Source organism: Manis javanica, chromosome 4 (assembly GCF_040802235.1).
Source record: "Manis javanica isolate MJ-LG chromosome 4, MJ_LKY, whole genome shotgun sequence".
In the NCBI taxonomy this organism is placed as follows: Eukaryota; Metazoa; Chordata; class Mammalia; order Pholidota; family Manidae; genus Manis; species Manis javanica.
This window is the reverse complement of record NC_133159.1, coordinates 107,397,118-107,528,515: the sequence shown is the minus strand read 5'-3', so window position 1 is coordinate 107,528,515 and position 131,398 is coordinate 107,397,118. Positions and strand designations below refer to the sequence as shown.

Genomic DNA, 131,398 nt, shown 5'->3' with positions numbered 1-131,398 from the left:
ATTGTCAGGGAGATAAACTTCTCTCCACCCGAGAGGATGTGCAAATGCACTAAATCCAGGCGAGATACTCTGGAAATGTTACAATTTTACCTACAAGGGCCCTTCAAAAACCTTGCTTTACAGACTTCTAGTATCCAGAACTATGACAGAATAGATTTCTGCTGTTTTAAGCCACTCAGTTTTGTGGTACTTTTTTTATGGCAGCCCCAAGAAATTAGATTACTAAAATTTTTAAAATGATAGAATTACGTTACTTTTTAAATAAAATTTCCAATTTTTTGAAAAGCCCAGATAGCCCTTCTGCATGGTAATACTTGGCACTAAAATCAAACGTTTTTAACACTTGGACATTAGTCCAAATTGTGTAGCTGCAACACTGTTTTTCCTTATCTGCCCTATTTGGACTTTTTAAATTCTTTGAAGATGAAAGGTCTATCACCTTTTCTTTTTTGCTGGGAAAGTAGTATTTCTCAAATATTTCAAGTTTCAAACTAGTTTGAATAAAAGTATGTCAAACTGACTTATCTGGATGTCTGGAAGTAGTACAGCAGAACTCCAAGGTTGCTGAACTCCATGAGTGGCTCGGTTCTCTGAATCTTCCCCTCAGCTGTGCCCTCCTCAGAGTGTTGTCTGTAATCATTCTTTGCCTTCACATCCACAGAACACTCCTTTTGAAATAAAGAAACTTCTTTCACAAAAGATAAGAGCAATCTACATTCCCCTACTCAGTTACTCAGCTAAATTGCTAACTACATCAGTCTAGATTCCTGAACTAATCAACATGGGAAAGGAGCTGGCTAATCATGCCAACCTAAAAACTGTGGGTTAGAGATCTGTTTTCTAGGAAACGTATGTGGCAGTGGTTCTCAAACTTGAAGCAATTGTCCTCGACCATTGGAGTCACCTGGAGAACTTTTATTAAATCCCCCAATAGCAAGCTGTACCTGAAACCACTTAAATCAGAATTTCTGGGAGTGCCACCCAGACTTCAGCATTTAAAGTTCCCCAGGTGATTACAATGGGCAGTTAAGTTTCAGACCCACTCACATAAGATTAGGTGGAGTCCACAATGAAAATCAGGATAATATTAGAGAAACAGGAGAAAAATAAATACTACATAGTTAATAGTATACATTATATGACCATCAACTACGAAGTCAAACTTCATGGCAAATATATAATAAAGTCTTGAAGAAAACTTTATGGAAACAACACATAAGGAGAAAATAAAGTATAGGAGAATACTTTAAGGTGAGAGCCCTTCACCCCCCCCCCCCCCCTTGCTGTGTGTGTTCAGAGGTAATCCTTAAAGGCAGATTTATGTTCTCTCTTTTTGCTGAGCCTTACAGGCATCTCTCAAACTGCTAACTCCTTATATCTACTTGAATATCAAGTTTCTCCAATTTAGATCACAACTCTGCATCACTCTTCAATACCCCAACCTATACCTCTCCTCCCAGTATTCGATCCTAATTAACAGCGCCAGAAATTCAGGCCAAAAACCTAGGAATTCACTCTTGTCTTAAAGCATGTTCATCAAAACCGATCAATTGTACTTCGAAAATATAAGCTTAACCCAAACATTACTTACCATCTCATTACTGTACTATACTTCGTCTACATTACCCAGTGATTTCATAATGCTTTAGCATGCATCGGCATCACCCAGAGGCCTTAACAATTATTGGGGTATGAAACTTTCATTTTTAATGAATTCTCAGGTAGTGCTGATGTCGTTCTGCACGCCAGACTTTCCACTGCTCTAGACCACAGCACTGCAATCGCATCCTAATTGGTTTGTTTCTGGCGTGGACAGCCTGGGCCCTATCATTCACGGGGCACACTGAGTAACCTATTCAGATACTTGCCACAGTCAAACCACTTCCCAAAGCACTATGAACCAACTCTCGTGCCATTCTACCCCGTTTACAATTCCCCAGCCAGACACGCTTAAGTGTAAACATTCATACTTAAGGAGTATGAACTCAAACGTAAAGCGTTTTGTAGAAGAGAAAGCGGAAAATCAAAGGAGGTAGCAAAAGACCATACAGAGGGAGGCAGCTTCTTTCACTGAGAAGGTGGGTGGCTCTGAAAAGAGCCTTTGGAGTCAAGCGGCCGGCGAGTCGCGCGAGCGCCATGTCCCGGCGGGGACTCACTTGGAGCTGGTGTACTTGGTGACCGCCTTGGTGCCCTCGGACACGGCATGCTTGGCCAGCTCGCCGGGCAGCAGCAGGCGCACGGCCGTCTGGATCTCCCGGGACGTGATGGTGGAGCGCTTGTTGTAATGCGCCAGGCGGGACGCCTCGCCCGCGATGCGCTCGAAGATGTCGTTGACGAACGAGTTCATGATGCCCATGGCCTTAGACGAGATGCCGGTGTCGGGGTGCACCTGCTTCAGCACCTTGTACACGTAGATGGAGTAGCTCTCCTTGCGGCTGCGCTTGCGCTTCCTGCCGTCCTTCTTCTGGGCTTTGGTGACCGCTTTCTTCGAGCCCTTCTTGGGCGCGGGAGCGGATTTTGCCGGCTCCGGCATAGCGGTGAAGCTCGGGCAGCCGAGACGACCGGGAACGCAAACAAAACGGTAGAACCAAGGCTGCCGGAAGCGACTCGGTACTTAGAAAGGCTGCACGCAAATTAAGGTTCTGATTACGCTGCGCTGTGATTGGCGAGTTTTCGGTGGCGCTCCTGCGAGGGAGACGGGATTATGTAAATTAAGGATTCTGGCTGAGCTACTCCATTGGTCAACAGGGCAAAGCTCTGCTTTAGCCAATCAAAGTGCACCGTAGACAATCGCCGTTCTGCCTATAAAAAGGTGAGGCGGGGCGGCCGAGGGCGACACTCTTGGTTGCCAGGGGGCTGGGTTTCTGTTCGCAAGTGACTGGCGCCGTTATGTCTGGCCGTGGCAAGCAAGGAGGTAAGGCCCGTGCTAAGGCCAAGTCGCGCTCGTCCCGCGCCGGCCTTCAGTTCCCGGTAGGGCGAGTGCACCGCCTGCTGCGTAAAGGCAACTACGCTGAGCGGGTAGGGGCCGGCGCGCCGGTCTACATGGCAGCGGTGCTCGAGTACCTGACGGCGGAAATCCTGGAGCTGGCGGGCAACGCGGCCCGAGACAACAAGAAGACGCGCATCATCCCCCGTCATCTCCAGCTGGCCATCCGCAACGACGAGGAGCTGAACAAGCTGTTGGGCAAAGTCACCATCGCCCAGGGCGGCGTTTTGCCCAACATCCAGGCAGTGTTGCTGCCTAAGAAGACGGAGAGTCACCACAAGGCGAAGGGCAAGTGAGGCTAGAGCGTCCGGAAGGAAGCCCATGCAGCCCCCGTCTCAAAAGGGGCGCCTGTGAAATCAAAAGGCTCTTTTAAGAGCCACCCACTCCTTCAGATGGAGAGTTGTAAACGGTAGCCACGCTCAATTCCTTTTCTCTCACTGGCGAGTGTCGAGGCCGGACGTGGGGGCGGTGTTATTTGCCCTCTACTCCCAAGCCGCTCTCCCCCCATCTCGTCTTGAACACTTTAGCCATCTTCATTTTGTTTTGTCGGGTCGTTAAGCGGTATTTAATGTAGGTAAAGGCGCCGACGCCTTAGCCGTGCGCGCCTCCCCGAGTTGCTGCCGAGGCACTCGCCTAACGCGCGCGCACAGCACGTACACCCCAGACGGTGGGACAGCCAGCAGTTTTGGCGAGTGTGGCTGACCTTGGGTCTAGGCTCGGCTTTTTTCGTTTAAAACACGGAATCTTGCGCCCCGGGGCGGGGATGGGGTGGGAGAGGGAGCGGACAACCTTCCGATCCGAAAGGCGGGAAAAAACGATGCGTCAGACAGGGCAGGTAAGGTAAGCGAACTCCGGAAGAGTAGCAAGGCGTTCTGCCGGCAAGGGACAAACAGAAGATCTGGGGTTCGTTTCAGTTCGGCAGCTGCAAAGTGAGGGAAGGAAGAGGGTATCGCGGATAGCGTGTTAATCCAAGGGAGTGTGGGGCTGAGGAGTGAACCCTGACGCAGCTGGGATCGAAAAGGAGGGACTCTGGCCTCGAACGAAAGGGAAAACAAGGTAGGGAACAGCCCCTGGCAAACGGCAGAAGTGGAAAGTGGGGTGGGGCGGGGCGGCGTGGGGTGGGGTGGGGTGGGCGGGCGGGATAGGGAGGATTGAACCCAAACCAATCAGTGGTGCGGTGTCGATGACGTCACAGCCAATCGCCCGCCAGCGCGGGACTTTCAATTGTTGTCCCGCCCAATGGGGAAAAGACTGTGCCTATAAAGACCGCTGCCTGGGCCTGCACCTCGTTAGTCTCCCTGCGCAGCTTGTGGTTTAGTGTGCCATGGCCCGCACAAAGCAGACCGCCCGCAAGTCGACCGGTGGCAAGGCTCCGCGGAAGCAGCTGGCCACCAAGGCGGCCCGCAAGAGCGCGCCGGCCACGGGCGGCGTGAAGAAGCCGCACCGCTACCGGCCGGGCACCGTGGCCCTGCGGGAGATACGGCGCTACCAAAAGTCTACCGAGCTGCTGATCCGCAAGCTGCCCTTCCAGAGGCTGGTGCGCGAGATCGCGCAGGACTTCAAGACGGACCTGCGCTTCCAGAGTTCCGCCGTGATGGCGCTGCAGGAGGCGAGCGAGGCCTACCTGGTGGGGCTGTTCGAAGACACAAACCTGTGCGCCATCCACGCCAAGCGCGTGACCATCATGCCCAAAGACATCCAGCTAGCCCGCCGCATCCGCGGGGAGCGGGCTTAGAAAGTGCGCTCTCGCCTCGAGGTTCCATCATATCCAAAGGCTCTTTTCAGAGCCACCCACAAGCAGCACTTGGAAGAAGCTGTGCCTACACGCTCTGTGTGCGCCCTTAGGGCGTACTGCTCTATGCGCCGGGAGGGGAGGGCATTGGAGCGGGGGAGGTAAGACGTTGGTCTCCCAGCAGATAAGACCAAAGGCCAGGCGTCAGGCATAGCCGCCTTCTGGGGTCCGCTCTGACCTTTGCACAGGAGTTCGGTCAGCCGCTTGCGTGACCTGGACTGCCGGGGTCGCCGCGCCGCTGCTTTTCCTGGGTTCGCCGCCTTCCGAGGCGGCTGTGGGCCGGCCCTCCCGCCGCAGCGGGCTCGCGCGCTTCCGTGTTCAGGCGCTTTTTCGCACGACTAAATTACAAACACGGCACGGTCGGCAGGAGCCTCGGTGTCGACGATGGGCTGAGACCCGGAGGAGTCACTAGGGGACGCACGGCCTGGCCTCAGCGGCGCAGAGCTGCGCGCCCGCGACCTCCTGCCCCACCCCACACCCGGAAGTAGCCCCACCCCGAGCGGCTCTCCTGCTGGGAAGGGGAGATCGCCGCCTTCCTGTCGCCGGGTTTCGGCCGGGTCAAGTTCGGAATTTCTGCGCTCGGGTGTCGGTGATTACCCCGCTTCTCTGGCCGTTTGGGGTATCACTGCCTACTCGGCTCCTAGGCAAAATCCGACGGTGAGGGCGTGTGGGTAAAATTGTATTTCCAGAGTATCTCGCCTGGCTTTAGTACATCTGCACATCAGTAGGTGTTCAAAGGTGGAGAGAAGTACGGCTTTACTGCGTTTGCATCATTCCTCAGGGGTGGAGAGAAGTTATTCTCCATTTCGCTGTACGCGAAAGGGGAGGGGAGGGCCGGTTTTGCTTCTGCTGGAGCAGGAAAGCGTGAAGGGTCCCCGGACTGCGCTTTGTAAGCAATAAACGGATTTTCTAACTTTATTCCTCCCTTTGACTCGTTTCGGTTTTTAGAGCCGTGGTTTCCTTTCCCCGGACTTACAGGGCGGCACAGTAGGGTGTGTGGACAGACCTTGACTGGGTCTTGATCGGACCGTTCCTTGCGGTTGTCCACAGGAGTACTCTGTCCAGGCGTTGGCAAATAAATACCTTTGACCTGTGTCTGGATTTCCTCACCAGACTTGGTATTTCTCTACGTGTTTTTTTTCTTTTCTTTTCTTTTTCCTTTCAGTCGCGGGAACTCTTGTTTTCAGGTACTTGAGGGATTATGTAGAGAAAGCATAGATGGACGGCTCTGAATTCAAGTTCTCGGGAAGAGACATCAAACAGGCAGAACATGGTCTTCCTTTGGGGAGATGAATTTCCCCACTATTGGGAAATAGTGAGGGTGGAGGCCTTAGGAGTGATTCTTGTACCATTTGGGAGGTGGAAGTGCAAGGCCTCTTAGTGGGTTTGGGGGAGTAGGGCAGGGTCTTGCAGAGCCCATCTCCGCAGAGCTCAGTTACAAAGGCTGTACATGACTTTAGAGAACACCTCTTCTCAACCGTCTAAGTCACTTATTCGGACCCAGAAGAGGCCAAGGCATGTTTTCTGTTTTGTCTCGGCACAGTGACCAGGTTAAAAGCATTCATTGCAGAGATCAGTGAGAATTCACAGAGGGCGAGAAGGAGAAAGGAAAGAAACTTTGGCTTTTAAAGCTCCCAGTACCTCTCCTGAGATGTGTCAGAAAAGAGGAAAGCAGTGTAGGGACTGCGGCCCCCTATTAAAGGTTGCCACATTTTTCTGCTCCAGAGTCACAGCAATTTTCAGAGCATGCCTCTGGGTCTCTCTCTGTTCAGGCCCTCGTTCTCTGCTTGGGCCCCCAAATGCAGGATGGGTCTGTTAGGAAGGAAAGGACTCGGCTCGGTGTCACAGGGAAGTCAGATATAGTGAGACGAGACGAGAGACCAAAGTCAAGAAAGCAAAGTAAGTTTTAATACAGTCTGCATAGAGTAACAGAGCGGGCCTCCCTAAGGTGAGACAGGCAGGCGTGGATGCTCATTCTGAGGTTTCTTTTCTGTGGTTTTTGGCAGGGCAGAGAGGTCCCCAATTGACAGCTGTCGGCTCTCTAGGCTTATTCTGATTGGCGAAATGGGGACAGGGGCTGTGCTGTGCCTGTGCCTCTGATGTTTCTTATCATCTGGGGGGACCCTGGACATTTCCTGAGTCGCTCTTGGACCCCGTGGCTTCATCTGATTAACTCTCTGAGTCATTTCTGGCTCCCTGGTTCCATTTGATCAACTCCTTGAGCCATCTTTGGGGAGCCCTTTCTCCTTTCCATCTCGCTCATTTCTGTCTTTCTGCCTAACAGGTCCACGGGCCTGGGCCTGTACTCTCTGACTTGAGAAGTAGCAACTTTGCACCCATCAATCTCATCCAGCCTTGTGGCAAACCGTTCAGGAACAGAGGAACATAGGGCTTTCTGAGGTACATTCTGAGGCTCTCAAGTGAGTGACTTGTCCAGCACCTTTGGCCCAAGAGCAGCTAAACCAGACCTTTTGGAACCTGCGATGTTAGTGTCAGGTGTCAGTCCTCTACAGCCTCTTCCTGCCCTGCCCCCCAAATCACAGTACTTTAACTTACCAGTCTGAGCACCTCTGACATCCAGGAAGTCTCCCTGTCTGGATCCCAAAGGGAAATTTAGTGGCATTGTTGATGTATTCCTGTCACTGTAAAGGCCTACCATCAGCAATCTTTCAAATCCACTTGGGAGACCTGCATAAACTGAGTTCATCGATACGAGATAATGACTTAAAATGTGAGTTTTAGTATTTAATCATTTCTGTACTTAAATGATTCTTTACTCTCAGTTGAGAGTTAAAGGATAATTAAGGACACAGTAAATACATGCTCTTCCTCTAATAATTAGCTTCTGCATGGCCAGTGTGGCTGCAGGAAAAGTCCACCCTGAATCTTGGAATTTTCAGAAATGAAAGACAGTCTTTGTACAGATTTTAATTCTGCCTTAGGGTTGTAGGGGACGGGTGTGTGTGTGTGTGTGTGTGTGTGTGTGTGTGTGTGTGTGCGCGCGCGCGCGCACGTGCATGTGTGTCTGTGTGTGTCTGTGTGTCTGTGTGTGTGCCGCTCTTTGGGTTCACACCCTCTCCTGGTCATTCCTATCTTTAGCCAGGTCCCCATGTCAGTTTTCTCCTGTTCTCCACTTCTCTAGGCCTGTCTCGTTTCACCCATGCTGGCCTGGCCTTGGCCGTTGCTTTTTTTTTTTTTCTCTCTGCAACTCAGGTGAGATCACAGATTCCTTGCTTTCCATATCTCTGTCTCTCTACTGAGAGCTCCCAAAACGTCTATCTTCTGCTGAGACCCCTATCCTGAACTCTACACCAATATTTCTAACTGCCCCATGGCCAAGTCCTTCTGGGTGGATAATAGGCGCTTCAAAATCAGTTTATTTCCAGAACTGCATCATTTTGCTCTCCAAGACCATTTCTCTCCCGTCCGTATTTCCCATCTTACTGAAAGACACCCTCATCCCTCCATCTGTTCAGGTCAGAAGTTCCCTCCTCTTTTCCTTGGTCCAAATCTCATGAGTCAACCAATTTTCAGGCCATGAAATCTACTTGCTGACTTTCAATTCTATTGCCCTCTCCATCCATGGTCCCTGCCTTAACTGATGCCCTCACCAGCTCTGATCTAGAGGATTAAATATTCAACTTAGATTCTCTGCTCTGCCACTAAGCTTCCACTCTATGTGAGAGCTATCTTTTTAAAAACGTATCTCTTGCGCCTGTCACCCTCTTGCTTAAAATTTGTCCACTTTGTTCCCATTCCCTTCAGAATAAAGTCCACCTTCTTTTGCATGGCAGTTCTCAGCAGCGGAGGTACATAGCTAGTAGGGACTCGGAGTAAGACAGACCTGAACGTGAATCCTGGCCTTGCCCGTATTAACATCACTTCAGCAAGTAAATCTCTGTAGGCCTCACTTTTCCCATTTGTAAAATGGAGACAATAGCATCTTGCTAATAGTGTTATTAGAAATATTAAAAGTGACAATTCCTATAAGGTAGTAAAAAATGTCTGGTCCAGAATAAGCGTTCAATTTATTTTAGCAACTGTATTAATAGTTATTAAATTTAAAAGACCCCAGTAATAATTACTTCAATATACATCTAGTTCCTGGTGTATCTCAGAGCCGCCACAGGTTTCAGTTGCTCTACCAGCTGAACAAGTAGGTTCTAGACCCACAGAACATCTGCAGTCCCAGGTATACAGTGTCTTCACACATTCCATTTCTTTTGTCTAGAATGCCCTCCCCTTTTTGTAGCCCTGAGAAGCCCTGCTTCAAGACCCAGCCTTTGCAGCCCTTCCTTCCATTTCTCCTCTTTGGGCCCTCCTCGTTGCCTCTCCCGCTTTTATCCTATTCCCTGCCCCCAGCACTGGGCTGGCAGTATTCCAGGGAGGGAATCAGGGTGAGGATTTGTCCTTGGTCATCCCTGTGGCACCAGTGCCAACCCAAGCAGTGCCTGACACCCCGTAGGTGGTCAGGAAATGCTTGGCAAAGGGCCGGATTCACCTGCCTTCTCACTCTTTGCCTTCCAGGAGGGAGTTGGGCACAACATGCCCCCGGCTCATGGGGTCCTTGAAGTTACAGACCAAGAGCAGGCCTGGACCGGACCTCTGGGTAGAGCTTCCAAGTTCCATGGGGGTCCTGGAACAAAGGAGCAGGAAAACTGCCCATGGGCGGGGTGTCTGGAAAGGCCAGGCGTCCCTTGAATGGCCACAGTCCCAGACTTAGCCCGCTCCTGGTGATGGTAACTGAGAAAAGAGTTCACTGAGCTACATGCCCCCCACCAGTGCTCCTATAAGGTAGTAAAAAATGTCTGGTCCAGAATAAGCGTTCAATTTATTTTAGCAACTGTATTAATAGTTATTAAATTTAAAAGACCCCAGTAATAATTACTTCAATATACATCTAGTTCCTGGTGTATCTCAGAGCCGCCACAGGTTTCAGTTGCTCAGGTTTCTGTTCCTGAATGCAGATGATCCGGGAGGCGTGTCTGTTTTACTATCCCCAAAGACATCCAATTCAGCCCAGCTGACAGGATCTTTTGGGGATGTGGCAGGTGGTTGGGGTGCAATCAGGAGCAGAGAGTGGAGTATACATAAAGAGAGGTGGAAAGAGGAGGAAGGATGGCAGAGGAAAGAAAGGGGATGGGAACAGAAGTCTAGGGTCCTCGCTGCTATGAACGGGGGCTGAGGCCTGAGGCCCCTTGCGGTGGAGAGGGAAGGGCTAGCGCTCCTGACCCCTAACCAGGAAAAGGCTCCCAAGAAAAAAGCCTGGGATCTCCATTTCCTCATGCGTAAGGCAGGGTTATAATTGCACCCACTTCAGGATTGCTATGAGGACGAAAAGAGATAATATCATCCACACAAAGTGCTCAGAACAGAGTCTTGCATGTGGTTGTAAGTCAATATCAACAGCATGGTTAACACTGATGATGTAGATATTAATGACATTAATACAAATAGTTGCAAATCCCAATAACAGCCGTGTCATGGAGAAAAAAAGAACGACACACACATACAAATTGGGTAATTTAGACTGGCTTTTAGACCATGTGGCTCAGACAGTAGGAAAAAGAAAGGTCGCTAGATACCTTAGGGTTCATCTTTTACTCACGACCTCTCATTCAGTTTCACCATAACCCTGGGAGGAAGGAGTTTTGTTTTATTTTAATTCCTGTTGAATAGTTGAAGAAACTAAACCTGGTGAGGGAGATACACCTGGGAAAGTGGGTCACCCAGCCCAGCCAAAAGATAACTGGAGGTGGAAATGGGTCCTTGTGCTTTGCTTTGCTTTTTTTTTTTTTTTTATTTATTTTTTTTATTTTGTTATCATTAATCTACAATTACATGAAGAACATTATGTTTACTAGGCTCCCCCCTTCACCAAGTCCCCCACCCCCGACAAACCCCATTACAGTCACTGTCCATCAGCGTAGCAAGATGTTGTAGAATCACTACTTGTCTTCTCGTGTGCTGCACAGCCCTCCCTGTGCCCCCCACCCCCCATATTATACATGCTAATCATAATACCCCCTTTCTTCTTCCCTGCCCTTATCCCTCCCTACCCTCCCATTCTCCCCAGTCCCTTTCCCTTTGGTAACTGTTAGTCCATTCTGGGGTTCTGTGATTCTGCTGCTGTTTTGTTCCTTCAGTTTTTCTTTGTTCTTATACTCCACATATGAGTGAAAACATTTGGTATTTGTCTTTCTCTGCCTGGCTTATTTCACTGAGCATAATACCCTCTAGCTCCATCCATGTTGTTGCAAATGGTAGGATTTGTTTTCTTCTTATGGCTGTATAATATTACATTGTGTATATGTACCACATCTTCTTTATCCATTCGTCTACTGATGGACACTTAGGTTGCTTCCATTTCTTGGCTATTGTAAATAGTGCTGCGATAAACATAGGGGTGCATCTGTCTTTTTCTAACTGGGCTGCCGCATTCTTAGGGTAAATTCCTAGAGGTGGAATTCCTGGGTCAAATGGTATGTCTATTTTGAGCTTTTTGAGGAACCTCCATACTGATTTCCACAATGGCTGAACTAATTTACATTCCCACCAGCAGTGTAGGAGGCTTCCCCTTTCTCCACAACCTCGCCAACATTTGTTGTTGTTTGTCTTTTGGATGGTAGCCATCCTTACTGGTGTGAGGTGATATATCTCATTGTGGTTTTAATTTGCATTTCTCTGATAACTAGCGATGTGGAGCATCTTTTCATGTGTCTGTTGGCCATCCGAATTTCTTCTTTGGAGAACTGTCTGTTCAGCTCCTCTGCCCATGTTTTAATTGGATTATTTGCTTTTTGTTTGTTGAGGTGCGTGAGCTCTTTAATATATTTTGGATGTCAACCCTTTATCAGATCTGTCATTTACGAATATATTCTCCCATACTGTAGGGTACCTTTTTGTTCTATTGATGGTGTCCTTTGCTGTACAGAAGCTTTTCAACTTGATGTAGCCCCACTTGTTCGTTTTTGCTTTTGTTTTCCTTGCCCGGGGAGATATGTTCATGAAGAAGTCGCTCATGTTTATGTCCAAGAGATTTTTGCCTATGTTTTTTTCTACGAGTTTTACGGTTTCATGACTTACATTCAGGTCTTTGATCCATTTTGAATTTACTTCTGTGTATGGGGTTAGACAGTGATCCAGTTTCATTCTCTTGCATGTAGCTGTCCAGTTTTGCCAGCACCATCTGTTGAAGAGACTGTCATTTCCCCAGTGTATGTCCATGGCTCCTTTATCGTATATTAATTGACCATATACGTTTGGGTTAATGTCTGGAGTCTCTAATCTGTTCCACTGGTCTGTGGCTCTGTTCTTGTGCCAGTACCAAATTGTCTTGATTACCATGGTTTTGTAGTAGAGCTTGACGATGGGGAGTGAGATTCCCCCCACTTTATTCTTCTTTCTCAGGATTACTTTGGCTATTCGGGGTCTTTTGCTTTGCTTTTTGTTTTAGATGCATGGTTTCAGAAGAAAATGTAATAGTTAAATACAGAGATATATACAGTATCCCTATACATGTACAATAACTCTCTGTCTGATCTCTACTGACTCCAGACTACAGTAAGATATAATCATATATTCAGAAAGATAATTTTTTTTCACTTGGGATGCATCTTTTCAATAGGATTTTCAATGCTATTCTGTTTCATTAAGAAAGATACTGTCTCCCATTTTCTAAATTGATGTTCCCACCTGCTAATGGATCACACAATCTGCAACTGAAAACCACTGCAATAGAGATTATTACAAAGTACAAAGTAACGTCACCACTCAAGTTAAAAATCGTTATTTTGTTCAACAGGAATCTGGACATCTATTCATACCTGGAAGCCTGTGTATGAGTTTGCAGAAGTGGGAACCAGGTCTTTAAGCTCTGTGAGGAGAAGACATGTACTACAATAGAAGGGCTGTAGTAGGTAGCAGAGAAAGGTGCAGATGAGTGATCTGGAAGTTCAGAGGGAAAGGGTCATTCTAAGTGAGAAAACCATGGCACTCTTCCTGTGGGAGAACTTGGGATAGGGCAGGGAGTCTAATCCAGGCAGAGGAGCCAGAAGAAAAAAACAACACACAGGGAGAATTGTGAGTGGCGGCTGCTCCACAGGGTGGGCCAAAGCCAGGAATGGGGAGTGACTTTTCAGTAGTGGGGACTTTGAGGCCAGCTTAATGGGGGTTTTGGATGCCAAACTGGGGAGGGAATAGATTTTACTCTACAAACAGTGCAGGGGGAACAATGATAAAAGTAGAGGCAAAAAAATTTAACATGTAGAGATGCTCAAGTATAAGTAATCAGAGAAAGACAAATTAAAGCAAAACTAAGATGCTGCTTTACACTGGGTCCTCAGGAAAACATTGGAAAGCTGAATAACGTCAAGGGTTGGTAGGAATGGAGGCTTAGGTGGTTGGTGCCCTGCTGATGGGGTGTGGAGAAAAGCAGCCATTCTGAAGGGCAGCCTGGCACTTGGGCCAATGAATGACACACATCGTAGGGACCAGCAATTCTGTTGCTGGATATTTATCCAAAAGAAATTCTCACACAGATCTATTGGGTAACATGACAAGGGTGATGGGACGTTAGAAACGATGTGGGCATTCATCGCTGTGAGGGTGTATAGGGAAAATGTGGTGCATTCACTCCAGGGAGGACTCCGCAGCAGTAAGAGACAGAGGATTAAACAGACACCTAACGAGGGCAGATCTTAAAAACATAGTTCTGAGGGAAATAAAGTAATACATGGAGTGAGACTTAATACTATTCATGTACATTAAAAATACATTAATATGTTTTGCAATCATATATAGAAACAAAAAAATAATTTAACCACAGTAGACTTTTTCTGTGTGTGGGGTAAGGGAAAGGTCAGGAAATGAGGGGGGAGGACCAATCAGAGGTAGGGCCTTAAGCAGGTGGGTAGCAAATCAGAACCGTGTATATAAAGAAGGTGAAGGAGTCAGAGGCAAGCAGCCCCTGAGGCAGGAGGCCAAGCCACAAGGCAACAGAGACATGGCAGATGAGAGGTGCCGATGGCGAGAAGAACAAGGGAACCGGCCACAGCAGTGGACTGGAGGGAAAGCTTTGACGTTATTGCACATAGAAGGTTGCCCGGACCTGGATGGCGGAAGGGACAGAGTGAGGTTGCTGGGGCAAAAACTAATCAAAGGTGTCTCAAGACCTTCCCGCTCACCCAAGTGACCGGGAGGATGGTGCCACTGTCAGTGGATAGGCTGCCTGGGACAGGGAGCTGCTGAAGAGTTCTCTTCAGGCCACATGTCAGAGCTGTCAACAGGCACTGGCAAGTGGCCGTGTCCTTCAGGAAGCGGAGAGTGTTGATCTGGAGGCAGAACTAGAGACCCCACTGAATTCTCTCATCTGCCCACTGGAGCCAGAGGAACCCCTGAGAGTCCCTGGGAAGAGCTTATAAAGAGGTGGCCCAAAGGACAAGCCTCTGAGCTTGTTTTGCTCAAGGCTTTTCTTTGCTTGGCTTGCTCAATTGCATAAATATCTACACCACTTAGAGACTTGGTGGGGAAAGGAAGCTAGAGTAGAGTTTTGTCCTGAAACCAGAGGAAAAATATGATGAGGAAACTGAACCAGATGGTTTCTTGGGTCCTTTCCAGCACCGATATTGTATGGTTCTATTAAAAGAATATGGCATAGGTATTAAAGATCCCCAGATTATTTGTGATTTGCAGATTTTAGACAAATCTTTTAGTAAGATTCAGGAGCATCATAGTGTATCAGAGAATGCCAAGTTGTTTAAATTGCATAAACATTAGTTTCTTGCTTTGTAAAACAGGCATAACATTTTCCACTTGGGGTTGTTCTGAAGAGTTGAAATGCTGCATAGCAGGTATTAAATAGATGGGAACCATCACTCATTATTCTTTTATTTAAAAATTAATTGAAATTGAGGAGAGGTGTCCAAATTAAATCCAAATGACTACTTCAAGTCTAGGGGAACCAGGGATTTCTGTGCCTCCTCCCATCACCATCTATTTTCCCAATTGTCTTCAATCCTGCTGCCACCGTTCTTCACCAGGGCTCCCTATGGCTTCCAACAGCCTCCTAACTGGATTCAGTTTCTCGTTCTCTGCCCCTGTTTACTCTAGCTGGCATACCTCAGCCAGACTAACCTTCCCAGAATATAGCTCTCAACTTGCTCAGAATCAATAAAGGTCTCCAAGTTTCGTTCTGTTGAGTCTAATCTCGTCTCCCTAGTTTCAAGAGTGTCTTGCCAATGGGTTTCAGCCCCGGGCAAGCTCACTATGGATTCAGTAAGACAATGGAACGTTGCTGGGGTAAAAGGGCTTATTACCCGGCTTTGTTCTCCCTGCAATAGGTCGAGCACTAGAATTAATTAGGTCTGCACCCAGCAGTCTGCAGGTCTGTGATCCTCCTCCATCTCTGCCTCTGCCGGGAGCACTGGGCAGAGCTCGCTATATAGTGACTCAGTCAACCTACAGGTGTGGAAGCAGTAGCCTAGCAGTAGGCCAATTACATCATCAAGTACTTTTAGGTTCAAGTGAGGATCCTGGCCAACTGAGCACTTCAGTTTTTCCCACACAAGGTTCTCCAAGATCCATCTCTTTAGGGTGTGGTTAGCTGTGATATTGTGCTGTATAATAAGAAACATCTATCTAATCTTTGTCCCTGTTCCACACACACACACACACACACACACACACACACACACACACACGTATTTTAAAACTCTATGTCAATCCTTACAAATATAAAAATTATTCTTATTCTGTATCCATCAGCCTCAGTCTTTTTAAAGAATGTGCAGGTTTGCATTTAATGGATATTCATTAATTTATTTACTCAGACTCAATGGATATTTAGGTATTTTCCAGATTTTTGTCACTAAAAATACTGCTGCTATTTATTATCCTTGTGCATATAACTTCTAGTACATTTTTCAGTGTATCTGAAGGGTAACTTTGATAGTTACTGCTAAATCGGCTTCCAAAGTTTTGGTACAACTGACTGTGGACATTAGCCAACTTTTAAGTTTGGTCTGTTTGTTATTTGGTTCTGAATCACATAATCCCTCTCAGACATCAGGATGAGTAAAAAGTTAGGTGTTTCCTGATCTCCTTGCAAACTTTCTCTCTTAAGCAGTGACCCTCACCTGCTCTTCAGAGTCCCTGCTCCGGGTTAAACTTTGAGCTCATGATTGGATTTTCCTCAGGCAGGTTTTGGCTTGGGGTCTGTTTCCTTGTTTGCTCTCCACCACCACCACCACCATCACCCCCTTTCTTTCACTACTTGGGTTTTGCATTTGGTCATATTGTATGGTAAAGCAGTAGAAAAGGAGGCAAAGGGCTGGTGGCCCCTCAGGTCATCAGTATGAGCTCCTGGGCCCATGCGCACCTCATTCCAGCCTCTGGTCCTTGGCTCCGTAGACTCAGAAATTTCATTTTGTGGGTAGGCCGGGGTGGTGGGCTCTCAGGGACTAGATCCCACTGACCAGACAGACTCTCAAGGGACAGATGCAAAAACCCTAATAATAGCTGTTATCATTCATTTATTGAGTGCCAGTCATAGTGCTGCTTCATTAATACTAATACATCATCCACATAACAGTATGATACAGTAGGTATCCTTTTCATCCTACCTAATGCTACCAATAAAGAAAATGAGCCTCAAAGATTAAAGAATTTCGCCAAGGTGAGGTTAAGATCCTAACCTGAAGAGTCTGGTTCCAAAACTCACGCTCTTGATTTCCCATGAGAAGTGAAACTGATCAGCCCACTAACTCCCTATATGGCAAAACTATATGGGAAGCCAAACTACAATCAGGAAGTTGGTGAAGAGCATGGACACAGATGACCTCAGTGGCGGCCATTATTCAGCCAGGACAGTTTCACTCTAAAGGCGGCCTCATTGCAGAAACTGGGTATAGTTCACAAGAGAGTCCGGCTCCCATCTGCCGCGGAGAGCACCAGCATGCTCACAGTCCCATGGGCGTTGTTGCTCTCCCTTATGTCCAGCCCTCTTCTGTACTGTCATTGTTGTTGTGATATTTTTTCATAATCGTGGCCTCCCACTCCACCACCAGCTAAGCAATCCCACTGAACAGAAAGGCTCATAGGCCCAAAGAAGATGTTCAAGTCTGGCAAATAATTGAATCCATTTAAAACATAAAACAAGGAGGAAAGGGAAAGAGATAAGAAAGGCTTACACACTTATAATAGGGTGCAATGATGGGGGAAGTACCCCACAGAATCAAGCCCTGGGTCACTCAGTGTTCTGTCCTGTTTCCAGGTGCTGCATCAGCCTTCCCCACTGGCGCTTGCAGTCACGAGGGCTAGAGTGGGGAGTGGGCAGGGAGGCTCCACAGATGCAGAGTGTCTGAAGCTAATTCATGCTTCCTTGATCAGTGAGATATAGGGGCAATTATACCTGGCCACAGTTGTTGGCCACCAATAACCTGCTGAATGGCTGTGGATCACTCTGTGCACACCACGCAGAGGACATACTGGGCCACAGCGGGCGTCACAGAGGGATGGCTGATCTAAGGCGTGGGTACTGAGGACCTCGTCTACCTCCTGACGATGTGACATCACGCCTCTGCCTGATCCTTCCACCCCTTCCTGGGTCTGCATTTACCACACATGCTCTACTTTTATGTCTGAAGTAGACAAGCTGTGCTTGCTTATTAACTATGATTAGTTTCTTGTTTCCTCTTTATTTGTTCATTTCTCTTTCTATTGAAGCACTTAATATTCTTGAGTAATATATTTAAGTGCGTTGTAACAGTGGAGTCAGCTGGGGAATCTATTTGATTCTCTAAAATGACTTTACATCTTTCTGATATAATCCTGAAAAATCTGGCCCTGCCAACCTAATCAGACCTCATCTTTGCCTTCCTCTTTAAACTCTGGCTATGCTAACTCCCTCTCTTCCCTTCTCTTCCTCACTATAATCTATAGTGGTTATAGAACATATGAGAATTAGGTTGCATGAAATAGGCAATAAAAACATAAACTTTGGCTTCTATGTCACTTCATGACTTCAATCTTTCAAATAGATTCTCTCCTTTGAGCCTTAAATCATTCCTCTGAGAAAGGATTTCTCAGTAACACCAAAGATGAGAAAACTGAACTTTGGCAAAGCAAGGATTTGCCATGGTTCATACAGCCTAGATTATCTGTCTGTCTGCCTGTCTGTCTATCTGTCTACCATCTATCAACTTCTGATTGTTTGGAAGGAAATTATACATGCTTATTTTAAGAAATTCCAAGAATTCAGAAATGTTCGGTGAATATAACCAAAACCAACACTTGTATAAGTCTTTCATACATTTTTATTATGAACATTCTTCCTGATAATTCTCTATACATCCATGCATATTTAAATATACTATTAACATTCCGCATAAATAGTTCAATTCTTTGGGCTCAAGTAGAGAGTAACACATGTTATTATCAATAGCTAGAATTATAAAGTACAGAGTGAACGATTTTGAGGGAAGAAAATAAGAATGTAGTGAAAGATGGCTCAGGAACATCTAGCCTGGGTGATAGTGGGAGGATAATGCTGCTCTTCAGGGAAGTATGGAGCCTGGAAAGGGAAGGGAAGGCTTCAAACTGGTCCATTTTGAGGTTTGATTAGCCAGGGGGACACTTAGGTGCCTCTATGACCATAGTAGTGGAATTGGACCCACAGATTGGATTCTATAATCATTTACATGTATTCCAATGGAAGTCCTGAATTCCCCCAGGGAGCGGAGAGATGGCAGCCAGGGCTGGCTTACAGAGAGCACCTAACCCACTCAGGGTTGGAAGTCAGAAGGAAGTTATTTCGTTAGCAGATCAGAGATAAAATCGCATTATATTCATTACTGTTACAGAGGGTTAAGAATAATAACATCAAAAAAGTCATTTATTAATGCAAAAAGATGCATAAGGCATATTCCATAATCTGGCCATATTCAGAGGCTGGACACAACTAACATAGGATCCATTTATGCAATACCATAATAGTATTTAGTGGAGTAGACAAGATAGGACCAAGGATCAGTATTAAAATCACTGTAAAGAAGATGTATAATTGATGGGTAAAGGACAAGAACTTAGAGAAATTTAGGAAACACATCCATTGATCACGAAATTCTATACTATTAAAGATAACAAACCCAGAATATTTAGCAAAACAAGTTGACTGCATTTTTCAGTCATAATACGTCTTTTATGTTTGCCCCAAACACTTTGAGGAAGTAAGCTGTTTCATCCTTTTCCTTCTTGCAATATTTTTATCTTAGAGAAAATTTATTAGGATGATTCATCTAACGTTTTTCTTTTCCATCAAAGAAAGCAAAATTTAACATTATGGTAAACAAATTAGGACGATATATATATTCAGCTTCTGAATAGTTTTGTTTCATTTAAAGAAAAACTGTTACTTCGGCCAGTGGTCCTCAAACTTTAATATGGATCAGAATCACCTGGAGGTTATGTTAAACTACAAATTGCTAAGTCTCAGCCCCAAGAGTTTCTCATTCAAGAGGCCTGCGGTGGCCCAAGAGTTTGCATGTCTAACAAGTTCCCAGGTGATCTGATGCTTCTAGATTAGAGACCATACTTTGAGAACCACTAGTTTAGACACTGGACTGGACATGTTTCCCCAACCCCCTTCCTTTATTATTTGATTTCCCTTCCAACTTTTGTCATCTCCTTCTCCAGAGTTATCTCAGTAAGGAACAGATTATATTCAGTTGGCGTTGCCTTTAAAGTTAAAAAACAAAAAGCAAGTGATTTTTGAAATAGAAATGCTGCCAGTTGCAGCTGAGACTTTAAAGGGAAAATGAAACATCTTGAACGTTTGAGTCCTCTTATTTATTTCTCACCTGGACGTCTTCACAAATGTTGTTCTTGCAACTCCCTCCTTGGTCCTCCTGCCCTTCTCCCCTCTTCCTTTACTGTGTATCTCAGTAGGTGCCAGGCATTCTGCTCTTTCTTCAAAGCCTGACACAAGCCCACCTCCACAGCCAAGCTTTTCTGCTTCCCAGCAGCCAGACTTCTGTAGACCTAGGACTCTATAATTATTGTCTGCATTTCTCATCATACTGAGTATGTGCTACCATGCAGCTGTTCAGCCATTTACGTAAGTATGCATGTATGTGTTATTTTTCTCCCCCATTCTGATAAGCTCTTAGGGGGCAAGTCTTGCATCCTTTGACCCTAACAGGAAAGTCGCATACCTGAATTATGTTTCTTGAAGACTTGCTTTCACAACGTTAAGATTACAGTCTTTTTCAGCTTTTACAGAAGGATATTTGTCTCTGCATCTGTCTCTTCACGGTGTCATCACTGAAAGACAAGACCTGATCGGTCTTTGACTAATAAATTCTCCCTTGAATGTTACACCAACACCCCCCCCACCCCCCCCCCCCACACAAAAAGTACTCAGCAAATAACTGAGGGGCCTTTCTACTAAACACCAAAAACACAGGAAACCAAGAATACCTTTCATACGGGCCAGTTAGTGTATACTAAATTTATTTTGAACTGCACTAGGGAGCTCATCTCTTGCTGTAACAACGTACTTCTTTTCCTTGATTTCTGAATACCTGATGGCAGAATCCGGCTTTGCAAGTGCTCCTGCACCTTTACAAGTGAGCAGAACACACTTGAAACTAAGGGCTTCACAAAACACTACCTATCCAACGTGAGCAGGACCCCGAAGCTATCTGGCTGGCTCAGTCTCCCCCCTTTGTACAGGTGGAAGTGAAGCCCCGCGAGTTAACTGAGGCTCAAAACCACCAGGGGGCACAGCCGCCCTCGCTAGCTGTGAATCCTCCGGGGCTGCTGTCCCACTCTGCCCAAGCAAACGAACGCAGTGAGACTGCAGGAAGGGAGGAGACTGGGCCTCGCCTCACTTTCCCGGTTCCTACTTTGTACAGTCCTAAGAAGCGCCGATTAAGACAGCACACTCATAAACAAACCAGAATACTGTTCGAGTCTGAAGCACTGTCCACAACAAACGAAAATGGTAGCCGACGGCTTAGAAGCAGCCTTCGGCAAACTACCTGAGCCGTCAGGTCCTGGATACAAGCTCCCCTCAAGCTCCTGACCCGAGGGTGACCAAACAAACTCCCACCAAACGCAAGGGTACCTTATACTTCGCACAAGTGCCCAGCGTCTCTGAAGACTATATGGTTGGCCCTAAAAAGGGCCTTTGGGTTGTTACACGAGTTAACTAGCGAGCGGCAGCTCAGCCTCCGAAGCCGTACAGGGTGCGTCCTTGTCGCTTGAGCGCGTACACCACATCCATGGCAGTGACCGTCTTGCGCTTGGCGTGCTCGGTGTAGGTGACCGCGTCCCGGATGACGTTCTCCAGGAACACCTTCAGCACACCCCGGGTCTCCTCGTAAATCAGGCCGGAGATCCGCTTCACCCCTCCACGCCGAGCAAGGCGCCGAATCGCTGGCTTGGTAATCCCTTGAATATTGTCCCTCAAGACCTTGCGGTGGCGCTTAGCACCACCTTTGCCTAAGCCTTTCCCACCCTTCCCTCGCCCAGACATGATCGCTGTGCTCTGACAACACAACCTCTGGCGGCGGGGAGGGCGCCTTCCCCTTGATATACAAGAGTATCGGACCAGATTGAAAACCGAAAGCGCGCGGGCGGGAAGCGCTCTAAATTGTCCCCGCCCGCTCGGGATTTCGTCATTCCTCGTCTGCTCTGTGCCTATCCCTTCTCCGCCCTCCAAGGCGCCCTCCAACGGACTCTGCTGCCTTAGGCCCTGGGCAGATTCGGATCCAACCGCGAGGCCGCTGGGTGCCGCATCTGTTCCGAGTGTGGGCTCCCGGAAGGCGTTAAATTTAGGTTAAGAGGAAAGGTCTTTCCAGCGAGAGAAGACGGGAAGGAAAGCAGAGGCGGGGAGAAGAGAGCGCCAGCGCCGGGTCTAATTCCGACCAGAGGAACCGCGGTTACATAAAAGGGGAACAAAAACAGTTCGAGGAGGCGATCTAGAGAGGCAGCCGCACCTGGACTGTGTGTGGAGAGGGCGGGGAGAACATCGCCGTCGTTCCTGAGACTTCTCTGCTTTGTTTGGTGTGAGGCCTGGAATCTCACCTCACTCCGGAGAACTAAGATCCTAGGAAAAAACTCCCCTTTATCTGCCTAAAGACAGATGCTCCAAAAGGAGCTCAATGGTCATAAATTATCAGCCAGGGAAGACTGTCTCTTGTCACAGGATCACAGGAGAGGGGACTAGAAATCGACACCATTCCCCAGACAAACTCTGTCACCGTCTATCATACCTCCCATCTATTCTAAGGGCCCGTTCATCCTTCCTAAAAGTCATTTGCTCCCCCCGTAGGAGGCCTACACGCCCCCTCCCCTTTCCCTATTAAGATGGTATTTAAGTCTGAATTCTAAGCCACATAACTCATTTTCCCCTGGGTATCTCCCATGCATACACAAAGTGTACACATTAATCAACCTCTGGTTTTCTCTTGTTAATCTGTCTTTTATGACACGGGTCTTAGCTTAAGAACTCAGAAGGATACAGGGAAATTTTACTTTTCCTCCCCTACAGTGTCTTCCTCTCTCCCTGGCACTTCAGGGCAGACATAAACAGATGCTCTTTTTGACCCCTTAGCAACTCTTGCAGAACCTATAACATTATTTTACATCTCTTTCGCATCTTACATATCCCTCCCCCACCCCCACCCCCCACCCCACCCCCACCACCACCTTGCCTGTCTGGCAGTGATTTTTGCTTATTTTTCCTTGTTAACTGACATGTAGTTCAATGTCAAACATAAACTCAGGGATTGTTACAGACGAACAGTTCCTGCCTTTGACTACTTTTAAACACTAAGGGAAAAGAAAGACACACCCAAACTGCAACATTATAAAACAACCACAAGCCAAGGCTGACAGAAGTGATGGCTTCTGGTGTCAGAGGGTCCCCAGGCAGAATCAGAAGAGAGTCTAAAAGCTTCCCTTTCAATACTCTTTGTCCTCCTCTGAGGGGCCTAGTCACCCATTACCTAAACACAATTGTCTCCAAAGTAAACTCTCCCTTCCCCTGTTGCAAGTAAATTCAGACTGAGAAAGAAATTCACATGCAGGTGTAAATTACTATCTGAGGTATTTATAACAAGATCTGACTCTAATGGGGGAGTGGTGGTTGGGATATTGAATCTAATTGGTGGGATTAATAGTATTAGTAGTATTTCTGAGTGGGAACGGGTTCTCCTATAGCCTCTAAAAAACATTTTTTCCTAAAAGGACAAGGAGTGGCAGTGTGGGGAAGTTGGGGTTCCTATGGCCAGGATCCTCACTGAACTTAAACCACCTCATGATGTAACTGGCCTGTTGCTAGGCTACCGCGTCCACACCTTTTCTTCAGGCAATAAGCTATTTATTGCGCTCTATAGAGAGCTCGGCCCAGTGCTCTGGGCGGAGGCAGAGACGCTAGTGCTCCACCCACCGCCGGGAGAACAAGCCGGGTAATAAACCCTTTCACCCCAAAGAACGTTTTCCGGTCAATTTCTTTGGTCACATTGACTCCATAGCGAACTTGCCCGGGGCTGAAACCCATTGGCAAGACAGTAACCCTATGAGATAGCTGATGTTTGACTTTCACTGTGCCAATAAGAAAACCATTGGTTTATGGATTCCCCAGGGAAAGGAATCTGAGAGACGTGGGTTGGAATATTTCTCCACCACTCTCCTCATCTGTAAAATGGGGTTTTTAATACTTTTCTCTAGAGGCTGTGCATATTAAATAATATACGTATACTGTTGATTACAGAAATTAAATGAAAGGAATGTAGAGGAAGAAGTTACATTTTTAAAACAGCCTCTCTCTTTTTTTTTTATATGTCAGTTGAGTTGTGAGCATTCTGTTCTAATTTTCCTTGTAAACCAGAGGTATAAGTGTCATGCTAACCTCTGTGGCTTGAACATAAAGAAAAAAAATGTCTAAATCATCTCTATTAAAAGTAAATAAACAAATTAAATATATAACCCTTAAAATTCTTGCAATATGTAGCTTAAATCTCAGGAGGATGATTTGTGGAATAAAGATGCTTCTCAACTTGAATAGCTTTAAAATACTGTGTGTAACATGTTACTTGAGCCAACTATATTCTCCCAGAATATGTTGCATTGGAAAGTCAGGAATCACATAACCTTGCAGCGGAGGAAAACTTCCTTCCACCTCTTGGATTCTGTGGCTGGTACTAAGAATTAAACTAATGTAAAACTGACCAAAAGGAAACAACCATAAAAATTTTAATGTTTTTGTGTGTGCAGAGGAGTCTTCAGAAGGAGAGTGAAGACTTGAAGTGGCTGTTAGGCCCCAGAACTTATACATACCTTTGAAAACAAAGAACAGTAAGTTCCAGGGATGTGACAACACAGAAGGGGTTAGGCTGGAGACAACAAATTGTGGGACAATGACTAGGCATTACATGCTGGAAACAACAGAAGATACGGGTTATTTTAATAGGTTTGTTTGTATAGATCCCCCGGTCTCTGGTGATAAGAAAGTGCTTCTCTTTCTTGCTGGTACTGGGAGGGCACCTTTCTCAGGGGAACTTCTATGAGCTGCTTTAGGTAGAAGAGTCGAGGGTCAGAGAGCCCCTCCCACATCTGCTGTTTCTCAAGTGCTTCAGCTCAAAATAATGTGCCAAAGTAGCATATTTTGGGTTGGCATGTTCTGAACCCCTTCAGACTCTAAGCTGCTGAAGTGGAGGCAAAATTTTACCTCTACCCTCTTGTGGGTTTTGGCTGAGCCTGATAATTAAATTGGCATAGGGCAGATCTACGGGGAAAAGTATGCAAATTTATGTACTGTAAGTTTTACTTGACATGGGAGCCCTCTTAAGGAAATGCTTCTGTAGCAGTTAGAGTTGAACACTTATGTCCTGAACTGAGCAAAGAGTAGTAAATCATGAAAATGTAACAAGACAAAAGGACTTGGGCTGGGGCAGTTAATGATGGAGAAGTAACAAGGAAGATAAGATTACTATGCTGGGGACAGAGGTTATCATCTTCGTGTCACTGGGTTTTAGCTGGGTCAACTTCAGGAATTCTGTACTTGGGTGTTGGTAATTACCCGGGTTCTCTTGCCAGTTGGGATATCACTTCGTATTCTGCTCCTACGCAAAATCCGGGGATGAAGGCTCTTTGTGTGTCAATAATGCCCAGGCTTCTCTGGGCAGTGGGATATTTAGCAGGTGTCTCTCATCCCGTCACTCCACAAGGTCCTTGTCAAAACTCCCGCTTGTGATGGAGTGATTTTGCCTGGCCTCTTAAGACCTTGACATTCTCACTTTCTTAATGGCACACACCTATGAGCACACATGCTTTTTTTTTTTAATGCCAGCAAAACATGCAAGGTGTACAGACAACTCCCAGCAGGGATGGAGCAAAAGACAAGGAGGGCTATGGTGTCTGGCAGGTATTAGTTCTAACAGTCCTATGGGTTTCATTGGCCTGAGCCCAAAGGAGCAGCTGTGGGGAGGAAGATGGGCTCAGGTTCAAAGCTGCCTAAACCCAGGCCACTCTCCAGGAGCTTGTCTTGTCAGTATCTTTCCTGGCTTAGGTCCATAGCGGGAGACTCATGATTCCTCCTGGAAGATACCCTGGGATGCAGAGACGTGAATTCTGTGTAGATATTTAAGGAGTTAGCCAGCTCAAAGCTCTCCGAGTTCAAGCTCTTGGGCAGCTTGAACCAATGGAAAGCAGAACAAACCCTGCTTCTTCCCTCCCTTGTCAACATCTGTCAGTCCCAGGATCTGTGAAGAAGAGACTTCAGGTTATCTTGAAGGGTGGTTTCTGCACCAGATGAGAGTGGCAGTCTAAAGCCTTTTGATCTCTTAGGAATTAGCCTGTTTAACTTGGGGAGTGGGATGGGATCCTGCAGAGTGTGCACTACACAAGACTCAGATAGCTACTGTGTGAGTCATGGAAGAAAGACACCCCTTCTTAACCTTGATCATTTATTTGCATCTGGAAGAAGCCAGAGTTTGTGTTTTTGTTTTGTCTCAGCACAGGTGATGGGCAAAAACAGACACTGGTGAGAATTGACTGAGTAGAATAGAAACTGAGGTAGAAATACTTTAGAAACTTTTATCTTTTACAAGAAATGTGGAGGGAAAGAGCAGTCTGGACTCTAGCTGCTCCTGAAAGGAGGTCCCCAGTTTTCAGCCCCAGACTCATAGATTTTCAGAATACAGGCTGTTTGTGTTCCCCCCAAATTTATATGTTGAAGCCTAACTCCTACTACCTCACACTGTGACTGCACTTGTACATAGGCCCTTTAAAGAGGCAATTAAGTTAAAATGGGGTCATTAGGATGGGCCCCAATCTAATATGAGTAGTAATGTCTATAAAAGAGACCAGGACACAGATAACACAGAGGGACATCCTTGTGAGGACACAGTGAGGAGGCAGCGCTCTGCAAGCCAAAGAGAGGCTTCAGAAGAAACCAAACCTGCCAACCCTTGATCTGGGACTTCTAATCTCTAGAACTGTGAGAAAACACATTTATGTAGTTTAAGCCACCCAGTCTGTGGTATTTTGTTATGACAGCCTTAGGAAACTAACACAGGCCCCAGGGTTTCTGCCTCATTCCTTGCTCAGACCAACAATGTATGACGGGATCCTCCAGATCTGTGCTCTGTGAGTTATAAGCAGAAGCAGCAATGACTTAGAACTGTGCAGGAATGGCACTTTTGCACCCAGCATCTCATCCATTGAAATTTGTTTTCAAAAGTATAGCCTGAAGTTCTCAGAGGAGAGTGATTTTTCAATGTGTCAGAGACATTAATGACTGAGCAGATCCCTGAACATATAGATTTCCATGTCAGGGCTCTCTACCTTCCCAGGAGTATACTCCCTGAACTGATGCTAAATCAGATTTAAAGTCAATACCCAAACCAACTTAAAATACCAAAGCTATCCAAGACCACTCTATAGTCCTGAGGTCTGAGGACAGCCACGCATCCATCTGTCATGGCTAAGGCAGTCCCAAGGTCCCCAGATTACTAGGAATGGCTATGTCCTGCCTTCACTCCCCTCACTTTTCTAGCCACCTCTGTTCCTCCTGCCACAATCTCCCTCACCAAACTCAAAGACTGCAGAATGTGAAAGCAGAATGATGAAGGCAGGCAGAGAAGGAGGAGCACTGGGGACTCTAGGGCCTGGTCCTTTGCTGGTCTGGGGCAGTGGAAGCCCTCCCTAGTTGCTCTTTCCTGGTTTCCTGTCAAAGGTTAGCTCCTAAGGGCAGGGACTCATCTGCATCACTGATTTCTCTTCCAGGGCTGCTACACAGCAGAGACTCTGGGCCTCAAGCATGGAAGGGTTCTCTGCTCAACCCGGCTGAGCCCCATGCCCTCACTTAGGGTCAGAAAACAACAGGCAGTGGGAAACAAGTATACGCACACTTGCTTTCTGAGGAAGTGCGGCCTATGTAACCCAATCTCTCTCACCCAGAGGAGCATCAAGCCTTGTCAGGATGTTGCCTAATAGCAGCCATCTTGGGGATTTGCCCCACAATACTAGGGTAAAGAATCTGGTTCTCACTCTGAGCACGTTCTGGGAACACTATGAGGAATTCTCCAGGGCCATCAGGGCTTCCCCAACTGCCACAGGCATTTTAGTGACAACTTTGATGCCTTTTTGCTAATAGGATGAAGTTGACATTCCTGCCACTATCCTGTGAAGGCCAAACTTCCTAGGCCTGATAGGCTACTTTTGGAATGTCTTTGTTGGTCTGAGAAACTAAAGTGAAATAGTACCCAACTTATTTTTATGTCAGTATCAAATTCTATATGTTTCAGGTACTTAAGTAATTTTCCACTTTCAGATTAGTCTTAAATAAAAGAAGTCAAGCAAAAAGCAGCTCACATTCTTCTCAAGTCTCCTCATGTTCATCCTTGTCCCAGGACAGGTCTGCCTTGGAACTGGTATTGTTAATCGGGTCCTTTAATCAGAGCTGGTGGTGGCCTCAGCTAAGGTAGTGGCTAGGAGTGGACAGAGATGAAGTGATGGATTTGAGGGAATTGTAGAAGGTAAACTTGATAAGATTTGGTGATGTAGGCCTTTGGAGTATGGAAGGGGCTTCTTCTTGGCCTGAGGAGCTGGGAGAGAGATGATGGAAGCTTTCACTAAGGTAGACAATTCAGGGAGAAGAAATTGCTTTTGGAACCAAGAAGATACATAAAGGCCCTTCTGACATTGAAGTTGAGATTCCTATTTTCCATCTAGGACACATTCACCAGGACTTAGGAATATTAATCTATTCTGCAAAGGGCTCAGGTGGAGATACTTTGGCATATATAAGCATATGCCCTTAGCATACATAAGGATAACTGAAGGCAGGGAATTAGCAAGATAAGACCACTGGGAAAGAGTGGTATCAACAGGGCTACTAACATTCAGAATTAATTATAACTTACATTCATTAAGTTCAGCTACTTCTGACTATGCTTTATATTTCCTATCTCTTTTAATCACCATGACAGCTCTGCAAGGCAGATAGGTGTTTTAGTACCCTCATTTTATAGACAAGGAAGCTTTGAGTATTTTCCCCAAGCTCCCAAAACTAGTGAGTGCCATGACCAGTGATTCTGACCAAAGTGCCTGGACTCCATAGTTCATATTCCTAAGCAAAAAACACCAAGTGAAGAGCACATACTGGAAGCTGAGAGGGGAAGTAACAGGAAAGGTCACAGAGTTGAAGACCTCGCTGCTTCAATGGACTCTTCTCTGTCTGTTTACCCACACCCTACCTGGCTCCACTATAATCAAGTGGAAAAAGCCTCCACCCTGTGTCAGAGTTGAGCTTGTCACTCCTGAGCTGGACACTCTTTCCATGCTTTTCACCCCATTACCTTCAGAATGAAACCCATGCCCACATGTCAGTCAGTACAGAAAAGCAGAGGCTCTTGTCTCTACGTCTTACTGCCAGCACGATTTTGGCAAGATGCTTAATCTCACCAGGCCATAGTTGCTCTTCTGTAAAATGAAAATAACAGTACCTGCTTGGTGCTGGTGTTTGGAGATGTTTAAAGAAATAATTCCCATTAAGTTACAAGCACAGTGCCTGACCAAAATAAACAATAGAAAAAAAATTAATATTATTAGCTATTCAGAAAAATGCAAACACAATTATACAGGTAAACCCTCTTGTAATTACTATGTTGTAAACCTTCCCTGGCTTTTGATTCGATATTTACTAGCTCTTCCCCTAGGTGCACAAGTTTGTTCCAGCCCTGCCCAACACCTGCAGTCTCCAAGTACTCCCACGACTTGGCAAAACCCTTTCTTCTCTCCAGACGTGTTCTCTTCCTTTGTAGGCCTACTGCGTAGTCTGTAGAATTCATCTCTGGGAAGCTTTCCTTGTGTGCCCACCCCCCCACCATCCCTGTTCTCCTTCTCAGACCAACAGACAGCATTTACCTCAGGTTCTAACAAGCATACACTCTCCTCTGTTTCAGCAGTTCCTCCAGGATTAATTTATCCTTCTAGTTCCCTATTAGATTTTGAATTATTTCAGAGAAGGGATTTTCTCATATTCATCTCTGTAGGTCAGAATCATGACAGTGCATATATGGTCAGGAAATGCTTTATGAGGGACCTAAAAACCCTGGCCTTGGAAACCTCTCTTCAAAGGACACACAATTTCTTCCAGCTCTCAGGGGAGTCTCAGGAATTTTCAGGCCAGGAACATGTCTAGCCTGGAAGTTCCTGGAAGGAACTTTCTGCAGGTTGGTCCCAGAAGAAGGTAGAAAGTACCTGCCCTGGCTTGTAACCATGGCCCACAAATGGTTAAAGTCTACCATTAGCCTGCCTCTGGTGACCTTAGCTGAGTGTTCACCACTACCAACCTCTTCAATGGGCTCAGTGCCTGAAGGGAAATGCTTTAGGGAAGGGTGCTCATTTGTGGCAGACTGAATGCCCACCCACTCTACCCCCACCCAAAGATGTCCTCATCCTAACTCCTACTACCTGTGACTATGCGACCTTATATGGCAAAAGAGACTGTGCAGATGTGAATAAATTAAGGACCTTGAGATGGGGAATGATTATTCTGGACTCTCTGGATGGGCCCTGAATATAATCACAGCAGACCTTATGAAAGGAAGGTGAGAAGCTCACTAGGAAAAAAAAGACAACATAATGACAGAAGCAGAGGTTGGAGTGATGAGGCCAGCAGCCTCTAGAAGCCAAAACAGACAAGGAGTGGATCCTCCCTCTGGAGCTTCCAGAAGAAATAAGTCCTTCTGACTCTTGATTTTAATCCCTTAAGATTCATTTTGGGCTTCTGACATCCAGAACTATAAGAGAATAAATTTGTATTGTTCTAAGCTACTAAATTTTTGGTAATTTGGTAAAACAGGAATAAGAAATGAATACACAATCCTTTCATTTACAAAAAACATCAGGTGCTTTTTATTTGGGGGGAGGAAGATTTGAGTATGACCAGGAGCAGAGTATGAAGTGTTCTTGAAAGAAAGGAAGGAAGGAGGGAAAGAATGATGGCAGAGAAGAAAAAAGGAATCAGGAATGGGGGTCTTGATGCTCCACAGTGAACAGGCTGAAGCCTCTGTGGGCTGACCAGCCTCCCCATCCCAGAGTTCCTCAGGACATCTCCATCTCAAATGGCACTGAGCACACCTGGCCAATAGTTGATCTTCCCAGACACAGAACTCTGTAGGGCTCCCGGAGGCCATGCCATGGCGGGAAGGACACAGATTTGGTTTTGTATTGGGCTTAGGCAGTTGCAAGCTCTCCTTGCTCTTAAGGTAAATTCACACCTATACTGCTGCTAATAAGCTGTGTTACTGTCCTGGGGCCATAACAAATCACCACAGATTTGCTGGCTCCAAACAGAAATTTATTCTCTCATAGTTTTGGAGACCGGTAGTCTGAAATCAAAGCATCAGCTGAGCCATGCTCTCTAACACTTCTAGGGAAGAATCCTTCCTGCTTCCTACAGCTTCTGCTGGCTCCTGGTTTTCCTTGGCTTCCAGCAGCATTACTCCAATCTCTGCCTTTGTCTTCATATGGCCTTCTTCCCTGTGTCTCTGTGTCCAAATTTCCCACTACTTTCTCTTATTCCACCCTAAGTCCAGGATGATTTCATTTCAAGATCCTTAACTACATCTGCAAACTCTGAGCTCTGAGCCTCTTAAGAGGGCCCTCCAGAAGCTGGCCCAGACTTCCCCTGGTTTTCCCTCTCCAGGTGCCCATACATGCACCACTTCCAAAAGGCCCTCTTTCAGTCACTTACACTTGAGTACAAAACTAAAGGCAACAGTTCCCTGTGTCCATGGGTGTAGGGGGAGCTACCAGGGAGGCTGTGTACACATAGGGAACTCCAGGCTTCAGTGGCAGTATAGGGAGATGTTTGTGGCCCTTGGCTAGATGCCTCCAGTAACCATGGCAAGGCCTGAACTGTCTGGATAACTAGTAGATTGTTTCCCAGATTCACTTGTCTGGGAAAAGCTAAAAGAGAGAAGGCATGGGACTAAAATAGGGGCTGGGTGTCTCATTTTCATATCTGCATAATAGTGGCTATAACTGTACACACCTTGTAGGATTACCACTGGGATAAAATGAGATAAATACAATCCATGCAAAGTATTTAGAGCAGAGTCTCATATTAACAAACTAATAACTATTAGTCATTTCATTTACATTATGATACAAGTCCTATTTCTTTCCCTTGGGAACATTACAATCATGTTGTGGAAAGAAAGACAACCACATGGGAAACAACTGATACGTTATCTAAGCTCTAGATTAGCATCTACAGATTCTTCTAGACTGTGACCAAGAATGCTTGGGTTCCTGGGTGCCTTATGATTCACAAAAGCCTTTCATTTATGTCCTCTCAGTTGATTCCATACTAACCCTGGGAACAAAGAAGGACTTTTAATTCCTATTTGGAAGATAGGAAAATTTCTGGTAAAGATGAGATATCTGGGAACATGGGTCATCCAGCTAAAAAGTGGTCAAGATGGAATTTGAGCCTAAGTTTTGAGTTCCACTTTTCTTTTGCATTAGATTTAATGTTTCAGGGGAAAGTAAGATGAACATAGATACAAATAATATCTATATATGTACTATGAAGAAGGGAAAATAAATTTCCCTCTACCTTTCTGAGTTCTTAGCTGAGACTACCCATAATAAAAGACAAATTAAGAGGAGAAAAACAGAAGTTTATTAACACATATACTTCGTGTATACATGGGAGATACCTGGAGAAAACTGAGTAACTCCCTGAGATGCTTAGAACTCAGACTTAAGTACCATCTTCATAGGGAGAGGGGGAGGGTCATGAAGGCCTCTTAGTGGGGAATAAATGACTTTCAGGAAAGATGATCAGGCCCTTAGAATAAACGGGAAGTGTGACATTTTGGGACAAAGTCTGTGTGGGTGTGGTGCTGACTTCCAGTCTCCTTGCCTGTGACAAGAGTCGATCTTCCCTGGTTGATGAAATTCCCAGCGAGGGGATTTATGTCAATTGTGTTCCTTCTGCAGGATCTGTCCTTAGGCAAAAAAGGAGTTCAAAGAAAGCCTGTCCCTCTGCTTGCTGTTTTTCAAGTGCCTAAGGCTCAAAATAACCAATATGCCACAGTGGCATATTTTGGAGTGGTTTATTAGGGGTCCCTTCAGCATGGTAGAACAGACCCCTCATGACTTCAACCCACAGTAAGAAATACATTTTATATTGCCTCCCAGTCACATTCATACAAGATTATGAATTGCAAAAAGTTTCACAAAATGATACTTACTATTTGTGATATACTCCGACATTTTTCTCTTCTCTTCTGTGTCTTAAAAAAGGGAGAAATAAAAAGATGATCTCCATCAAGTAAATCAATTTCCTAACCCACTAACCAATTACAGCCTATAGATAGATAAACACTGGCTAAAGGAAACCACAAAGAATAAAGTAAAAATCATCTTACTTATTTCTAAAATCTTAATATTTCTCTGAACATGGCTTCTGAATCTAACTGTGCTTGCACACAACCCAATGTCTATCTTCATGGGATGTGATACTCACGTCAATAGCTAGCGTGGAAGGCATGTTGTGGTAGATGCCAGCTGAGCTCTGTGGGAGCACAGAAAGAAAGGTCAATTCCAGCTGAGGAAATAAGGGAATCCTTCCTTTAGGAGGTGATATTTGGGCTGGATTCTAAAGAATACCTAGGATTTTAGACATGTTTATATTTGGGGATAGTTGAAGGTGGTATAATTCAGACAAAAACGACAGTGAAAACAAAGACAGAAGGATTGTTCTTGGCCCACATGTAGCATGAGCAAAGGGCAATGATGTGAGTGCTTAGTACTTGGGATATGGGGGACCAGTTTCAAGGGTCACAAATGCCATAGTAGGGAGAATCTAGGTTTTACTCTATAAACACTGTTGGAGCAAAAGGTATGGATAGGCAGTAATACAGGAAAGCGAACACAAAAGCTATCAGACTCATGCAGAGATACTTGATCTCAGCAATAGTCAGAGATAAAAATTAAAATAATGAAATATCACATTGCACCAGATAGTCTGGAAAAACTTAGAAAGGTGGATGACCTAAAAGTGGGTCTGTGAGTGGGCTCAGAGAAGCCCTACTGCCTTGGCATTGGAAGTCTGGAGCAGCCATTCTTGTGGGGAGTCTAGTACTGCTTCATTCAGTGAAGAACAAATAGACCCTAGTAATCAGAGTTCTATTCCTAGATTTTTATCCAAAAGATATTCTCACTAGGTCCATAAGGAAAATGTACAATAATGTTCATTGCAGTATTTCTTGTGATGATGGAGAACTGGAGCAATTCATCACTGAAAGACTGAGGAGATAAAATGTGGTGTTTGCACATCATGAAACCCAACACAGCACTTCAGTCAACAGATTGCATGTTCACATCACAGTATGGATAGCAAAAAGATGCAAATTAAGTTTTGTGGGAATTGAATGGAAATAAAGCAATGTGATGTCTCATTGTTTTAATTTTCATCTCTTTGACTATTACTGAGATCAAGTATATCTCTGCATGAGTCTGATAACTTTTGTGTTTGCTGTCCTGTATACTGCCTATCCATACCTTTTGCTCCAATTTTTTAAATATAGGATAGAGAAGGGGAGAAGTAAAAAAATAGAATAAGATGAACACAATGCTACTTACATGCATTCTGAGAGAGTAGAGATTAGCTAGGACTGAGAAAGTAAAATCTGCTCTGCCATTCATTGGGCGAGGGTAACAGAGATAAAGCTAGCCAGGGAATAATGAGGAAAATACCTCCCAAGGACATGGCTGCAGCTCTAAAGAGTCACAATCCCCTTCTTTGAGGGACAACTGCTTTCTTATTCACTGAGAAACCTTGTTCTCTAGAAATCATACACTATCAACCTTTGCTTTGTAAAGTCATTTCAGCAAGAATAAAACATCCCCCTCCTGCTGTGGGGACAAAAATCACTTAGACACAGAGAAGCAGCCTCAATTTTCAACCCAGGTACACAACTTCAAATAAGAGATTTCTAAACACAATATTCCACCTTTGTCTTAACTTGGTAGTTTCCCAGGAAACAGGACCCTTGATGCACTTCAAAGCCTAATTCTGATGTTTATCCTTTCACACAGCCCTGATTTGCTTTGAGACGATCAAAACTTTACTCCACTCTTCTCCACACCTCTGATAATTATTTTTTTCCCTTTGGTTGGTGAAATATTCACAGTTTCTTCGGTGTGTTTTCTCCCTACTTGAAAACTAGTTCATAAGCCTGGCTTGTTAGATTACATGGTGGTCATAGGCTGATTGAGATAGGATTTTTTTTCCTTAGACTTAATTCCACATCCCTATATTGTTGGTTATTTCTAATACTGTTAACTGCTATAAATGCTGCATCAACATCTTGTTTCTTTGACATTAGTAGTGCAGTATAGTGATTAAAAGGACACTGGATGATAATCCTGGCTTGACCGGTTACTAACTGTGGTACTATAGGCACAGTACTTAATCTTTCTGTGATTCCATCTCCACATCTGCAGAATTCAAATAATGATACTACGTACCTGATAGAGTTTTTGTGAGATTAAAATGAAGTAATACATGTAACCTGTTGAAAATGTTGTCTGGCACCAAGGAAGAATCTATAAAGAATCCAAAAAAATATACATGCCATTCCAGTTTACCTTTGCGTCTATTCTAGTTAGTAGTAAAGCATGTTCTACACCTTCTTAAAACGTTTATTTTGAAATAATAGTAGACTCACAGGAATTTGCAAGAAGAGTACAAAAAGTCCCATATACTCTTCTCTCAGCTTCTCCCACGGTGACATGTTATAAGCTGTAGTACAATATCAAGACCAGGAAAATGACATTCTTACTTACCATTAACTAGTCTGTAGACTTTAATTACATTTCACAGTTTTTTAACCTGTACTATGTGTGTGTGCATGGAATTCTATGCAATTTTATTCCATGTATAAACTCGTGTAACTACTGCCACATTCAAGACACAGACCTGTTCGATGAATCACCTCAAAAGAACTCCACAGTGTATATCCCCAACCACCTCCCACCTCACCCAACCACTGGAAACCACTATCTGATCATCTCTGAAGTTTTGCTATTTTAAGAATGCCATATAAAATGGAATATGTAGTATGCAAGGATACTTTTTTAAAAATTTTTATTAAGGTATCATTGATATACACTCTTACAAAGGTTTCACATGAAAAAACAATGGTTACTACATTTACCCTTATTATCAAGTCCTCACCCATGCCCCCCATTACAGTCACTGTCCATCAGTGTAGTAAGAAGTGACAGATTCACTATTTGCCTTCTCTGTGCTACACAGTTTTCCCTGTGACCCCCCCACGCCATGTGTACTAAACATAATACCCTTCAATCCCCTTCTCCCTCCCTCCTGACCCACCTTCCCCCACCCCTCCCCTTTGGTAACCGCTAGTCCATCTTGGAGTCTGTGGGTCTGCTGCTGTTTTTTTCCTTCAGTTTTGCTTCGTTGTTATACTCCACAAATAAGAGAAATCACTTGTCACTTGTCTTTCTCTGCCTGGCTTATGTCTATGTCACTGAGCATAATATCCTCCAGCTCCATCCATGTTGTTGCAAATGGTAGGATTTGTTTCTTTCTTATGGCTGAATAGTATTCCTTTGGGTATATGTACCACATCATCTTTATCCATTCATCTACTGATGGACACTTAGGTTGCTTCCTTATCTTGGCTATTGTAAATAGTGCTGTGATAAACATAGGGGTGCATATGTTTTTTTGAATATAAGAACTTGTATTCTTCAGGTAAATTCCAAGGAGTGGGATTCTGGGTCAAATGGTATTTCTATTTTTAGTTTTTTGAGGAACCTCCATATTGCTTTCCACAATGGGTGAACTAGCTTACATTCCCACCAGCAGCATAGGAGGGTTGCCCTTTCTCCTCATCCTCGCCACCATGTGTTGTTCATAGTTTTTTTGATGCTGGCCATCCTTACTGGTGTGAGGTGATATCTCATTGTGCTTTTAATTTGCATTTCCCTGATGATTAGTGATGTGGAGAACCTTTTCATGTGTCTGTTGGCCATCTGAATTTCTTCTTTGGAGAATTGTCTCTTCATAACCTCTGCCCATTTTTTAATTGGGTTGTTTGCTTTTGGGGTGTAGAGGCTTGTGAGTTCTTCATATATTTCGGATGTTAACCCCTTGTCAGGTATGTCATTTACAAATATATTCTCCCATACTGTAGGATGCCTTTTTGTTCTGTTGATGGTGTCCTTTGCTGTACAGAAGCTTTTTAGTTTGACATAGTCCCATGTGTTCATTTTTCCTTTTGTTTCCCTTGTCCGAGAATATGTATTCAGGAAGAAGTTGCTCATGTTTATATTAAGGAGATTTTTGCTTATGTTGTCTTCTCAGAGTTTTATGGTTTCATGACTTACATTCAAGTCTTTGATCCATTTCGAGTTTACTTTGTGTATGGGGTTAGACAATAATCCAGTTTCATTCTCTTGCATGTAGCTGTCCAGTTTTGCCAACACCAGTTGTTGAAGAGGTTGTCATTTCCCAACTGTATGTCCATGGCTCCTCTATTGTATATTAATTGACCATATATGCTTAGGTTCATATCTGGGCTCTCTAGTCTGTTCCATTGGTCAGTGGGTCTGTTCTTGTGCCAGTACCAAATTGTCTTGATTACTGTGGCTTTATAGTAGAGCTTCAAGTTGAGGAGCATAATCCCCCCAGCTTTATTCTTCCTTCTCAGGATTGCTTTGGCTATTCGAGGTCTTTTGTGGGTCCATATGAATTTTAGAACTATTTGCTCTAGTTCATTGCAGAATGCTGTTGGTATTTTTATAGGGATTGCATTGAATCTGTAGATTGCTTTAGGCAGGCTGGCCATTTTGACAATATTAAGTCTTCCTATCCATGAGCTCAGGTTGTGTTTCCATTTATTAGTATCTTCTTTAATTTCTCTCATGAGTGTCTTGTAGTTTTCAGAGTATAGGTCTTTCACTTCCTTGGTTAGGTTTATTCCTAGGTATTTTATTCTTTTTGATGCAATTGTGAATGGAATTATTTTCCTGATTTCTCTTTCTGCTAGTTCATCATTAGTGTATAGGAATACAACAGATTTCTGTGTATTAATTTTCTTTCCTGTAACTTTGCTGAATTCAGATATTAGATCTAGTAGTTTTGGAGTGGAGTCTTTAGGGTTTCTTATGTACAATAACATGTCATCTGCAAACAGGGAAAATTTAACTTCTTCCATGCCAATCTGTTTGCCTTTTATTTCTTTGTGTTGTCTGATTGCTGTGGCTGGGACCTCCAGTACTGTGTTGAATAGAAGTGGGGGGAGTGGGCATCCTTGTCTTGTTATCAGTATTAAAGGAAAAGCTTTCAGCTTCTTGCTGTTAAGTATAATGTTGGCTGTAGGCTTGTCATATATGGCCTTTATTATGTTGAGGTACTTCCTTTTATATGAATTTTGTTGAGAGTTTTTATCATGAATGGATGTTGAATTTTGTTGAATGCTTTTTCAGCATCTATGGAGATGATCATGTGGTTTTTGTCCTTTTTGTTGATGTGGTGGATGATGTTGATGGATTTTCTAATGTTGTACCATCCTTGCATCCCTGGGATGAATCCCACTTGATCATGATGGATGATCTTTTTGATGTATTTTTTAACTCAGTTTGCTAATATTTTGTTGAGTATTTTTACATGTATGTTCATCAGGGATATTGGTCTATAATTTTCTTTTTTTGTGGTGTCTTTGCCTGGTTTTGGTATTAGAGTGATGCTGGCCTCATAGAATAAGTGTGGTAGTATTCCCTCTTTTCTACTTTTTGGAAAACTTTAAGGAGGATGGGTATTAGGTCCTCACTAAATGTTTGATAAAATTCAATGGTGAAGCCAGGGGTTTTGTTCTTAGGTAGTTTTCTGAGTACCAATTCAATTTCATTGCTGGTAATTGGTCTGTTCAGATGTTCTGTTTCTTTGTGGGTCACCCTTGGAAGGTTGTATTTTTCTAGAAAGTTGTCCATTTCTTCTAGGTTATCCAGTTTGTTAGCATATAATTTTTCATAGTATTCTCTAATAATTCTTTGTATTTCTGTGCTGTCAGTAGTGATATTTCCTTTCTCATTTCTGATTCTGTTTATGTGTGTAGACTGTTTTTTTCTTGATAAGTCTGGCTAGGGGTTTATCTATTTTATTTTCTCAAAGAACCAGTTCTTGCTTTCACTGATTCTTTCTATTGTTTTATTATTCTCGATTTTATTTATGTCTGCTCTAATCTTTATTATGTTCCTCCTACTACTGACTTTGGGCCTCATCTGTTCTTCTTTTCCTACTTTTGTTATTTATGAGTTTAGACTTTTCATATGGGATTGTTCTTTCCTGAAGTAGGCCTGTATTGCAATATACTTCCCTCTTAGCATGGCCTTTACTGCATCCCACAGATTTTATGTTGTTGAATTATTATTGTCATTTGTCTCCATATAGTGCTTGATCACTGTTTTTATTTGGTTCTTGATCCATTGGTTATTTAGGAACATGTTGTGAATCCTCCACGTGTTTGTGGGATTTTTCATTTTCTTTGCATAATTTATTTCTAGTTTCATAGTTTTGTGGTGTGAGAAATTGGTTGGCACAATTTCAATCTTTTTGAATTTACTGAGGCTCTTTTTGTGGCCTAGTATATGATCTATTCATGAAAATGTTCCATGTGCACTTGAGAAGAATGTGTATTCTGCTGCTTTTGGGTGTAGAGTTCTGTAGATGTCTGTTAGGTCCATCTGTTCTAATGTGTTGTTCACTGCCTCTGTCTCCTCACATATTTTCTGTATGGTTGATCTGTCCTTTGGAGTGAGTGGAGTGTTGAAGTCTCCTAGAATGAATGCATTGCATTTATTTCCCCTTTTAATTCTGTTAGTATTTATTGCACTTATGTAGGTGATCCTGTGTTGGGTGCATAGATATTTATATTGGTTATATCTTCTTTTTGGAATGACCCTTTTATCCTTACATAATGTCCTTCTTTATCTCTTGTACTTTCTTTGTTTTGAAGTCTATTTAGTCTGCTACAAGTACTGCAACTCCTGCTTTATTCTCCCTATTAGTTGCATGAAATATCTTTTTCCATTCCTTCACTTTTAGTCTGTGTATGTCTTTAGCTTTAAAGTCAGTCTCTTGTAGGCAGTATATAGATTGGTCTTGTTTTTTTATTCCATTCAGTGACTCCATGTCTTTTGATTGGTGCATTCAGACCATTTACCTTTAGGATGATTATCAATAGGTATGTACGTATTGCCATTGCAGGCTTTAAATTCATGGTTACCAAAGGTTCAAGGTTAACTTCCATACTGTCTAAGAGTCTAACTTAACTTACTTATTATGCTATTACAAACAGAGTCTAAAGGTTCTTTTCTCCTCTTTTTCCTTCCTCCTCCATTCTTTATATATTAGGTATCATATTCTGTACTCTTTGTCTATCCCTTGATTAACTTTGGGGTAGTTGATTTAATTTTGCATTTGCTTAGTAATTAACCATTCTACTTTCTTTACCATGGTTTTATTACATCTGGTGACAGCTATTAAACCTTAGGAACACTTCCATCTATAGCAGTCCCTACAAAATACACTGTAGAGATGGTTTGTGGGAGGTAAATTCTCTCAGCTTTTGCTTATCTGGAAATTGTTTAATCTCTCCTTCAATTTAAGTGGTAATATTGCCAGATAAAGTAATCTTGGTTAGAAGCCCTTCTGATTCATTAAATATATCATGCCACTCCCTTCTGGCCTGTAAGGAGGTTTCTGCTCAGAAGTCTGAAGATAGCCTGATGGGGCTTTCCTTTGTATGTGATCTTATTTCTCCCTCTGGCTGCTTTTAATAGTCTTTCCTTATCCTTGATCTTTGCCATTTTAATTACTATATGTCTTGGTGTTGTCTTCCTTGGGTCCCTTGTGTTGGGAGATCTGTGTACCTCCTTGGCCTGAGAGACTATCTTCTTGTCCAGATTGGGGAAGTTTTCAGCAATTACCTACTCAAAGACACTTTCTATCCCTTTTCCTCTCTCTTCTTCTTCTGGTACCCCTATAATGCAAATATTGTTACATTTGGATTGGTCACACAGTTCTCTCAATATTCTTTCATTCTTCAATGTCATTTTTTCTCTCTGTGCCTCAATTTCTTTGTATTCCTCTTCTCTAATTCCTATTTTACTTATTGTCTCCTCCACCATATCAATCTGCTTTTAAAACCTGCTATTGTATGTTTCATTTCTGATACTGTGCTCCATAATGATTGGATCTCCAACCAGAATTCATTCCTGAGTTCTTGAATATTTTTCTGTACCTCTATGAGCATGTTAATGATTTCTATTTTGAAATCTCAGGAAGATTCAGGAGGTCAATTTCATTTGAGTCTTTCTCTGGTGTATTCATAATTTTGCTCTGAACCAGGTTCCTTTGACATTTCATATTTGTATGTGGCACCCTCTATTGCCCAGAAGCTCTACTCTCTGGAGCTGCTTAGCCCCTGGAGCAATGTTGGGGGTCGCAGGGGACCTGTGTTGATGCCAGTGAAAGGAAAGAGCTGTTTCCTGCTTCCTGGCTGCTATGCCTGTCTCCACTGCCAGAACCAGTGGGCAGAGCACACATGTATAAGCCTCTGTGCTTTTCATGTGTAGCTGCTGTAGGCAGTGATTCCCTCTGTTTGGCCTAATGCCAGGGCAGTGTTTGCTGGTTTGTGAGCCAGGTGCAGGCTGGCAGGGAGGAAGGCACAGCAGGCTACGTAGCATGGAGGTGGGCCATGGGGCTGTGTAGTCAGCCAGGAGGATGGACCGCCTGAAGATTATGAAAGTTCCCAATCTTCTAGGGAGAGTACATGTGGGCAATTTTGTCTACCTGTCCTTTCTCCTGAGCAGTAAGCTCTGTGCAATCCTTGCTCCTTTAGCAGCCCTCTTGCTAAGGGCTTCCTTGTTAGGAAGTTTCTCAGACTGCCCACCTTTCTTTTGTCCCAGAGCAGCCAGATATGGATCCCTGCTTTCCACAAGCAGCTGGAATCTCAGTCTCTCCAGGTATTCTGCCTGTCTTAGCTTTCCAACACCCTAATCATTAGAGCACCATGAAATATAGGTTCATGCTCTCAGAGCAGATCTCCAGAGCTAGGGGTACAGCAGTTCCAGGCCTTCACTCCCTCCCTGCCCCATTTCTCTTCCTCCGCAGGTGAGCTGGGGTGGGGGAAGGGTTTGAGTCCCACCGGGCCACAGCTTTGGTACTCACCCTGTTCCGTGAGGTTTATTATTTTCTCCAGGTGTATGCAGGCTGGTGTAGCCCTTTCCTGTTGCTCTTTCAGGATTAGTTGTATTAATTATTGTGGGTAAAATTGTAACATTTTAGAATATCTCCCCTGGCTTTAGTACATCTGCATATCAATAGGCATTCAGAGGGGAAAGAAGTATGGCTTTGGTGCATTTGCATCATTCCTCAGTGGTGGAGAGAAGTTCATCTCCATATCAATGGATAATTACCTGGGCAAGGAGAGCCTATCTGTACCCGGCAGGTGAGGTGAGGGCCAGTTTTTGCTTTTGCTTGAGCAGGAGAGAGAGAAGGGCCCAGACTGCAGCTTGTAAGCAATAAAGGATTTTAAACTTTATTTCTCCCTTTGACTAATTTCGGTTTTTAAAGGTGTTTTGCCCCAGGATTTCCTCTGCACAGACTAACAATTATATTTTTGTATTATATGTGGTTTTAGGATGAAGCCTCTGTCTCACCTCTCATGCCGTCATCTTTAACCCAATCCACGGATAATTATTTTTAATGCATAAAAAGCAATACACTTTTTGCAAGAACATATACGTGGGTAAAATTGTAACATTTCCAGAATATTTCACCTGGCTTTAGTACATCTGCATATCAATAGGCGTTCAGTGGTGGAAAGAAATATGGCTTTAGTGCATTTGCATCATTTCTCAGGGGTGGAGAGAAGTTCATCTCCATATCAATGGGTAATTACCTGGGCAAGGAGGGCTTATCTGTACCTGAGAGGGGAGGGGAGGGCCAGTTTTGCTGCTGCAGCAGGAGAGATGGGCTGACCTGCAGTTTTGTAAGCAATAAGCGGGTTTTAAACGTTATTTCTCCCTTTGATTGATTTCGTTTTTTAGAGGTATTTTGCTCTGGGATTTCCTTTCCCCAGGCTAACAACATAGAAGCAAAATTAGAATGACTGAAAGGGAGTAAAGAATGAACAAGAAAAGGGAATAACAAATAAAGAAGAAATAAGAAAAAGGGGGAATAGCTCTATTAAATGTACACAGCAAATATAGTGATAGATCATCAGGCTATTTATTATTTGTCTGTTTTAGAAAAATATTTTAGTAAAATTCAGGAGCCTCAATTTATTCTGCATGTCTAAGTCAGAATAAAGACTAGAAGGTCAGAATAACCTCAAAATATTGCTCTTTACTTGCAGTAACCCACACCCACTTTCCCAGGCCAGTTCTATGTGTTCTCCTCCCCATAGCTTCACATCCCTCTGTGACCTGTCCTCTTAAAGAGCATGACTGGCTCTCCTTCCTGGGTGAGGACCACATCCGTGAAGACCTCATCAGCAAAGCTGACTAGTCAGGAAGATCACTTCAGAGAATACCTCCTTGAAAGCAGATGCTCACAGTCTTAAGTGATGGCTTTTGTGGGCTGGGACTATTGGGGTCGCAGCCCTGACCTGTCCATTGGCCTGAGGATCCCAGGGACCTGGGTTAACTGTCCCTGCTGCTGCTGTTTAAGTTGGTTGTTGTTTATATTGTTGATGATTTTTAAACCTGTTTTTCAGAATTAACTAAAATAAAGTGAGGGTCCACTAGGTGCCAGGCGCTAGATAGAATAAGCGGTATTTGTAATACATTATTTTCACCAAAAATATTCTCACAGCATTGTGGCTTTTTTTAAGGCCAATAATCCCACTGCCCAAACAACCTCTGCTGACAATGTGTTCAAGGATACACTGATTAAAAATTCAAATGATATTGAAAGATACAAGGGAAAAAAGAAAAGCCTCCTTCTGGTCTAACCACACTCATCTCCCTTTCAATAGCTATTATTATTAGTTTTATTATATGAAATTCCAGAAAAATGTTTCATTTATATACTAATGCACACACCAATGTATGCATATCCTATTTTTATACCAAAAGGGATCCTATCACTTTGTCTCCTGATAATACTGAAATCGTTTTTAGATGCTTCCTCGTAAAATTAATACTTTTCTCTCTTTATTGAAGCATTCCAGATAATAAATTAAGGATGAGTGCTAGAATATCATTTTTTAGCCCATAATGAATTAATTGATCTAAGCATTAAGCATCTACAGCTGCTATTATCACAAAAAGAGAAGCAACTAGACATTATGTGTCTCCTGATAGAAAAAAAAAATAGTACCACCTATGAAGTAGTCTTACCATGGAGTGAGGTGAACCCAAGTCTAATCAAGCCTCTGATCCAAATTCTAATTTATAGGAAATACAGAGGACAGAGGTGAAAGGAAAGGAGCGACACATAGCAGCAATTCACCGGAGAGTTCCGCTTTATTAGGGGAAGGTGCTGGGTTATATAGGAAGGGGCATGAATTGATTGAGGTGTCACTTCTACGGGGCTGGTGGCTGTTGGCTAGGTGCTGGGATTGGGAGCGGGGCGAGAGGTGATTGGGCTTCAGGTGGTGCCGGCGGGAACTGAGGACCCCAAAGAGAAGCTGAAAGTTTGCCATCTTACTGGTGGGGACCCTTCAAGAGGATCATGATAAACTACATCCCAGGGAAACAATCAAGAAAATCCTGACTGAGAAAAAGTAACCCAGTTTTTTCAAAAGAGGAAAAAAAAAAAAAAGGGATGGGAACATATATATTAGAGTTAAAAGACATGTAGTGGTTAAAATTGACCACTCTGTGTAGAACTTACTTGGATTCAGATTCAAAGTATTTTTAAAATATATGACACATAGATTAAAATTAAAAGTTGAACATTAACTGGATGTTTTATGAATTGAGGAACTATTGTTACTTATTTTAGATGTTACTTATTTAGATTTGGTATTATGGTCCTTATCTTTTAAAGATACCTGAAGACATATTTATGGATGAAATAATATGGTGTCTTGAATCTGCTTCAAAATGATATAGGACAGACAGCTTTGAATTGATAATTGACCTTGAGTTGATATTTGTTGAAGTCATATAACAAGTACAAGTACAAGAACAAAACATATACAAAAGTCTGTTTGTATATGTTTTAATTTCTCCATTATCAAGAATTAAAACTATATTTTCTTTAAAAGCTGCTATTACCATCTGTGCACAAATATCTTCGTGTGTTTTGTTTAGGGGTTTTTTTTTGTACTTGTATATGAAAGGGAATTTTGATAGTTGTTGGAATACCCACTAGGAAGTTTGTACCAAAATTCTTTTCCCACTAATAGTACATAAGAGCACCCTATTTCTGTAACTCTAACCAGCACTAGGTATTAGCAAAACTTTATATCTGGCCAATTTTGAATCTCGCAGTCCCCTTCAGAATCCCATGGTCCCCTCAGAGCACAATGGCGGCTGGTATCAGCATGAATGACCTCAGGCAGCTATGCCCACTTTAAGGGAAACCCCATAGCAGTGAATAGGCAGTCATTTGAGGGCCAGGGTGCCATCTGCCCCAGAGGGTGATTGAATAGCTCACAGACCTCTGAGACTTTTTAACTTTTCTTTTCTCAGTACCATTCAGCTCCTTTCTGTTTCCATAGTCACATTAGCCTAGAAACTGTTTCCATGTGTCTGGTCTCATCCTGAAAGGTCTGACCCTGCCACCTGTGTAACTTCATGCTGCTGTGCTCTCTTACTTGCCCTTTAAACACTACCCATCCTAGATTTCTTTCAATTTCCCCTTACCTACCTGAGCTGCTTCTTTCACCCTCCTCCATGTCTTTGCCCATGCCTCCCACTGCCTGGAATGCTCCTTTGCAGCTTCTCCAGGTCTCATCCTTAAAAGTCCCTTCCTCAGGGAAGCCTTCCTTATCACCACTAATGTTAAGTTAGGCCTCCTTCCATTACATTAACAGTATCTGTACTTCTCCTATCCTAACACTTGCCACACCTTATTATAGTCACTGGTTTAATATCTGTCTTCCTTTCTAAGCAGTAAAAGTTCAAGAACGCAGAAGCCACTCTGTTCTGTTTAACCTTGTATACTCACTGCCCAGCAGACTTTCTCAGAGGACTAGTCCTAAAGAACCTTTCTTATAGAACTTAGTGATATTAACAGATACTTAATCAATATTTACAAAATTAGCAGATACAAATTTTAAACCACCCATATTAAATGAATGATTAAACCGGTCTCCCTGACAGTCTGTTAGTTGGTTTCTGAAACAACGTAAACAAAGCCACCCCTCAGGCTTACTCCTTGTACCAAAATTCCTAATGAGCCATATTGTGAGCTTTGTAGCCTCCCTCTAAAAGAAGCAGGGCTCCCCAGACCACATTGTGAAACCAAAGACAGTATAAGAATTGCTGATAAAGTTTTACAATTTTCATTTCTTTCTTTTGAAAGGCAAACTGAGGCAGTGAGGAAGGACCCTGGAGGTTTGTGAGCAGGTGGGTGATGAAGTCACAGCTGTGCTTTAGAAAATTATTCTGGCAGCAGAACATTTAGGAGGTTTTGAGCCTAGAAGAACAAAAGTGAAACCCTAATACTTTCACCCACTTGACAGAATAAGTATTTGTGTATATGTCTCATTCCCCATCTGAGTTCTTTCCCAATTGAGGACAGAAAGTTTATTGTGTTTTTCTGGAATAACTATGACACAAATTTAGAGTGCATTAAAAAGGGGGACTAAAACTGGAAGTAACCCAACTACCCATCCACAAGTGAATGGATTAACAATTGTAGTGTAGTCATACAATGGGATACTACTCAGCAATAAAAAGGAATGAACTACTGAAACATGCAAGTATGAATGAATCTCAGAATCATGATGCTGAATGAAAGCCAGACACAAATATATATACTGTCTGGGTCCATTTACATAATATTCTAGAAAATTCCATCTATAATGACATAAAGCAAAACAGTGGTTATTTGAGGGTAAGGATGGGGGCAAAGGAGGGCACTGTTGAAGGGAAAAGGAGGAATGAATTATAAAGGGACACTAGGAAACTGGGGATCTGGTGATGGTATATTCATTATTTTGATTGCGGTGATGTTTTCATAGGTATGTATGTATGTCAAAACTTAGCAAATTGACTTCAAACATGTGCAGTTTGTTGTATGCTAATTATACCTCTGTAAAGTTGGCTTTCTTAAAGTAGAGGTGGTATGGTAGAGAAATGAATTAAGAGGTGTTATTTGAGCTGGAAGATATGGCGTTGGCTTGAAAGAAAGTTCTGGCCAAAACAGAAAGGACAATCCAGTCTGGACCTGGGAAAGAATACATGGGTTTAGGGAAAGGTGAATAGACCATTTTAACCAAAGCAGAAAACCTTACAGGAAAGCAGTAGGATAGAGCTATAAAAGAAGGAAGAGGCAGACTATAGAGGCCCTTGAATATCAAGTGTTGTAAAAGCTTGCATTGGAATGCAGTTCCACTACTTACTTACTTCCTAAACAATCCTGGACAAATCGTGTAACTTCTCTGAGACTTACTTTCCTTTACAAAATAAGAAAGTTAAAAATAGAACCTATCTTAAATGGTGGCAGTGAAGATTAAATGAAGCAATGGGTGTAAACCACTTAGAAGAGGACCAGGTAAATAGTTAACTGCTCCCTAAGTAGAAGCAATTTTTATTATAGCAATTATTGTTATTAACCGCAATATAAGCAAATGTTTATAGATGTTTGAGCAGGAGAAAGAGGGTTCTTAAGGTTCTAATCTCACCATCATTAATTACGTCCCCTCCAGGGTTAGAATACCAAACTCTGTCACCTCTTCCCCATTCCTCACTCTGTAACTTCCTTCTTGGTAAACACCATGCCCAAGAGGAGCCTGAAACCAGGACCTGAGAGCCTTGGGCAGGGATTCCAACAGTGAGTCCTACCACTGTGGATTCAAACTGATACTGGAAATCTTGTTTGCTGAGTTGAAGAATGAACTTAGCAAAAACACCCAAGGTAGGAGAGCCAGGGCAGAGGCTTTTATTTGGAAATAAAGTGAGAGGAAAGAGCTCCTGGCTCACTCCAGGAGGGAACAAGAGAGCCCGGGGTAGTGTGTTGTCTAGGGGATTTAGAGGCAGTTGAGGATTTGGGGGAACTGAGGGCCTAGGGTGTGGAGTTGTACCACCTGCCCTGCCCTCAAGGTGGACTGGGTTGTTGTCCGTTTGCCAGGGCTGTTTACAGTGAAGTCACTGGTTATGCTGATACCCTTGCAGAACACTCAAACATTCCAGGCCAAGTTGCCCCTGGCCTTTTGAGCTTTAACTGATCTCACTGAAGATGTCTGTATTCCTAGTCTGGTATCTTTACCCTAGAGAATTAGTGTGACCTTGACTTTGCATAATGCTAAACACAGAGTTTTGATAGGGACTTTACATTGTTACATTGGTTTGACTGTAAATATCTTGCCTTGCTTTTTCCGGAGGCCGTCACCCTACTCTGACTACACCCACTGTCCCTGTCTCAAAACTATACCAAGTTGAGATGTGGCCTCTGGGATGGAGAACCAGAGCCCCCAGTACCATCCTCAAGGCTTTCAGCCGCCACCACCACCATAGATTTATATCCAGGGTGCACCCTGAAGAGAATAAAGCAGGTGATATTTAAAGATTTTTCCCCCCTGCAGGGAGGGGTCCGGATTTTCAAAAAGTAACCTTACTTTCTCAAGTCCCATAAGCTCTGACCTAGGAGTCTATTCTGGAGAGTTTCTGAGGAGAAGCCTCTCTGTGTCTCAGTTTCCTCATCTGTAAAATAGGAGGTAATAATGTTAACAATTTCATGAGGCTCTTGTGAGGGTTAAATGAAAAGTATGTATAAAGGGCCTAGAACACTGGCACGTAGTAAATGTTCTGTGGGTGTAGCTGAACTATTTGAGAATGTTGTTTCTTCTATCTTGTTTAAAACATGTATTTGTGGTCATGTATTTTCAAATTACTAAGCATTAATCAGTGCCCTCATAACAGGCTATTTTAGCCCCAGTGCACTTCTGGGGTAAAGTCTGTCCAATGCCTATAAATAATTCATTCTCCAAGTCAGAGGCTCCCAGGACTTTGCACAGACCCAGCAGTGGTTGTATCTGTTAACTTCATTTAATTAAAAAATATTTTGCAGTTTAAAGAATCTAGCCAAGCTTTTTAATTGGTAACTTTATGAATAACAACAGTATCTACACACATTTGAAAACACACATAAGAAGGAAACAAGATTTATTCAGTCTGCAATAATGCCTGGAGTTCATTTGGATTCCTCAAACGCTGCAATCAACTCCAGGACCCATTAGCCAAGCACAGTTGAATAACAAAATCAAGAATTGGACGAAAATATTTAACATTCTGTAATTATACAAAGTAAAACTAAAATACAATTGTCCTGGCATCTGAGGATACAAAGGTAGACAATATTAGCTGCATGACCTGTGGACCAATCACTTGACATCTCAATCTCGTTTGTGAAAGGATATTAACCTCGCCTATCTTAGTCCATTTCACAGGGTCTTCTGTAAAGCAAACAAGATGGTGAGTATAAATTAAAAGGTCATGTCGGTGGAGAACAGGATTGCGCGGTGGAGGTGGTGGCGGGGGTTGGGGGAGCGCTATAATAAAAAAAAAAGAAGGAAAAAGATCTTCCCAGTGGCCAATGCTCTGAGTTTAATGAAAATCCAAGAGGTAAATTACGCTAAACCAAGGGTAAAGGGAGGCTCTATCACTGCCACCTCCTCTTTGTCACAAAAAGATCTTAGCAGGGGCTCCTCCCAGCCGTTGCCCTGAGGTGACCATGGACAGACTTGTGGAAGGAGCTCCAGAAACATTTCCTTTTTCATGTCTTCACATACATCTAATGGAAATGAGCCACACGCATCCATCCACGGAAGCGATTAAAAAAGGGGTGGGATAAGAAAAGTAATTCAACAAATATTAAAAAGTACTTAAGTGTCCACTGTGTGCCAGGCACTGATTGGCACTGATGATATTGAGGAAAAGGAGACTGGCAAATCAAACCGGAAAATAAACCAATTTCCAATAGCTGCTAGGAGGAAGACAAAACAGTGAGGGACAAGGACAGGTGGACACGAGCGGCAAAAATTCCTGACTGGATGACTTGGAAAGATCTCAGGTGATTTTTAAGCTCAGACCTAAACGACCAGCGGCTTGCAGAGATCAGCGGTTGGCGCGTTCCAAGAAAAACTATATGCAAAAATGATCCACAAACCGAGAAATAGTATTAAGATATCAAAGCCTCGAAATGAGCGGCGGATGCCAGAATTTACGAATTCCTGAGTGGCGCGCGATTTTAAATATTCATATCGCTCAATCAGGGAAAGCCTGGGACCTGGCAGCGCTGGCTCCGCCCGAAATGCCCAGAAAAGCTGGTGTCCACATGAAACCACATCGCAGACCAGAACTGGTGACCCAGCACCCCAGCAGCTACCAAACTGAGAAATTCCTCGAGGCGGTGACGCAGTGTTCCTGGAACCCGGGCTTGTGTCCTGGAATCCTTCACTTAGATAGATGATGGCCGGACACCACTCGTTTCAGAACGTCGACAAAACATAGACCTAAGTCACAACAGGACAATAGTCGGGAGACAAAGCGGGAGAACCGTTTCTCAATATCCTAATTCGGACCGATTCGTAGAAATGCTCAGCAGCACAGGAGGACGTTAAGACGTGCCCTACAAACAAAATCAAGGCCAGTCACGCGCGAGGAACCTCGGCAGAGCTGTTTTTTAAACACTTGTGCTGTTTATCCTAACCTTCAAGTAGAGTAACTTACTGTGGTAACTGAAAGGGAAAAGTGAAAAGCTCTTTTCTGGTGATGAGGTGGGTGGCTCTGAAAAGAGCCTTTAGAGTCAAGCGGCCGCGAGTCGTGCGAGCGCCATTCCCAGCGGGGACTCACTTGGAGCTGGTGTACTTGGTGACCGCCTTGGTGCCCTCGGACACGGCATGCTTGGCCAGCTCGCCGGGCAGCAGCAGGCGCACGGCCGTCTGGATCTCCCGGGACGTGATGGTGGAGCGCTTGTTGTAATGCGCCAGGCGGGACGCCTCGCCCGCGATACGCTCGAAGATGTCGTTAACGAACGAGTTCATGATGCCCATGGCCTTAGACGAAATGCCGGTGTCGGGGTGCACCTGCTTCAGCACCTTGTACACGTAGATGGAGTAGCTCTCCTTGCGGCTGCGCTTACGCTTCTTGCCGTCCTTCTTTTGGGCTTTGGTGACAGCTTTCTTCGAACCCTTTTTGGGCGCAGGAGCAGACTTCGCAGGTTCTGGCATTCTCGAACACCACACAGGATAGCAAAAGAAAGAAGTGAGAGAATGGGCGGGCCTGATCCTTTTATAACCATCATATGCAAATTAAGGCTCCAAAAGTCTTTGGTTTCCATTGGGCCATGAAAGTATATTGCATTGTCAGTAATAGCTACGTAACAACACCCTTTTGACCCTATTGGCTGTATCTGGAACCAATTTAGGACCAATGAAAAACTCCTTCTTGACCCCCACCCCTAGAAAAGCTTATAAAGGCTTTCCACTTGGTCTTCTTTCACTTATTTTGTTGCGAGGTAGGAGGTTTAGGTGTTTAAGGGTGTTGCTTTTGTTCTCGGCCATGTCCGGCCGAGGAAAGCAAGGCGGCAAGGCCCGCGCTAAGGCCAAGTCGCGCTCGTCCCGCGCCGGCCTTCAGTTCCCGGTGGGGCGAGTGCACCGCCTGCTGCGCAAAGGCAACTACGCCGAGCGAGTGGGGGCCGGCGCGCCAGTCTACATGGCGGCGGTGCTCGAGTATCTGACAGCGGAAATCCTGGAGCTGGCGGGCAACGCGGCCCGAGACAACAAGAAGACGCGCATCATCCCCCGTCATCTCCAGCTGGCCATCCGCAACGACGAGGAACTGAACAAGCTGTTGGGCAAAGTTACCATCGCCCAGGGTGGCGTTTTGCCCAACATCCAGGCTGTTCTATTGCCAAAGAAAACCGAAAGCCACAAAGCTAAAAGCAAATAGGTTTTTAGGTTAACGGCACTTAACAAAGAAAGGCTCTTTTTAGAGCCACCCAAGTTTTCTTAAAGAGCTAGTGCACTACTTAGTGGTTAGCCCTTCACTTGACACTTTGGTGGCTCTTAAAAGAGCCTTTGAGATGAGTGGGAGTGGTTGTCAGCCCTCCTGATTACTTGTTCTTGCCAGGTTTGTGACTCTCCGTTTTCTTAGGCAACAAAACAGCCTGGATATTGGGCAAGACTCCGCCTTGGGCAATGGTGACACCCCCAAGTAACTTGTTGAGTTCTTCATCGTTTCTCACGGCTAGTTGCAAATGGCGAGGGATGATGCGCGTCTTCTTGTTGTCTCGGGCCGCGTTGCCCGCCAGCTCCAGGATTTCCGCTGTCAGATACTCGAGCACCGCCGCCATGTAGACTGGCGCGCCGGCCCCCACTCGCTCGGCGTAGTTGCCTTTGCGCAGCAGGCGGTGCACTCGCCCCACCGGGAACTGAAGGCCGGCGCGGGACGAGCGCGACTTGGCCTTAGCGCGGGCCTTGCCGCCTTGCTTTCCTCGTCCCGACATTACGGTTAAGAATGCAATTAAAGCTTTCAAGAAGGATGTGGAAAGGATACCAATTTGATGTAACTTATACGAGCTGCGGGAGGGGAGAAGAGAAGAGTTTGATTGGCTAAACACGGAACCCGAACCAACAGCCAATAGGAAAGCAGAAAGCAGGCTATTCGTTTGCGTCCCGCAGTACGAGGAAATGACGGACTCATAAGTCCCTACCAATCGCTAGGAGCTACATTAAGGCCCTTTATTTGCATGGCAGGACTTTTAAAGAGAGAAGGCTTTCAGACAAAACGCTTTGTTTTTCCTGAGTGGCAGTTTCTTTCCGGGTCACAGTGGTACTTTTCCGTTTGGGAGCTGGAAAAGAACTTACAAGGACCCGAAGGGCTGCAGAGGGTCTGCAACAGATGCAGTTACTGCCTCTCAAGGGTTCGGGATTCTGAAGCCGATTATCCGCTTGAGCTTTAAAGTCCCTCCAGGTCCCGTCCTTTCTGTCTTATCACAGCCAAATTACCCTAAAGAATATGTTACAAGGCCGTCTCTTTTCTCCAATTTAGAAGCTGCCGGCAGTGTGACTTCGCCCTACCCCGACCCGCCTCCGTTCCTCGGAATCCCAAGTGGCACCAAGTGCTAGATTTGTTTTCCTCCTTTTTACCTCCAGGAGGCGTCCGACACCGCCATGAAACTTGCTCCCTTGGCTTTCGACATGTCCTCTGACTTTGCTTATCCTGCTTTTATTCAACTCTGCCATTCCTAAATCTGCGTGTCTATTCCGCTGCCCTAATCCTAAATCTTAAATTCCTAAATCCGCATGTTTATTTCTCTGACCAATCCTAAATTCCTAAATAGGGCTCTGCGTCCCTATACGCTCTCCCTCAATTCTTCACTCTTCTCATAAGGAGTCTTAACAAATTCCGTGCTATCCTAACATCCAAATTTGTTTCAGAGTCTCAGACTCGCATACCAAATTGCTTACCGGATACTTCAATTCATTTGTCTCAACAACTCGACCTATTCAAAAGCAAACTTACCCAAACAATACGCACCCTCCTCTCTCTCTTTCCTCTTTCCCCTATTGCACCAACAATCTTCTAGGTACCTAAGGCAGAGTCTCCTTGTAAGTCCGGGGAGAGGAAATTCCGGAGCAAAATACCTCTAAAAACCGAAATCAGTCTAAGGGAGAAATAAAGTTTAAAATCCATGTATTGCTTAGAAAACTGCAGTCCAGCCCATCTCTCTCTACTGCTCAAGCAGCAGCAAAACCGGTCCTCCCCCTCACCTCTCAGGTACAGATAAGCCCTCCGTAGCTAACAAGGCATGGTGATGCCAAGGTTCTTGTTCATGAAGCCGAAGAATGAGCTTCCCAAACACTCAAGGTAGGAGAGCAAGGTACAGGCTTTTATTTAGAGATAAAGTGAGAGGACAGAGCTCCCTGCTCAAGCCAGGAGGGGACAAGAGAGTCGTGGTTGGCTCATTGTCTAGGGGTTTTATGCGCAGTTGAGGATTTTCAGGAATGAGGTTAAAGGGTTAGGGATGTAGATTTGTTGAGTGGTCCCAGAATGCTCATTTTTGATGAGTGATAGAAGAAATTTTCTGCTCTGATTCTTTCTCAAGAGAGCAGTTTCCCTCTGGGAGCATGTCAATTAAGACTGCCTACCCTGCCCCCAAGGTGTGCTGGGTTGTTGCTGTTTGCTGAAGTTAAGAATCTTACTTCTTAACTTCTTGGGCTGTTTATAGTTGGGCTTGCTTACTAAATTAGTCTTTTTCCTAGGTTGCAGATTACTTGGTTAGGATCAGAGAAGAAAATATAGCACATAGGTACGGTTAAAATAAGCTGGGCCTTTCAGCAGGCTAAGGTAAATTTTACAGTGTCATGATTTTAAATTGATACAGTGAAGTCACGGTTTATGCTGAGACACTTTTCTTTATATGCAGAATGCTCAAACATTCCAGGCCAAGTTGCTGCTGGCCTTTTTAGTTTTAACTGATCTCACTGAAGATGTCTATATTCCTAGTCTGGTATCTTTACCCTAGAGAATTAGTGTGATTCTGACTTTGCATAATACTTATCACAGAGTTTCAAAAGGGACTTCTTTCCACATTGCTACATTGTTCTGACTAATTATCTTGCTCTGCTTTTTCTCTGGAGGCCCTCACCTTACTCTGCCTAATCCCATGGTACCTGTCTCAATGGTACACAGCAGCCAGTTACTTCTCTGTTAAGATGTACAAGACCTCTGCTCCTTTCCATAGTTGTGACCAGGCTCCAGCCGGCAGCAGGAGCAGCAGCAATGGCAGAAGCAATAGCCCTACGCTTTGGGCCACAGACCAGGGTCGATTCGGCCAGCAGCAATGGTGGTGCCTCCACGACCAATGAGTGTAGACACATGTCCCTCAGCACAAGCACCAGTTCTCCCCATCATTTCTTGGGGTGGCCTTCCCAAAGGTTGCACACTTTATGACAGATTTTGGGTTCAGAGGAATCCTGCCGACTGCACCAGAATGTAAGTCCAGGGAGAGGAAATCCCGGGGCAAAATACCTCTAAAAACCGAAATCAGTCAAAGGGAGATATAAAGTTTAAAACCCGTTCATTGCTTACAAAACTGCAATCTGGCCCACCTCTCTCTCCTGCTCCAGCAGCAGCAAAACAGCCGTCCCCCTCAACCCTTGGGTACAGATAAACCCTCCTAGTCCAGGTAATTACCCGCAGATATGGAGATGAACTTCTCTCCAGCCCTGAGGAATGATGCAAATGTACTAAAGCCATACTTCTTTCCACCACTGAAAGCCTATTGATATGCACATGTACTAAAGCCAGGCGACATATTCTGGAAATGTCACAGTTTTACCCACAACTTGTTTACTCATTCCTAACAACCATACTAGATTGCTCACAAAACTTTTACCAAACAATAGACAAAGTCAAGCCTCTCTTTAAGCATTTTTTTTTTCTTGACAACAGCAGCACAATCATGATAATTCTTAAGCCAAAGGATACAGCTAGGTTCAAAGTCCCATGCAGATTAAGTCCAAAACTCATCCATTCCAGCCATCACGCGGCAGCTGCAGCCAGGGAGCGCATCCAGGACACAAGGACTGTAGAAGCAAATAACAGTGTGTGGGTAAAATTGTAATTTATCCAAAGTATCTCACCTGGCTTTAGTACATACGCATATCAACAGGAACTCAAGGATGGAGAGAAGTATGGCTTTAGTGCATTTGCATCATTCCTCAGGGGTGGAGAGAAGTTCCTCTCCATATCAATGGGTAGTTACCTGGGCAAGGAAGGCTTATCTGTACCGAGAGGTGAGGGGAGGGCCAGTTTTGCTGCTGCTGGAGCAGGAGGGAGAGATGGGCTGGACTGCAGTTTGTAACAATAAACAGGTTTTAAACTTTATTTCTCCCTTTGATTTCAGTTTTTAGAGGTATTTTGCCCCAGGATTTCCTTTCCCCGGACATACATCTGGCACAGTCGGTAGGATTCCTCTGAACCCAAAATCTGCCATAATGTGTGCGACCTTTGGGAGGGCCACCCCAAGAAATGATGGGGAGAAGTGGTGGTTGCATTGAGGGACATGTGTCTACACTCGTGTGGTTGTGGAGGTGCCACCACCACTGCTGGCCACGCTGACCCCAGCCCATGGCCAGAGCCTAAGGCTGCTGCCAACTAGAGCCTGGTCACAACTATGGAAAGGAGCACAGGTCCAGTCACCTTGTTAGAGAGGCAACTGGATACTGTGTACCATGCCTTGCTGGCTATGGAGACCATCACCAGAAAAGCTCCGACCAAGGTAATTATAAGAATATAGTAATTTATCCTCCATTTACCCCATGGTCCCAAGTACAGAAGCTGGTGAGAATTATGCCTGGACTTGTCTGGGCTTGCTTGGACTTGCCCCACCTTATTTCTAAACATTCCGACCCTCCCCCAAGGCAACAGGCCAAGGGGTACTCTGCCACAATAAAAGGCACAACTCTCTACACCATGCTGCTGCTCACTCTCTCTCTGGGGGCAGCCACTTTCTCTTTCAGATAATAAAATCTCTTGCGTGGGCCCATGTCTCCTGAGTCATTCTGGGTAAGGAGGGTCGCGGCGAGATACCCTTCCCTTGGTGCCATGACTTCGGATGAGGTTCTCCCACTGATTCTGCTCTTTCTCTGGGAATCTGAGCTGCTCTGGGAACCCTCACTGCCCAATCCTCCTCCATGGGCTCACCGTCCATTTCCCCAGTCACTCATCATCTCGCCCAACACCATCCTTCGATTTGGTGAGTCTCCCCTTCATGGTCGACTTAAATGTCCCTTTGGAACCTGGGAAGTGACCGTTGAGTGTCTGGCACCCCCAAGGGCTCCTCCAGGATAGGAGCACCGCCAACCATGACTTTCAGAGTCATGGTTGATCCCCATAGTCGACCCTTCTCTGCCTCCCCGTGGTGAGAATCCTCATTCACTGAGGCCTATTCTCCCTTTACTCGTAAATTCCTGGTACCAGGTACTGAGCCTCCTTGGTGTTTTCACCTCAACAACTCAGCTAGAGGTGGTGACGACCCCTCTAGGTCTGGTCTTCTCCATGACCTTCTCAATCGCTCTGGGACACCTCAGCAACTTGTGAATGGTCTCATTCTCACTATGGGATCTGGCCCCTCTGTTCCCACAGATTCACCACTAGGGTGCTTACTCAATAATTTTAAACCCCTCCACCTCACTCCAGACCTCAAACCTTTTAAGCTTGTTTGCTACTGTAATGAGATCTGGCCACAATATCCCTTGGACAATCAGTCTAAATGGCTCCCCAATGGCCCTTTAGATTCTAAAATTCTCCACAACTTATACAACTTCTGTGAGCGCATGGGCAAATGGAAAGAGATCCCATATATCCAGGCTTTCTACTACCTCCGAACCAAGCTCTCTCTCTCTGTCTCTCCTGCAATTTTAAACACCTACTACTTGCCTTAAAGTCCACACCCCTAAGCTTTTTTCACATTCCCAAATGTTCTCAACTGCCTGTAAAACCCCTAGACAATGCACCACCACGCCAGGAGCTCTGTCTGTCCTCTCACTGTATCATTATAGCTTAATCTGTATGTTTGTGTGTCTAAGTTTGTAAATGAAAAATATTTCTCTACCTCCAGATGGTATTAATAAAAATTGATTTACAGACAAGCACTTGTGAAAATTGGGCATTCTAAGACTTCCAGAAAATTCTAATAGGAGATATTAAGGATTAATGCTAATTTAAGTTGAACTGAGATAGACATATCATTATGGTTATCAGCTGCCTACGTTTACCTAGTCATTTAAGTTGATGTTATCTGCTAAATCTTTCAAGAATGAAATGCTTAGAGGCTTGACTTTGTCTAATATTCAGCATAGTTGTTAACTATGGGTAAACCAAGTGTAGCAAGTGAACATCTTAATAATAATTGTGTTACAGTGTGTATACCTACCTACAGCCTGAGAATTTTTGTAGTAACCTAAAACCTTAATGTTTTGCTATGTAGACATATTTTGTGCTTAGATATTGTGCCGTAAAGCACATAGTTCCAGAAATTATAAACTGTGTTCATAAATTTTTAATCTAAAGAATGCTAGTGTAATAGTTTACAATAGCCTACTTCTCAGTGTTCACTAAAAATTAAGGTACCTAATAGTTTTAAGTTCTAATTAAAACTACTTAAATTAATAAGGAAAACATTTCTGCATGTTAAAGAATGTGTCTTTTGATAAAAGAAAATAACTTTGTTCTAAAGTACAGCTGTTTATTTAGAGGGAGAACATTGAATGTAAAAAGAAAGTTGTAGAAAGTTGGTGGAAAATTGATATAGCCATGCTGTGTGAAATTAAAGCAAATAAATCTCAGTGTCAAGTACACAGCAAAACGAGAATCCTTTGTTAAAGGAACAAAGATTTATTAGTCAACTGTTACTGTTGAAAGATTACAAATGGTTTTCTAATTCTGTGATCAAAACAGTTTCTCATGCTTAAAGTCTCAGTGAGTTGTCTGAGTATTTAAGAAAATGAGATCTTAATATTAAGAAGACTAAAAGCTAACCTTTGTTAACAACTGTGTAACCTGTATTTCCCTTTAAAATCTTTTATTGTCATTCTGGTTAAATAGATAAGTATTGTTTCATAGTGACTTATAATTCTATTTAGGCTATTTAGGCAAGTGCCTTAAAAACTTTAGCAACTTCCCAAAATCAAATTCAAAAAGGTGTTTTTCACCTCTAGTTCACTCTGATATTTTCCAGAGAGCCCCTGGAACATGTCAGAAAAATGTTTTTTCCTCATTGAGGAAAATATTTGGCTAATATGGCTTATTTATCTGATACATATTTACAGAAAGCACTGTCAAAAGGAATGATGCTAAATTTTGTTACTGAATGTTTTATGTTACAGAAATATCCGAATTTCCTTATGTCAATTGTCTTACAGTAAGCTCTCATCAGATCTTTAACCATTGTCATTTGTAAGTCTTTTTTCACTTACAGTCACTGTTTTATTACTCAAACTAGTAAAAAATTACATTCCAGCAGAACAAATATCCTAAACTAGTAAAAATTAGATTTCAACAGAGCAGGTATTAGTTACATAAGATTAAGTCAACTAAAGAAAATGATTTTGTGGCTTTTTGTTTCAAATGTTGATAAAGTGTTTTAAGCTTTTTCTCTTAAGCTGACAAGTTTAATAAATAATAATACCTTCATAAGCAGAATTGAAACATTTATCTTTCTACCTGACCCCTCCAGAATTTAAAAAGTTTCAGTGAGTATTTTTTATATTTCATAGCAGTATGTTTATTTGCATAAACTCAATAAGAATCTGCTTTCCTTGTAACAAGACCAATTAAAAACACTGGTTATATTACCAAGGCTTTGACTGGAATGTTATACCTGAGAGACACATGCATAAACTCAGATATGAACAGCTTTAAGGAACTAAGATTGACTTTATAAAGCCAACAAAGCCCCTTAGAAGAATTGGCCTGGTACCTTGCTTACAGGGTTCCCAGCAGCCTTACCAGGTGAGTAAGGAAGGTCATTTCCTGGCAGGGACAGGAACCTCAGGAATGTCTTGGGAATCTCAAGAAGAGAGGAATTCACCCAAATCTACAGGTACTGCAGGCACAACCTAATGGCAAGTCTGGCTTGGCTTTCTGGCCTCAAGAAGCCTTTAAAAGTACAATCTGAAATTCCTTATAAAAAGTTACAGCAAAGTACATTTAAAAGATCCTATGTAATCTATTGCTCTTCTTGCTGCACTTATGCAAATAATCAAGCCAACTGTTAAATGTTTTCTTAATCTGGCTACTTCTAATAAAAATGAGGGTGATTTTAGAGAAAAGTATTGTTTCAATAATTCAGTCTTATCTATACTAAATCCTAATACCATTGACATGTAAACTCGATCCAGAATTCTAGTTTCCCTGTAATATCTGGCTATGATTCTCAATTAGAATATTCGTGTTTCTAGTTCTCATATTCAGCCATGCATTCTTAATCTCATCAAGTTTGTCCTTCCAGAATGGAAAATCCAACTCCAGATGTTGCTACTTAACCTAATAACACGATTTGTTCTATCTTGCTTAGAAGCCATAAAACTGCAAATAGTAATAGTAATAGAAATGAAACCCAGAATAGAAGCGCTAATTTTCCAAGGCCCTCTCAAATGACCAGTAATACAGACCTAACTGCACCCCATACTGTGCCCCCTCTCAGCATGATGCAGCCAGAGCAGTCATTGCCCCCTTTCCCTAGCAGCAGCTAAAGTCTCTATCTGTAGAGGGGGGAATGAGACAGGGACCATTGGGCTTAGACCAAATAGGGTAAGAGCCTCTGGAAAAAGCAAGGCAGGATATTTGCAGTCAGAGCAATGTAACTACATGCTAGGAAACCCCCCCCCACTAAAACTATGTTGAACATTAAGCTCTAGAATCACTCCAGTGAGATCAGTTAATGTTCCCCCAGATAAAGAAGAGTAGCACATGTTTTATTATGCTAATCACTTGTAATCGTGTATAAGATTCACTTTAGCATACTAAAAGGCCCAGGCCTATGTAATGTCTTTCCTCCTTCAGATCTGACGAGGTAATTTTGCAAACTGAGCAACTAATTTAGCATGCAGACCCAGCTGTAGATGGCATAGTAAAAGGCAGGAAAAATTCCATCTTAAAGATTGCATTTTAACACCCAGGAAGTTTAAGAGGCAGGATTCTTTAGCAAATAGACAATACCTCAGCCCACCTTGGGGGCTGAGCAGGCAGCCTTTTGATATGCTCCCAGACCAAGATGCTGGTATCCCAGAGAAAAATCAAGGCAGGAAATTCCTTATGTTAATTTTTTATATTCAGAGACCACTTAACAAGTCCTTTCCCAAGGCTTTAAAGATAGTCCCCACCTTTTTGGACGGGCTCTAGCACAAGACCTCAAATCCCTTACTCTCTCAAGCTCCACCCTCCTTCAATATGTAGGTGATCTTCTCCTGTGCAATCCCTCCCTACAAACCTCTCAACAGGATACCATTCTCCTTTTAAACTTTCTCCCAGAACATGGCTATTGGGTTTCACCCTCCAAAGTTCAGCTGTCTGCACTCAGGTCACATACTTGGGAGTTCAGCTCTCCCCGGCTACAAGGCTATTACCATAGACAGGAAAAAAGTTTTCCAAACCATGCCCATTCCAAGTAACAAAGATGAAATTCTCTCTTTCCTGGGTCTTGCTGGGTTCCTTCATTCATGGATCCCCAACTTTTCACTCCTGGCCACGCCCCCATATGAAGCATCCTGAGGACCTCTCGCTGAGCCCCTCCTGATGCCTGTGGGTAAGCCCTTTTATAGACTCCAGCTGGCCCTTCCACAAGCCCCCGCTCTGCACTTGCCTGATCTCACACGCACCTTTTCTCTATATGTCTCAGAAAAGCAGGGCTTTGCCCTGGGAGTTCTGGGACATATGTTAGGACCGTCCTTTGCCTGGTTGCCTATCTTTCCAAAAAACTAGATCCTACTATTCGGGGATGGGAGCCTTGGCTGCGTGTCCTAGTAGCAGCTGCCGTCCTCATTTAAGAATCCAAAAAACTCCCCTTCAGGTCAACCACAACTGTTTTCTCCCCTCATCCTCTTTCCGAAATTCTTACCTACAAAGACCTGCAGACCCTTTCCCGCTGAAGGATTCTATCACTTCAGGTTGCCCTAGTTGAGCACACCTCCCTCAATTTCAAAACCTGTCCTCCCCTTAATCCCTCCACCCTTATTCCATTACCTCCTAATTCACAGGCAGGATCACAGCCCCCCCTTCCATGACTGTTTACAAACTCTAGATGAACTCCTACCCTGTTCCTCCCACATTCAGGAGGGCACCCTTCCTCAGGCCACATATACCTGGTTTACTGATGGCAGTTCCTTTATCCATGAGGGTGTTCGACAGGCAGGATATGCCATTGTCTCTCTGGACAAAACTATCAAGGCAAAGCCCTTACCTCCTAACACTACAAACCAACAAGCAGAACCAATTGCCCTTACCCGTGCCTTCACCTTGGTGCAGGGGTCCTCTCTTACTATCTATACTGATTCTACATATGCTTTCCATATCCTGCTGTCCCACTCAGCAATCTGGAAAGAACGGGGACTCCTCAACCCCAAGGGCAGCTCTATCACCAACCCAAACACATTATACCACTAATAGAAGCCTCACATTTTCCAACAGCCATGGGCCTACTACATTACCACTCCCATTGGTCAGATCAGTCATCCATCTCCCTTGGTAACAACAGGACAGATGAGGCAGGCCGAAAGGCAGCGTTAGCCCTTGTAATAGATGGCCTCATTCCAGGTTCTAAAAAATCCATTCCCACAACTACTGGCCTGCCTTCCACTAAGGCCATACTCTCCTACTTACATCACTTATTCCACCCCAACCCCCAATCTTTACAACGCTTTCTCAAAACTTACCTGCCTCTTTCTCATTCAGAAACTGCCTTCCTCAAAATACTCACCACTTCATGCAAGATCTGTCAAAAAGTCAATCCCAACTCACCTTCTCGACCACCCACCTTTCCTACCCATCATGCAAGAGGGCTCATTCACGGGACTGATTGGCAGCTCGACTTTACTCACATGCCCCCAGTAAAATGCCACCGGTATCTTTTAGTACTGATGGACACAATTTCAGGATGGTTTGAGGCCTTTCCCACAACTAACAAATGAGCCCAGACTGTCTCCAACATCCTACCGTCTGAAATTATCCCACGATTTGGGATACCTACTTCCTTACAATCAGACAATGGCCCCGAGTTTATCTCTCAAATCTCCTAAGCAACCACTAAAGCCCTTAATATTCCATGGCATTTTCACATCCCTTATCACCCACAATCCTCAGGTAAAGTGGAAAGAACAATAGAACCCTCAAATCTATTCTTACTAAATTATCCCTGGAGCTCCACCTTGACTGGATAAAACTCCTCCCCTTGGCCCTACTTAGACTCCAGGCCTAACCAAAAAAGCCTGCTACACTTTCTTCTTTTGAACTCATGTATGGCCGCCCCATGTTTCCTCCAGGTCTTAACTCCGAACCTCTTATCCTTCCTCCTCATCTCGTCAACCGTTTACTTCAACACATTCGCTCTCTACTCTGGTCCCATGCTGACCTCTATATACCAAAACCTCAAGACCCCACTTCTCCTACTTTTTATCACCCAGAAGACTCTGTGCTCCTATCCCCACCACACCAAGCGACACCATCCCTAACTCCCAAATGGCTAGGACCATACACAGTAATCCTTTCCACACCAACTGCAGTTAAATTCCAGGGTCTTCCCCATTGGATACGTAACTCTCACCTTAAGCCATTTGTCTCCCCTTATTCCCCTCCCACCAAATCTCCCACAGGTTCCTACTCCTCCACCCTGATGGGACCTCTTACTCTCCGCATTTCATGCTGCTCATCTCCACTTCCACTTATCACTGAAGAAGTTTCTGCCAGCACATAGTACTAAGACCTCCCTTACAACCGCCATGCATCATGCTTCAGGATTGTTAACCCTGGTCTCAACACTTATTCTCTCACCAAACCTTCCTTCCCAACACCAGCCCTTTCTTCTCTTTCAGACTGTCCATAAGATTGCACCATCAAGGATTCCCTTTGCCCTACAGGTTACTTTTCTGCCTACACATATGTCCCCAAATAATGCTGTAATTCAGCCACTCTAGTAAACATAGCAATCAGCCCAAATGCAGAAAATTTCTACACAAACCTTTAACCAGCTTGTATTACAGGATTACCAACCCCTCTCCAAAGACAGCGATCCTTTTTAAACCTGGAACAGGCAGGCATCACCACTTCAGACCAAGGGCTCATCTGAGGACCGCCCCCCATCAATACAAAAATGAACTTCATTGCCCCTAATCAGCAGGAAGCAGTTACTGAAGACTGACCTTCACCCCTTCCCAAGTCCTCTACCAGTTATTGTAAGGTAAAATTGAGCCAAAATAAACAGCCGAGGAGGCTACAAAGGAGCAAAAAGTTTAATAGGGCACAATCCCGGGCGATGTTTGCCAGTCTGGTTAGTCACAGGCCAGAGAAGTCGCACCAAGCAGAGCAGGCAGTGAGTTTTTTAAAAAGTTACGGGGAGGGAGAGCATAGGTCTACAGCAGCGTGAGGATTGGCTAGCCTAAGGCACCTTTTCAGGTTGGGAGGGGGCAGCAGCCGGGGATTTTGGCACATCATCAGGCCTGGAATCTGTTGGTTTCTTCCCTTTACTAGGCCGGGGTTGGGGGCTTTGCTGCCCCCCTTTACTTGGTTAGGGCTGAGCTCATCTGACATGCTCACTCCTCCAGTGCCTCCAGCCTTACATTCCAGCCTTTTGGTTATAATGGGTGCCCACTCAATCTGGCTACTTCCGGCTGAGGAGGGGCAGCACAGGCAGGGTTAAGGCTGGTGGGAGGCCAGAGGAGGCTTGGAGGGAAGGGCGAGTACTGATGTACCAGCATAGTCTTGTGCACTTTTACTGTCTGACCTCACTATCAGTGGCCGGAGGTTCCAGCAGATATGTTGTCCTTGTCTCCCAGGACAGACATATCCAGCATGATTACCCAGGCTTCGCCCCATCCAGTACTGTTGTCCGGACAATGAGAGACAGACTGAGGCTCATTCATAGCAGGCAGCCTGGATGAAGGAATGGAAAGATGAGCATTGGGTGGGACAAGGGGGTATCTTTCCTTGGGGATTTGGTGGAGGGTCTCGTACCCAGCAAATGATCTTGCCAATTCCTCCTGGGTAGCCAGTTTGGAAATCTCAACATCATAGTGGCCCAGTACAAGTGGTCTCTCTGCTGATAAGATATCTTTTGAAAGTAACATGTCTTAGGGACCAATTGGTGTAGTTGGAGCATACCCGATGTGATGGACATGTCACAGACCCAGTTTGCTAGAGCCAGATGGGTCATTGTGGCCAGCACTAGTGCGAGTAAGGTGCAAATGGAGGGGCCCTGTGTCTCTAGAGCTCTGCCTATCATGACTGGGTGCTCATTTGAGCTTGGAGATGTGGTACCACAGGGAGTGTCCCAATAGCTTGGCAGCCGTGGGAGTGGTAAGGATCACCATATATGGTCCCATCCACCATGGGTGGAGTGACTGAGGTTGGAGTTCTTTAAGAAGGACTTCGTCTCCTGGCTGTAGAGCCTCCATGATTCTTGGATCCAAGGGGGAGGTGGGTTGAGGCAAGAACTGGTCTGCGTGTTCCCTGAGGAGATGAGAAGTAAGGTAGGTAGGAGAGGTGCCCAGGGGAAAATGAGATAAGAGAGTATAAGGGTTAGGGATGACTGGGTGAAGAGGGACTACAGCCTCGTTGATTATCCACAGGTCCTGAACAAGCCGGTAGGCCCCTGATTGCTTCTTGACTGGAAGGATTGGAGAGTTACAGGGAGAATTAGTTGGTACCAGAAGCCTTTGGGAAAGAAGACGGTTAATGATAGGTTGGATGCCCTTGCGATGGGCTTGAGAAATAGGAAATTGGGGCCTAGAAGGAAAGGAGGACTTGTCCTTGAGGTGGATGAGGACCAGAGCATGATGGCTCTCCACTACAGGAGTAGAAGTGTCCCAGAGCATCAGGTTAACATCGGTCGATGGTACAGGAGGGTCCACAGAGGCCTCGGGGCCACAACTTATACTGGCTAGGGTGATGAGTGAACTTGGTTGGGAATGACTAAGCAGCAGGGAGATCAAGGCACCATGCTTGGATAGGAGATCCCTCCCTAACAAGAAATGGGACAGGGCGGGATGACTAGAAATGAGTGGGTAAGAAGATCGCCCTCAAACGTGCAGGCTACCGGACTTGTCTCCAGAGGCTTGGAGGGGATTCCCATGACACCCGCGACTGAGAACTGGGAAGGATATAAACAGCTGTGAAAGGAAGGTAAAACAGTAGGTAACCCCTGTGTCCACCAAAAAGGAGACGGACTACCCACAGCATGGACCTGGGCTCGGCAAGGGTGATCAGGGTGTTCGAGTTCAGGTAGCTTCAGTCTTCGAGTAGGCCCAGCAGGTCTGGGGGAGAGTCCCTCAGGGGGTTCTGCCTCCAGCGAGACTCTGTCACAGGGGGACAAGCTTCTCCAGCTGGGCACTCTACCTTCCAATGACTTCTCTTACCACAAATCGGGCAGGGTTTAGTCGGCTTATTAGTCAGGTTGGGGCATCTCTTTGCCCAGTGGCCCTCTTGGCCACACCAGAAGCAAGATCCCAGAAGCTCACAAGCTCCAGACCAGTCTTTGGTGTGATGAGACCCCTGTTCTGCTGGCTGTAGGGCTGCCACGAAGGCTCGAGTCTGGGATGCTATCCTCTCATGTTTTTCATCATGGGTATTAAAGACTTTAAAGGCCATGGTTACCTTGGCCCCAGACTCACGGAGTGGAGTCTGGGGCCACTCTTCTGCCTTTTTTAACTTACATCTTATGTCTGGGGCTGACTGGGTAATAAAATGAGTAGCCAACATCATGGACCCCAATGATGAGTTGGGGTCAAGGTGGGTATGTATGGAGAGAGCCTCGGTGAGCCAGTTAAGAAAACAGGCTGGGTTCTCATCAGGTCTCTGAGTAATCTCTCTCAGTTTATCATAATAATGGACTTTTGAGCCATCTTATTCATACCTGCCAGTAAATACCTGAGCATTCGGTCGCTCTGAGTTTCCCCGTCTTGGTTATTATAGTCCACTGGGGGTCCATGAGGAGAACCACCTCTGTCCCAATTGGCTCGGCCTGATTTGTATTATGTGCCTCATTTGCACAATGTCAGGAGGCTGAGGTAACATGGTCATATTCCTCAGAGGCAAGAGTGGAGGTTAGGATAACATCTATATCATGCCAGGTAAGTTCATAGGCCCAAGTTAGGTAGTCAAACTTTGGTATAAACTGTGGGGTTAGAAGAGCCTATGCGTTTCTTAATCTGAGATAGGTCCCCTAGGGAAAAAGAGATGTGAACCCAGACAACCCCTTCTGCCCCCACAACCTCTCAGAGAGGGGCTACTAGGTAGGCCTTTGTTTGGGGTGGCTGCTGGGCCTTGGATCTGGTGACTGGAGGGCTAGACCAACTGGGCACTAAGGGCAGCGTGGACATATAAGATGGTGGCAGGGTGGGAACAGGAAATGAAGGACAAGATGGTGGCACCACTGGAAGAGGAGGATACAAACAGGGAACAGCAGGTGTGGGGAGGAGTGTAGGGTCAGGAGAGAAAGGAGGTGGGTCTGTGCTGGGAGGAGTCTTGTCTGTGGCTTCCAGAACCGGAGGGCGGGAGGAGCCTGTTCTGGTGGGGAAAGAGGGCAGTGAAGGCAGAAGGAGAGGGGGAGGGGGTGGCATGGACACCAGAAGAGGAGAGGAGCAGGAGGATGGCATGATTGAGAATGAAGGACCTAAAGATGGCAGCAACACTGGTGAGGACAAAGGACTTAAAGAGGGCGGTGGAGAGAGGGGGAGGGGATCGTGAGCTGAGGGAGGTGGGCTACTGAGGTCCTCTAGTGGATCTGAAAAGGAGAAGGACTGGTCAGAGTAAGAGGCTGGCAATCCCTAACTGGAGATCGGGCCAGGAGAACCTGGGTCATTGAACACAACATAAAGGTCTGGGCAGGAGCGCAAAGTCCAAAAGGCCTGGAAATATGGGACTTCAGACCACTTTCCAGTTCAGTGACAGAAATTAGTTAGGTCAGTAAGGAGGTTAAAATCAAAAGTTCCCTCTGAGGGCCAGTGACATTGATTGTCCAGAGGATACTGGTGCCAAGTCTGAGAAGAGTCAGACCAGTTTCCATTTACAGATCTCCTCTACCATATCTAGGGTTGCCAGATTGGATATGAGACACCGCAGAGAGGTCTGAGCCTCTGATTTAGAGGACTGGTTCCCATGTCTGTTACCTGTTTCCCGGAGCCCCTAAACTGGCAAGCCTAGCATCCCAAACTTGCTCAGGTTAGGAGGAGACAGGGAAGTATCATACTCTTCCTCAGAGATCTGGGAGCCCAGATGAGGATCTTTCCTCCATCTCGGGACCAGGACAGGCTTAAAGCCCAGAGAACTTGGACATAGCTATGATTTCGAACCAGGTGGAGACAGGACTGGGAAAACAGACACGGGGAAAGGAGGGACTCACCAAATAGTCATCCGAGGTGCTGAGAATAGGCAGAGGTCCCAGATCAGGGAAGGAGGGGTGGGAGCTGCCGGTGGCTGGCTGGAGCTCCACACCTTATCTCCTTCCCGGGTTTTGGCACCAGCTGTAAGGTAAAATTGAGCCAAAATAACCAGGCAAAGAGGCTACAAAGGAGCAAAAAGTTTAATAGGGTGAAATCCCAAGTGATGTTTACCAGTCTGGTTAGTCACAGGCAGAAGTCACACCCATCAGGACAGGCAGCAAGTTTTTAAAGAAGTTGGGAGGGAGAGCATAGGTTTACAGTGGCATGAGGATTGGCTAGCCTAAGGCACCTTTTCCAGGTTGGGAGGGGGCAGCAGCCGGGGATTTTGGCATGTCATCAGGCTGGAATCTGTTAGTTTCTTTCCTTTACTAGGCCAGGGTTGGGGGCTTTGCTGCCCCCTTTTATTTGGTTAGGGCTGAGCTCATCTGATGTGCTCACTCCTCCCTCTGGTGCCTCCAGCCTTACATTTATAAAACAGAAAAGGGAGGAATATAAGAATAGAATATAGTAATTTATCCTCCATTTACCCCATGGTCCCAAGCACATAAACCAGTGAGAATTACGCCTCGACTTGTCTGGGCTTGCCCCACCTTATTTCTTAACATTTTGACCCTCCCCCAAGGCAACAGGCCAAATGGTACTCTGCCACAATAAAAGGCACAACTCTGCACCATGCTGCTGCTCTCTGTCTCTCTCTAGGGGCAGCCACTTTCTCTTTCAGATAACAAAATCTCTTGCGTGGGCCCATGTCTCCTGAGTCATTCTGGGGTAAGGAGGGTCATGGCAAGATACCCTTTCAGTAATAACCACCTATCCCATCATCATGGTGTGGGTGAGAGACTGGACCCAAAGGCCATGGAGTGGTGTGGCGCAGACACCTACCATATATCATGTGGCTGGCCATTTGCCTTTGGCATCCTCAGGGAATGGTGAAGCAGACTCATTGACCCAGGTACTCTAACTAGAAGGAAAGCCTGCCTCTGATGTGGCCCAATGGCTACATCAGCATTTGTTACACGTGGGGCAAAAGACAATGTGGGCTGTAGCCCATCAGTGGGGCTTGCGCTTGACCTTTGAAGAAATCAGCTGATCCCAGAAGGAGTGCCCTGCATGTTGTTCAGATCAGCAAATCGCCAAGACAGGCTTAGAGCATCTCTTTGCAGCCTATGGCAGATTGCAAGTGATCAAGGCACCCACTTTTTAGGGCATGAGTTGCAAGGATGGGTGCAGCAATTAGGAATAAAATAGACATGGTCTTGGACATTTCAGTACATGGATCGGTGATGGTTGGCTCTTATGTCACCTTGGAGAAAAGGCCTGGAAGCTGGCCTCCTCTGTATTCCTGGAAGAACAGCAGAATGTCTCCCCACAATCACAGTTATTTGCTTCTGCAGTCCTTATGTCCTGGATGCACCCCCTGGCTGCAGCTGCTGTATGATGGCTGGAATGGATGAGTTTTGGACTTAATCTACATGGGACTTTGAACCTAGCTGAATCCTCTCGCTTGAGAATTATCATGATTGTGTTGCTGCTGTCAAGGAAAAAATGCATAGAGGCTTGATTTTGTCTAATGTTTGGTAAAATTTTGTGACTAATCTAGCATGGTTGATAGGAATGAGTACACAAGTATAGAAACATATTTTGTGCTTAGTGAGAGATTGTGCTGTAAAGTATATTTACTTAATCTGCATAGGCTGAATCCTCTGGCTGAAGGATTATCAAGATTTTATTTTTGTTGCTATTGTATGTTACTAGATTGGTCAGAAGAGGGGGAACGAGTAAATGGTAAGGTGAGATTTCTGGAGGGGTGGCCTGTGAGTAAAACTAACATTTCCAGAATATCTCACCTGGCTTTGGTACATCTGCATATCAACAGGTGTTCAGAGGTGGAAAGAAATATGGCTTTAGTGCATTTGCATCATTCCTCAGGGATGGAGAGAAGTTCATCTCCGTATCAGTGGGTAATTACCTGGACAAGGAGGGCTTATCTGTACCTGAGAGATGAGGGGAGGGCTGGTTTTGTTTCTGCTGAAGCAGGAAACAGAGAAACAGCCCCAGACTGAAGATTGTAAGCAATAAACGGATTTTAAACTTTATTTCTCCATTTGACTGATTTCGGTTTTTAGAGGTATTTTGCCCCGGGATTTTCTCTCCCCGGACTCAACATCATTTCAGAGGACATATGTGTTAATAGAAAAATGTGATCCACATAAAGTCTAAACAGAACGATTACAGCACAAAAGTATTTTGTTTCTCCAATACTAAGAGTATATGTCTATTTGACACAAAAACTTAGACTATTACAGAAGGATACTTGGTTGTGAAAGCATTAGTCTTTTCTCATAACCTGAGTGAAATATTTCTGAGGACTATTGAACTGTCTTAGCTCGGATTCTGTACTCAATTAAAAACTTTCCAATTAGTCTATCTCGGGATAAAATCTGAGACAGAAAAAAAACAGTTATGGGAAAATAAATCCATATGAGAAACACGCTCACTGGTCCAAACTTAGTCAAAGAGAACAGCAGAGTGAGACTTTAATGGCGGTCTTGGAAGATTGGGTGTCTGGTGACCAGGCACACTCATGGTGGTTACAACAAGCAATTTATTCCTTAGCACGTGAGTCCCTCCCCTGGTTCCTCATTGGCTGAGTACTACAGGGTTCACATTCTTTCCCAAATGTTGCCTAAACAAGGTATATCTATATTAGGCTTTTAAAAAATATTTGTATTAATTTTATTGGCTGGTTTAAAACTTTTCCTGCATTTTTTTGGAAGTGACGCAAGCCCGCTCTTTCCACCCTTTCTTTTCGTAATCTCCCTCCTCTCCCAGCCAGAGTTGAGTCAGTGGTACATAGTCTAACATGTAGGTTTCTTGTTAATAGCCTTTTGTTAAAACATTAATTCCTCTGGGAATAAATCACATTTAGTCTTATGCCATTTCTAACAACCCATCACCAAAAGTTAATGAATTTGCATTCTGGACTATTCATAAATCTCTTGTGTATTTGTGGGTAAAATTGTAACATTTCCAGAATATCTTGCCTGGCTATAGTGCATTTGTATATCCTCAGGGGTGGAAACATGTTCATCTCCATATCAATGGGTAATTATCTGGGCAAGGAGGGCTTAGCTGTACCTGAGAGGTGAGGCAGAGGACTGGTTTTGCTTCTGCTGGAGCAGGAAAGAGAGAAACTGCTCCAGACTGCAGTTTGTAAGCAATAAACAGGTTTTAAACTTTATTTCTCCCTTTGACTGATTTTGGTTGTTAGAGGTATTTTGCCCTGGGAATTCCTCTCCTGGGACTTACACCTGGTGGCAGTGGCAGGGTGCCTCTGAACATGAAATCTGTCATAATGGGTGCAACCTTTGGGAGGGCTGCTCCTGTGGATGGTGGGGAGGCCCCAGTGGATGCAGCGGCGGAGGGTACTGCTCCACCTGTTATTATCCCACCAGCTGTGGGGTTTCCAAGTTAGGAACCCCTACAGGGGAATTGTTTTCCAGGGTAAAGTATCTTTTAGAGGGGTGGGGCCTTCCCCAGAAATGGGGAAGGGTGGAAACACCAGAAGCTGCAGGATTAGCCCTCTGTGAGTTGGAAGACTGCTTGGAGACCATAGGGGGCCAGTATAGCAGCTGGACTTATAGGGTCCCTTTTCATCAAGATAGTGGAAAATGTTATACAGGAGAAAGAGAGGATTATCGAGGGACTTAGGCGGGAGAGAGACACACTTCAGCATCACTTGGAGGAGTTGGGCAATAACCTATGGGATGCTGTTAAAGAAGAGAGACAGTTACTGTCTGACCTGAAAAGACAGGTCGTGCTCCTAGAAGACTCTTTAGCGGCAAGGAGGAAGGCAACAGGAAAAGCTCCATTGGAGGAGGCCATGGAGGGTGGGGGTCGGGAGGAAGAGTAGTGCCTTTGGCCCCAGAAATGATGGAGGAATTGCTGTTGGTGGAGAAGCCCAAGGGAGAAGAGGCAGGCCCATTGGTGAGTCTGCTACCCAGGCCACCACCAGAGGTACCATCTTCTACTGTTTTAAAGGCCCGCCTAGCTGTAATTAAGAAAATAAAAACAAAACAGCCGGGGGTTCCTCAGGGGGAGGAGCAGCCCCCTTGCCAAGTTGTGGAACACTCCATACTCTTCCCCTAAACCCAGGATGAGCTGGTGGACATTAGCATCCAGTATAGACAGAGGCCATCGGAATCTCTGCCTACATGGCTTTTACATCTCTGGGATATGGGGGTGGAAGACATTGCTGTATTGGGTACTGAGATAAGTAAAATGGCATCCCTGACAACTCACCCTTCCCTTCAGCAGCAGTTGCAAAATGCCCATCGTGCCTCAGGGAATCAGACACTCCTGGAATGGCTGACAGCTGCCATGAGGATAGTTTGGCCTAATCAGGGTGATTTACCATACCTTTCCAGTAGTTGGAAAGCATATGCAGAGCTCCAACAGGTACTGTGGGAATTGGGTGTGAAAAATATCATCTATAATATGGACCCCACAGCGCCCTGATGAGGAGGTGTTCACTATAGGAATGAGAAACCTGGTGCTGCATACAGCTCCCACATCTCTCTTTGGGTCCCTAGTGAATACTTTTGCCCCCCCACCTGGGGCAACCCATAAGTGAGGCTATTCATACCTTAGCAGATCTGGGGGAGGTTGAAACAATAAGGGCATGAAGGGAAGTACGGGCCATGACTGAAAGGAGAAGTCCAAAAGGCCCCGTGAAGGTCTCAAGGACCCAGATGTGGGTTGATTTGATAAAGGCCGGGATAGTGAAAGAAAAACTTGATAGGCAGCCCAATAGAATATTGTTAGAACCATGGCACCAATTAAAGCCAGAGCAGCAGTTCCAGCCGCTGGGGTCCAGGACACGGAAACCCGAGTCAAGGCCTCATGCCCTGCCTTTGTCCCTGAAAAACTTCATGGGAGACAGTACTCAGGATTCGCCTGAGCCCTCACCCCCACAGGAGGATGACTGGGCATCACAGTTTGACTGGGGGTGGGGTCAAAGTCCCCACCTTGAGGGACATGGTGGGGACCAGAGACCACATGTAGAATTAGCAATTCATTGGTCCCCTGTGAATATACAACCTGTCCTGGCACTGGTGGACACAGGAGCTGAGTGTTCTCTGATTCATGGCAACCCTGAGCATTTTCCTGGGACCCATGCTATGGGGGTAAGGCAGTTAGAGTGAAGAAAGCCCAAATCTCATTGGGGATTGGGTGTTTACCCTCAAAGGGGTATACCGTGTACATTTCTACCATCCCTAAATATATTTTGGGGGTAGATATCCTGTAGAGCCTGTGGTTACAAACCACTACAGGTGAGTTCAGACTGAGGGTATGTGGTAAAGGTGGTTCTGAGAGGACATGCTAAGCACCCACATGTAGCTCTGCTTGTACTTCAGTGGGTATAACATATTAAACAATATAAATTGCCTAGGGGACACAAGGAAATTAGAGAAACTCTACAGGAGTTGGAGAGGGCAGGCATCATAAAGCCCACTCATAGTCCTTTTAATTCCCCAGTGTGGCTAGTGAGAAAGCCAGATGGCTCCTGGCATAAGACTGTAGACTACATGGAATTGAATAAAGTCACACCCCCTGTGCATGCTGTCCCCTCTATAGCAGACATTCTGGACACCCTCAGCCATGAACTGGGAACATATCATTATGTAGTAGACCTTGCTAATGCTTTCTTCTCTACTGACATAGCACAGGAAAGCCAGGAACAGTTTGCCTTCACATGGGAAGGTTGTCAGTGGACATTCACTGTCCTTCCACAGGGATGCCTCCACAGTCCCACCATTGGTCATGGACTTGTAGCCCAAGACTTGGCCACATGGAGGAAACTGCAAACAGTGTGGTTGTATCACTACATTGATGACATTTTGCTCACATATGATTCTCTTTCATATTTAGAAGTGGCAGTTCCTAGACTGTTGCAACATCTACAGGAAAAAGGATGGACTGTGAAGAGCACCAAGGTTCAGGGACCCGGTTTATCTGTGAAATTCCTGGGGGTTGTCTGGTTGGGTAAAACTAAAGTTCCTTAAGCAGTTATACACAAGGTGGAGGTTTTCCCCACCCCTACCACTGTGGCAGTATTACAAGAGTTTTGGGGTATTTTGGGCTACTGGAGAGTGTTTATTCCCACTGTTGGCACAAATTCTGAAGCCCTTATACTGGTTGGTATGAAAGGGCATCAGGTGAAACTGAGATGAGATATATGCAGCTGCTTTTAGTGCTGCCAATTGGGCAGTCAAGGCCGTACAGGTCTTGAATGTAATGGACTCATCAAGGCCCTGTGAAATAGATGTTCATGTACCTGAAGATGCTTATGGATGGGGTCTTTGGCAGTGGCTTCAATGGAATGTGGATTCTGGTCACAGCTATGGAAAGGAGCAGAAGTCCTGTACACCTTGATAGAGAAGCAACTGGCTGCTGTGTACCATACCTTGCTGGCTACTGAGCATCATTGCTGGAACAGCTCCAACCAAGGTAATAACCACCTATCCCATTGCAGAGTGGACGCGAGAATGGACCCAAAGGCCACGGAGTGGCATGGCACAGACACCTACACTGGCCAAATGGGGTGCATACTTACAGAAACACAGTACCCTCTCTACTAGACCCTTGAGTGGAGAACTCCAATGTTTATTGGGGCCAGTGACCTATACCAGTGGAAAGCAGGAAGAACTTGCTTTTCAGCCCTTGGTAGCCGAGACTCCTTATCAGAAGGGAAAAGCCCCTATACCTGAAGATACTTGGTACACAGACAGCACCAGTCATGCGCAGCCCCTGAAGTGGAGGGCTGTGACTTTCCATCCTAAGGCTGAGACAATATGGATGGAGGATGGAGAGGGGAAAAGCAGTCAATGGGCTTAGTTGCAAGCAGTATGACTTGTGATCACTCAGGATCCTTCCCCCATAATTGTCTGCACTGACAGCTAGGCTGCTTTCGGGGCTCGACCCTGTGGCTACCAACCTGGCACCATGCCAACTGGATGGTTGGTCACCAGCCCCTTTGGGGGCAAGAGTTGTGGCAAGACCTATGGGCCTCTGGTCAGACTAAGACAGTTACTGTATATCATGTGACTGGCCATTTGCCTTTGGCATCCCCAGGGAATGATGATACAGACACATTGGCCCAGGTGCACTGGCTAGAAGGAAAGCCTACCTCTGATGTGGCCCAATGGCTGGAGCAGCATTTGTTACGTGCAGGGCAAAAGACAATGTGGGCTGTAGCCCATAAGTGGGGCTTACCATTGACCTTTGAAGAAGTCAGCAAAGCCTGGAAGGAGTTCCTTGTGTGCTGTAAGAGGGACTTATACCAAGTCCCACAGCAACATGGGACAAGGGTCCGATACTCATTGTCAGGTGGCAGATAGACTACATTGGGTCTCTGCCCATACCAGAAGGATATTGGTATGCCATGACTGGTGTGGACATAGCTACTAGACTATTGTTTGTTTTTCCTGCACATTGTGCAGATCAGGAAATGACCAAAATGGGCCTGGAGCGTCTCTTTGCAGCCTATGGCTGGACACAGGTGATTGAGGGCAATCAAGGTGATTGAGAGATTTACGGGACATGCTTTACAAGGATGGGTGCAGCAATTAGGAATAAAGTGCAAGTTTCATGTACCATATAATCTTACTGGGGCAGGCATGATAGAGAGGTACAGTGGTTCACATCTGGCCTGATGTCAGACACCAATAGCCTATGGGGCTGGTCAGTTCGCTTATAGATAGTGCTATGGTGTTTGAATGAGAAGCTCCAAAAGTAGCCTTGAGCCCTGTGGATATGCTAACACACAGTGTTACCTCTTCCACACAACTGTATGTGCAAATGAAAGAGGAGTTATTGAAGCCAGGATATGGCCAGCAGAGCAACATCCTGCTGTCAGTCCCAACTGTGTTAAACCCTGGAGATTCTGGTGAGTGAACAAGGCCCCGTACATTTCGACACATGGACCAGTGATGGCTGGCCCTTCTGGGAAAAAGGCCTGGAAGGCGGCCTCCTGTGTGTTCCTGGAGTAACAGCAGAGTGGCTCCCAAAGATCATGGTAGTGTACCCGAAACGTCTGGGAGGTAAAAGCATCTTATGGGGAAGTTTTCTTTTTTCTTTATGGCTAGTGAATGTACCTCCCAGAGTCCTATATATTGACCCATCTGTAACTCCCCCAGGGAGGGCAGTGAAAGTCTATTATACTAGACCAGGACAAGATCCCAATCCTGCCACTGTCCTGTCAGAGGACCACTCTCTTGTATGCATCCTACCTCATGGTCAACATTTGCCTATGCTGGTGTCATTAAAATGTGTATATTATCTCCCTTAAGGTTACAGTCCCTGTGGCCTGGACCCACTCCTGGGGACACCTGTTGCTTGATGATTGTTCTAAACTCCCTACCCATTCAGCTACTGACCACCTGTGAGATGCACAAGCTGTGGACTAAATCTGCATAGGACTTTGAATTTAGCTGAATCCTCTGGTTGAGGATTATCATGATTTTATTGCTGTTATTGTACATTATTAGTCTGGTTACAGTGCTCCACTTTTCTCACACAGGGGCTTGTGTGGAAATTGGGGAGCAATCTGATTGTGATGCAAGATTTCTGGAGGGGTGGGCTATGGGTAAAATAGCATATTTCCAGAATCTCTTGCCTGGCCTTAGTGCATCTCCCTATCAATAGGTGTTTTCAAAGGGTGAGGAGAAGTAGTTCATCTCCATATCAATAGGTAATTACAAGGGTGAGTGAGGGCATATCTGGACCACATATCTGGACCAGAGAAGTTGGGTGGGGCCCCTTTTTGTGCAGCCAGGGTCGTGAGAGGCACGAATGAGCAGAAGTGGATGACTGCTTGTAAGCAGTAAATGGGTTTCTCCCAATTTATGTCTCCTTTTGATTGATTTTGGTTCAAAGGTATTTTGCCCCAGGCTGGGAGAGTATTTCCCACCCACCCCGGAGTTACAGGGCTTGAATATACAGGTATATATGTATAAGTATATAATTGTTGCTGGGCAGCTGCATCTGGGGAGGTCTCTCCTTGCACACCAGATAAAAGCTCAACATGAGCAGAGGAGGATTCTTGACTCTGAAGGAGAAAGAATTCTCAAGCAGGTTGTAGGAGTGTACGTAAGGAAGGAATTCTTTAAAGCAATAGCAGCAGGGAATGGCAGCTGCCTTGCAGGCAGGAGAAAGCAGAAGAGTGTGGAGAGAACAAGGGAAAACTCTGGGCCTAGGGCAGATTTCCTTTCCAACTCTTAAAGCCAGGATCACCTGGTGTCCTGTGTCTGCTTGGATTTGCATGGTGTGGGAACTAGTCCCTACCACCCCAGGATTTGAGTGAGCTGCAGACAAGGAATGGAGTGAGATTATGTTCTGAGAACTTCCCCCAAAAAAGGAGATTCTCAGGCAGGCTCTTGCAGCTGCAGTTCTGACCTAATCACCCAGGTGGAAGGAACTTGCAGGTGCAAATCTGAGCTCTCAGCAGCCCCTCACTACTTATCTGGGGTAAAATAGAGACTTGGAAATACAATGAAATAGCAAAAAGACAAAACGCAGTAAGCTGAGCTGTGATCAGCTTTATTTAAAAGTATGCACTTAAAGAAAGGAAAGAGCAGGTATCCTCAGGAGGCACACTGAAAGGCTGGGGATTCCGTCTTTTTAAGGCTTTCAAGAAGGGGCAAAGGGCGGAGGGGTTTTTGAGTGTAGGCTTGACTTGTGGTCTCATGATGTCTCTCTCTAGTGAAAGACACTATGTCCTCATCCACAGTCAGTCCTCTAGATAATTCTATAATATACACTTAGCATAAGATATTTATTGATCTTGTTCTTCTCTAAAATAGTGGTTATCCTTAAGCAGTGGGGACATATCAATTAAGACTACTTGCCCTGCCTTAAGATTGGGTGGGTTGATTGTCTGATTACCAAAGAATATGTTAGGAATATTACTTCTCAACTCTCTGCTTTTTAAAATGGAATCTTAGCCTTAAGATGGGGTCCCTCCTGTTCTTACTATACTGTTTCTTTGTCAGCATTTTTCATCTTAGGCAGGAAAAGTTAATGATGATGCTTGTCCCATGTCCCTGCCCTACCTCATCATCTATGTAAATGTCAAAAGTAATGAAAGGTAGAGGATGTTACTTTGGATTATTCAACTTTTCTGCAGGTTTGACATTTTTCAAAATTAGTTGGGGAAAATACTCAGGAATATATAGAGAAACTAACAAAATTTTAAAGATACAAAATATAATACGAATTGAATTGAAAAGGTATATATCATCTCAGAAAAAAAATCTCATCCTGTTACATCCCTGCTTAAAACCTTCACTAGCTTTATCACCTAGGATAAAAGACAAAAGACCTAGCAAGGCCTGCAAGGCTCAAAAGAGCCCCTGCCTCTCTGCCCAGCTGGCTTACCCATTCCCTCTGCTTCACATCACTGTCATCTTTGACCCCCAGACTCCAACAATACCTGACTACAATTTAAGGAACCACTCCCCCAAAGCTCTCTCTCCTCCTGGCCTTTGCATGTGAACTACCACAGCCCGACAATGAGGGACAGAGAAAGGGAGTTTTGTGCTGTCTCTTCCGGATTGTTCCCCAAAAATCTCCTCTGAAGTTTTCTGTTTCCCCAAGTCTGGGTGACAGGCCTCCTTGGCATCCTATTCCTAGTCCCATCATAGCACTTAACACACAATATTGCAATTGTCCACTCACTTGCTCATCTTTTTCAGTATTCTGTAAACTCAGGACAGGGCTTGCTTTATTTCCTAGGGGACAACTGGTCGGTGTACAATAATTACATATTCAGTGAATGGAGTGGTCTTCCATTTTCTTGTATGTAAAATGAAGAAGCTGGGCTAGATGACATACTAAACCTGTTGGCAATAATATTATCGAGTAATCCCAATCCCATTTGAGCAGGAATTTCCTGTTATTGTTCGCCTTCCTCTGCTTTCGAATTTCGGACAACCTCACGAGCAGGGAGAATCAGGACTACAGTTCCCGTGAGGCCTCGGGGTACCTGGTGGCCCGGCCCCTCGTGCAGCGAGGACTCATTTCCCAGCGTGCCTCAGGACGAGAGGGCGGCGTTTTTCCGATATGTCAGGAGTCGCGTTCCTAAGCAGGAACTGCGGTAGCCAAGGCTGAGCGAAAGGTAGAATGGGCCCAGCTCGGGGTTCAGAGGGGGCGTTGGTTCTACGAAAAGGCCGCAGCTGCACATACCCTACTAATGGCGCTATCCAGCCCATTCCTTGCTAATGTCTATTAACGAACGTGCCTCGCGCGCTGGCCCTCTAATCATACGTTACCTCTCCGCTGCCCGCCGCTGGAGGCCAAATATACCCTCGTCACACAGGAAAGGGGAGGTGTCTCCGGTCTGACTTGTGTGGCGTAGAGGCAGGTCCCCCTTAGGAGCGGAGTGTGGACGTTGGCGGATGGGGATGGGGTGTTGGTGAGACTGGGCTCTCACCAGGCGGGAGGCCCTAACCGTCTCTGGTCCTTGTCTCTGTGGTAGCCAATGCTGAGTGGGCAGCTGATCGAGCGCCTGTCCTCCATGGCCGGCCGCGTCTGTGTAGCCCGTAGCAACGCGGGATCAGGGACGATTGGACCTGTCGAGGCTGCGATTCGCACGAAGTTGGAGCAGGCCCTGAACCCCGAGATACTGGAGCTGCGCAATGAGAGCGGTGGCCATGCGGTCCCACCAGGCAGCGAGACGCATTTCCGCGTGGCGGTGGTGAGCTCTCGCTTCGAGGGACTGAGCTCCCTGCAACGGCACCGGCTAGTCCACGCTGCCCTGTCCGAGGAGCTGGCTGGGCCAGTCCACGCGCTGGCCATACAGGCGCGGACCCCTGACCAATGGAGGGAGAACCCTCAACTGGACACGAGCCCCCCCTGCCTGGGTGGAAGCAAGAAAACTCGAGGAACCCCCTGAGAGAGGAAGGACAGGGATCTGAATGGGTTGGGTGGAATAAATTACTGGAGCCTTCTTCCCTTAAATACAGCCTGGTGTTTATTACTGGAACCTTCTTCCCTTAAATAGTCTGGTGTTTGTAAGGATGAGGACCTCTGAACCTTAGCCAACAAATCATACATATTCTCTGGAGAGAGCAACACATTTCAGATCAAAGTTAACCCAAGGAAAGAGTATAATCACTACTGCGATTGCCCTGAACTATTCAAGAAAAGCTGCCCATTTGCTTCATGTTAAATTGCAACTAAGGAACCATCACACCTGATGAGTTGGAAATAATCATGAACATTAAAAAAGTCATCATAGAAGGTGCATTGCTCTATTGTTCATGGCCTGATAAATCAGTGCTACAGATATTCTTTGGAGAAGAGTGTACCTATGGCCTGTGGTAGTCAGGAAGGGCTTCACTGGGGAAGTGACGTAGTTAAATCTTTAAAGGAAAGCACAGTTAAAGAGGAAGGGGTAGACAGCGGGGAGAGCCCACAAAGGCTTCTATGGACTGGGCAGGGGTTGATTGGATAAGACAGGAGTTATGGATGCATTTGAATTCTATATTGGGGGAACGTTTAGCTTTCTAGCAGCCTGTCCATTTTCAAAAGGGTATTTGTTTCTAAGAAAAACCTTTATGAAAAAAAAAAGTAGTGAAAAGATAACCTAGAAAATGAATATGGAAAAGGGAGAAGACTTTTGTAGCCTATATTCTAACGAACCTTTCAAATACATTTCTGAGGGAAGCTCAAGTAACATCTAGATAAGCAACTTCTGATGATTGTTAGGCTGCAGGCATCAGGGGAAGGGGTGAGCCTGATGGACAAGCTCAGGCCTCACCAAACAAGGCGAAGAGACCAACAGGTTCTGGTCTGACAACATTCCAGAGCCTGATGGGATAACACTCCCAACTAGAGCCCTTCCCCCAAGCTAAAGGATTAGTAACTTTCCAGTACCTGGCTAAAGGCCAATGAGAGACCCCCACATACCCTAAATGAGCCAATCCTCACGCCAATGTACACCTTTGCTCTCCCTCCCCCTGCCTTCTTTAAAAACTTGCTGCCTGCCCTGCTGGGTGTGACTTCTCCGGCCTGTAGTACCCAGGCCAGGGCCATGGGAACATCACCCGGGGGTGGCATTCAAATAAATTACCTGGCCCTTTGTTGCCTCTCTTCGCCTGCTTACTTCAGTCGGAATTTATTGGAATTTATCTTACATATGGTGCTGAAACCTGGGAAGGAGTGTGAGTGCGGGCCCGACCGGCCACCAGTGGCTCCGCCCCCGCCTTCCCCAACCCAGGACCTCAGACTGCTTTCTGCTGCATGGACTATTTTCCGGTGAGTCCCTCAGTTTCCCCCGGTCTGTTTCTCTTCCTAACTCTGTTCTGGTCCGATAGAAATTGTACGTACATCCAGGGGGCACCCGGCCCCTGGGCATTCAGCCCATCCTCTGCAGGCATTCGCCCCCCCCCAGCCCTGCGGTATGGGAGACGTCCCTACCTCAGGCCCCAGGACATCTGTGGGCATCCGGCCCACCCCTGGCCCTGCGGTGTGGGAGATGTCCCTCACCCAGGCTCCCAGGCCATCTTCCCTGACTTGGTGCACTTGGGATACTGGGCACTCCTCTCAGCAGGATTAGTTGGGAAGTGGCACAGACATGGGGAACCAGCCCTCAAAAGTGGAGGCCCAGACCCCATTACGGTGCCTCATTTCTAATTTGGCTACTCTATATTTGTCCTGGGAAGTTCTCAAATAAAAGCTAGTCTTTCTTTGCTCTGAGGCCGGGCCTCAGTATCCCTTGGACAATCAATCTCACTGGTCCTCTGAGGGAACTTTCAATTTTAGCCTCCTCACCACCTTAATTAATTATTGCCACTAGAGCAGAGAGTAGAGTGAAATCCCATATGTGCAGGCTTTTTGGACGTTGCACTCCAGTCCAAACCTTTATGTTGTGTTCAATGACTCAGGTTCTCCTACCCTGATATCCAGTTAATCTCCCACCTCCCTCAGCTCATGACCCCCTCGTGTGGGGGCCTGGCCTACGGCCAAGGCTGAGCCCCACTCTAGCTGGACAACGCCCTAAAGATGGCGCCTGCTTCCTAGACACCACTCTTCCTGGCCCTACAGCTCAGGGCATAAGGAAGTCTCCATGATTGGCTTGTCCCCATTTCCGTGCTCGTGCTCATAGCATGCTTTTCACATGTTTCCAATAAGACTGAACCTGGCGCATGATCAGTCAGCTGATTGGTTGGGATATGCTATATAAGCTGCTGCCCTGGAGGAAGTGTGGTGGTGGTTGTTTTTTGCTTTTGCCTTTCACTAGATGGATGCTCAGACGCCCATAATAAAGATTCCTAACGGGGCGGAGCCAGGATGGCGGCGTGAGTAGAGCAGTGGAAATCTACTCCCAAAAACACATAGAGCTATGAAAATATACCAAAGAAAAATCTTCCTAAAATAGAGACCACAGGACACAGGACAACATCCAGACCACATCCACACCTGCAAGAACCCAGCGCCTTGTGAAGGGGGTAAGATACAAGCCCCGGCACGGCGGGAGCCGAGCGCCCCTCCCCCCAGCTCCTGGCAGGTGGAAAGAAACCGGAGCGGTTTTTTTTTTGGCAAGTGCTTTTTGGAAGCCTTAAAGGGACGGGCCCCCGTTGCTAGGGAGGCAGGGTGGCGGGACCGGTGAGCAGGTGCTGGGACCGGCACCTGAGGACAAAGAATATCCCGTGTTTCTCACTGCGGGACCGGCGGGCGGGTGCCTGAGACCGGCGCTTGAGGACGGAGGAAATCGCGCGTTTTTCCCCTTTCTTTTTTCTCTTTTTGGCGAGCGCTTTTTGGAAGCCTTAAAGGGACAGGGACCCCGGTGCTAGGGAGGCAGGGCAGCGGGACTGGTGAGCGGGTGCCTGGGACCAGCGCCTGAGGACAAAGAATATCGAGCGTTCCTTCCCTGCGGGACCGGTGGGTGGGTGCTTTTTGGAAACCTTGAAAGGACAGGGACCCTGGTGCTAGGGAGACAGGGCAGCAGGACCAGTGAGCGGGTGCCTGGGACCGGCACCTGAGGACAAAAAAAAAAAAAATCGCGTGTTTTTTCCTTTTGTTTTTCCTTTCTGTTCCCTCTCTCATTGCTGCTGTTGTTGTTTTGGTTTGGAGAGTGCTTTTTGGAAGTCTTAAAGGGGCAGGACAGGTCACTTAGACCAGAGGCAGGGAATCTGGGGATCTCTGGGCACTCTAACCCCCTGGGCAGCAGGGAGCACAGAGACCCCTTACGGAGATAAATAGCCTCCCGGCCACTCCCCCTCCAACGGGGCTCCACCATTTTGGAGGAACAGCCCCAGCCAGGCCAAGCCCACAGCAACAGCGGAGATAAACCCCAAAGCAACTGGGCAGGAAGCAGAAGCCCTGTCTGCACACAGCTGCCCAGCACAAGCCACTAGAGGTCGCTATTCTCCCAGGAGGAGGCCACAAACCAACAAGAAGGGAAGCTCTTCCAGCGGTCACTTGTACCAGATCTGCAAACTATCTCTATCACCATGAAAAGGCAAAACTACAGGCAGACAAAGATCACAGAGACAACACCTGAGAAGGAGACAGACCTAACTAGTCCTCCTGAAAAAGAATTCAAAATAAAAATCATGAACATGCTGACAGAGATGCAGAGAAAAATGCAAGAGCAATGGGATGAGATGCAGATAAAAATGCAAGAGCAGTGGGATGAGATGCAGAGAAAAATGCAAGAGCAGTGGGATGAAGTCCGGAAGGAGATCACAGATGTCAGGAAGGAGATCACAGAAGTGAAACAATCCCTGGAAGGATTTATAAGCAGAATGGATAAGATGCAAGAGGCCATTGAAGGAATAGAAGCCAGAGAACAGGAACGTATAGAAGCTGACATAGAGAGAGATAAAAGGATCTCCAGGAATGAAACAACACTAAGAGAAATATGTGACCAATACAAAAGGAATAATATTCGTATTATAGGGATACCAGAAGAGGAAGAAAGAGGAAAAGGGATAGAAAGTCTCTTTGAAGAAATAATTGCTGAAAACTTTCCCAAACTGGGTGAGGAAATAATCGAACAGACCATGGAATTACACAGAACTCCCAACAGAAAGGATCCAAGGAGGACAACACCAAGACACATAGTAATTAAAATGGCAAGGATCAAGGACAAGGAAAGAGTTTTAAAGGCAGCTAGAGAGAAAAAGGTCACCTATAAAGGAAAACCCATCAGGCTAACATCAGACTTCTCAACAGAAACCCTACAGGCCAGAAGAGAATGGCATGATATACTTAATGCAATGAAACAGAAGGGCCTTGAACCATGGATACTGTATCCAGCACGACTATCATTTAAATATGATGGAGGGATTAAACAATTCCCAGACAAGCAAAAGCTGAGGGAATTTGCTTCCCACAAACCACCTCTACAGGGCATCCTACAGGGACTGCTCTAGATGGGAGCACCCCTAAAAAGAGCACAGAACAAAACACACAACATATGAAGAATGGAGGAGGAGGAATAAGAAGGGAGAGAAGAAAAGAATCTCCAGACAGTGTATATAACAGCTCAATAAGCGAGCTAAGTTAGGCAGTAAGATGATAAAGAAGCTAACCTTGAACCTTTGGTAACCACGAATCTAAAGCCTGCAATGGCAATAAGTACATCTCTCAATAGTCACCCTAAATGTAAATGGACTTAATGCACCAATCAAAAGACATAAAGTAATAGAATGGATAAAAAAGCAAGACCCATCTATATGCTGCTTACAAGAAACTCACCTTAAACCCAAAGATAAGCACAGACTAAAAGTCACGGGATGGAAAAACATATTTCAGGCAAACAACAGTGAGAAGAAAGCAGGGGTTGCAGTACTAATATCAGACAAAATAGACTTCAAAACAAGGAAAGTAATAAGAGATAAAGAAGGATACTACATAATGATAAAGGGCTCAGTCCAACAAGAGGATATAACCATTTTAAATATATATGCACCCAATACAGGAGCACCAGCATATGTGAAGCAAATACTAACAGAACTAAAGACGGAAATAGACTGCAATGCATTCATTGTAGGAGACTTCAACACACCACTCACCCCAAAGGATAGATCCACCGGGCAGAAAATAAGTAAAGACACACAGGCACTGAACAACACACTAGAACAGATGGACCTAATAGACATCTATAGAACTCTACATCCAAAAGCAACAGGATATACATTCTTCTCAAGTGCACATGGAACATTCTCCAGAATAGACCACATACTAGCTCACAAAAAGAGCCTCAGTAAATTCCAAAATATTGAAATTCTACCAACCAATTTTTCAGACCACAAAGGTATGAAAGTAGAAATAAATTCTACAAAGAAAACAAAAAGGCTCACAAACACATGGAGGCTTAACAACATGCTACTAAATAATCAATGGATCAATGAACAAATCAAAATAGAGATCAAGGAATATATAGAAACAAATGACAACAACAACACTAAGCCCCAACTTCTGTGGGATGCAGTGAAAGCAGTCTTAAGAGGAAAGTATATAGCAATCCAGGCACACTTGAAGAAGGAAGAACAATCCCAAATGAATAGTCTAACATCACAATTATTAAAACTGGAAAAAGAAGAACAAATGAGGCCTAAAGTCAGCAGAAGGAGGGACATAATAAAGATCAGAGAAGAAATAAACAAAATTGAGAAGAATAAAACAATAGCAAAAATCAACAAAACCAAGAGCTGGTTCTTTGAGAAAATAAACAAAATAGATAAGCCTCTAGCCAAACTTATTAACAGAAAAAGAGAGTCAACACAAATCAACATAATCAGAAATGAGAATGGAAAAATCACGACAGACTCCACAGAAATACAAAGAATTATTAAAGACTACTATGAAAACCTATATGCCAACAAGCTGGAAAACCTAGAAGAAATGGACAACTTCCTAGAAAAATACAACCTCCCAAGACTGACCAAGGAAGAAACACAAAAGTTAAACAAACCAATTACAAGCAAAGAAATTGAAACAGTAATAAAAAAACTACCCAAGAACAAAACCCCGGGGCCGGACGGATTTACCTCGGAATTTTATCAGACACACACAGAAGACATAATACCCATTCTCCTTAAAGTGTTCCACAAAATAGAAGAAGAGGGAATACTCCCAAACTCATTCTATGAGGCCAACATCACCCTAATACCAAAACCAGGCAAAGACCCCACCAAAAAAGAAAATTACAGACCAGTATCCCTGATGAATGTAGATGAAAGAATACTCAATAAAATATTAGCAAACAGAATTCAACAGTATATCAAAAGGATCATACACCATGACCAAGTGGGATTCATCCCAGGGAGGCAAGGATGGTACAACATTCAAAAATCCATCAACATCATCCACCACATGAACAAAAAGAAAGACAAAAACCACATGATCATCTCCACAGATGCTGAAAAAGCATTTGACAAAATTCAACACCCATTCATGATAAAAACTCTCAGCAAAATGGGTATAGAGGGCAAGTACCTTAACATAAAAAAGGCCATATGTGATAAACCCACAGCCAACATTATACTGAACAGCGAGAAGCTGAAAGCTTTTCCTCTGAGATCAGGAACAAGACAGGGATGCCCATTCTCCCCACTGTTATTTAACATAGTACTGGAGATCCTAGCCATGGCAATCAGACAAAACAAAGAAGTACAAGGAATCCAGATTGGTAAAGAAGAAGTTAAACTCTCACTATTTGCAGATGACATGATATTGAACATAAAAAACCCTAAAGAATCCACTCCAAAACTACTAGAACTGATATCGGAATACAGCAAAGTTGCAGGATACAAAATTAACACACAGAAATCTGTGGCTTTCCTATACACTAACAATGAACCAATAGAAAGAGAAATCAGGAAAACAACTCCATTCACAATGGCATCAAAAAGAATAAAATACCTAGGAATAAACCTAACCAAAGAAGTGAAAGACCTATACCCTGAAAACTACAAGTCACTCTTAAGAGAAATCAAAGGGGACACTAATAAATGGAAACTCATCCCATGCTCATGACTAGGAAGAATTAATATCGTCAAAATGGCCATCCTGCCCAAAGCAATATACAGATTTGATGTAATCCCTATCAAATTACCAGCAACATTCTTCAACGAACTGAAACAAATAGTTCAAAAATTCATATGGAAACACCAAAGACCCCAAATAGCCAAAGCAATCTTGAGAAAGAAGAATAAAGTAGGGGGGATCTCACTCCCCACCTTCAAGCTCTACTACAAAGCCATAGTAATCAAGACAATTTGGTACTGGCACAAGAACAGAGCCACAGATCCGTGGAACAGAATAGAGATTCCAGACATTAACCCAAACATATATGGTCAATTAATATTTGATAAAGGAGCCATGGACATACAATGGCGAAACGACAGTCTCTTCAACAGATGGTGTGGGCAAAACTGGACAGCTACATGTAGGAGAATGAAATTGGAAAATTGTCTAACCCCATACACAAAAGTAAATTCAAAATCGATCAAAGACCTGAATGTAAGTCATGAAACCATAGAAGTCTTAGAAAAAAACATAGGCAAAAACCTCATAGACATAAACATGAGTGACCTCTTCTTGAACATATCTCCCTGGGCAAGGAAAACAACAGCAAAAATGAATAAGTGGGACTATATTAAGATGAAAAGCTTCTGTACAGCAAAAGACACCATCAATAGAACAAAAGGTACCCTAAAGTATGGGAGAATATATTTGTAAATGACAGATCTGATAAAGGCTTGACATCCAAAATATACAAAGAGCTCACCCAACTCAACAAACAAAAAACAAATAATCCAATTAAAAAATGGGCAGAGGAACTGAACAGACAGTTCTCCAAAAAAGAAATACAGATGGCCAACAGACGCATGAAAAGATGCTCCACATCACTAATTCAGAGAGAAATGCAAATTAAAACTACAATGAGGTATCACCTCACACCAGTAAGGATGGCTACCATCCAAAAGACAAACAACAACAAATGTTGGCGAGGTTGTGGAGAAAGGGGAACACTCCTACACTGCTGGTGGGAATGTAAATTAGTTCAACCATTGTGGAAAGCAGTATGGAGGTTCCTCAAAATGCTCAAAATAGACTTACCATTTGACCCAGGAATTCTACTCCTAGGAATTTACCCTAAGAATGCAGCAATCAAGTTTGAGAAAGACAGATGCACCCCTATGTTTATCGCAGCACTATTTACAATAGCCAAGAATTGGAAGCAACCTAAGTGTCCATCATTAGATGAATGGATAAAGAAGATGTGGTGCATATACACATGGAATATTATTCAGCCATAAGAAAACAAATCCTACCATTTGCAACAACATGGATGGAGCTAGAGGGTATTATGCTCAGTGAAATAAGCCAAGCAGAGAAAGAGAAATACCAAATGATTTCACTCATCTGTGGAGTATAAGAACAAAGGAAAAACTGAAGGAACAAAACAGCAGCAGAATCACAGAACCCAAGAATGGACTAACAGGTACCAAAGGGAAAGGGACTGGGGAGGATGGGTGGGTAGGGAGGGATAAGGGGGGGAAATAAGAAAGGGGGTATTATATTAGCATGCATAATGGGGGGGTGGGAGAAAGGGGAGGGCTGTATAACACAAAGAAGACAAATAGTGATTATACAACATTTTGCTATGCTGATGGACAGTGACTGTAAGGGGGTTTGTGGGGGTGACCTGGTATAGGGGAGAGTCTAGTAAGGATAATGTTCTTCATGTAATTGTAGATTAATGATAACAAAAAAAAAGAAAGAAAGAAAAGGGGGATTACTCCCTGATAGGATAAAACTAACTGCAAATCACCGATTAATGCATGCTTTAAATATCCTTAATTTTGATCATTTAAAAGGTGTCTGATGATCAGCTATGGAAGTACATTTTTCTAGTTTTCCTTTCTCTTAAAAAGAAAAAGCAGTTCCTGTGTGGTGATCTCCAATAAGTTCTTCACAATGGTATAAAGTGCATATCAAAGTGTGGGCAAAGGGTTTTTTGTGTTTATGCAGAGGATCAAAGCCTAATTTGGCTACCCAGAAAACGAATTAAAATACGATATGAAGAACTTCCAGCATCAACATTCTCTGGAAGAGTCATTCCAGAAGATGATCATCAAAAAACTTCAACAAAGATCCTGGTGCTGTTGCAGTTGTAGCTGCATTCATCCCACCGGTTCCTGGACTTGCCATTGAAATGAAGAAGGAGATATCTAAGCTGGCCTGTGCATACAGTAAAACAACAAATTTGACTGGATCTATACTGTCGGAACTCAATCAGGAATTAGGAGAAGTGCAAGTTGCAGCGCTCCAAAATCTTGTGACTATAGACTATCTACTGTTAAACGAACATTTGGGATGTGAAAAGTTCCCAAGAATGTGCTATTTTAATTTGTCTGATTTTTCTCAAAATATTCAAATTCAGTTAGACAATATCAATTATATCATTGATAAGTTTTCACAAATGCCTAGGGTGCCTAATTGGTTTTCTTGGTTTCACTGGATATGGCTGGTAATTGTAGGTCAGCTTTGGTTATGTAGCTGTATCCTATTATGTTAATGTGTGCATGCAATTTAATTAGTAATTTAATAACCTATACACACTTGTGTTACACTACAAGAAGATATGTCAAAGAAATAATCAATCTTCCCATGTTTTCTTCCATCTGCTACTTCTATAGCTTCTCTTCTTCCTTCATAATTACAACCCCTAAGTAGAATTCATGCGTCATATCGAAATTACCGAGTGTCATAATTCTTCCAAGTGGTAAAGATACCTCAAGACAAATGCTGGGCATAGAAGCCACAGGGCATAAGTCTGCTAAAAAGTAACAAGCTAACCTTTTCAAACAATATTGCTTCTCTCTCACTTGCCAACTTTACATTTCCCTATATGGCCCCAGAATATGACTGGTTAGCCAGAGATGGGTAAGATTCCTCAAGGGAGGAACAACCTAAGACAGGCACAGTCGCAGGGGGGCCATCAGGTGAGAAATTGGGGATCAACAGAGGTGAGGTTTAGAACCTCACCCCGCCGTTTTGAGAGAAATCTTGTGCATCTGTGGATGTTTTGTTGCCCTTGTCTAGCTTGGATTAATACTTAGTCTATAGGCACAGACCTGATCATCTACATTTGTCCTCTTACAGCACTAAACTATATTTTCTACCTTTATCTTGCATCTACCTACCACTTCAGCATTTTATTAAAAATAATAATAATAAGGGAGAAATGTGGGATTCACATATAAATCAAGTATAAAAATCAAACGAATAATCATAATTGATCTGATTGTTTATAGTTCATGATGCGTGATCAAAACCGAAAGTTTCTGTGATGACTGCTCTTGCACTGTTCACCATGTAAGAACTTATTCACTATGTACGAACTTGTTCACCATGTAAAAACTTGTTCGTTATGCTTCAGAAGATTGGAGACTCTTGAGAATTAGGCTTGGGGTTGATTAATGATTGTGCATTGAGTCCCCTATACAGAATTATATTGTTGTTAACAACCATATTATCAATAAATATGAGAGATGCCCTCTCAAAAAAAAATGTTAAGCATTAACATTTTAAGCTAATGTTAAGCTAATTTGGGTTTGGCTGAGGCGGGCATGTCCTTGTTGTTATCAGCTGCCTAAGTTTACCTAAAGTCATTTAAGTCGATGTTATCTGCTAAATCTTTGAAGAATAAAATGCTTAAAGGCTTGGCTTTGTCTAATATTCAGTAAAAGTTTTGTAAGTAATCTAGCATAATTGCTAAAAATAAGTAAACAAGCCTAGCAAATAAATATCTTAATAATAATACTGTATTAATGTATAACAGTGCATATATATATATATGCAAACAGCCTGAGAATTTTTGTAGTAACCAAAATTCGTAAAGTTTCCTAAGTTATATAGACATATTTTGTGCCTAATAACAAATTGTACTATAAAGCACATTTCCAAAAATTATAATATACATTCATAGATGTATCAATCTGAAGAATGCTAGTGTGACAGTTTACAGTAGCCTATTTTTCAGTGTTCACTGAAGGTTAAAGTAATAGTTTTAAGTTCTAATCAAAACTACTTAAAGTAGTAAGGAAAACATTTCTGCATGCTAAAAAATATGTCTTTTGATAAAAGAAAGTAACTGTTCTAAAGTACATCTGTTTATTTAGAAGGAGAAATCTAAGTGTAAAAAAAAGTTGTAAAAGGTTTGTAGAATAATTTAATATGGTCATGCTATATCAAATTAAAGCAAATGAGTCTCAGTATCAAGTACACAGAAAAATTAGAATTTTGTTTTCAGTTAAAAAGACAAAGTTTTCTTAACTGTTAGTCTGCTCTTAATATTGAAAGATTGCAGAGTTCTTCTAATTGTTTTATCAAAGCAGTTTCTTATGCTTAAAGTCTCAGTGAGTTGTCAGTCTTTAAGAAAATGAAATCTTAATATTAAAAGGACTAAAAGCTAAACTTTGCTAATAACAGTGTAACCTTCTTTATTTGCCTTTGAAGTACGTTGTTGTCATTCTCCTTAATTGGATAAGTATCGCTTCATGGCAACCTATAATCCTATTTAAGCAAGTGCCAAAGAAACTTTCTTCTGACAACTTCCCAAAATCAAATGCAAAAAGGTGCTTTTACCTCTAGTTAACTCTTGATGTTTTCCAGAGGGCCCCTGGAACATGTCAGAGGAATTTTTTCTCATTGGAGAAAATATTTGGCTAATTTGGCTTATTTACCTGCTTAATTACCTAGAAGGCACTGTCACAGGGAATAATGCTATACTTTGTTACTGAATGTTTTGTGTTACAGAAAGATCCAAATTTCCTTATGACAACTGTCTTACAGTAAGCTCTCATCAGATCTATAACCATTGTCATTTGTAAGTCTTTTGTCATCTATCCTCACTGTTTTATTACTCTTAAACTAGTAAAAACTAGATTTCAGCAGAACAGGTATTACTTACATAGGATTAAGTAAACTAAGGAAATTTGTGGCTTTTTGTTTCAAATGTTGATAAAGTGTTTTAAGCTTTTTCTCTTAAGCTGACAACAGTTTAGTAAATGACCATACCTTTATAAACAGAATTGAAACATTTATCTTTCTACCTAATCCCTCCAGAATTTAAAAACTCTCAATGAATATTTTTATATTTCATGGCAGTATTTGCATAAGTTCAATAAGGACCTGCTTTCCTTGTAAGAGGACCAATTAAAGACAGATTATACTACCAAGGCTTTGACTGGAATGTCATACCTGAGAGACACGTGCATGAAGCTAAGATAGGAACAGCTTTAAGGAACTAAGGTTGACTTTCTAAAGCCAACAAAGCCTGAAGGGTCCCCACCAGTAAGATGGCAAACTTCCGGCTTCTCTTCGGGGTCCTCAGTTCCCGCCAGAGCCACCTGAAGCCCAATCACCTCTCGCCCCCCTCCCAATCCCAGCACCTAGCCAACAGCCAACAGCCCCGTAGAAGTGACACCTCAATCAATTCATGCCCCTTCCTATATAACCCAGCACCTTTCCCTAATAAAGCGGAACTCTCCGGTGAATTGCTGCTGTGTGTCGCTCCTTTCTTTTCATTGGTGCCGAAACCCGGGAGATGGGACACCCCAACTGGGCCCCGTCTTCCCCCCGACACCAGCAGCAGCTTGCCCTTGTCCTCTTTTTCCAGCGCTGGCTCATCACACTCACCACTCCTCTCTGGCCTTTAGGTAAGTTTTTCCCCCGGAGTGGGCCACTGTTCCCCGAGCTATCGCAGTGCCATTGACCGTGATCGTCCAGCAAGGCCCTGACGCTCGGGGATGAGGAGGGAACTCTCCCCACCTCAGGCCTTCACGGCTGCGGCGGACCCTCAGGCCCCTCCTCCAACAGACATAAATCCCCGCCTCAAGCCTTTACGACTGCAGCGGACGCTCAGGCCCCTCCTCCGACAGTCATAAACGCATTCACCATCCCTTCCATCAGTGCTGAAATTTTTTAAGCAAAATTTCCCCGGGGTGAGCCACTCTTCCCCAAGCTATCACAGTGCCATTGACCGTGATCGTCCGGCAAGGCCCTGACGCTCGGGGATGAGAAGGGAACTATCCCCGCCTCAGGCCTTCACGGCTGCGGCGGACCCTCAGGCCCCTCCTCCAACAACCATAAATCCCCGCCTCAGGCCTTCACGGCTGCGGCCGACTCTCAGGCACCCCCCTCCAACAGCCATAAACGAGGTGACTCCTTTGTAGATGAGAACGCTCCCTTTTCCCCCCCTCCTTCTACTCCATCCGCCGAAAACGCCTAGCGCTAGGTACCTCGTGACTCCGGCACTCTGCCTTCTTAGGGAAGTCTGGGTGACGATCCCAAGAAATTCCGACTCGTATACGAGATTCTGCAGACCACCAAGGATCATCGGGGACGCCCTTTGTCTCCTTGTGGTCTGCTTCCAGTCCTAGGATCTCTGTTCGTCTTCCCCTGTTTGTCTCCTCCTCTGTCCTTTAGCCATAGGAGCCTCCTCATCCCTCCCTGAAAGTTCACCTCTTGAATGCCTGCTTAAGCATCTGGCTACCCTCTCCCTGACGCCTGATATAAGACCAAAACTTCTCCATAAATATTGCTCCCAAGATTGGCCGACATACCCCCTAGACAATACCAACCAATGGCCCGCAGGGGGAACTCTTCATCCTAACATCACTCGCGATCTTTTTAACTACTGCCAGCGCCTGAAAAAATGGAAGGAGATTCCCTATATCGAAGCTTTCCGCCTCCTTCTCCCCCCTCCCGCCCCCTCCCAAGTTCTCCTAGCCTGCAAGCCGCCGCCCCCGCAGAAGCCTCCCATTCACTCCCTTCCCCTTCTTCTCCTACAACAGCCCTTCTCCCTTCCTCCCCCACCATCTCCTCCCCCATCTCACCTCCTCCACCTTCGTCCCCCGCAGATTAAGCCTGAGCCTTTCAGCCCCCCCTTTAACTAGGTCCCAAGGGCCTCCTCCGTCTTTGCCCTCATCACCTGTTTCTCCCCTGTTAGGGACCGCCTTTGTCTTCTCACATGTTTGTAGAGAGAATGGGAAAGCACCTCCCCCCATGTCTGAATGCAGTATGGGAAAGCACAAGCTAAACAAAAACCGGTGCAGTCCTTAGAAGTTATCTGTCCACAAAAACATGTGCAGTCCTTAAAAGTTATCTGTCCACAAAAACATATCTTGCCAAGACTCCTCACTCTGAAAATAGGGAGACCTTAAAGATGTGTAGAAACACCGCCCCTGCTTCTAGCTATGCCCTTCCCCCACTTGCCGATGTGGCAAGAATAGAAAACAATGCATTCCATAAGCAATTAACTGGAGCCCTGCTGTAGCTCAATTAGTAGAGCATGGGACTCTTAACCTCAGAGTCATGAATTCGAGCCCAACTAGAGCAGCAGAGGCAAGCAGCTGGGCTGCAGGCTGGCAACACATGGGTCTGATTTTATCATTCTTTATTTTCTTTGCCCCCTTCCGCAATTCAGGACCTGCTTGAATAGGCGCAGCTAGACCACGTCACTCCCCCACAGACTGAGCCAGAACCCTTCAGTCCCCCTCAGACTCAGTCCCTCCCGAGAGCCTCCCAAAATTATCGCCCCCCTCCGGGAGGTAGCAGAATCCGAAGGCATCGTGCGCGTTCACATCCCTTTCTCCTTAGGAGATTTAGCCCAACTAGAGAAACGCCTAAGTTCTTTTTCCACTGATCCCACGACATACATCAGGGAGTTTCAATGGACCCTCCAGTCTTACAGCCTCACACATCATGACATTTTCATGCTCCTGGCCAATACTCTCCTCTCTGAAGAGCGTAGACGAGTTTGGGACTTCGCCCAAACGCATGCTACCGAAACCCACAAGACTGACCCCACCTATCCCCCTGGCCCCACTGCTGTCCCTGAACAAGACCCACACTGAGATTATTACACCGCCATGAGTCTCTGCTCTAGAAATATTTTTGCCTCCTGCTTAATAGCAGGTCTGAAAAAGGCAGCTCGTAGTCAATTTTCAAAAACTCCAAGACATAATTCAAAAGAGAGACGAAACCCCCCTCTGAGTTCTTAGACTCACTCAAGCCCTATAACAGCATACCATCCTGGACCCAGAAACACCTGAAGGAAGACATGTCCTTATGACATACTTCCTAGCTCAAAGCTATCCCGACATTAAAGCTAAACTCAAAAAGTTAGAACAGGGCCCCACTACCCCACAGACTGAGATCCTAACAGTGGCCTTTAAAGTCTTCCATAACCGGGAGGAGGAGAAAGAACGCCGTAAACAAAAGGCTGATGAGGCCAATTTCCAGATGTTGGCCCAGCTGGTAAAACCACAACCTGGGCGCCCCTCTACAAACAAGCTCCCCCAGGAGCTTGTTTCAAGTGCGGAAAAGAGGGACATTGGTCAAGGGCGTGCCCCTCCCCCAGATCTCCTACCACCCCATGCCCCAGATGCCACAAAAAGGGCCACTGGGGGTCTGATTGCCCAACCACCCGAAGGGGAGGCTGGACGAACAACCCCCATCCTAAGCCCACCGTAGTGGGGCTGGCAGAAGAAGATTGACGGGGCCCGGGGGCTTCTCGCCCGACCATTTCCATCACCAAACAGGAGCCCAGGGTTACTTTAACAGTAGACGGTCGCCCCATCTCCTTCCTCCTAGATACAGGAGCCACCTTCTCAGTCTTGAGAGAATACCGGGGCCATACCACGCCAGCCATTACTCCTATAGTCGGGGTAGGAGGTAAACAGATTTTCCCATTAAAACCCCCCCCCTTTTATGCACAATCCTAGACAGTCCCATACCTTTCTCCCACTCCTTCCTAGTTATGCCCCAGTGTCCCATCCCCTTACTAGGACGGGACATCCTTTCCCTCCTCCACGTTTCCATAACTATATCCAATCCCACAGCCCCCAGTACTCCCTTTCTGATGGCCCTCATAGCCGACGACCCCCCTCTACGCAATGAAAGCTCCGGTTCTGCCCTCGTACACCCTGTAAATCCCAAAGTTTGGGACATTACAAGCCCCTCCGTGGCCCTATGTCCCCCTGCCTCTATCAAATTATGTGACCCCTCTCAGTATATCTGTCAGGCCCAATACCCCCTAACCACTTCAGCCCTCATAGGCCTCCAACCCATCATTCAAGCAGACCCACTCACTCCCCATTTAATACCCCCATATTAGCTGTTAAAAAAACCAACAGATCTCTGAAAGCATTTCCACTGAGATCGGGAACCAGACAGGGATGCCCACTCTCCCCACTGTTATTTAACATAGTACTGGAGGTCCTAGCCACGGCAATCAGACAAAACAAAGAAATACAAGGAATCCAGATTGGTAAAGAAGAAGTTAAACTGTCACTATTTGCAGATGATATGATACTGTACATAAAAAACCCTAAAGACTCCACTCCAAAACTACTAGAACTGATATCGGAATACAGCAAAGTTGCAGGATACAAAATCAACACACAGAAATCTGTAGCTTTCCTATACACTAACAACGAATCAATAGAAAGAGAAATCAGGAAAACAATTCCATTCACCATTGCATCAAAAAGAATAAAATACCTAGGAATAAACCTAACCAAGGAAGTGAAAGACTTATACTCTGAAAACTACAAGTCACTCTTAAGAGAAATTAAAGGGGACACTAATAAATGGAAACTCATCCCATGCTCATGGCTAGGAAGAATTAATATCGTCAAAATGGCCATCCTGCCCAAAGCAATATACAGATTTGATGTAATCCCTCTCAAATTACCAGCAACATTCTTCAATGAATTGGAACAAATAATTCAAAAATTCATATGGAAACACCAAAGACCCCGAATAGCCAAAGCAATCCTGAAAAAGAAGAATAAAGTAGGGGGGATCTCACTCCCCAACTTCAAGCTCTACTACAAAGCCATAGTAATCAAGACAATTTGGTACTGGCACAAGAACAGAGCCACAGACCAGTGGAACAGATTAGAGACCCCAGAAATTAACCCAAACATATATGGTCAATTAATATTTGATAAAGGAGCCATGGACATACAATGGCAAAATGACAGTCTCTTCAACAGATGGTGCTGGCAAAACTGGACAGCTACATGTAGGAGAATGAAACTGGACCATTGTCTAACCCCATATACAAAGGTAAACTCAAAATGGATCAAAGACCTGAATGTAAGGCATGAAACCATTAAACTCTTGGAAAAAAACATAGGCAAAAACCTCTTAGACATAAACATGAGTGATCTCTTCTTGAACATATCTCCCCGGGCAAGGAAAACAACAGCAAAAATGAGCAAGTGGGACTACATTAAGCTGAAAAGCTTCTGTACAGCGAAAGACACCATCAATAGAACAAAAAGGAACCCTACAGTATGGGAGAATATATTTGAAAATGACAGATCCGATAAAGGCTTGACGTCCAGAATATATAAAGAGCTCACACGCCTCAACAAACAAAAAACAAATAACCCAATTAAAAAATGGGCAGAGGAACTGAACAGACAGTTCTCCAAAAAAGAAATACAGATGGCCAAGAGACACATGAAAAGATGCTCCACATCGCTTATTATCAGAGAAATGCAAATTAAAACTACAATGAGGTATCACCTCACACCAGTAAGGATAGCTGCCATCCAAAAGACAAACAACAACAAATGTTGGCGAGGCTGTGGAGAAAGGGGAACCCTCCTACTCTGCTGGTGGGAATGTAAATTAGTTCAACCATTGTGGAAAGCAGTTTGGAGGTTCATCAAAATGCTCAAAACAGACCTACCTTTTGACCCAGGAATCCCACTCCTAGGAATTTACCCTAAGAACGCAGCAATCAAGTTTGAGAAAGACAGATGCACCCCTATGTTTATCGCAGCACTATTTACAATAGCCAAGAATTGGAAGCAACCTAAATGTCCATCGGTAGATGAATGGATAAAGAAGATGTGGTACATATACACAATGGAATACTACTCAGCCATAAGAAGTGGAAAAATCCAACCATTTGCAGCAACATGGATGGAGCTGGAGAGTATTATGCTCAGTGAAATAAGCCAAGCGGAGAAAGAGAAATACCAAATGATGTCACTCATCTGAGGAGTATAGGAACAAAGGAAAAACTGAAGGAACAAAACAGCAGTGGAATTACAGAACCCAAAAATGGACTAACAGGTACCAAAGGGAAAGGAACTGGGGAGGATGGGTGGGCAGGGAGGGATAAGGGGGGGGAAGAAAAAGGGGGTTATTAAGATTAGCATGCATGGGGGGGAGGGAGCAAGGGGAGGGTGGGCTGCACAACACAGAGAGGACAAGTAGTGACTCTACAACATTTTGCTAAGCTGATGGACAGTAACCGTAATGTGGTTGTTAGGGGGGACCTGATATAGGGGAGAGCATAGTAAACATAGTATTCTTCATGTAAGTGTAGATTAAAAATTTAAAAAAAAAAAAAAAAAAAAGAAAGAAAGAAAGAAAGAAAGAAAGAAAGAAAGAAAGAAAGAAAGAAAGAAAGAAAGAAGGAAAAGGGGGATTACTCCTTAACAGGATAAAACTATTGGTAAATCAAAGATCAACGCATGCCTTAAATATCCTTAATGTTGATCACTTAAAGGGTGTCAGATGATCAGGTATGGAGGTACTCTTTTCTGATAATATTCCTTTCTCTTAATAAAAAAAAAAAAAAAAAAAAGCAGTTACTGTGTGCTGACCTCCAATGAGTTCTGCACAGTGGTATAGAGGGCATGTCAAAGTGTGGGCAAAGGGTCTGTTTGTTTCTATGCAGGAGATCAAGGCCTAGCTTGGATACCCAGAAAATGAACTAAGATACGATATGAGGAGGAGCTTCCGGCATCAGCACTCTCTGGAGGACTTGTGCCGGGGGATGATCATCAAAAAGCCTCCACAGGGATCCGGACGATGCTGCGGTTGTGGCTGCATCCAGCCCACCATCTCCTGGACTTGCCATAAGAATGAGGAGGGAGATGTCTAGGCTGGCATGTGCATACAGTGAGACAACGAATTTGACCGGATCTGTACTGTTGGAACTCAACCAGGAGTTGGGAGGGGTGCAAGTTGTAGCACTCCAAAATCTCATGACTATAGACTATCTATGGTTAAAAGAACATATGGGATGTGAACAGATCCCAGAAATGGGCTGCTTTAATTTGTCTGATGGTTCAAGTACAGTTGGACAATATCCATCATATCATAGATAAATTTTCACAAATGCCTAGGGTGCCTAAATGGTTTTCTTGGCTTCACTGGAGATGGATGGTAATTATAGATTTGCTTTGTTTATGTCACCGTATTCCTATTATGTTAATATATGTGTGCAAATTAGTTAGTAGTTTAAAACCTATACATACTTAAGGTACTCTACAAGAAGATATGTCAAAGAAATAATCAATCCTCCCAAGTTTCCTTCGTATGCTACATCTATAGCTCTTCTTCTTCCTTCCTAATTACAACCCTTAAATAGAATTCGTGCCTCATATCGAATTTACCGAGTATCATAATTCCTCCAGGTGATAAAGATACCTCGAGACAAGTGCTGGGCATAGAAGCCACAGGGCATAAATCTGCAAAGAAGTAAAAAGCTAACCTTTGCAAACAATATGGCTTCTCTCTCACTTACCAACTTTACATTTCCCTGTATGGCCCCGGAAGATGACTGGTTAGCCAGAGACGGGTAAGATTCCTCAAGGGAGGAACAACCTAAGACAGGCACAGTCGCAGGGGGGCCATCAGGTGAGAATTTGGGGATCAACAGAGGTGAGGCTCAGAACCTCACCCACCCTGCTTTGAGAGAAATCTTCTGCATCCGTGGATGTCTTGATGCCCTTGTCTAGCCTGGATTAATACTTAGTCCATAGGCACACACCTGATCATCTGATCATCTACATTTGCCTTCTTACAGCACTAAACTATGTTTTCTACCTTTATCTTGCATCTACCTACCACTTCAGCATTTTATTAAAAATAAAAATAATAATAATAGTAGGAGAAATGTGGGATCAACATATAGATCAAGTACAAAAATCAAACGAATATTCATATTTGACCTGATTGTTTATAGGTCATACTGCATGATCAAAACCGAAAGTTTCTGTGATGACTGCCCTTGTACTGTTCACCATGTAAGAATTTATTCACTATGTAAGAATTCGTTCACCATGTAAGAACTTGTTCGTTATGCTTCAGAAGATTGGAGACTGACGAGAATTAGGCTTGAGATGGATTAATGATTGCACATTGAGCGTTGACCCCCCTATACTGAATTTTATTGTTGTTAACAACCATTTGATCAATAAATATGAGAGATGCCCTCTCAAAAAAAAAAAAAAAAAACCAACAGATCTTTCCGCCTTGTCCAAGACCTTCGCCTCATCAACATAGCCGTTGTCCCTATCCATCCCTTAGTTCCAAATCCATACAGCCTTTTATGGCAGATCCCTGCCTCAGCATCCCACTTCTCAGTCCTAGATCTCAAGGACCCATTTTTCTATCCCTCTAGACCCCTGCTCCCATGATTTTTTCATCTTCACCTGGACGGACCCATACACAAGACATTCTGAACAACTCACTTGGACAGTTTTGCCACAAAGCTTCCGAGATAGTCCCCATATTTTTAGACAGGTCCTAGCTCAGGACCTCAAACAGTTTCATCATGATCACTCCAAGTCCACCTTATTATAATACATAGACAATCTTCTACTCTGCAGTCTCTCATGGGAACAGTCTCAACTTGACACTGCCTCCCTACTTAACCTTCTAGCTTCCAGAAGTTACCGAGTATCCCCCGTCAAAGCTCAAATCTCTTCCCCTCCTGTCACTTACCTCAGATTCCTTCTATCTCAACAAAGAAAGTCCATTACCTTAGACAGAAAACGGCTCCTCTCTGACCTGCCCATTCCCAAAACCAAGACAGAAATCCTTTCCTTTCTAGGCCCTTTCTAAGCCTGGCTAGATATTTTAGAACATAGATCCCTAACTTCTCCCGGCTCCCTGTTGGCAAGACCCCTATACGACCTCAGCAAGAGCCCCCCCCAAAAAAACCATTATCCTCCTCACCCCGACACTCCTTCATTAAGCTCCGTCAAGCCCTTGTAGAAGCACCAGCTCTCCATCTTCCTGATTTGTCAAAGCCCTTCTCATTATACATTCATGAGAGGTCCAGTCAAGCTCTAAGAGTCCTAGGCCAATATGATGGCCCATCCTTTGCCCCAGTAGCTTATCTCTCCAAGCAATTAGACCCCACAGTTCGGAGATGGGCCCCCTGCCTACGAGCATTAGCTGCTAGACAGCTCTTGCAGAAGGCAGCTCATAAACTGACATTCAGGGCGCCCCTTACCATTCTGTCCCCACATCACCTAAAAGATCTCTTAACCTACAAAAGTTTATAGACTCTCCCTCCCTGCAGACTCCTGACCATACTGTCCTCTTTCTTCCAAAATCCCCTTCACCCCCTTTGCCATCCATACCCAAATCATGACTTTTTCCTCCTTTACTGCTCTCTTGCTTTTTTCCTCATTCTTATTATCTTCCCCGCCACCCCAGCCTCCTTTGTATGGCGATTCAAAGTCAGACAGACTTACACACAGCATCAAACAAAAGTTACTGCCCTCATCGCCACACCAGACTGCCCTCTGAAAAGCTGCTCTGAGCCTTTATACCTCCACTTTCCTCCCTCCACCGAAGTGTTCACTAGCAGCTACCCTTATTCTCCCTACCTCTGCTTCCTCTATGACCAAAAACAAGCCTATTGCAGGCGATAGCCAGACACCTACAAGAGATGTCCCTACTGGTCTTGTGCAATTCACTACATGAGTAACTTCCAGTACCCACAGTATTACTCCTCCAACCGTTTCATGAAATATCCCAACGGCTCATTCTCCTTATCAATCCCAGATCCCTGGGACTCTTGATGAGCTGCCAGAGTCACAGCCTCAGTTTACTGTGGGAGGGGTCCTCGACCCCCCACGGTACCCTTCATATCTCTCAAAAGTATGTTCCCTCTCATTCCCAGATCTCTCACGTTGCATCAGGTAGCAGACATTCCGAAAAAGTCATTATCCAAACTCTTGACGGTGCCTCTTCATCTTCTTATCCCCACCCCTCTTCCCATTTCTCCTACTCTTCATTACAGCTCATTCAGGACACCACCATCTTTCTCAACCACACCCTTAACACAGCCAATTGTTTCTCGTGTGCATCACTACAGCGCCCACTGCTGGCCGCCGTGCCCCTTAATATTTCCAACTACTCCTTCCATGCAGAAAGACAACCCCTCTGCCCCCTGGCAGACATACCCCTATGGGACCAGAATAGGCAGATAATCTCACCATCCACCATTGTGTAAGCCCAACTCCACCCCCCTCCAGCGCACTTCACTGCCTCTCTATCTACACCCCTACCTCCAGCTCTAAGGCTTTTACGCAACTGAGACACTTCTTTTAGTGTAATGGCAGTCTTTTCAACTCACTGCCTCTCAACTCCGATACACCCTGCATTCTCGTCACCCTAATCCCACAGTTAACACTTTACAGCATGGCAGAATTTCTTAAGCTCCAACCTCCCTTGCCCTCGTGCACAAAAAGAGCTGCTTTCCTTCCCATCATGGTCAGTAGCTCTTTGATCACCTCAGTCATTGGGGCAGGGTTTTCGGGAGAAGCCTTGGGTCACTCTCTATAGGCAGTTAGAGATCTCAACGCCAAACTTGAGGGAGCCCTGACATCCACTGCCGATTCTCTAGCCTCTCTCCAAAGACAGGACACTTCGCTAGCTAAAGTCACCCTTCAAAACCGGCGGGCCCTTGATCTGCTTACAGCCGAGAAGGGCGGCACCTGCGTCTTCCTCTGGGAAGAGTGCTGCTATTCCGGCATTGTAGAAACTAACATTACCAAACTCACCGACCTTGCCTCCAGCCTCCACTCTGCTTCCAATTCCAACCCATTCTGTTCAATACTAACAAACCCCCTCCTCACCTAGCTCTGGCCCATTGCAGGCCCCATAATAATCATTCTTCTTGCCTGTCTCTTCTTACCCTGTATAATAAAGTTCATCAAATCCCAAGTCGGAAAACTCTCTAATCAAGCTTTCAACCAGCTTTTACTCAGGAACTACCAGCTTCTGGCCACAGAAGATCCCTCACCCTCAGGTGACCTCCTCACCACACGCTGAGATGGACCCCTCTCTCCACTGGAAACTGTTCCTGGAAACAATGGCCGCAGACGCCTGGCTCCTGACACCCATATCCTCTTGGCACCATTGGAATCAACAGGTCCTCAACCTATGGTTACAGGGAACCTTCATTGATTTCCAAACCTGAAGAAGTCCACATCTACTCATCTTACTGCGGGGAGTCCTATCAACCCTTTCCTCCCAATCCTCAAGCCCTCACTCCCTTCTCCGCCCCTGTTCAGCAGGAAGCAGCCAGAGCGAAAGCAACGTCCACAAACCCATAGAGGAGAAAGGGGGGAATGAAGGGTCCCCACCAGTAAGATGGCAAACTTCCGGCTTCTCTTTGGGGGGTCCTCAGTTCCCGCCGGCGCCACCTGAGGCCCAATCACCTCTCACCCCCCTCCCAATCCCAGCACCTAGCCAACAGCCACCAGCCCCGTAGAAGTGACACCTCAATCAATTCATGCCCCTTCCTATATAACCCAGCACCTTTCCCTAATAAAGCGGAACTCTCCGGTGAATTGCTGCTATGTGTCGCTCCTTTCCTTTCAAAGCCCCTTGGAAGAATTGGCCTGGTACCTTACTTACAGGGTTCCCAGCAGCCTTATCAGGTGAGTAAGGAAGGTCGCTTCCTGGCAGGGACAGGAACCTCAGGAATGTCTTGGGAATCTCAAGAAGAGAGGAATTCACCCAAATTTACAGGTACTGCAGGCAAAACCTGATGGCAAGTCTTACTTGGCTTTCTGGCCTTGAGAGGCCTTTAAAAGTTCAATCTGAAATTCCTTACAAAAAGTTCCAGCAAAGCACATTTAAAAGAGCCTATGTAATCAATTGCTCTTCTTGCTGCACTTATGCAAATAATAGAGCCAAGTATTAATTATTTTCTTAATCTGGCTACTTCTAGTAAAAATAAAGGTGATTTTAGAGAAAAGTATTGTTTCAATAATACGGTCTTATCTATACTAAATCTTAATACTAGTCATTGAGATGTAAACCCGATCCAGAATTCCAGTTCCCCATAATGGCCTGGCTAATGCCCCTACTGGGCCCCTTAATAACAGTTTGTAGTTTATTCTTAACTGCCCCTTGTGTTCTCAGGTTCCTCCAACAACAGCTAACCCAGATAACCCAGGTCGCCACCAGCCAGATGTTACTTCACCATTATGTACCTCTTCCCACTGAACCCCCTCCTTCCGCCTAATACCAGCTTCAAACCCCTATGACACCCCTTATCAGCCGGAAGTAGCCAGATCTAGGCATCACCCATTATGACCAAAAGGCTGGAATGTTAGGCTGCAGGCATCAAGGGAAGGGGTGAGCCTGATAGACAAGCTCAGGCCTCACCAAACAAGGTGAAGAGACCAACAGGTTCCCGTCTGACAACATTCCAAAGCCTGATGGGATAACACTCCCAACTAGAGCCCTTCCCCCAAGCTAAAGGATTAGTGGTAACTTTCCAGTACCTGGCTAAAGGCCAATGAGAGACCCCCACGTACCCTAAACAAGCCAATCCTTGCACCAATGTACACCTTTGCTCTCCCTCCCCCTGCCTTCTTCAAAAACTTGCTGCCTGGCCCTGCTGGGGGTGACTTTTCCGGCCTGTAGTACCCAGGCCGTGGGAACATCACCCAAGGATGGCATTCAAATAAATTACCTGGCCCTTTGTTGCCTCTCTTCGCCTGCTTACTTCAGTCGGAATTTATTGGAATTTATCTTACAAAGATCAATGTGAAATAAAACTTAAATACTAAAGAAAAGGTTTGATTATGTCTTGACCATTTCTGGCTAAAGAGTTCAGACTGCATCTGGTTGGGCAGATTGGAAGAGATATCAGGTTGGAAGAGATATTTTTTAATTTTTTATTAAGGTATTATTGATATATACTCTTATAAAGGTTTCACATGATAAAACAATGTGGTCACTATATTTACCCATATTATCAAGTCTCTACCCATACCCCAATGCAGTCACTGTCCGTCAGTTTAGTAAGATGTCACAGATTCACTATTTGCCTTTTCTGTGCTACACTGTTTTCCCCGTGATCCCCCACACCATGTGTAATAAACATGATACCCTTCAATCCCCTTCTCCCTCCCTCCCCACCTGCCCTCCCACACCCCTCCCCTTTGGTAACCACTAGTTCATTCTTGGAGTCTCTAAGTCTGCTGCTATTTTGTTCCTTCAGTTTTGCTTCATGGTTATACTCCACACATGAGGGAAATCATTTGGCACTTCTCTTTCTCCACCTGGCTTATTTCACTGAGCATAATGTCCTCCAGCTCCATTCATGTTGTTGCAAATAGTAGGATCTGTTTCTTTCTTATGGTGGAATAGTATTCCATTGTGTATATGTACCACCTCTTCTTAATCCATTCATCTACTGATGATGGATTACTTCAGGTTACTTCCATATCTTGGCTACTGTAAAAAGCTGCGATAAACATAGGGGTGCATATGTCTTCTGAATCTGAGAAGTTGTATTCTTTGGGTAAATTCCAAGGAGTAGGATTCCCAGGTCAAATGGTATTTCTATTTTTAGTTTTTTGAGGAACCTCCATATTGCTTTCCACAATGGTTGAACTGGCTTCCATTCCCACCAGCAGTGTAGGAGGGTTTCCCTTTCTCCGCATCCTCGCCAGCAGTTGTTGTTCTTAGTCTTTTCGATGCTGGCCGTCCTTACTGGTGTGAGGTGACATCTCATTGTGGTTTTAATTTGCATTTTCTTGTTATACTTTCTTTACTGTGGTTTTATTACCATTGGTGACAGCTATTAAACCTTAGGAACACTTCCATCTGTAGCAGTCCCTCCAAAATACACTGTAGAGATGGTTTGTGGGAGATAAATTCTCTCAGCTTTTGCTTATCTGGAAATTGTTTAATCCCTACTTCAAATTTAAATGATAATCTTGCCAGATAAAGTAATCTTGGTTTGAGGCCCTTCTGCTTCATTGCATTAAATACATCATGCTACTACTCCCTTCTGGCCTGTAAGGTTTCTGCTAAGTCTGATGGTAGCCTGATGCTTTCCTTTGTACGTGATCTTATTTCTCTGTCTGGCTGCTTTTTATAGTCTGTCCTTGTCCTTGATCTTTGCCATTTTAATTACCATATGTCTTGGTGTAGTCTTCCTTGGGTCCCTTGTGTTGGGAGATTTGTGCATCTCTATGGCCTAAGAGACTATCATCTTCCCCAGATTGGGGAAGTTTTCAGCAATTACCTCCTCAAAGACACTTTCTATCCCCTTTTGTCTCTTCTTCTTCTTCTTCTGTACCTCTATAATGTGAATATTGTTCTGCTTGGAATGGTCTCACAATTCTCTCAATATTCTTTCATTCTTTTGATATCCTTTTTTCTCTCTGTTCCTCAGCTTCTTTGTATTCCTCTTCTCTAGGTTTTATTTCATTTATCGTCTCCACCATATCTAATCTGCTTTTAATACCCCCCATTGTGCTCTTCAACGATTAGATCTCTGACCGGAATTCATTCCTGAGTTCTTGAATATCTTTCCGTACCTCCATGAGCATGTTAATGATTTTTATTTTGAACTCCCTTTCAGGAAGATTCATGAGGTCGATGTCATTTAAACCTTTTTTGGGAACTTAATGATTTTACTTTGAACCAGGTTTCTTTGGCATTTCATATTTGTATATGGCACCCTCTAGTATCCAGAAGCTCTACTCTCTGGAGCTGCTCAGCCCCTGAAGCAATGTCAGGGGTCATGGGGGAATGGTATTGGTGCCTGGAGGGAGGAAAGAGCTGTTTTCTGTTTCTTGGCTGCTATGCCTGTCTCTACTGCCTGAACCAGTGGGCTGAACACACAGGTATAAGCCTCTATGCTTTGCATTTGTAGTTCTGTAGACAGATCTTCCCTCTGGCTGACCTAACTCCAGTGTAGGGTTTGCCAGTTTGAGGGCCAGGTGGGGCTGGCTGGGAGAAAGGTGCAGTAGGCTGAGTATCACAGAGGGGGTCCTTGGAGCTGTGTAGCCAGCCAGGGAGCTGGAGCACCTGAAGATCGTGAAAGCTCCCAACCTGCTGGGCAGAGTGCACCCAGACAATTTTGTCTACCTGTCCTTTCTCCTGAGCAGTAAGTTCTGTGCAGTCCTTGTCCCTTTAGCAGCCCTCTTGCTAAGGTTTCCTTGTTAGAAAGTCTCTCAGACTGTCACCTTTCTTTTGTCCCAGAGCAGCTAGATATGTATCCCTGCTCTCCACACGCAGCTAGAACCTCAGTCTCTCCAGGAATTCTGCCTGTCTTAGCTTTCCAATCCCCTAATCATGAGAGAACCATGCAAGCATCATGAAATGTAGATGTGTGCTCCCAGAGCAGATCTCTGGAGTTAGGTGTTCAGCAGTCCTAGGCCTCCACTCCCTCACTGCTCCATTTCTCTTAGTCCCGCCAGTGAGCTGGGGTGGGGGAAGGGCTTGGGTCCCACTGGGCCATGGCTTTGGTAGGTTACCCTGTTCCATGAGGTCTGCTCTTTTTCCAGGTATATGCAATCTGGTACAGTCCTCTTTCCTGTTGCTCTTTCAGGATTAGTTGTATTAATTATATTTTCATATTATATGTGGTTTTATAAGCCTCTGTCTCACCTCTCATGCTGCCATCTTTAATCCTCATCACTGAAGAAATTTAAGGAAGGCACGCCCAAGAGCATTTTGGGACAGATCCCACAGTGATGTGTGAGTGGGTTGGCATAGGAGATTGGAGGCACAGAGATCAGCCAAGAGTGAAGACGTAACCCTGACTCTGACTGAGATCAGCTGTGGGGATGAAAAGGAAGGAGTTGATTTAAGAGCTACCATAAAAAGTCAGAAAATGGCTTGATTAGAATAGAAATGGACCAGAGTGAGAAGGGAGTCAAGAATAACCTCAGGCAGGCTTTTTCAGATTTCTTCACAGGTAAGAATTTCCAAGGGGGGCTTTGTTTGAAATGTGGATTCTAGGTCCTCACTCTTAAAAAAAAAAAAAAAAGGATTCTAATTCCACAAATCAATAAAGGAGTCTGGACTCTGTATCTTTAAAGCACACAAGAGGATTTGGAGGAAAGTTGGCTTTATTCTCAAGAAACATTAATCCAGCTTTTATTTTCATTTGGGGTTTTTTTTTTTTTGTAAATTTTATTGTGGTGAGAACACTTAACGTGAAATCACCCTCTTAAATTTTTCATTGTGCAATACGTTATTGACTATAGATACACAAATATCATACAGCAAATCTTGAGAGTTTATTCATCTTGCTTAACTGAAAGTTTATGCCTGTTGATTAGTAACTCCCCATTTTCTTCTCTCCCCAGCACCTGGCAACCACCATTCCACTCCGATTCAGTAGATTTAACTATTTTAGATAACTTATATGTTATCTTAATAATTTATATATTGCAGAATTTACTTTTTTAAGGCTGAATAATATCCCATTATATGTATATACCACATTTTCTTTATTCATCTGTTGATGGACATTTAGGTTGTTTCCACATCTTAGCTATTGTGAATAGTGCTGCAATAAAGGAGCACTAATATCTCTCCAACATCCTGTTATTGGATAATATCTATCCAATTCCTTTGGATAAATTCCCAGAAGTAGGATTGCTAGATCATATGGGTCTATTTTTTGAGGAATTGCTATACTCTTCTATAGCTGCTGCACCATTTTTCATTCACATCAGCAATTTGAAAGGGTTCCAATTTCTCCACATCTTTGCCAACACCTTTTGTCTTTTGGGTTTTGGTGGGGTTTTTTTTTGGTATTAGCCATCCTGACAGGTGTGAGGTGGTATCTCATTGTGGTTTTGATTTACATTTCCATGATGACTAATGATATTGAGCATCTTTTCCTGTGCCTGTGAGCCATCTGCATACCTTCTTTTGAGAAACATTTATTCAAGTCCTTAGCCAATTGTTTAAATCAGGTTATTAGTTTTTTTGCTATTGAACTGTAGTACCTTACCCCAAGCTTTCAAAGCTGGGAGACTGAGAGGCCCTCCATCTGTACAAGTGGAAATGTCAGGAGACAGAGAAGTTAATTGAGGAAGGAAATGTGACAAATCATGCTATTCTGGCCTTCAGTTTGGAGAGAAAGCTGTTTTTCCATCTCACCATTTTCCCTCCAAGCAGGCAGAACAGAGTTGAATGTAACTGAAGAGACAAGGAAGCAGATGCAGTACTTTGGATTTCAAGGATTTGTTTCCTTTTTATTTTTCACCAATATTTGTCATTTCATTTTCACAGCAACAGAGTACGGTTTAGGGGTCCCCAGGAGAGCAGAGGAGAGGGATAAGTCCCTCCAGGGGGTGCAGGGAACAGAGCTGCATCCAGCAAGTGAAGTGAGAGAAATGGGGCACACATTCATACACTGGCCACTGGAGGAGAAGGCAGTCCTTTGAGCACAGACACCAAAGAGTTAAACAGTCACCACCTGGTTCAGTGTTACAAAAGGGGGGAATGATTATAGAGTAGGGGCACCAGGTGCAGCATGTGGAGGGTGAATTTGGACTTTCTTTTTTTGTTATTGTTATCACTTCTTTTAATGTTTTACAAACAGCTAAAAACTACAACACATCACAGCTACAGTAGAGGGCAGGGGGCACAAAGAAAGCAGCCACATGGAGTAGGATGGGGCAGGGGCAGCTTAACTTACAGGAGCTATCATGTGGGAAGGGTGAGGTAGGGAAACTGAGGCTTCTGGTCCCTACATTAAGGGTCCCTGGCTCATGCCCAACCTCTTCCAATTTCAGAGGAGTTGCTGGGAGGGCCTCTGTTTCCTGCCCCTGCTGCGGCTCCTTGTGCTTTGTGATGTGCTGGTTTGACTACATGCCTGGTTTCTTTCCCTCCCTTGCTCATCTGCCTGTGAGTGCACGTTGGGCATGGGATGGCAGCTGTGCTACCTTGCCTGTGCTCTAGCAGGTGCAGCTTCTCACTCTAGAGGAGGCCTGTGCTTTTCGAGAGGAGGAGATGGACCTTCTCAGGTGCCCTCAGAGCACCCCAGATGAATCAACTCTTTTCCTAGCCTGACCTAGGGCTCCTCCCTCCAACGTGTGGCACAGAAACAAGATTGGGGGACATATATGGGAAGCAGGATTGTGTGTGTCTGTTGAAATGACCCTTGGCTTATATTTTAGGAGAGTATAGTGACAACCCCACCCCACAGCACATACACACACATATATCAGGGTACACGGGCATTCACACACACACACACACACACCCTGCTGAGCTGCCTCAGAACTTAATATACAAATAAATAAGAATCAGCAAATTTCATAAAACTCAGGCTTCTTGTAGCCCAAACTGAGGGTGAAGTGGAGGCCAGGGGGCTGAGGTTTATTGCTACTCCCCCAACCTCCAACAAGAGGTGTGAGAGAGCACCTGAGGCCCTTTTAACTCTAAGTAATTTCTTTTGGTCCATGGCCTACACCAAGCCCCAGCCACCAGCATGACCACATGCCTGAGACTTTGCCAGGGCCTAGGCAGAGGGAATGAGGGGGGAGGCAGGAAGCCTGACCTGGAGCTCTTGGAGCCTGGAAGAATGAGGGTCCCTCACTAACACTGGGGGAGAAGGGTAGGATCAAGCCTTCTCTTGTGCAAAGTCAAGGGTGGTAGGAGGCTGGGATAGAGCTACATCCCAAAACTGGGATGAAGGAACCTTCCCTGCAGTCCCTGCCCACAGGGTCACACACATGCACACATGCGTGCACGACACATACACGCACACAGCTAAGACACCAAACACAGGGATGTGGGGAGTGAGGGCTCTGGGGGCTGGGATGGCAGAGCAGGGAGGGGGAAGGAGGAGCTGTTGGTCTCACAGTGTGCCTGCCACCCTCGAAGCCCCAGAGACCTCCTCATTGCAGCACCTGCCCCCGGGTCTCAGGCAGCTTCAGGGCCAGAGAACTACCAAGGGCAAGGGCAGCTGAGGCAAAGAGGATGGGGGCAGCCTTGGTGATTCCCACAAAAGATGTGAAGATGCTGATCCCCAGCACAGCTGCCAGCTTACAGAGGGCATTCAGGAAGCCAAACGCTGTGGTCCTGCTCAGGAGGCCCCAGCACAGTATGCAGCACACAGCACAGAGGGGTCCAGCCCAGGAGGGAGGGAGAAAGGAAGAGGCACGGGAGGGTTCATGGGGGGAGGGTGGGTAGGTGCAGAAGTGAGGGAGAGATGGCAGGCAGTGTGCACAGGGGAGAGGAAGGATGAGGAGACCAGGCGGGGGATGTACATCAGGGAATATAGATAAATTGGGAAGCAAGGGGGAAAAGAGACCAAAAAGTTTGGTTAAGAGTTAAGACTTCAAGAAGTGAATACAAAAGCTACCAACTTTTAGAGGAGAAACTCAATGGGAAATGAGTGTACCCTTTTGACCCTAAAGATGCTTTTCCCATTGAGACCCCCTTCCTTAGACCCACTTCTCTCCTGCCCTCTAGGCCCTAAACCTACTGCCCTTCCCCCACCACACTCCAAGTACCTCTTGTCCGAGGGGTAGAGCTCAACAGTCAACACGTCCAGCGCACTCCAGGACGCAATGCTGACCCCACCAAAGAGGCAGAGCAGAGCGATCATGGCAGACTCACTGTTCCCAAAAGACAGGAAGAAGCAGGAGACACAGGACATCACACTGGAGCCAGCTGGAGTCGGGAAAGGAGAGAGCAGCATGAGCCTGGCCACAGGGAAGCCCACCTACAACCCTCCTTGTCCCATCTACTCATCAGATAGCTTTGAGGGTAGCCCAGGATGAGACTCAATTTTCCCCATGTACCAAAAGGAAGGCATTTTATTCACCCCCAACCTCCCTTATAAATTGTCTTCCTGATTAATAATATCAGTAACAACAATCTCTTCAGTGCCAGCTATGGGCCATGCAATTTGATGCTTTGCATGCCTTGATCTAATATCTCAACCCCATGAGGCAGGCAGGCATTATCATCACTCCCACTTTGCAGATGAGACAACTGGGCTCATAGAGGTGAAGTAACTTGGCCAAAGTAGGTGGTAGAGCTGAGATTCAAAACTCATAACCTCAAAGCCTATGCCTATTAACGACTTGCCATTCTGCCCACCTTTACACACAGAGAAGCTTCCATGCCAGGCTCCACCCCATCCTGTAGCCACCCTCTAGCAGAAGACAGGAGAGAACCTTCTCTAACTAAGATCTTCCTTCAGACTGAGGTAAGAAGTCTGTTGACGCCTCCCCCTGCCCCCTAATTAGATCTGATGCACCACCACCCACCTCTCCCCCTTACCAAGCATTCGGAGCCTGCCAATCTTATCCATGAGCAGGGCAGACACGATATTCCCAGGAAGCACGGCCAACGTCCCCAAGAAGCTGACGAAGTACACCATGTAGGCGCCTTCACCTGTCCCTGTCACATCTAGTGGGCAGCCCTCCTTGTTGTGTAGGAATGTGCTGTTCACCAGACGGCTGTTCAAAAACTTGTACTCAAACAGGTCTGGGGGACAAAGACCAGGACAGGTAGGCAGTCAGAGCAGAAGTTAGAGGGAGGCTGTGACTGCTTATGACTTGGGGGTCTGCCTTTGTGAGGCTTAGTAGTGAGGGCTCTCAAATTTGTTCAGGGCACTCACTGCAAAACATCAAATACTATCACTATAGGAACTAAGAATCTTTACAGCAGCAAATAACCACACATGAACAAATCAAACAATGTGCCTGGCTGTCTTCAGTGTTCTCACTGATAAGCTCTGCCTCTTGTTCACTCCCTTTTGCCCACCATAACGGACTGTATGCAGTAGCAATGCCAGGGGTTTAGGAAAAATTACTGAGCAAAATATTAAAAATCATTTAAAGTCCTATCATTATGTTTTCCTGCAAGGTAGGAAAAATTCACCCAGTACTCCATTTAGAAATGGGAAACCTCAATCTAGCTCACAAACCAGCATTTTGTGTGCATATAGTTTGAGAATCACTGTTAAAGAAGTGGACTAATGCGATGATTCTCAACCTTTTCCCCACCAAACATACTTTTTGTTTTACTTTTTCCCAAGAGCCCTGTTTTGAATGAATTTTTGCCCTTTTCAAAAGTACATTAATATCACTGCAGTTATTTTAATTCCAGCCAAAGGCAAAGAAACTTGATGTTTTTGTCAGCTATTCTATCACAGAAAAAAGTTCAATTTTCATTAGATTTTTGGAATTACTGGTGGAAGCTAAGGAGTCCCACACCACCTTCCTCCTAAGCTCCAGAGAGCTCAGCCTGAGAATGAGGAAGGTCCCTTCTCCCCTTAAGGCCCACCACCCCTTCGGCCTCATAGCCACTGGGCATGCCACCTCACCGGTGTTATAGAACACAGTGTTGATAAACGTGCAGTTGCGGAAAAATGTGTTGCTGGATGTGACATCCTCGAAATAACACTCCTCAAAGAGGGAATCCTCAAAGGACACTGACTTCAGACGCAGCCCAATGAACCTGTGAGGTCAGAATGATGAGAAACACTGCCCACTTATCCTCATACACTCCTCCAAGGCTTATCCCTTTAGTGAAAGCATGGGAAGCTGCAGCATGGAGGAGAAACCACAGGTACTTGCCCCCAAAACCCCTTGACTCCAAACTCCCTGATTGTAAGAGACAAAGGTAGAAAGGGACAGGGGAGTGAAGTGTAAAAGTTCCCACATACTTGTCATTGAAGTACTGTCCCCCTCGGTGGATCTGATTCTCCAGGGTGAAGTTAAAGGTCACATGCTCCACATGCTCCCTGTGGAACACTTTGGTGCGAGCTGCATAGTCTACTGCCTGGAGATGGCGGATCATGTCGGGAAACCAAACAGTCAAACCATAGTAGCTGAAGAGTCAAGGGCAATGGATTCAGACAGGGCTTGGGATAGAACCAGGCAGTCCAGAACGAAAGGAACAGAGGATCAGTCTACGACAGGACCTTGCTCCCCTCCAGCCTTGTCCCTCAGCACACCTCCCTTTCCCAGGTGCTGTGGTTCTGGGTGGAAGAACTCTGAGGCCTTCTAAGCCAGCCACCACACTCTTTCTGAGCTCCTGGGCACTTCCTCTCCCCTCGGTCTTAAACAGTTTCCCCATTCTACCTCCTCCTGTCTAACTCCCATTCACCCTCCAGGACTCAGATCCCTACCCAACCCCCTTGCCCCCCAAACTTGGGCTGGGCAGCCTGCTCATGTGCTCCAGAGAGCCTTGTGCTCCCCCACTCTGGTGCTTATCCTACTGAGCTATAGCTGGTTTTGCCTAGCTCCCTGACTAATGTATACTCTGTGAGGACTGGAACCACATTTATTTCATGCCAGCACAGTCTATGGCACAGAATAGAAACTTAATACTGCCCAGTCTATAATAAAAATTTATTGAATTATAAATGAAGTAGAGGAGCAAGGTGGAGTTTCCAAAGGGATCTGAACAACACCTTCCATCATTATTTGCCCCTTTCATTTCCACTCTCTCCACCTCCTTGCCAGCCCACACACCACCACATACCACCTACCCACCCACCTCCTCACCTGAACGACATGGTGAACCACACACCCATCATCATCAGAGTGATGCGTCGATATTCTGGACCAAAACAGGAGAGGAAATTCCCCCAAACCTAGGCAGAACAGAACAAAATCAGACAGTGGCTGCACTAACTTCCAGCACCCCTAGATCCCCCATTTTTCTGCCCTACCACCTAGCTTCAGTTTACCCATCACCCACACACACAGGATCAAGTCCTGCCCTCCTCTCCACCTCTCCCATCTCTCTCCACCATCCCATTCTCATTACCTGCCCCCCCAGGCTCAAGGCCCGGACCCCCCAGCGCTGGTACCAGGTCCCTGTGTCTGACTGGATCTCAATCAACTCATTCTCCTGATGAATTGTCTTAATGTGGGTTACCTGGAGTCAAGAGAAGGAGTGAGCAGTCACATAATCTGTATTTCCCAACCCCTTCTAGGTGCCTCAGTATCTCCTGCCGTAGCAAACCAGGAAGCAGGGGTTAGATGTGATACCCTGAGAAATCATGCTGAGGGAGAGTGTGGCCAGAGAGGTCCAGGAAGATAGGGAGGGAGTATGTCCAGAGAGGGGCCAGATGGTGGCTGGGGCTGCAGGGGCTTGGAGGACAGAGGGGGAGGGCGGTGGCTTACTGAGAAGACTCGCTCAGGATGCCCCTTGGCTCGCATGTTGGTGTCATGAACCTGCTTCAGCACCATCCAGGCCTCATCATGCTTCCCGTTCTAGAGCCACAGACACAATCCCCACGTGCAGTTAGCTGCTCCCTGGCCCAGGGCCATAGACCCGCTCTTTCTAACATAGCTTCTGTGCTCACAGGACACAAGAAGGCTCCCACACCCAACCCTTGACCTACGGGCACATGCATCACCCACTCTGAAGGAGCCCCAAACAGGGGTACAAAATCTAATCAGACTTGGGCAAGAGTAAGCAGGAGTCCAGGGAACCGATACAAGCACAGATCCAAGGGATCCCCTGGTACAATGCAAAGAGAAGACTGAAAACATGGAAAATGGGGCTATAAGCATGTATGTAGTCAGAGAAGGAACAGGATTCTACCCCTGCTTGACCAAGGTATAGCTGGAGGGGAAACTTCTCTTGACCTATAAAGTCAGGGCCGGGCCCCCTGCCTGCAAAATCTTAAGCCACCCATGGTTTAGCAGGTACCCTGGTTTCTCCACCCACAGAACCCCTCTGGAGATACATTCTAAGACAAAGGAAGCAAGAGAAAATCCCAGAGCAGGGACCCTGTGAGGAAGGAAGGCAACCACAAAGCAAACCCACCATGGTTAATGGAATGCAGGAACCCCTGCTGCCCACCCCCGCAACCCCATTCACCTCCAGGTAGAAGCGGGGGCTCTCGGGCTGGGTGGTCAGGGCCCCGATGGCAAACACAGAAGGAAAGGCACAGACGAGGACAAAGACCCTCCAGCTGTGGAACTGGTAAGCAGACCCCATCTGAAAGCTCCATCCTGGCAAGGACAGTCACAGCATCAGCAGAGAGGCTGCAGGCTGGGGGCCCCCACCTCAGAGAGCACAGGAGAGGAGGGAAAGAGTCTGGGGTGCATTCCCTGGGGGAGGCTCACCGTAGTGGGGGATGATGGCCCAGGCCATCGCAGCTGCGTATACTCCACCAATCATCCAAAACATGCAGAGCCAGCTCAAATGCTCCCCACGTTTCTCCTGGGCCAGAAACTCCGAGAAATATGAGAAGACAATGGGGATGGACCCTCCGATCCTGGAGGGCATTGCAAGAATTCAGCATTGGAAAATGTCCATATTCCTGAGTCCCTGCCTCAGCGCTCTGGATCCCCAAGTCCCTTTCATCTTTCAGAGCTTTTCATAAGACTGACTCCTTCTCACACACAGTGAGTGCCCCACAAGCTCTCCTCCACCAGCCATCAAGCACCCATCCTTGCAACCCCGGGAAACAGGTAGGCAGGTCTCAGGGAAAGAAAACAAACACTGAATCTTGAAGATGACTCCAGAGTTGGAATGGAGGGAAGGTAACTACAGAGAAGGGAAAATCCCCAAGGAAAAGAAATGGGCAAAGAGGAGTCTGAGGGCAGGTATGTGGGAGCAGGGCAGAAGAGCCTAGGGGCAAGGCAGAGAGTGCGTGCAGGAGGCTGAGGAAGTGGAGTAGGGAGGGGAAGGCTTCAGAGTCCTGTGGGTATTAACAAGGTCTGTTGTCAGATGCAGAAAGTATGTAGATTCTAGGAAAGTGAAAACTCCAAGGTTCACAGGTGCCCAGGGCAGAGGTTGAGACCCACTAAGCCTCTTAATGGAGCCAAGCTCCAAATGGAATTACAGGGTCAGATGGACTCAGACGTGCATTCCAGATAAGCAATATATAGGTCCTGGACAGGGGAAGCTTGCCTGAAGATAGTGGGAGGAGAAAGGAATCCATCCATTCAACTCATACATATTTGAGGTGCATCTGGTATGCCTAGAACTGTGCTGGACCCTACATCTCTAACAGTGACGATGGCCCAGTTGTGGCTTCTAGGGTCTTAGGAGGTGAGCACTCACCCAACCCCGGAAAGGAGGCGACAGAAGAGGAAAGTGCCATAGCCCTGGACAAAAGATGAGAAAAAGGCGAAGACACTGTTGACTGAGAGCGAGATGAGCAGACACTGTCTCCGACCCAGCCGGTCAGCCAGGCCTCCCCAGAAGAAGGCTCCCACCAGCATGCCCAGGTAAACGATGAGGCCTGGAAGGGGGAAAACAGAGGCAGAGGGGGTGTGAGCAGGCACACCTCAACCCTCCTACTTGCTGAACATTAAATGAGCTGAAATTGCAACAGGATCTGAGGACTTCTAGAAACTAAGTCCACCCAGAGATGAGAACAAGTGAGAGAAGATGAATGATGAGCAAATACAAGAGGCCATCTCTGCACGATGGGGGTTCAAAGGTGAGAATGCAAATGGGGAGAACCCTAGAATTCTCATTTCTCTCTCTCCCTCTTGCTCCCACTTCTCACTGTCACGTACACACACCCCTACACACACACACACACACACACACACACCTCTACCGAGAACCCTAGAATTCTCATTTCTCTCTCCCTCTCGCTCCCACTTCTGTCACGTACACACACCCCTACACACACACACACACACACACACACACACACACTCACGTACACACACCCCTACACACACACACACACACACACACTCACGTACACACACCCCTACACACACACACACACCTCTACCTCTGGCTTGCCTGGAATAAGAAATGGATCTGCCTAGGTTCCAAGACCCTGCTAGGGTTCCCTCTACCCTCCCCACCTTGATGCCATCAGAGCAGCAGGAGCTATCTCTCCTGCTCCTGGTAAAGCAGTTTCATTCCTTCAATCCCCCAAGGAAGTCCCCCGCACAGAATCCATCATTTACTCCTTTCAGTTCCAATATGTCTGGCCCTGAAAGTCTCCATTTCTTCCTTCCTTCATAAATTCAGAGTTGAAATTGATCTTAAAATCATCTACTCCCAACTCTGCCTACACCAAGCCCCAGGGAGAAGGGACCTACCCAAGATCCCATGGCAGCTTGGTAGCAGAGCAAGTCTGGGACCCTCTCTGAGTGAGTCTAGGGATTTCCTCTCTCAGAGTCCCCATCAGGAAAGGCCATCGGAGACTACTCACAGGTCCCTGAATAGTCCCAAGGCTAACCAAGAACAAGTGTAGCCAGCTTCTCTGGCTGAAGGCAGGCCCAGGATTACCCCACTACCCCTACCACCCCAAACTGACCCTCCCCATTTAAACTAGGAAGTTTGGATACTGACTTCTTGTTCCCCAAAACACAGAAAGGGAGCAGGCTAGCAAGAGGGGAGGCTCTGAGGCAACATTCAAAGGGGGCCTATCCCACCACAAGCACCTTCTGTAGAACTAATCAAGCTGACCACCACTCAACCACAAGCCCCGGCCCCAGCCCAGCTGCCCTCCACAGGGCCCCTCTTGCACAAACAACTGCACTATGACCCTACCCCAAGAGGACAGTGTGTGTGTGAGTGTGCAGAGGAACCCCATGAGCCCTGTGGAGACATCTTAGGATTAGGGCTCCTAAGGAGCCCAATGGTGAGGACAGAAGTTTTTGGGAGCAGGGGTATTTCCAGAGTTTGGGGCAGGACAGAGCTGGAGTGACCCCCCCACGCCCCACCCAGATATCTTACCCAGCATGCCTTTGTTGGAGTCAGACAGGCACATGTCTTTCTCAGCGCTTGGCAGAACAAAGCCCACCACAAAGACCTCAACACCATCAGCCATGAGCGCCAGGCCAAGTACGAAATAGAGTGTCCACTGGAAGCGGCCATGGCCACACTCCCGTAGGATGGCTTCATACTGCTGGGCCAGTTCTTCCCGTTCTTTCCGCCGCTGTGCCTCCCCCCGGACCCCAGGGGGGCCCTCCCCATCGCCCAGGGCCCCCCTCACTCCAGCCACAGGTGTCCCATCCACCATCCGCTCGCCTTTGCCCCCAGACTCTGCCCGGGGTATGCCCTGATACTCCCCCTCGTAGATCTCATCATCTTCGTCATGGCCCTCGGTGGCATCGCTGGATGCACCACCTTCCTCCTCGTCCTGGGCCCCTCCCCCATGGTAAAAGCCATCAGCAGGAGCAGGGAAGTCATCAGCATCATCTTCCTCCTCAAAGCGGGAGTAGGATCTGCGGGAATATTCGTCCTGGACCCTGTCAAGGCCCTTCACCACTTTCTTGGCCGCATGCTTTTTTACTTCCTTGGCAATGTCTTTGGCCCCACGGATGAAAGCTGCCCGGTCTCTGAAGCCCTCTTCCATGATGGGGCTGGGAAACACTTCACTGAATCTCCCCCACTTCCAGCTCCTTATTCAGGGTTAGGGTTTGCTCAAGAATTTGTGGAGTCAGAAGGATTCCTTCCCCCCTATTACTTAGATGAAGTGAGTTCAAGTCTCTCTAGGCACAGAATAGGACAAAATAGGACCTGGCTGGTGGGTGTCAAAGAGGAAAGGAAGGGGAGGAGCTCTGGTCTGCAGCCAGTTCAGCTGGGTGCTTGAGGAAAGGAGATGGGGAGCAGGGGGATGGGAAGGGGGGGGCCAGGCTGGGGGAGCCAAGCTGGGGAGGCAGAGTAACTCAGGAAAGCCCTCCTACTTCTCTTCCAGGAGCCACTGGAAATCTAGAAAAAATAAAAAGGAGAAAAAGAAGATTGTGAGGCTAAGCTGGCTAGTATAGAGCTCCTATCAATCCAGAGCCTACCCTGGGCCATGCGGTATAGAGATGGTTCCCTTGCTTCCAGCCCACGAATGACTATCTGGGTCAACTGTGGGTCATTCACTAGAAGTCCCCTTACTTTGACCTTGAAGACTAGGCCTATGGGATTTGCTCTAGAGTCACACTCACCTATCCAGAACCCTTCTCCTAACCCCTTGCCCCACATCAAGACCAGACTCCTTGCTTTACCACCAACCTGTACAGAACAAAGCAGGAAATATGAGAAACCAGAATTCCCTGCTGTGGTCTGCTCTGGGTTTCTTCCTGGGGGCTGAGCTTGGAGAGAGTGTGTAGGAGGACCAAGGCCCCCAACCTATTGCTTTCCATCCACCTACGGCATCTGAAGGTGGGGCTTCCACAGTCCTTCCTCAGTTCTATGTTTATAAGCCTCACAAGAAGGGGTCTTCTCCCAGCATAGCTCAGTGAGTCAAGTCTCAGTTTCTACAGTCAGACAGGCTTGGGTTTGATTTCCTGCTCCAGTGCTTACTAGTTAAGTGACCATGAGCATATGTCTCTGAACATCCAAGTCTCAGTTCCTCTTATTTAAGAAGGGGAAAATAAGGATTAAATGACATAATGTGTATAAACTCTTTACCATAGCACATAAAAAATGAAGAATAAATATTAGTTATAACTCTTTGTGGTGAAAATAACAGTGAAGTGCCCTCTATTCCCTCACAAGACCCCAGAACAAGAGCCACGTCAGGATGCTCTTCAGGGTGAGCAGCAGAAAGGGATTCTAGCAAGGAGAAAACTCATTCCATGCAAAGCAAACAATAGTTAGAAGATCTAAGTTGAAATCCCAGCTCTGCCATTTACTTACTAACTGAACTTGGGCAGGTTACTTAACTTCCTTAAGCCTCAGTATCCTTATATTTAAATTAGGGATCATCACCTCTTTCTGAGTCCTTGTGAGAATTTAATCTTACCATAGATATTCTATAAATACCAGTTTCCTTCCTATTAGATAGAAAAATGTGAAAAAAGCAGGAAGCAACAAGGGAAAATCAGGGGGTCATACTTGGAGGGTGATGCCTAGTATCCTCCCAAAGCAGTCAACAGACCCCTCTGTCTGTATTCAAACTAATTCCAGTAAATGGGCCCACACTGTCTCCCTCCAGCCAAAAAGGGGAAGACTCAAAAAAAGGGAGACCTGGGACCTGAGGCCACAGAGAAGAGGGCAGATCTAAAACTAAGAAAGAGGGGATGACTGGCTGTAGTTGCCTTCCTTTAGGGCATATTCATGGGCCCCATTTCCACTGGTGGGGGTGGGGATAGTGATGGCTGACCAGACACATACATTTCCCACATGGAGGTCTAAGGTCTATAGTTGCACCTCTTTCCTACAGGGCCTCCTTTTCCAATCCCCCTTAATTCTTTCTGATCCTCCCCAGAAATTAAAGAAAAAGGAGTCCACAGATACTGCATTGCGTAGGAGGCTGGCCAAATGAAGGGGGCCTTGGGTTGGCTTCTCCCTTAAAAAAGACATCCTCAGGAGGGAAGCACAGCAGAACCCCCCACTTCCTTCACCTAAGCAGAGGAACCAGGACTAATTCTGATCAGAGATCATTCCTCTAAAAATGTCCTGCCTCCTGCTCCTACCCATCCAGGACCTTCATTAAATGTCACACACACACACCCACACACCTTCATTAAATGTCACACACACACACACACACACACACACACACACACACACACACACACACACAGACGCAGAAGCCCCGGTAGAAGGGGTAAGTAATGCTATATGATTCAGAGAGAAGCACTAACAGGCAGAGCCTTACCCCCTCACAACAGATGTGAGCAGTAGACTACAATGACAGGAACCAGTGACCCCTATGTCACCTTCTGTTCTTTGGGGTTCAGGGCCCAAACCGTCCCTCATAAAAGAGAGGGAACTGTGGAATTCCCTCACTGCACATCAATTTACTTTCCTCTTCTTTGCTTCTCAAATAGGTTCTCCTCCCAAACCTTGAATGAGATAGTTGGACGCCCCCAGGAGCCCTACCCTATGTTTGTTAACGCTGTTTACCGCTGAAAGGTACATGTAGGGTAGAGTTGGCCCCCAGAGCCACAGCAGGACATGATGGTACAACAGCCAGTTCCCCAGGGGCCAACAAGCCCAGGAGGTCAGGAGGGAGAGAACGAAGACAAATTATTTGAGCTGGTGAGGAAGTGGTGCTATATTTAGCCCCCAAAACAGCACAAGGTGGCTAAGCCTGAGGGAGAGAGCCAGGACTTAGAGAGTGGAGGTTAAAGAGGACAAGATTCAGGGTTACACAGCCCTTTAAGTTTGGTTGGTTTCACCTGACAGGAAAAAAGTGCCCAGGAGATTTTTCTGCAGAAGATGGGGGTTGGGGCGGGGGACTCTTCAGCAAATGCTTCCTTTCCGGACAAATTATTCAGCTCTAAACAAGAGGGGCATCCAGAGCCCCCAACCCCCAGCCAAAGCACCTGACTTTGGGGGCCACCCAGATTCCCCAACCCTCCCTAGCCCAGGTGATAAGGTCATGAAGAAGCAATCACTTATCAAAACATCCATGGAGAAGAAAATGTGGGTACCATGGGGGAATAAGTGCTGGAGCACCCTCCCCATTACAGCAAGGCTATTGACCCTCAGCCCCCATCCAGGACAGCCAAGGCTGCACCTCCCCTCCCAATATCCTACCCCAGGGGTAGGAAAACGGAGCCCCCAAGGTTTTGAGGAGAAAAAATGAAGGTGCCAGCTGAGAAGGCACACAGAGGAATAGAGAGAGGCAGAGGCGGGACTAGACAAGGCCTCCACAGCACAGGCACAAACACCGCCCTTACCAGCATTTGTTGCGATCCCCCATCCCCCCAACTGCTCTAGGACGAGCCCCTAGAATTGACGGAACCGATTCTCTGAGCGCCTCCCCTCACCCTTGGTCCAGCTGCTGGACAAGTGCCCATCATAATTCAATACCGCCTTCCACCCGGGAGCAACTGCCTCAAGACCCCGCCATCCGTGTTCCTAGCCCTGGTCGTTTACCTTCTCTGACCTACCCAGTATTACCATTCTTCATTCCCCCTCCCTCCCTCTTTCACTTGCCCTTCCTCCACTTCCCCCACCCCCAGCCTCCAGTCCAGGCAAGTAGACTGAGGAAGCTTCCATTCTTGGGCTCCAGCCAAGGTCATTTATCTTTCGGGGCAAGGCCGGGGGAGGGGGAGGGGCAGGGAGTGTGGGGTGTGGGAGAGGGGCTGTGCGTTGAGGGGTGGGTGCAAAGTGAGGAGGGGATTGGCGTTTGGGGGAATCCTATCCCACCTAACAACCTCCCCACAACCCCGTTATCTGAGAGGGTAGTAGGGACCTGGCTAAGGGAAATAGATACACACACACACACACACACACACACACACAGTGTGCTCAGCACAGCAACTGAAATAAATGTCCATTCAAACCACCACCTGTCTCCTCACCCCTAAAGTGGAGACGGTCACCCTCCCAAGAAGCAAAGCATCGGAGGATAAAATGGCTGCAAGGCAAGGCAAGGATGCTTCCGCCCGGGGCGGGGTGGAGGTGAGATACTGAGAAAGGGGTCTCACCTGGGCTGGGTAGCCCGGGCAGGGGCGTCCCGGTGAGGGCGGGGGTCCCGGCCTCGGGGCTGGCGGCAACGGCGACTGCTCCGGGTACCAGGGGAAGCAGCAATGCAGACCTGCCCACGCCCCACGCCCCGCCCCGCCTCCCACCCCCCAACCTCGCCACCGAGCGGCGGGAGAGACCATTGTGGGGGTTGGGGGGGAGGACGCAGCAGGAGAAAAGAGGATGGGGAGGGACTCGGCGCACCGGCAAAAATAATGTAGGGGCTAGGGGTTGTCACAGGGACAGTTGGAAATGACACACAGCCTTGCCAGCTCCTTCCCAGTAAAAAATAAAAGGAACTAAGGAAAGAATTAGTAACGTCAGGAAGACAAGCGGGAAGACAGAAAGGGAGGCGGTGAACCAGGCAGCTCCTTCCTGAGTCCCAGTCTTGCTTTTACAGAACCCACGAATTTCAGGGTCTCTCACTACCCCTTCTCCGCTGCTCCCAAACTTCTTTCCCACAACCTTCTCCCAAATTTAAGTGCTCAGACTCCAAGCCCACCTGGCAGGGATAACAAGGTGTGAACTGCCAGAAGCAGAGACTCTTGGATCCCAGCCATCTCTTTCCAGAGACAGTCCAGATTACTTATTTACAGTGTAGACCTCCCCATCCTCCAGTTAGTGGCAGAAGAGGTGAGGACTGGGGAAGCTGATGGTCTTTTACAGGTCTGACCAACCCGACATCTCCCTTTGCATTTCTTTGTTCCTACAACTCAAAAAGGGCCTCCCTCAATACTCTTCCCTACTTTCCTTTGCAAAACAGACACACACACACACACACACACACACACGCACGCACGCACGCACGCACGCACGCACGCACGCACTCTGCTTCCAGGGAAGGAAATAGCAAACTGGTTTCAGTTCTTTCCTTTCATCCTTCCTGTGCCAATAACCTGGGATCACAGATCTAGGACATATCACTTGGTGACCATCCCTGCCCCAGAGGTGAGGGGAGCAGGATGGTTTGAGGATGTACATACTGCATCTGCCTATTCTAGGTGAAGCCTTAGGATATTCTGGACGGAGCACTGACCAGGGGGGCTCTGACCTGAGTTCTCACTTCTAGTAAGTGTGGGCTCTTGGTCAATTTCTCTGTCTCTCTGAACCTAAATTTTCCCATCTGGAAAATGGAGGGCTTGGATTAGATGCTGCATCGTCTTCTTTTCAGATCTAATAGTGTGTGATTCTGCTTTGCTAAACATGGAGGTTTCAAATGTTACATGGAGGGGCCATCGGGCTGCGTCCCAGGAGACTTCAGATGACATCTGCATTTATACTGACAGGAATGTCAATCTGAAAACAAGAATCCAGTTCAAAATCACGGCATTTCTTGGGACCAAAGAATTACAATTTAGGATACACAGATTTAGATGGAAACCCAAAATAGTGTCCTGATTACAGGAAGTGGATTCAGGGTTTTTATGGAGGGAAAAAAAGAAAGATTGGATAACTTATTTTTTAGGAGAGTTCATTGGTGCTGACAAGCAGGGCTAGATTTGTACTTCATATATTGGTCAGGTGAAGTGGTCACTAGGAAAAAGTTCACTGTTACCAGTCTTTTCAAACAGGATTTTTTCATTCTTGCTGACTTAGAATTTTGGTTGTTTGACCCAGTTCAAAGGTTTAGAAAACAGGACATACAAGGCAGTTCCTCTGAAATGGCTGCTCCAGCTCTGTTTTTAAAATGGCTCTGTTTCCGGACAGCTACATACAAGAGAATGAAACTGGATTATTTTCTTAACACCATACACAAAAGTAAACGCCAAATCGATTAAAGACCTAAATATAAGACATGAAACCATAAAACTCTTGAAGAAAACATAGGTAAAAATCTCTTGAACATAAACATGAGTAATTTTTTTCTGAACACATCTCCCTGGGCAAGGTAAACAAAAGCAAAACTAAACAAGCAGGAATCATTAAAAAAGCTGTGCACCGCAAAGGAAACTATCAACAAAACAAAAAAGGCAACTGACTGTATGGGAGACTATATTCATGAATGATATATCTGATAAGGGGCGAACATCCAAAATACACAAAGAACTCATATGACTCAACACCAAAAAAACAAATAACCCACTTAAAAAATGGGCAGAGGACTGAACAGACATTCTCCAAAGAAGAAATACAGATAGCCAACTGGCACAAGAAAAGATGCTCCACATCACTAATCACCAGGGAATGCAAGTCAAAACCACAATGAGATACCACCTCACACCAGTCAGAATGGCCACCATCCAAAAGAAAAGAAATAACAAGTGTTGACAATGATGTAGAGGAAAAGGAAGCCTCCTACACTGTTGGTGGAAATGTTCATTGGTGCAGCCACAGTGGAAAGACGTATGGAGGTTCCTCCAAAAACTAAAATAGAAATACCATACAACCCAGGAACTCCACTTCTAGGAATGTACCCAAAGAAAACAAAATCTCTAATTTGAAAAAGTATATGCACCCCTATGATTATTGCCACAGTATATACAAGAGCCAAGATAAGGAAGCAACCAGTGTCCATCAATAGATGAATGGATAAAAAAGATGTGGTACATATACAGTGGAATATTATTCAGCCATAAAAAAAGAAAAATCCTGCTGCTTGTGACAATATGGATGGAGTTAGAGGGTATTGTGCTAAGTGAAATATGCCAGGCAGAGAAATACAAATATCATACAATTTCACTTATATGTGGAATCTAAAAACCAAACAAAACAACAGTAGACTCATAGACACTGAGAAGTGATTGGTGTTTGGATGGGTGGTAAAATAGGTGAAGGGGGCAAAGAGGCACCAAAAAAAAAAAAAAAAGCTCTCTATATATCACTTTTCACAGGGATATGGGCCAAAGTTTTATCTGGAAATACTCACTTGTGCCAACAAAGTTTATAATTTACTGAAATATAAAGCCATAATATGTAAGTTTTAATTGACCATGAGAAATGTAACTGTCACTCAGCCTGAATGAATGTATGTTCATTTCTGCCTGTCCAGTGCATTCTCTCCCTAAAGCCAAATCAGAATCATAAAGTCAATTATTTAATGCACAATCACATAACTGAACAGAAGTATTTGTATTTTAAATGGCATCTAGCTATCCCCAGCTAGAAATCACACTAGTGGGTTCACTAAGCTCTTCTTGGCTGCAGTTCTCCCCCATCTCTGCACTGTAAGCAGCCCTGCCAGTGCTCCTGCACTACTCTCGCTCTGTTGGCTAAAGCATTTTTCCAGGTTAGTACTTGGAAATGCTGTGCCCACGTGGGCCTCAGGGACTCTCCCTTTACTAGGCTTTCATTGCTGACCCCTCTTCAGGTTGACACGTTCTTTATTTAATATGTTAATATTTTCAATTAGGTTCTAGCCCAGTCCGGCTGGCAGGGAGCCCTTTCTTCTATTTCAGGTGACTTTGCACACTCTCCAATTATCTATTACTTGATGACATAGAAATCTTGTACTTCTTAGAGAGAAAGATTGTATATATTTTTCAAGTTCTGAGGAAAGACTTCATTGTTTTTCCCAGGAACCTCACCAGCCACTCCTTCGTAGTCCCTTTGCCTAGTCGATTAACAGTAGAGTTCCTAGGGGCTCAGTCCTGGGTCCTGTCTCCCTCCCTCCTATTCTCTTTGGTCACCTCAGATAGTCCCATGACTTTAATAATATCTATATATTGATGATTCCCACATGTATACCTCCAGTCCAGACCTTTCCACCAAGCCTGGACTCAAGATCTCCATCTGTCAATCCAACATCACTGCATGGATATCTAACAAGCATCTCAAATTTACGAGATCCCTAAACAAATTTCTGATCCAGATCTTCCTTACCTCTTCACCAAGATTTCAGGCTCAAAACCTTGGAGTTTTCCTTATTTGCCCTTATCTCTACATCAGCAGTCATGTCAGCCCTACCTTCAAAATATATTCTGTTTCTACCACTTCTCCACCACTGCCCCTAAAAGGCCCTGCATAATCTGCTCCCTGCCTACATCCCCAGCCCTTTTCCCTACGTCTCTTCCAGGCTTCAACCCTGCTTCAGCCTCACTGGTCTGCCAGCTGTGCTTCCAGCATGCCCAGTACATAACCATCAGAGGACCTCAGCACCTTTGCCTGGATCTTTACCTTTTCATTCAGGTGTCCATTCAGGTCACCTTTCAGACCACTCTACCTAAAAGAACTACATTCCTCCTCACTCCCCAGTCACTATCCTATCACCAGGCCTTTTTTTTCTTACAAGTTTATCTTACAAATTTCTTTTTGACTTGTTTTTGTCTTCTTCTACTTAGGTTGTCAGTTCTAAGAGAGCAAGGACCTCATCCGATATATTTACTGCTATATCCCCAGTATCCATTAAGTAAACACATAATGAAGGATTATTCCAAGTAGTTAAGTACCGTTAGTGCATGTGATGAATTTTTTCTTACTCCCACTAAATATCAGTGTTGAATAGGTAAAGAATTTGTTTGAAAAAATGTAAACTAATTGCCTAAAAGTTGCCCCATTTTTTAGTTGACTTGGTTCTATCTCCCAGACTCAGCTCTTCACCGCAATGGCTTGTATTAGGTGGAGGAAATGAGACTAGTCCAGGAGGTGAAAAATGGGCACATGGCAATGATAGTTAACATTGTTAGAGCATTTTCCTGACTTGGGCACTTTTTGGACTACTTTACATTGATTAACTCACCCCACCACACACCACTAACCCTATAAAATGATCACCATTTACAGATGATGAGATTGAGGCACTGACTGGTTAAGTGATTTGATATAATCACACAACTCAAAAGTAGCAAAACTAGGCACTATATACTCAGAGCCCATATTCTTTCTAAATGCTTCCATTTTAAGGGTACAGTGTATAAATTTAATGAGTTTACATACCCACATAAGCACCTCTCTTGATCAAGATAAAGAACATTTCCTTTGTCCCCCAAAGTTCCCTTGTACCTCTCTGCAATCAATCTCCCCATCCTTGGCAACAACTGATCTCCATTCTGTCACCATCGATTAGTCTTTTCTAGAGTTCCATATAAGTAGCTTCATCTAGCATAGGTCTCTAGCTTTACAGCTCTGGGTTTCAGAGCTTTCCAGGGTATTTAACTATTGCCTTATACTGCTTCCTGGTATAGCTTCTTTCCCCCACTTACCCATCAAATTGGCTGCGCCTCAACATCAGCCACCTACCTATACTACCCTTGCTTCTATCCATCCAACTCTAAGCACATGAGATTGTCAGGATGGGGAGGGTAAAGAGGGACAAAACAGAGACAAGGGTAAAGAAGGACCAACAGGTCAAAGCACCTTTACAATACCATAAAGTTCCAGTGAAGTACAGAAATTCCTATCCTTTAGGAGCTTATAATCCAGTTAAAGGAAGACTATGTTACATAGAAAGCCAGTAAATAACAAAGCAAAACATTCATTCATTCAAGTATTTATTCAGTAAATATAGTATAATGTGAGGAAGCAATTGGATCTGAAATTCAATCTGATCTTGGTTCAATTACTGCATCCACCATTTCTTAGAATGTGACCTTGGTCAAGTATCTTAGTATCAGTTTCCTGATCTTAAAGTAGAAGTAATAACAAAACCTACCTCAGCTAGTTTTTGTGAGGATTAACTGACACAATGCATGTAAAACATGTACTATAGAACATGGCACATAGTAAGAGCTCAGTAAATATTAGCTGTTATTATTTTTACAATTATTGTATATGCTAGGAACCTTTCAACACCCCAGGGAGATACAGATTAAGAGAATGAGATCCCTTAAGGGTTCTTAAAGGATTCAGTTTAATGCAGGGATACTTAGATTGGGATCCAAGAACCTTAAGGTATTTTTGCTCCAAGATATGGATATATAATGCATATATGTATTTTTCTTGGATAGAGTCCATAGTTCTTGTCATATTCTCAAAGAACTGTCTATGGCCCACAAAACATTAAGGACGCATGGTCTAGAGCTTACATTCCCAAGGGAGGTCATATCTCTCCCTAAGGGGTCAAAAATTGGTAGGGATGGATATTAGATATCACAATGGTACATGCCTATCCAAAGGGTCGTAGTACATAAATAGATACACAGCACATATGTGATATTAGAATTTCAATCATTGGGGGAAGGCAATTAGTTAGAAATGTTTCCTTGGGAGCATGGGGGCAATAATAAAAAAATATTGAGAAACCCTGGTTTAGTGAATAATGAACAGATGTGTAAACTGAAGCACTTAAGTGTATAAGCAATATTAACTCTGTTCAGAGACTTGCTGACCACCAGAGTCTGAAATACCTAGAGGGTGTAGAGAAAAAGTTTGGGGGAGTCAAAGCTAATGACTAGAGGAGGCACTCAAAAATCATTGTTGAATGAATTAAAGTTCAGAGATACTGAGAATGAATGCCTGAGAAAATAGTGGTTCTAAAGAGAGAAGTAGGGAATTCAGCTAAGTGATGGTGTGCATTCACCATATCAGGTAACAGCTGAAAATACAACACATGAGATTATGGGGAAAAAAAAGCTAAAAATTTGAGAATCATCAGTCGAAGGGTCACAGTCATCAAAGTCCTCGTGGAGGATGTTAGAATAATCAGTTCGCTTGATAAATGACACAGAGGCAAAAAGAACACAGAGACTGAGACAAAACCTTCCACCATTTGGAGTTTCTTCAGTGCTGGCCTCTGGTACATGGAGCCAGGAGCCAGTTGTTAGCTATGCCAGGTTGTAAGTGCTCCTGGGACTAGCTTATGACATCAAAGCAACTGTATAGCAGATCCCTGTTGGATATTAAGAAGCTAATTAACCCCATTATGATTTAGAATCCTGACATCCTTATCCTTAGCCATTCATGGTGTGAAATACCATGTCTTATCTTCTGCAACCTTTCAAAATACATAACCAGACATCCACTAAATGACGCCATCTGCATGTCTCACAACTCACCTCTAAGTCAGCATATCCAAAACTGACATTTCCATCCTTCCCCTCAAAAACTCTGCTGCATATTCTTATCCTTGATTTTACTCTCCCTTCCATTCACTACACCCAATTTAACACCAAGTTCTACTCGTCTTTAATACCTCAACGCATCTCTTCCTCTTTATCCTTGCTGTCACAGCCCTTATTTAGAACTTCATCTCTCACCTTTATTGCCAGATGTGTAATTTGTTTCCTTGCCCCCAAGTTTTCATCTTTCTCCACTGGCTAACAGCTTCCTAACCCGTATGCCTTGACAATGGTGCTTAGATATTAATCTTCTCAGCACTTCGGGCTGCTGAGCAGACTCAGACAGCTTGAACTCCTGAGCCAATAGCTTCCAGCTTGAAGGAGCCTGCTCCTTTTACCTCAGTGTGCTGTTTCAAAAGTTTCTGTGCCATGATGTGGAAAGGAGACTGCTCTGTAGGGGCTCCCTCGGCTCTGACCTCATGCTGCTTCCACCACCAAACAGCTTTATTGCGTTTTGTACCGTACTATTTATCAATCTCTGCTTCTGCTCAGGAACATCCCATCTATGCATACCTGGAATGATTTCCCTTCATCTATGCCTGGGAAACTTCTACCCTTCAAGTTTATATTCAAGCATCACTTTTTTTCAGGAAGTTTACTTAGACTTTCATAAGAGGTTAAGATACCCTTCCTCGTGTTCTGAAAATATTTTGTTCCCTAATTAATCTCATGTCAGTCTATCCCTTTGTAATATTGAAGAGAACTGTCTTGCTCACCTTTGTATCCTCTGCTGCTACTAGCATGGAGCCCTTGCAGGTAATAAGGTGAATGAGAATGATGCAGGAGAAAAGCAGACCAGGCTCACCTTTTTGTGCTTAGAGGTCAATAAAGTTCATGGTTCCATAAGCCAAAAAGAGAAGGGAAGTGTTATAACTGGTTCAAATGCAGCAAATAAAAAAAGCTATTGGATTTGGTCTAGTTACCTAAGAATCTTTGAGGGTAGGTTTAAATGTGATAGAAATCAAGTTTGGAAGGACTGAGATTGAGAAAAAGAGAGGAATAAAATATTAACTCCTTATCCAAAAGATGTCTTATGGTGAAGAACAGAAGAAAACAAAGGTTTACTGGGTTGTCTACTATCCCAATTCCCACTTTTGCAATTATGTAAGGCATTTACATGGTTCCAAAGAAAACCACGTTAACAAATCAGGCTCAAAGAAATCTAGTTTCCCTCTATAATTCCTTCTTCCCCCGAGTGGTATACATTTCCATTTGTTTTGGTTTATTCTTCCACTTTTCAAATATA

General features: G+C 45.1%; 9 protein-coding genes across 12 annotated transcripts; 4 read left to right on the top strand and 5 right to left on the bottom strand.

The window, feature by feature from the left end:
* Positions 1-2,079: 2,079 nt before the first annotated feature.
* LOC108387973 (histone H2B type 2-E-like) lies at positions 2,080-2,681 on the bottom strand. The gene has a single exon (XM_073234566.1). It carries the CDS (start codon positions 2,531-2,533, stop codon positions 2,153-2,155), a length of 381 nt encoding a protein of 126 aa, XP_073090667.1. The 5' UTR covers positions 2,534-2,681; the 3' UTR covers positions 2,080-2,152.
* A 140-nt stretch (positions 2,682-2,821) lies between these two features.
* Positions 2,822-3,369, top strand: LOC140848980 (histone H2A type 2-A). The gene has a single exon (XM_073234565.1). The coding sequence runs from the start codon at positions 2,890-2,892 to the stop codon at positions 3,280-3,282; it is 393 nt and encodes a 130-aa protein (XP_073090666.1). The 5' UTR covers positions 2,822-2,889; the 3' UTR covers positions 3,283-3,369.
* Positions 3,370-4,127: 758 nt separating this feature from the next.
* LOC140848979 (histone H3) lies at positions 4,128-5,696 on the top strand. Its single transcript, XM_073234564.1, has one exon. It carries the CDS (start codon positions 4,311-4,313, stop codon positions 4,719-4,721), a length of 411 nt encoding a protein of 136 aa, XP_073090665.1. The 5' UTR covers positions 4,128-4,310; the 3' UTR covers positions 4,722-5,696.
* A 15,246-nt stretch (positions 5,697-20,942) lies between these two features.
* On the bottom strand, positions 20,943-21,350 carry LOC108387975 (histone H4). Its single transcript, XM_073234563.1, has one exon. It carries the CDS (start codon positions 21,310-21,312, stop codon positions 21,001-21,003), a length of 312 nt encoding a protein of 103 aa, XP_073090664.1. The 5' UTR covers positions 21,313-21,350; the 3' UTR covers positions 20,943-21,000.
* A 27,310-nt stretch (positions 21,351-48,660) lies between these two features.
* H2BC21 (H2B clustered histone 21) lies at positions 48,661-50,786 on the bottom strand. The gene has a single exon (XM_017640983.3). It carries the CDS (start codon positions 50,741-50,743, stop codon positions 50,363-50,365), a length of 381 nt encoding a protein of 126 aa, XP_017496472.2. The 5' UTR covers positions 50,744-50,786; the 3' UTR covers positions 48,661-50,362.
* Positions 50,787-50,790: 4 nt separating this feature from the next.
* On the top strand, positions 50,791-51,517 carry LOC108384133 (histone H2A type 2-C). Its single transcript, XM_037024914.2, has one exon. It carries the CDS (start codon positions 50,946-50,948, stop codon positions 51,462-51,464), a length of 519 nt encoding a protein of 172 aa, XP_036880809.1. The 5' UTR covers positions 50,791-50,945; the 3' UTR covers positions 51,465-51,517.
* An 83-nt stretch (positions 51,518-51,600) lies between these two features.
* H2AC21 (H2A clustered histone 21) lies at positions 51,601-52,803 on the bottom strand. Its single transcript, XM_037024915.2, has one exon. The coding sequence runs from the start codon at positions 52,018-52,020 to the stop codon at positions 51,628-51,630; it is 393 nt and encodes a 130-aa protein (XP_036880810.1). The 5' UTR covers positions 52,021-52,803; the 3' UTR covers positions 51,601-51,627.
* Positions 52,804-63,529: 10,726 nt separating this feature from the next.
* SV2A (synaptic vesicle glycoprotein 2A) lies at positions 63,530-123,261 on the bottom strand. 4 transcript variants are annotated; one of them, XR_012130346.1, is made up of 14 exons: positions 123,124-123,261; positions 118,484-119,461; positions 116,840-117,020; positions 115,897-116,048; positions 115,649-115,782; positions 114,946-115,035; positions 114,587-114,697; positions 114,322-114,410; positions 113,478-113,642; positions 113,136-113,269; positions 112,088-112,294; positions 111,313-111,472; positions 67,633-67,753; positions 63,530-64,742 (listed from the first exon to the last, which is right to left on the bottom strand). XR_012130346.1 is itself a non-coding variant. In XM_017671639.3 (13 exons), the coding sequence occupies exons 2-13, from the start codon at positions 119,103-119,105 to the stop codon at positions 110,695-110,697; spliced, it is 2,229 nt and encodes a 742-aa protein (XP_017527128.1). In that variant the 5' UTR covers positions 119,106-119,461; positions 123,124-123,261; the 3' UTR covers positions 109,015-110,694. The 4 variants fall into 4 exon arrangements, 2 of the variants coding, with proteins under 2 accessions (XP_017527128.1, XP_073090663.1); XR_012130347.1 differs by having other exon boundaries at positions 63,534-64,166; XM_017671639.3 differs by lacking the exons at positions 63,530-64,742; positions 67,633-67,753 and adding an exon at positions 109,015-110,878.
* Positions 78,727-79,690, top strand: BOLA1 (bolA family member 1). Its single transcript, XM_017640981.3, has 2 exons — positions 78,727-78,848; positions 79,209-79,690. Exon 2 carries the CDS (start codon positions 79,212-79,214, stop codon positions 79,623-79,625), a length of 414 nt encoding a protein of 137 aa, XP_017496470.1. The 5' UTR covers positions 78,727-78,848; positions 79,209-79,211; the 3' UTR covers positions 79,626-79,690.
* Positions 123,262-131,398: the final 8,137 nt, after the last annotated feature.

Bases quoted from the DNA above. Each gene is read 5' to 3' on its own strand.
- LOC108384133 (XM_037024914.2), top strand. From the start codon at position 50,946: ATGAAAAACTCCTTCTTGACCCCCACCCCTAGAAAAGCTTATAAAGGC.
- LOC140848979 (XM_073234564.1), top strand. From the start codon at position 4,311: ATGGCCCGCACAAAGCAGACCGCCCGCAAGTCGACCGGTGGCAAGGCT.
- BOLA1 (XM_017640981.3), top strand. From the start codon at position 79,212: ATGCTGAGTGGGCAGCTGATCGAGCGCCTGTCCTCCATGGCCGGCCGC.
- H2AC21 (XM_037024915.2), bottom strand. From the start codon at position 52,020: ATGTCGGGACGAGGAAAGCAAGGCGGCAAGGCCCGCGCTAAGGCCAAG.
- H2BC21 (XM_017640983.3), bottom strand. From the start codon at position 50,743: ATGCCAGAACCTGCGAAGTCTGCTCCTGCGCCCAAAAAGGGTTCGAAG.
- LOC108387973 (XM_073234566.1), bottom strand. From the start codon at position 2,533: ATGCCGGAGCCGGCAAAATCCGCTCCCGCGCCCAAGAAGGGCTCGAAG.
- LOC140848980 (XM_073234565.1), top strand. From the start codon at position 2,890: ATGTCTGGCCGTGGCAAGCAAGGAGGTAAGGCCCGTGCTAAGGCCAAG.
- SV2A (XM_017671639.3), bottom strand. From the start codon at position 119,105: ATGGAAGAGGGCTTCAGAGACCGGGCAGCTTTCATCCGTGGGGCCAAA. The intron at 115,783-115,896 runs GTGAGCCTCCCC...TGTCCTTGCCAG, and splicing joins GGCCATCATCCCCCACTACG to GATGGAGCTTTCAGATGGGG. The intron at 111,473-112,087 runs GTAAGGGGGAGA...TCCCGACTCCAG, and splicing joins TGGCAGGCTCCGAATGCTTG to CTGGCTCCAGTGTGATGTCC.
- LOC108387975 (XM_073234563.1), bottom strand. From the start codon at position 21,312: ATGTCTGGGCGAGGGAAGGGTGGGAAAGGCTTAGGCAAAGGTGGTGCT.